Source organism: Schistocerca nitens, chromosome 5, assembly GCF_023898315.1.
Source record: "Schistocerca nitens isolate TAMUIC-IGC-003100 chromosome 5, iqSchNite1.1, whole genome shotgun sequence".
Classification (NCBI taxonomy): Eukaryota; Metazoa; Arthropoda; class Insecta; order Orthoptera; family Acrididae; genus Schistocerca; species Schistocerca nitens.
Window position 1 is genome coordinate 766,554,344 of NC_064618.1, and position 144,179 is coordinate 766,698,522.

General features: G+C 41.0%; 1 protein-coding gene across 2 annotated transcripts; it reads left to right on the top strand.

The window, feature by feature from the left end:
- The first annotated feature begins 14,619 nt into the window (after nt 1-14,619).
- LOC126260941 (3'-5' exoribonuclease 1-like) lies at nt 14,620-92,659 on the top strand. Of its 2 annotated transcripts, XM_049958447.1 has the most exons (7): nt 14,620-14,819; nt 27,223-27,533; nt 38,639-38,927; nt 49,196-49,279; nt 82,815-83,012; nt 83,933-84,139; nt 92,415-92,659. In XM_049958447.1, exons 1-6 carry the CDS (start codon nt 14,793-14,795, stop codon nt 84,134-84,136), a joined length of 1,113 nt encoding a protein of 370 aa, XP_049814404.1. In that variant the 5' UTR covers nt 14,620-14,792; the 3' UTR covers nt 84,137-84,139; nt 92,415-92,659. The 2 variants fall into 2 exon arrangements, with proteins under 2 accessions (XP_049814404.1, XP_049814406.1); XM_049958449.1 differs by lacking the exon at nt 83,933-84,139.
- Nucleotides 92,660-144,179: the final 51,520 nt, after the last annotated feature.

Below are 144,179 nucleotides of genomic sequence, written 5' to 3' on the forward strand. Positions count from 1 at the left end.
AAACAGACTCACAAAGTTTGTATGCCCTGTCTACCAAAGTTTTCATTGCACCTCTTTTTTCTCTAGGATGGTGGTTTGAATCTTTGTGTAGATAACGATCAGTATGTGTGGACTTTCTATACACCTTATGGCCCAACGTTCCGTCCCGTCATTTAATCACAGACACATCCAGGAAATACAATTGCCCATTCCTTTCTGTCTCCATAGTGAATTGGATTTTAGGGTTAATGCCGTTTAAATGTGTCAGGAAGGCATCCAACTCGTCTGCTCCATGTGTCCATACTATGAACGTGTCAACGACATAGCGTTACCATCTAGCTGGTCTCTTACTTTGTAATGAAGGAAACAAGGAAAAATGCAGTTTTTAGTGATTATTGTAAGTAGGCTGTCTAGGTTATTATGTTGGTAACGCCACGAAGCACTCTGTATGAAAATCACTGACTGTGCTGTGTGCAGTCTGTGGCTGGTCCGCATTTTTGGAATATTCGCTAGTATAGTGTTGGACAGTTGGATGTGAACAGTGCGTAGCGTTGCGCAGTTGGAGGTGAGCCACCAGCAGTGGTAGATATGGAGAGAGAGATGCCAGAGTTTTGAGAGCGGACGATCTGAACGGGTGTCCGTCAGAAAAAGGAAATTTATAAGACAGGATCTCATGAACCGGTATATATATGATGACTTTTGGACATTATTAAGTTAAATACATTGTTTGTTCTCTATCAAAGTCTTTCATTTACTAACTATGCCTTTCAGTAGTTAGTGCCTTCATTAGAATCTTTTATTTAGCTGGCAGTATTGGCTCTCACTGTATTGCAGTAGTTCGAGTAACGAAGATTTTTGTGAGGTGAGTGATTCATGAAAGGTATAGGTTATTGTTAGTCAGGGCCATTATTTTGTAGGGATTATTGAAAGGCAGATTGTGTTGCGCTAAAGATATTCTGTGTCAGTTTAGTGATGATCAGAATAAGTAAAGAGAGAAATGTCTGAGTACATTCAGTTTTACTCAGCTGTTTGTAAATCAAATAATGTAAGAGGTTTACCAGCACAGTAATTTATAATTTTTCTAAGGGTACATTACATATGTCGACCCTGCCAGGATACCTCACTGGAATCTTGTGAAGCTTTCTCATAGTTTGTGTAATTAGTGTAGCTATTGTTTATTGCTAGTGCATAACTGTAGAGAGAATTTCCTTTCTAGTTGTAGTTTTCCATTGTTGTATAGTAAAATAGTTGTAGTGTGCATGTAGATTTGCACCAAGTACTTTGCAGCTGTGCTTGCAATTAATTAGATATTATTTTCAGTGCTATGTTAATGTGTTTTCTTATTTTACTCTTCAAATTGTGCTTTTCTGTGTTATCATGTGAAATATTGTAAAATTATGGCGCGTGAAAAACGTAATACTAGGCTCCAAAGTAAACTAAGAAATGACAGTGAAGACGCGAGTTGTGTGTTAGCGCCACTGAGTAATGAATTAACTAATATTCAACATAGTAGTTTAGTAATTGTGCATAGGGAAGTGGACCAGACGGCAAATAATAAACAGTGAAACAATTAGTGAACATGGTAGTATTGTCGATCGATCGGTCGGCAACAGCTCGCCCCAGGAACCCGAAATGACAGAACACAATCTTGCAAAAACCGTAGATTCAGGTTTTGCTTCCTCATCTTTTGCTCAATTAAGTCAAGACTTATTCTCTGCTTTTCAAAATGCGAACGTTGCCAGTGCAAATGCACTGCCGAAAAGCACAGAGGAACATGTTGCAGACACTAATACATTGTTTTTGCAATTCGTGCAACGAATGGCACAAAATCAGAAACTAATGGGACATCAGCTTCAAAAGTTAGAAGCAATGGAACAAAATCAGGAACGAACACAGCAACAGTTACAAAAGTTAGATGCAATGGAACAAAATCTTCAAATGTTAAATACAATCAAGCAAATGCTTGAACAAACACGTGAAGATTTAAATGCTGAGATACTTAAAATTGAATCTAAATGTCAAAAAGTCTATAATGACGTAAAAAACACAAATTTATGACCATTTTCAACCTATTTTTTCGCCACATGAAAATGCATTACAAATCACGAAGCAGCCATAATAGAACTGCAAATCATTGTTAATGAAAATCACGAGACCCTTAAGGCTAAAATTGACTCAGTTGCATCTACCGAATCGTTTATGCGACTTGCAAAAACTCAGGAAAACTTAAAGGACACAGTAGATACGCTTTCAACACAAATGGACACTCAGAAACTTGGTTCAGAAAAGCACACTGAGGAAATCAGTTCATTATCGGAGAAAGTGGCCGAACTTTCGGATCAGGTTACTAACTTATCTACAAAGGTAGATGACGATCTGAATGATACAAGACCAGTATCCTTTACTGACACAGAAGGGTACGAACAAATTAGAATATTCAAACAAAATCAGAATCAAATTAATACACAACACAAAAGGGAAATCCGGGAAGTACAAGATCAGTTGGTACAAGTATTACATATTTCAGAGGAGACTCACGCTCCGACACGGGAAGAGGGATTCAGAAATAAGGAAAAGTCACAAAGTAATAATACAGGGTATTTTGGAAATTATGAATGAATTTGGTATGGTGCACCGAATTTTGAGGTGGAACCGCCGACACATCTACATCTACATCTACATCCATACTCCGCAAGCCACCTGACGGTGTGTGGCGGAGGGTACCCTGAGTACCTCTTTCGGTTCTCCCTTCTAGCCCGCAGCTCGTGGTCGTGCGGTAGCGTTCTCGCTTCCCACGCCCGGGTTCCCGCGTTCGATTCCCGGCGGGGTCAGGGATTTTCTCTGCCTCGTGATGGCTGGGTGTTGTGTGATGTTCCTAGGTTAGTTAGGTTTAAGTAGTTCTAAGTTCTAGGGGACTGATGACCATAGATGTTAAGTCCCATAGTGCTCAGAGCCATTTGAACCATTTTTCTCCCTTCTATTCCAGTCTCGTATTGTTCGTGGAAAGAAGGATTGTCTGTATGCTTCTGTGTGGGCTCTAATCTCTCTGATTTTATCCTCATGGTTTCTTCGCAAGATATACGTAGGAGGGAGCAATATACTGCTGGACTCTTCGGTGAAGGTATGTTCTCGAAACTTTAACAAAAGCCCGTACCGAGCTACTGAGCGTCTCTCCTGCAGAGTCTTCCACTGGAGTTTATCTATAATCTCCGTAACGCTTTCGCGATTACTAAATGATCCTGCGCTGCTCTCCGTTGGATCTTCTCTATCTCTTCTATCAACCCTATCTGGTACGGATCCCACACCGCTAAGCAGTATTCAAGCAGTGGGCGAACAAGCGTACTGTAACCTACTTCCTTTGTTTTCGGATTGCATTTCCTTAGGATTCTTCCAATGAATCTCAGTCTGGCATCTGCTTTACCGACGATCAACTTTATATGATCATTCCATTTTAAATCACTCCTAATGTGTACTCCCAGATAATTTATAGAATTAACTGCTTCCAGTTGCTGACCTGCTATATTGTAGCTAAATGATAAAGGATCTTTCTTTCTATGTATTCGCAGCTCATTACACTTGTCTACATTGAGATTCAATTGCCATTCCCTGCACCATCCGTCAATTTGCTGCAGATCCTCCTGCATTTCAGTACAATTTTCCATTGTTACAACCTCTCGATACACCACATCATCCGCAAAAAGCTTCAGTGAACTTCCGATGTCATCCACCAGGTCATTTATGTATATTGTGAACAGCAACGGTCCTATGACACTCCCCTGTGGCACACCTGAAATCACTCTTACTTAGGAAGACTTCTCTCCATTGAGAATGACATGCTGCGTTCTGTTATCTAGGAACTCCTCAATCCAATAACACAATTGGTCTGATAGTCCATATGCTCTTACTTTGTTCATATACGAATCGCCGACACGATGACTTTGAATATAAGCTATTCATTACTACACGTAAATTCAAAACATATAAGAATTCTGGTAACGACATTCATCCACAAGCATGGCTTCATCAATTCTCTCATTGTTTTCCTCCCAACTGGTCATTAGAGCACAAATTAGAATTTATGTGTGGCTACTTAGAGAATGAACAAGCTGTAAGAATGCAATCGGTCATTCGTGATTGTCACAGTGAAGGAGAATTTTGTCATGCCTTCCTCTCAGCATACTGGTCTCGAGCTACCCAAGACCGAGTAAAACATAGCGTCATAATGATGAAGCATTTTGAACAGTCTGAATTTTCGAGTCCAGCAAAATATTTTGAAGACATGTTGCACAAAAATCGGTACCTGTCAAACCCATATAGCCCCTCAGAACTCATCTGCATTTGCTTAATCAAATTGCCTGAACATTTAAGACATATTATTTTGGTAGGACGTTGCAAAGACGACATCGAAGGTTTTCAGGGACTCTTACAAGAATTAGAAATTGACACAGACAGTCGCGGGATGCGAAAACAGGAAAACAATCATTACAGGACACATCCATCACAATTCCGCGATGGCAGAAATAATAACTGGACACGACAAGGCTATTCTTACAACGCAAATCGTGACCAAAACAGACACCACCCGTATGACAACCGTTGGCAGAGTAATAATAATTACAGGGAAAGATCACCTCACTGCAGTAATAAGTATGACAGAGACAATCAGAGAAACAGACAATATGGAAACCAAAATAATTATTATCAAGGGCGACAGAATAACTTCAGATGCAACGGTCTATGGCGCACTTACGACTCATGGAGAAATTCTCTACCACGTGACCGACAAGAAAGAAATTACAGAAAGTACCGACATGATGACAGACGATATAACATTAACAATAGACCAGAATTTAATCAGAACTGGCGGGATTCAAACAGGGCAGGGCTCTCTCGACAAGCTGAAATTGTAGAGGTTAGATCTCCAAATCTCAATAACAATGCAGAGACAACAAATAGACAGTAGACAATGACTCACACCAGTGGCAGCCACAAAACGTACTTATGAAGCTGGCGACGCAGCTGCTGTGGCTATTAATTACATAAAATTATAAGACATTAGGGACATCATACCCAGGAACACGATGTAAAACATAACAACATTGCATATCCTGTAATTCACATTACAGTAAGTGACATAAAATTTACGGCAGTACTCGACTCTTGCAGTCCCATTTCAGTAATTAGTGAAACAGCTTTTAGCAGATGCAACCAATCGAACGATTGCCCCACACTTCCTTTACGTAAGATTAAATTACAAAGTACAATTTTTGGAAAAAGTGTAGATGTACGCCAACAAACCAACTTAGAATCCTTTTGTCAAAGCCACAGATTCACTATGAACTTTCTTATCGCTCCATTATTGTCGACAAAAATTATATTGGGAGTAGACTTTTTGAATGTATACAATGCAATCTTAAACGTTCACGATGCTGAAATAAGTTTAGAGAAAGAAGTTAAGTCAATAGCTTTCAAATTTGAAGATTGGCTATCAAACTATGACGGGGAAATTAATTGGCTTTACCTCTTGTTAGACAACAGGTCGGAACTCTCGACGGAACTTGACACTAACAATCACTCTGCAAGTATTGACAGGGATGATATCGATGGCGTATTTGATACTAATGAGTTAATTCAGAATAAAATTCAAACAATTGAGAATTGTAATGACACTGTTAGGCAGGACCTTTTTGAGATTTTACAAGTACATTACACAGTTTTTAATCATAAAACAGGAACAATCAAGGGATTTCAATACGAATTTCGTGTTCATGAGCATTCTAAATTTTGTGTTGGACCATACTTAATTCCAGCACTTTATAGAGACCATGTTAGAACAGAAATACATTCTATGCTTGACGAGGGCATTATTGAGCCTGCAGTAAGCTCATACAACAATCCATTACATATTGTTGAGAAGAAAAGTGGATCGATCAGGCTTGTCTTACATTTGAGACAAAAAATATTATCATCATTCCTGAAACAGACAGGCCGCAAACGTTGGAAGAACTTCTTCAAAATTTTAATCGTGTAAAAGTGTTGTCTTCTATTGATCTCAGATCCAGCTTTTATCATATCGAACTTTATCCAGAATATAGAAAATACACAGCTTTTCTTTGTTTCGGCGTTTGTTATCAATTTCGGAAACTTCCTTTTGGTTTGAACATTTCTTTGGCAGCATTCATTCGTGGGTTAAATTCCACATTACCTGAGTTCTTAAAACGTCACATCACCTTAAAATGTGGACGATATTCTAATAGCCGAAGCCTTACGGAAACAACATAATCGCATCCTCAACAGTGTATTACGTATTTTTGCAGAATCTGGAATTACAGTTAACTTAGAAAAGCCTGAATTCGGTAGGACAAATGTGAATTTTTGGGACACATTATTTCTTCTAAAGGCATTCAGCCTGATCCTGAAAAGTTAGAAGCAATCAGAGCCATTCCAGTTCCATCCACAAGAAAAAACAAGTCTGCAGTTTTCTAGGTCTCATAAATTTTTACCGCTGTTTTCTGACTAGGCAAATTCTAGTGACACCAAAACTTTGTTCTCTCACTGGAAAAAATATTGTTTGGAGCTGGGACAAACAGGCACAATTAAATTCTTTGAAAAAAGCGCTACTTAATGCACCAATACAAGCTCACCCAGATCTGTCACAAGATTTCTGCCTTAGCACGGATTCTTCTAAGATCGGTCTTGGTGCCCATTTATTTGAAGAAGCCATAGAAAATGACACTACTATTCAGAAAACCATTGCTTTTGCTAGCGGTGTGCTAACAAAATCTGAAAAAAATTATTCCGTCACTGAATTAGAAGCTTTAACTATCGTTTGGGAATTTAAAAAATTCCGTTTCTTTCTTCCTGATAAACATGTAAAAGTATACAGTGATCATCGTGCATTAGAATTTCTTATCTCTTCAAAATTAAATCATGACATGTTAAAACGTTGGGCATTGTTTCTGCAAGAATTCCACATCACAATAGTCTAAATTCCCGGCAAGGAGAACATCGTTGCGGATTCACTATCACATACACCAGCTGGGCTTGAGGAAAGTAACACAGAAGACAACCTCGAGAAAAAATTCAGTATTCTTTACATTCAGGAAATCGCCTTTGAAAACTTCATTACCACATCTTTAAAGGACATTGCTCATGAACAAGATAAAGATCCGATTTGGAAAGACATCAAAAGTAAATGGCATGAAAAGACGCAGACACACTTTCGGCATTATTGTCTGGTCAGAAACAACATACAAAATATTAAAAAAAAAGGGAGGGTCATCTTGTTAGCAATCCAAAAATAGCTGCAGACACATTAAACAAACATTTTTAACAGTAACAGAAAAAATAGGTTTACAAGGCTCCATGAACCAATCCATCAATGTTTTGAAGCCAGAGTACCTGGTTCAGTACAACACATGAAGGTAACAAAGGTCATGTTCAAAAATTTGAAAGAGTTATTAAATCTCTGAAAAGTAAAAACTCTACTGGGACTCAAAAAATTTCTAAGAAATTATTAAAATACTGCTACAGGCGTGTAAGTTAAGTCCTTTGCCATATTTTTGATGCATCACTTAAGCAAGGAATAGTTCCTGAGAGGCTTAAGTATGCAGTTGTAGAAGTGCTGTATAAGACGGGAGATAAGACGGATGCTGCTGACTATCAGCCAGTATCACTACTGACAAGTTTCTCAAAGGGTTTAGAGAAACTAATGCATGCCAGGATAGTTAAGCATCTCAGGGATCGAAATATCGTCAGCAAAAGTCAGTTTTGGATTTGAGATAGGTTTGTGAACAGAAGATGAAATATTTGCATTTTATACCAAGGTCTTGGAATCTGTCAACAAAAAACTAAAGGTGGTCGGGATTTTATTGACCTAACAAAAGCGTTTGACTGTGTCAGTCACCAGATTCTTTTATAAAAAGCTGCACATCTCGGTATAAGTGGTTCATCAGGGAAATTGCTTGACTCGTGCCTGTCAAACAGGAAACAGAAAGCTACAGTGGATAGTCAAAATGGAGTCCCATTACCTTCATAATGGAGTACCATCACATGTGGAGTGCCCCAAGGCTCAGTTCTGGGCCCCCTACATTTTATTATCTTTATAAATGATCCGCCTCTCTGTATGGAACATTGTAGATACACCATTTCTGCTGATAACACTACACTAGTTATTGATAATTCACTAGATAAACTTGAGGAGACAGCAAATAAGGTTTTAAGTGAAACAGCCAACAGGTTTAACATTAATGGACTTTCTCTAAATTACACGAAACAAACTATGTTCAGTTTCAAACAACACTCAAAGATGAAGTGATAGTAGTAAAAATAGGTGAGCAGATGATAACCAGGTTGGATACCTCAAAATACCTAGGCTCACTTAGTGACAGCAAACTGAACTGGTCAAACCACATCCTGGATCTATGCAAAAGATCGAGTTCAGCAACTTAAGCATTACGTATTGTTTCTTGTTATAAAAGTATGAAAACCATGAAGTCAGCCTATTATGGTCATTACGGAATATGGAATTATATTTTGGGGTAATGAGTCACTGGCTAAAAAAGTACTGTGTGCACAAAAAAGAGCCATAAGGATAATATGTGGAATCCATCCTAGAGCCACAGGCAGGAATCCTTACATCCACTGCACACTATATATTATCTTTGATGTGCTTTATAAGGAAAGAAAACTCCTTTTTAAGCTGAATAACGAGTATCATAGTCATGAGATGAGAAGAAAACATGATATCCACTATGAACAGGCAAATCTAAGTATGGTACAGAAAGGAGTCCATTCCACTGGCTGTAGGATTTTTAACGCCCTACATTCAAGAATTAAGTGTTTGGTAGAAAATGAGCTCTTGTTTAAAAAGCTTGAAGGAAGTTCCTATTACAAGTATCATTTTATACGATAGAAGAGTTCCTGAACTACAGTGTTTAGCATTTCTCATATTGTTAAATGCAAATAGATGCCCAAATCTACATTTGTAATCCTGACTGTTTCTTATTGCAAGCACATATTTTGTAATATTTATTTTCTGTGACACTTATTGTTTTAAAGATTGTTAAATGCGTTTTAAGTTTTTCATACCTTAAACATAAGTTGATATGAGAGTGTGCTAACAAGGAGTTTCCTGGTTTAAGTTCACTTATGTGAGTGATGGTGGGGGCATGCCTGTGTATGTAATTCATGGCTATAGAAACCCAACTTTATAGCGAAAAATGTTAATTTTATCTTCTACATATAACTCTGTAACTCACAGTGAACTGCATGGCAGAGGATACATTCCACATTCCAATTATTAGGTTTTCTTCCTGTTCCATTCTGGTATGGAGTATGGAAGAATGATTGTTTGAATGCCTCTGTGTGTACAGTAATTATTCTAATCTTATCCTCTTGATCCCTATGTGTGCGATATATAGGCGATTGTAGTATATTCTAGAATTATCATTTAAAGCCAGTTCTTGAAAGTTTGTTAAAAGACTTTCTCAGCATAGTTTACATCTATCTTCAAGTGTCTTCCAGTTCAGCTTCTTCAGTATCTCTGTGGCACTCTCCCATATATCAAACAAACCTGTGACCATTTGTGTTGCTCCTCTCTGTATATGTTCAATACACCTCATTAGTCCAATTTGGTACAGATCCCATTAACTTGAGCAATATTCTCAGGTGGGTTTCTCAAGTGATTTGTAAGCAATCTCCTTTGTAGACTGACTGCACTTCCGCAGCATTCTATCAACAAACTGGTCTGGAATCTGCTTTATCACGACTGAGCAAATGTGCTCATTCCATTTCATATTCCTACAAAATGCTACACTCAGGTATTTGTATGATTTGTTTGAATCCAACAGTGACTCACTGATATTGTAGTATTTCTTAGTTTTGCAAGGTGTACAAGTTTATATTTCTGAACATTTAAAACAGGTTGTAAATCTTTTCACCAATTTGAAATCTTATCAAGATCTGACTGAATATTTATGCAGATTCTTTCAGATAGTATTTCATAATAGATTACTGCATCATCTGCAAAAAGTCTGAGGTTACTATTAATATTGTCATTAAGGTCGTTAACACACAACTTGAACAGCAAAGGATCGCAATGCACTTCCATGGGGAACACCCAAAGTTAATTCTACATCTGACAATTACTCTCCATCCAAGATAACAAGCTGCATTCACCCTACCAAAAAGTCCTGTCTAGTCACAAATTTCATTTGATATCCCATATGATCATAGTCTTAACAATACACATAGGTGCAGTATATAAATAAATAGTTGGTAACGTGCCAAAATGTTCTTATACCTTGTGGTAGGAGCTCATTACAACTTTAAGCAAATGTAGTCAATCATTGTCTAGTGTTACAGTAACACCGCTTCATTTGCATAAAGCCAGCTGGTTTGTTTCAGCAGCAGTTTCCAGCTCTCACATGCCTGCACTGAGGTACAGTCACCGTTACACAAGCAGCGATACTGTGAAGACAGCTTACCGCGGATATTACGACCCCATACAAAAGCAATTTGTCAAACTTAATTATGTTTGACAGTGTACACCAATGATTGAGACATTTGTCAGACACAGTGTGTTTGACCTATTAAGGGGAAATTTTGATTTACAGCAGCTCTGACAAGATGGCGGACGTTATTTGTGTTGACGTTTACCGCACATGTGTATTGAGGAAGAGTTTTATTATGATTTATCTCACTGTATCATGAGTTTCGACAGCTACAAAAACTATGATGAAGGGCAAAAATGAAATATCACTTTCAGTTACCAAAATGAACCGTGTTGTGCCTATTACACAGGAATAGGTCAAGAAGGAAGTCTATAGGCCTATTCTATGCACAACATACAAGAGGAGAACAATAAAAAGTTCTTCTACAGATAATGTATATTTTCCCATGTTGTTGTATTTTAATGAACTGTCATTAAAGGGCCAAGGACAAGAAAATAAATTTTTACATACTAGTGTCTTATTTTTCGATGTGAGGGCAAAATAACACATTTATTAAAAATTTGACTGTCCGTTCAGAGAAAGTTGAGTTAATCATCAGTTTCTGAGCAGCATTTTCTTTAGCAGATTTTCATGAGCATGACAATAGCCACCTTTACACAAGCCAGTGTCGTGAGAAGTGGCAACGCTGTGAAGATGGTCTACTGAACTGATCCAGTTCTATGTACATTGTAAATGTTTGGCTTCGTTTGCTGTGAGATATGGTGCTTTTGTTACAGTAAACTGTATCTCTGTAATTCGAAAGATGGCTGCCCTGTTTATATAGGTGAGCTTTCTGACTGATAAATTTTCATATAAACGAAGTGTAATGTGTAGAACCCATACCAAATAGGATTAACAGGTGATATTCAACACATACAGAGAAGTGCTGCACGAATGGCCACAGATTTATTTGATCCATGGGAGAGTGTCATAGATATGTTGAAGGAACAGAACTGGAAAACTCTTGAAGACAGGCATAACCTATTACAAGAAAGTCTATTAACAAAGTTTCAAGAACTGGCTTTAGAAGATAATTTCAGGAATATACTACAGTCTCCTAAATATCACTCACATAGGGATCGTGAGGATAAGATTAGAATAATTACTGCATGCATAAAGGCATTCAGTCATTCTTCCTGTGCGTCATACGATGTCTGTCTGAAAAAAATTCCGGAACTTTGTCCACAAAATCTTTCTACGCTTACCTTTTACTTATTGTACATGGTCTCCTTCAAAATACTTTCCTCTTGATACATCGCTCCCAACACCGTTTCCACTTCCCAAAGTGGTTGGCCTTTTGCTGGATAGCACGAAGCGCAGTCTGCGAATTCTCTTTAATCTCCTCTGTCTCCTGATAGCCTTGTCACATTCTTGTGTATTTTCCTCTCCATGTCTTGCCTAGTTGCAGAAAATTATGGTTTGACCACTATTGGTTCTTCTGGTGTGGTGTGAATGAAATGTTGCATGATGTGTCACGCCTTCACCTGCGCCTTTGCTCTTGACAGGATCCCTGGAGATTCTTGTACTATTGCTGTGCCAGTCATCGTGTTCACCTACTACTGCTTTCTGCAGTAGTCCTCTCTTAATATCCACTGCAAAGTCGAAACTGTGTAAAAAATCAGCACGTTGAATTGGCTAGGTGACATCAGCTATCAAGAAATTCCATATCATGTGCTCTTTGAAAGCCAAGATCTAAACCAATGATATGCTTCCATATACTTAGATTGCTGACGTATTTGCTCCTGTTAAATGTAGAGGAGTGGCTGTGCAGTCCAATTGCAACAATCCTTCAGGTAACACTCAGACATGTGAACCCATATCTACCAGAAACTCCTTTCGGGAGTACCTGCCTGTTATGAATAGTAGCTTTGACCAATTTGTCAAAGTTGTGAATCCTACACTCACATCCTGATATTGTCTGTAAAAAAGTGGTGCCCTTGACAACTGAAATTTTCATAACCAGATGTTGCTGTGATGTGATGACACCTTGTGCATATTACCTCTGTGCTGGCTACCAGCTCGAGGCTGCCTAGCTGGTTGCCTGTTGCTTCCAGTATGCAGAACGTAGTATCCTGTTGGAAAATTCTGTTCAGACTTGCCATCTGTATACTTGATGGATTTGGAGCCAATGTCGTGACTGCAGATATCTTCTTGCGTTGCACACCCAGTTGTGCACCAGGGAGATTACATTTTGCGAAAGCCTCCTGCGAACCTGGCAGTGAAGGGGAGATGGGGGAACAAATGACATATTTCTGCGGGTAACTTAATGATTATATGTAACAACTGAGCGTCCTAGAGAGGTTGTTGGATGTGTTTGGCTACTGACATAATGTGAAGCATTTGCGAGTCTTCTCAGTGAATCTTTGGTGAAACCAACACCACGAAGATCTGTTTGTTCATCAACGTTTATCACTTTGCATGTGGTTTCGACCCCTGCCGTTGCTGTCACTACGATCCACGAGGATCTCCTCAGCATGGATCTATGGAACGATAAACTAATCTAATCTAATCCTCCTCCTGTGCGCTGTTTGTTATTCAGTGCTGCCACCTGTGCAGCCAAACTGTGAACTGTATCTCCCAACTGTTCCATTGTGATGGCTTACGCCTTGCTCATGTGCTGATTCACTTCTGACATGCTCAGTCCAGAGCTCTCAATCGAAATAATTCCACCTACAACGTTGTTTGCTTTTAATTCCTTGCATGCCACCATTGCTTCTGCTCTTTCTGCCGGCACTTTTTGCCCATGACCAAAATGATTTTCATGTTTTTGGGAAGTCTTTTAAGCCAATGTGTGTGTAGTGATTGTTCTTGTGTTAAATCTATTCCTGATAGAGAATGAAGTTCGTGTAGAAGGTGACATGGTGATCTATTGCCTAAACTGTTGTCTGCCATCAGCCCTGCAGCCTGAGCTCTGGAGAGGGGGCAAAGATTTTTTTTTGAGACCCGTTTTGTTGTGGTAAAGCGAAACCTCTTTGGCGAGAATCATTTGCAATTTATTTAGGTGTGCCACAACACAATGGAACTGCATGTCATTATCGATTTCGTGCTGGCAAAAATGCTTTCTGCTTGTAAAAACCAAAGCTCTGGTCTGGACGCCCAGAAAGCTTGTAATTTCATTTGTTACACTGTCCTACCTTGCGTTGTTGTCTGTAGTAGACGCTGTTGTTGATGTATTGTGTGTGTGTGTGTGGGGGGGGGGGGGTCAGCACTCATACTGGCGTTGAAGTGTGGAGGCAGCATGTTGCCGTCGTCCTCTCCATTTATCCCTACTTTGTCTAGTGAAGTCGACATTTCTCGTTATAATCAAGATCATCTCTATAGGAATGCTTAGTGCAAAGGCGAGGTTGATGCACATACCCTGGATAACTCTATTAGAATCACAATTACAAGAGGTACAAGTATGAAAGATATACAATACTTTCCAGTTGGAGTCATTTGCTACAGTCGATTGTTCGGTCCCCACACGCCGTTTCCGAAGTTTGAGGTTACCCATCCAGACCGTTGCGAGCGCAAATTCAAGCGGCCCGCCAGAGAAAGTGACGCTGAACGTGTTCTTCTTTTGGTTTCCTCAAACCGAACAAGAGAGCGATATAAAAATTGGACATGGGACAGTAGTAAGGGTAGAACCCGAGCTGTAGGCTGAGTAATGTCGTACGTTATCAGCTATGATAGGAGAACAACTGATACGGATCATCTGGCGCCGCGCACAACGCCCTGCTTGGCTACCTTCAATGCTAATGAATTCGGAAAAGACGCAACGTATCGAACGTTTTTCTTAACATTTATTTCTCAGCACAACCTACCCTGCAGCACTTTTACAAGCTTTTCAAACTGCTTCCGACTACCCCGTATAGACATTTTCCCAACATCACCATATTTCTTTCGATCGATGTGTGTGAGTTTTGAGGCATAACTGGTTATGGAACAGTATGCCCTGAACTATTTTGAATGCCTCTGGTCCGACTAAGATGTTCGGAAAAGTTCCATTTCTTGTTTAACTAACGTCGGATCTGCAATTTGCTTTTTAAATATTCCAAGGCTGTCAATTTTTGTAAATTGTTTTGGTCGCAAAGAAACAAGTTTTACAACGGTTCTCGATGCCCTCATGAATATACAATTCATATCTTACAAACACTATGATCTTTGAGTGTGTCGGAAATCGGAGGGAGCGATGAACGGCAAATGTTTACATTGAAATTGAAGTTGATGTAATGTTGTGTACCACGATAACTCCCATTTCGGCCGGGTTGTTATGGTTCAGATTTTGTTGTTGAACAGTGATTGGGTGTTGTGTTCTACATAGTACAACGAGCTGCTGAGATGGCCAATTCTACAAAAGCTTCCAAGGTAGTAGGATGCAATGATTTTTCTTATATTTCACTGTTGAAGCTACCTGTGGTTTTAATAATATAATTTTGGTTAAGAACAGACTACATAAAACTATTAGAAAGCTGGTGCTGTGGAGTGCAGCCACGGTATTTAAACACTTTTGAAAGGTACACAGAAAAGAAACAGAATTGGCTGTGCAGTTCACTTACCTGCAGTACTGTAAAAGGCCAAAATGTCGGAGTGTAAAATTAATTGAAACCAAGGAAATACACACGTCTTTTTATTAACACTGTTCGCTGTTGGGTCAGTAATTTGCAGCACTTGAGGGACATAATATGATACAAGGTTATGGTGCTGCAATGTTGTAAATAGCTTATGAACACACCATTGAATTAATATGTAATGCAAAAGACAGTAGGTGCAATGAGAGTTCAAGAGCTGTTTTCTGATATATCATTCTTGTACGTATGATGAACAAGTAAATTTGACTTTGTGTGAGAACTGGCAGTGCACATTGGTTTTAACATAAATGTTGTGTATTTAATTGAATGTGGTCAGATGTAGGCCAGTGTTAATGCTTTGATTGAAAAATGATGGAATACTGGTTTCACTTGTTATTTAGGTGTTTTAAATTTTTTTCCTGGGACTTTTATGAAATCATGTAAGAAAAAGCTACCTTTTCCTGGAACGTGTCAATACATAACTCAAAAAATGCGTATACAAATTTGATAATGACAATTCTTTTGATCAGTAAGTACAGGTTATGCTAACGAAGTGCAAGATATGAACAGTACCTATGCTAGTTACATCATAATACACATAAAGATAATCTTTATAGAGACAGATTCAGTGTATAGAGTTTTTAATAGTTGCACATGAAATGATATGGTCTATTGTGTGATAAGTAATGTATTTTATTGGTGAGACATCAGTTGTTAACTCATATAAATGCCTTAATTTTGTGTAAGTTGTGATTCAAAGTAATATGGCTTCTTCTACTGGGTGAGGATGGAGTGGGTGAGTATTTGGAATGTGATTTTGTACAAACATATTTAAAAATCTGTATTATTATGCAGATGATGAGCATTAGAATCAACAGTAATAAAATAACAGCATTAATAGTACATAAAACAGTTAGACTCGCAGTCAAAAATTATAATGAACAACACATGCTAAGCAGTTATTATGACAACCAAAGAGCAACAATAGAATGTCATCTAGATGGATACGTTAGATTTAAATTCACAGAACATAGTACAAAAGCACATACAAAAATGTTTTAAAAATCTTGAGGGTTTGTAAAATATTGTGTGGACAGAGGTGTTTTAATTTCAAATTTAAGTTAGAGATCAAATTTGAGGAAATTCTTTGGGATACTACTGCTAACAAGTATGGTATGTAATGAATATTTTGGTGACTTAGGAGGCTGAGATATAGGCTAAATCCCCATCCAGTCACCCATGTATATCCATACATTTCAGGCTGAAGAATATTCATAGTTTCAACTGTCAGCTAATTTTCTAAACAGCTTTTCATGAGATATATGGAACTTTTATTAAATTATTTGTCACACATGATTTTCAGCTACTCTTTCATCTGTCAAAAAATACTGTGACCATTCCTGCCACCCTTGTTTGTGTTCAATCGTTTTGCCTTCTTTGTCTGATCTGGTCCTGATCCCACGCAATGCTGCAATTTCCTGTAAGTGCTTAAAAGCAATATATTTGGTAAACAAACTGCAGTTTGCCAGTATCCTATATACACTACTGGCCATTAAAGTTGCTACACCAATAAAAAATGCAGATGATAAACGAGTATTCATTGGACAAATATATTATACTAGAACTGACATGTGATTACATTTTCATGCAATTTGGGTGCATAGATCCTGAGAAATCAGTACCCAGAACAACCACCTCTGGCCGTAATACCGGCCTTGATATGCCTGGGCATTGAGTCAAACACAGCTTGGATGGTGTGTACAGGTACAGCTGCCTATGCAGCTTCAACACGATACCACAGTTCATCAAGAGTAGTGATTGGCGTATTGTGACGAGCCAGTTGCTCGGCCACCATTGACCAGACGTTTTCAATTGGTGAGAGATCTGGAGAATGTGCTGGCCAGGGCAGCAGCCGAACATTTTCTGTATCCAGAAAGGCCCATACAGGACCTGCATCATGCAGTCGTGCATTACCCTGCTGAAATGTAGGGTTTCACAGGGATCGAATGAGGGGTAGAGCTACGGGTCATAACACATCTGAAATGTAACGTCCACTGTTCAAAGTGCCGTTAATGCGAACAAGAGGTGATCGAGACGTGTAACCAATGGCACCCCATACCATCACGCTGGGTGATACGCCAGTATGGCGATGACGAATACATGCTTCTAATGTTCATTCACCGCGATGTCACCAAACACGGATGTGACCATCATGATGCTGTAAATAGAACCTGTATTCATCCAAAAAAATGACGTTTTGCCATTCATGCACCCAGGTTCGTCGTTGAGTACACTATCGCAGGCGCTCCTGTCTGTGATGCAGCGTCAAGGGTAACCCCAGCCATGGTCTCCGAGCTGATAGTCCATGCTGCTGCAAATGTCGTCGAACTGTTTGTGCAGGTGGTTATTGTCTTGCAAACGTCCCCATCTGTTGACTCAGGGATCGAGACCTGGCTGCACGATCCGTTACATCCTTGCGGATAAGATGCATGTCATCTCAACTGCTAGTGATACGAGGCCGTTGGGATCCAGCACGGCGTTCCATATTACCCTCCTGAACCCATCGATTCCATATTCTGCTAACAGTCATTGGATCTCGACCAACACGAGCAGCAGTGTCGCGATATGATAAACCTCAATCGTGATAGGTACAATCTGACCTTTATCAAAGTCGGAAATGTGATGGTACGCATTTCTCCTACTTACACGAGGCATCACAACTATGTTTCACCAGGCAACACCAGTCAACTGCTGTTTGTGTATGAGAAACCGGTTGGAAACTTTCCTCATGTCAGCACGTTGTAGGTGTCGCCACAGGCGCCAACGTTGTGTGAATGCTCTGAAAAGCGAATCATTTGCATATCACAGCATCATCTTCCTGTTGGTTAAATTTTGCATCTGTAGCACGTCATCTTCGTGGTGTAGCAATTTTAATGGCCAGTAGTGTATAAACAAAAACTGCTATTTCGGTTACCTAGACGTGAGCTTATGTGATAATTCCACTTCACTTATCTGTCCATTGTTACAAGTCTGTTTATAAATGCAACTCATTTCGTATACAGTCAGGTGCTATTATATTTGTACATCCTATAAGACATACAACACTATATTACGAAGTAGTTATGAGTCATTGCTTTTGACTGACATTTTCTCAAGTTCTAATGGGGTAACACTATTTTTCTAAGGAGATAATATTTCCTTGTAGATAACTGTTTGGTATACAAAACTCTGAGATGGCTCGAACTTCTTTCCAATGAATCATTCATATGTAATGGTCCTGTTGCATTTCTCTAACACTGCTTTCGCTTCTGCATTGATAGGTGACACTCTATTGGGGATACCATGTTGAATTCTGCATGGTAAGAAATTTTCAGTCTAATTGTGATCCTGGTTAATCAGTCCATAAAAATGTCTCATATGTTATTGATGTCATTGAATCCATGTAGTAACCCTCTGCCCATAAGCATCAAGACATTATTCACGGAAAAGCATGGGAAATACAGAAGCGTCCGATCTTACCCGTCGGCTTTGACCCATGACGTCACAAATATGGCGGAAACGACCATAAACGACAATTCCAATATGGCGGATATAAAAACATCGCATACGTATCATAAACACTGAAATACACAGGTTTCACAAAAAGCCTAATGACTCTAACGGGACAAGCGTGGGAAATTGGGCGTTTTTGGGTGGGGAGAAACTAAATATACGCAAATGTAGCCACCGACCGCCATACAAAACCACGCAAAACGAAGAAAAAATCAACATCACGAAACTGACCAAATACCAAAAAACACATTCTTATCCAGAATCAGACACTTCCCTTGACCTACATAGATCTACAGTAACTCCCGATCCCATAAATTAGGATCGAACACTTCCCTTGACCTATATAGCTCAACAGAACCTCCCGATCACATCCCCCGATACAAAACTCAAAAAACACTTCCCTTAAACCTCCATACATCTACAACAGCTCCCGATCCCATAAATTAGGATCGAACACTTCCCTTGACCTATATAGCTCAACAGAATCTCCCGATCCCATCCCCCAATACAAAACTCAAAAAACACCACTAACCAAAGCAAACAAACACTTCCCTTAACCTACATACAACTACAGCAGCTCCCGATCCCATAAATTGTGATCGAACACTTCCCATACGCCATCTTTCCTGCAGCACCACATGTACCCGTACCTGGTCCGAGAGGCCCTAACTTTAACCAATTTCATCGCCTCACGGCAAAGAGAGCACTTTACAACTTCGGCAATTAATCCGAATAGCTGTAGAAACTTGATCAGGTCTAACGGTGTCTCGCCCATCATCGCCCTCAACCGAACACTATTCATGCGGTCTTTCATATCCATTCCTGAACAAAAAACCACAACCGAATACACTCAATAACAAACTCACCCGACGTACAGCAATTACCATTACATTAACCATCACACAAAACCGTTAACTCACTAATACAAATTCCGCTTCAAAACCACGAACACAGCACTCACCACTGTGCAACAGCAAACTGACCCCAACAAACCAAACAAACGTAAACCACGAACACACCACCAGAGGGCACAACAAACACCCCCACGACATCTACAAACACGCCACAATCACAAACCAAACTCCGCGCCGTAATGACGTCACACACCACAACACGCTTACGTCACGGGTCAAAGCCGACGAGTAAGATCGGAGGTTTCTGTTGATTAAGGATTAACATGACAGGCATATCCGACATAAAAAATAAAAATGAAAAACACACAGAAATATTCAGCATGTAAGCTGCTTAACAACATGTACAAATAATTTTGCAATGTGAATGTAAAATGACTCACTCCACATAATTACAATTTATCATGCAAAATTATCAGTGGAACTAACTACATACTGGTGGACACAGATAATGTCATTTTGCTCCAGATAGATTGATCCCTGAAAACATTCTATAATTCTAGTGTAAATGGAAATGAGTGCCGGCATGTTTTTAGATGGGTGTGATCTGTGCTCTTTTCCAATTGGTGGTAAGTTTTCTTACTCAAGTTATCTGAAGAATATTATGGTCAAGAGTGGATTTAATCATAAATTTTGTTTATAACTTGACAGGCACACTGTCAGGCCCTGGGAGATTTAAACTTTTTTAACACTACTAGTGCTACTTACTGTGTCACTTATACACACCTTGATACAGCAGCTGAATGCTGGAAACTATCCTTGATTTTTCTTTGATGGAACAAATAGTGAGATCCATTACATTTTTGGCATACTGCCACATACACTCTATTTTGTCTCCTTATATTTCTGCTGTATAACTTTCAGCCAAAACATTAGGAGAATAAATATAATTTAAGTGTCTGCATTCCTGAAATTTAAAGGAGCAGTCATTCCAAAATGCAATGATTGACGGATAAAGTCAGAATTCAACATTTTGGCCTTTGTTTCTGGTGAACATTGGTCGCTGTCTGGTTGTGAAGTATCCACACACAAATTTCCGTGCTCGTAGGGCTTTTGGAGAAGCACCATGATAGTGTTGTATTCCAGTACTTGTTGTAGTTTCACACATTGTCCTACTTGTCCTTTTGGTTAATGTTAGACCTAATCTGTATTTATATTTGTGCTACACTTTGTAGCTGTAGTGCAGTAAACATCATTTCTTAAAGAAACTTCCTGGTATTGATTCTATGCCAAAGTGGATCTGTATTCTGCCAGGTGTATATGTAAGTATGTGGAGTTTAACTGACTCTTCACCTGAGCCACAGTCCCACCACATGTTCTTTGCTCAAACTGAATGATTCTAGTAGCTGCCTGAGAAACGAGGTAGTCTCTACCAAGTCCGTTTTAACGAACATGATGACATTTTTGTAGCCCTGTGTGCCTTGGTGCTCATTGTTGATACAGATTTGTCTTGATCAGTGAGCCAAGTCTCTATGTGAACATACTCAAAACAATATAGTATGAAACATACCTACAGATAGCTATGACCAGTCACTTATTTGGTCACAGCTGTCTGTAGTTATATGTAATTTAATATACAGTCATAGTGTTCAGTGATATCTATGATGGATAAGATCAATTTGAAGTAGGTCCCTAGATTACCTTGTTTGTTGTTTATGATGAACAGTGTTGTGAACGATCTGTTCTGTGTAGGTTTTTGGAAGCTTTTTTGTACAGTTAATGTGGACATTGGAGTGCTTCAATTATTCCATATATTTTCTGAAGTATAGATTGGCTTTTTAGCTTCTTCTGCTCCCAAAACTTTTTCAGCTTTCTGAAGTGGCTGACCTTCCTTCATCAGCTATGTTACTTTGTTTTGGTTTAAGCCTTATATCTCTGTTCCAAATAATTGTCTGTTTTACTCTGTTTTTAATTTGTTGCATTGTTATTTGTAACTCTTATAATCATCCTGGACTTCTTTAAACCAATTATTCTTGGTTTTATTTTTTCAAAAGTAGTTGTATTATTTTTTTTGGTAGTCTTGATATATGGCAGAACACTTTGTTAAGTTGATTACTGATCTGATGATTCTTTACTCTACTTTCTGGAGTTTGTCTGTTGTTAATTTGGTGTTCAACTTAAATAGTGTTTCAGTCGCATATGTTGCTTCAGGTTTAACAATGCTGTGGTAGTACTTGACTTTGGTGTTCACTGAGAGAGGAACCAAAATGCAGAGGTCATTCTGAGTAATCTGCCTGTCTTCATTTATGGTTTTATTGTCTACAACAAGTTGCCAGTCGGAATCTCACAGCCATTAAAAATCCCCAAGTATTTAAACACAAAATGAAAGAATACCTCATTAGTCACTCCTCCTACAGTTTATCTGAATATTTGGATTTACGAATGTAAATTCTCCTATCTAATACTTACATTGCATTGTTGCTGATTTTACCATTATAAAGACTGCTAATTGTGATCTGTGTAAAGTTAAAATGCTTTGTTTGAAATATTAGATAATAGTACCAGCTGAGTAGTATCAGAGGAGTAGTACTGTCTTTTTTAAAATTCTAACACACGTGAATAATATAATATGGGAGTAATTACCTTAATTATTAGTTTGGGTACATTAGCACTTGTCATAATTTGTTTCTAGTGTACTTTACAGAAGTAGCCAGCAATTGTTGCTTCTGCCTGTATAACTTGACCTGTTACACATCCCATCATTGGAGGACTGATGGAAAACGGTGTGTGAATGAATGAATGCCACTTCGTGACTGTTTTGTCAGAAATTTACGATCTCCCACTTCTTTGTTCCTCATAAATACGAGGCCTGTTCAGAAAGTAAGCTCCGATTGATTGCCAAATTGAAACCACAGTGAACATCAGAAATGTTTTACTTGTAACAATTAGCTACACCTTTCAGCTACTTCTCTACGTAGTCGCCGGTCTGACTTAGACTTTTGTCATAGCGTTGTACCAACTTTTCAATAGCCTCATCATAGAAGGCAGCCGCCAGTGCTTTCCGCCAATTCTCCACGCTGGCCTACACCTCGTTGTCTGTGTCAAAATGTTGTCTTCAAAGACAGCGGTTCATGTGACCAGAGATGAAACTCAGGGGGAGACAATTGCGGACTGTATTGTGGGTAATCTAACATTTCCATTTGAAAACGATGCAGGAGCATCTTCATTGCCCCTGCAGAATGCGGCTGAGAATTGTCTTGAAGACGAAACGGCACGACAGTTATGTAATGTTAGCTGCATAGCTTCAGGCGAAATTTCTCACCAGGCCCTCGTACTTGGCGGCAGACACTATTTTCTAGACATCTTTACGCACTCACTGCGAGCTCAGAAATGAGAAGAGCGACGTGATGCTAACTGGGGTTATACTAGAGACACTACCCAACACATCTGTGCAAAGCTTTATCGGATTTTCATAGTCGTTTCCTTTTCGCGACCGATCGGAGCTTACTTTCTGAACGCCCCTCGTACAACCAACTATTAACACTACGCCACTTGCAAACACTTTTGACATCCATGCACAACTCCCTATCAATTGAAGCTTAATTTTGGTTGTTTCTCAACACCTTTTGCATTCAAAACCTAAACAACTACACAAATGTTGCAGTTGGCAATAGTGTCCAATGGGAGCTCTCTTCCCAATGACTGCCAAGCCAAGACTGAGTGTACCAGCAAGGTGTGCATGTGCTTGTTTGGAAATGTGGGAAGCACCATTTGCAACATAACATGGAAATAGCTGTATAACAGTTTTTCTGCATCTGCATCATTTTTGAAGACTTTTGATTTCGGATTACTCTTGTTATTAATTCTGCTACTTGTATGACAGCGTCTGCCTTTGTGACTGAGCAACTTATGAGTCTGACCATCCTGTAGAGAACTTATGTCCAAATCCTGCTACTTCCAGGGATTTTTCCAAGGTGGGAGTATGGGAACAGGGTGCACTCAGCCTCATAATGCCAATTGAGAATTAGCAGCTCCAAGGTGTGGATAGCTGACAATGACCAGGAGAATGGTGTGCTCGCCCCATGTTCCACCACACTACATCCATATGACATCTCATGGCAGAGGAAAGCAAAGTGGCTGTTCGGTATTGAATGGTCCTCTGAACACCAAGGGACTGTACTTAACAAAAGTTACATTCCGTTACTGGGTGCCTCAAACATTTTGTTATTTGCTTTTGATTAATAGCACACAGCAGTGATTGGCTATTGAGCCATGAAAATTTTTCTTGGAAGCTTGTATGAATTTAGCCCATCATCATGAGTGAGGTTCTATGTTTGAAACCATGTAGCTTATGTGAAAGTAAATGTTATCCAATTTCTCTCTTTCTGAGAGCGGTGTTTTTTTGTACCCAAAAAGCCAATTGCTGGTTGCAATTTATTATATTGTGAGGTGTTCATTTAACGATTCTGATTGATTTGAAATGCAGTGAGAAGTCAGAGTATTGTACAAATATGTGGTCTTATGGCAATGCAAATGAATAAAATCTTCTAGGGTGTCAGGCCATGAGCATTTTTCCAAACTCTCCTTGGAAATTTTGTCAGGTGATAAATGTGTGCCATGTGCTTTTACTGATTTCATCCTTATACAGCTGTGGTGTTGGCCGTGATACTGCAAGTGCTCTACCCATTGCTATATAAGGTAATGTTTCTGTCCCGTGTCAGCCATGCACACATTAACCTCTATGGTGGCATTCCGTTCTATGAACAGCTGCAAATTGCCTTCTTTATTAATCACTATAGCTTCCTTCATTGTGCTAGCCCAGAAACTATTAGGCCTACATTATTTTTATGTGCAGGTACTTCATGAAATTGCTTGCCATATTTGTTTGTTATTACAACCATTCTTCAGAAGACTTCTCATATGTGGTTCAGTTGTTATTGCTAGGTTGCATCATTGAGACTGTTTCCGCTCTATGAACCTAGATTCTTAGAACCCTCCGCTTTTGGGCTGAATGGTGGTGCTAACTGAAAGAATGTAGGTACATGTTCTTATGAGTAGCCTTTCTTTATCCACCGTGGTTGAGACACTGATTGGGTTTTCAGTGAATCAAGGAGTCAAAGAAGGGTAAGGTAAAATCTTTTTCAATCTCCGTCCATGAAATGAAATGTTTCATCAACTGGTTAAACTACACATTAAGTTTTTAGTCTCTTCCAGTCCAGGAAAATGCTACAGAAAATGAAAAAGGCAAGTGCATAACAATTTTCATTATTAAATTTGTGAGGAGTTCTGACTAATCACTTTTTATTTGTTTGTTAAGGGGAGCCGGAATAATGAAAATGACAAAATTAATGTTTTTTGTTTTTTTTTCATTATAAAATTATTTGGAGTTTTCTGAATAAAACCAATCAAGTTTCACCATTCTAAGTGAATTCTAAATGTGTTTTTTATCGCTTCAAAGTTGACGCACTGCATAAATGGTTGTAGCAGCTTGGTGTGTCACCTCTGACAGCGCTGCTCGCTGGGCTGCAAGCAGGGTATCTTTGCGGAATTAGACAGTGTTTTGTTTTCCAACGTTGTATGGCTTTATCTCTGTAACAAGTGACTGTTCATATCGGTAAACATAAATGCTATACCGTGTGTGTTGACTTGTGGAGTTTGCTTTGTGTTGTTTAGCTGTTCAATTTTGCATATTTGATGAATTTTGTTCATACCTGTTTTATGTATTTGGTTTGTGGATGTCAATATGCCCCGTTTCAGCAATCGAGTGTTTAAGAAAAGGCACAATGAGTGGAAGAAGAAATCTTTTGTTGTTTTGAAGGGAGATGCTGCTCAGACTGCTTCACCAACTACTCCAAATGAATGTGATAGAACTTATTCCAGCAAGAAACTTTATGACAGCAAAGAAAAATTTGAAAACTATGAAAGTGACAGTAATGAAGGGAATGAAATAATTAACATTTCCTTGCTTTCTAATAATTTGAAACATAATGTATTATGCCAAGTTTGCAAAGAAAGAGGACTGGAATTGAAAATAACTTCACACATTGGTTTGGCATGTAAAATGTTATTGAAGTGTAACAAATATGCTGCAGAAGTTTTGTTTTCTAATTCCAACAGTATTCCTCGTAGTGGTATTAGAGGAAAGAAGGTGTATGATATAAATGTTAGGCTAGTGTATGACTTGCATTGCATTGGCAAGGGGAGTGCTGCAGGGACAATGTTATGTGGTATTATGAACTTGTCAAAAACCACCAACCAAGTTTGGATTTTATGGTGAATTGGTGGGATCTTCTGCTGAAGATATTGCTCAAGCAACAATGAAGAAAGCAGTTGAAGAAGCTGTGACAGATAATGGGAATTGTAGAGATTTAACTGTTGCTTTAGATGGATAATGGCAACGTAGAGGTCATAAATCTCTAAATGGAATTGTGACAGCTACCAGTGGAGACAGTTGCAAAGTATTTGATGTTGCTATTCTCTCAAAACATTGTAGATGTAAGGGCAATACCAAGGACGAACATAGTGAAAGTTGTGAAGCAAATTTTCACGGCACAAGTGGAGCGATGGAAGTAGAGGGAGTGAAAGCAATTTTTTCCAGATCACAGGAGTGGTATAATGTAAAATACACTAACTATCTAGGAGATGGTGATTCTAAGGGATATAAAGCTGTAGAGGAACTCAAACCTTATGGCACTGAAATTCACATTAAGAAACAGGAGTGCATTGGGCATGCGCAGAAGCGCATGGGGGCTCACTTGTGCAAACTAAAGCAGACATTAGGATCCCAGAAGCTTAGTGATGGTAAGACCCTTGGAGGAAGAGGAAGATTGACAGATGAAGCAATTGATAGATTGCAGAGGTATTATGGGTGTGCAATTAGGCAAAATACAAGAAGCGTTGAGCATATGGGGACAGCAGTATGGGCATTATTTTTTCATACTGCATCAACAAATGAGCACCCACAACATGCACTGTGCCCCACATGTGATGACTCAGGGTGTAACTACCAATCAGGAAAGGAATATGCCCATAAAAACAGTCTGCCAAATGATGTAATTGATGTTATTAAGCCCATATTCAGAGAGTTGTCACACCCAAGTTTATTGGAAAAGTGTTTACATGGGAATACACAAAATCCAAATGAAAGTGTAAATAATTTAATTTGGATTAGGATTCCCAAAATTGCATTTTGGAGTGTATGATGCAGTGGCAACATACAGTGAAGGAAATTTTATCAAATGTGATGTGCTGGGAAAAAAAAAAGGAAGAAAAGACCAGTGAAAAGGAAACTAACACTAGAAAAAGAAGAGGATGCTGAAAATCCATCATATGAGGCAGGAATGTATTAAAAAACTTTGGAAGCCATTTCCTGGAAAACTTGTAACAGCATATCAATGAAATTTATACACAATGTTGTTTACTTCTTTTCCTTCATTTTTATAACAAATTGTAAAAAAAAATTGTATAATTCAAGAGTTGTAGAAGAAAAAGTGCAATATTTTAGGGAAAAAAATAAACATTTGTTTAAAAAAAATTGTAAAACAAAAACCAATAAATATTTCTTAACATGGCATTATAACTTTGTAGAGAAATATTCACTGAACATAGTCAAATTTCAGAGCAATATGTTTAATTGTTTTAGAAAATATGTTCCTTCTATTTGCTAAAATTAATATGGAGGAGATGGATCGTTCCGGATCCCCTTAAGTACTGGTTTATGAATAATTTTGCTATTAATCTTGTACTGCATAATACTTATCAGTTCGCTGAATTTAAAGAAAGTTTGTTTATTTGCAGGCTGATGATGCTAAAGAGCCCATTCCTAAGACACTGGGAAGCTCTCCTTATAGTGATGCAGTGTATCATGAGCTGTCGAGGTTAAACGGCCAGGTTAATAGAATGAACAAGCAGACACTAATACAGAAAATGAGGAGCCTACGACTGAGCACAGAAGGATCAACAGATGTTCTAAAAAAGCGCCTGAAGAATTATTATAAGAAAAGGAAGCTGGCTACAATCAATGTGACTTCTTCTCATAAACTTTACCCATATTATGTAATTGTAGATTTTGAAGCTACGTGTGAAGAAGTAAATCCACCAGATTATCCGTAAGTTAACAAGTCATCTTCTTTGGCTGTACATTTCATTGTGAACCTTGGCCTCTTAAAACAGTTCTGTCAGTTACCATGATCCAACACTCTAGCAGCCCATTTTTGAAGGCCTCCCATGACTTATCTATCTATCTGGTCTTCAATGAGGTTGATGGACCTCTGGATTTTCATCTTAACATCCTCTTACTTACTTTCTTCCATATCACTCATCAGTGCCAAGTGCCTCGCCAATCACAATCTGGATGATTTCACTATTTGTGTGATATGTGGGTATCTAAAGTGTACAGTTCATGATTATACCCTCCTTCACAGCTTGGATCAACAATTTTTCGAATTACTTCTCTCTCTCTCTCTCTCTCTCTCTCTCTCTCTCTCTCTCTCTCTTGCTCTCGCTCTCTCTCAAAGACATTTAGCATTCCAATATTGTTCGATGTTAATGACCAAGTTCGAGGCATTATAGAAAATAATTTTTTTTGGTACGTGGTTTTATTTGAGGTGGGGGAGTGTCAGTCCCAGATATTTAGCCCAGTGTTATTGAGGGTGGTTTGTTCTTGCGGCAGCCATATATTTTGCTTCCTGTTAGTTGCTATGCAATCCCATATTCCTGCTGACTTGCTCAAGACAGAGTTCTTGTATCTATACTATGTCATCAGTATAAGTGAGTATCTGCACTGATTTATAAAAGATCATTCCCCTGTTCAGCAGGTTTGTGTTCCTCGTGACCTCCAAGACAATGTGAAAAATGGAGACACGTCATCATATCTCCTTGCTTTATATCTAGTGGATGAAACTCTATTACTCCCATTTTTATTATACTCTACACCTCAATCATTGTCATTCTCACAAGCCTTAAAAATTTTCCAGGTGTTCTTAGTCCAGTCTAAGCACAGGACAATGGCAGTCTGACCAGGCTATCATATGTTGATGTGTAGTATATGAGGAATTGACGCATGTCAGTCCTGAATTCAATTGTCTTTTCTAAAATTTGCCTTAGGATAAAGCTGTGATCTGATATGATGATTTCCCTGGTAGAAATCCACATTGGAGAATGTCAAATCAAACACCTTTCAGCCGTCTGATTTTCAAACTGTTATTGGGCTACCAGTTTCAGTGATATATTACGCCATCTTCAGGCTTGACTACTACTTACAAATTACTTATTACTACTTACAAAATACTTTATCTCCAAATTTTATGAAAACCTTATGAAAATGTTTTTATTGCTGCCTACTATCCACAATGAAAGCATAAACACACACCAGTGGGCAGCAGGGAGAAGGTTCACTACCACTGAGGTAAATGATGATAAGGCATGTTAATACATCCAGGCATAACTGCCGTGGTACTAGATGGAACTGTAAAGGGCAAAAACCAGAGGGGAAATCAGAGGTTGGAATATATCCAACAAAAATAATTGACGACGTTGGGTGTAAGTGCTACCCTGTGGTGAAGAGGGTGTCACAGGAAATGAAGTCATGTCAGGCCTCATCAAACCAGCCTGAATCTTTGTGACTAATTACAATAGCTGTTGATGTTCATCATTTGCACTGGGTATGGACCAGAGAATGAGGGTATTGTGCATCACTGATGTTTGTTTAAGAATGGAAGGGCAAATATGCATGGTGATGATGGCTGTGGCTGCTTATATGTAACCAGTAGAGACTGGAAAATGTAACATCTATTTTGGTGAAATTTGCATCTACGTTTGTTGAAATTTGCATCTTTTTTAAAATGATTGGGTGAATGGATTTAAAAGGTTGTCACACTCCATGAGTGAAGACAATGCTGTAGTGCTTTGAACTTGATAGTTAAAAAAAGTGCCGATTGGGGAGCTGTGTGACTGGAATGTTTGCTTATGCAAAAACTTCAATAGTTTTTTTTTCTTCAAAAATGGCCATTGTTTTCGTCTTTTGACTGTGTTTTAAGTTTTCAAAAAAGATTGTTCTGTTGAGACAGTAGCATCCCACCCAAGAACTGAATCCAGCTCTTATTTTAGGTGTTCCTCGACATTATATTTCTTTTCCCATCCAATTCGATGGTTATGAAATCAGCAGAATATTAATTTTGACCGTTCATGGGCACTCATAATCGTGCGACTCATACTTGACAGTGCTACTGGTAGGACAAGGAACTTAACATAGAAGTACGAGCAAAAATAACTCTGTTCGAATATTAGAGGAAGAATTTTGACGCAGCCGAAATATGTGACCAGTTTTGTTTTCCATTCACTATAGTGCAATGTGTGAACACTATGTGCTGACAGACATACGGGAGCTTAAGCAAACTAGAATTTTGAGCACCAGAGGCAAGAGGACCAGTGTGGGGAAACAAGCCCCACCTTTCTCTCACGGGGCAGCAGCCTACACTCATGTTTGTGAAAGCAGAGCTGACACAGGAATCACTGATCCCTCCTGGTGTTGTGAGGGCTGTAATTGAAATCTGTGATGGATCAAGAATAGTCTTTTCCTTCATTTTGAAATAAGAAAAGAAAACAATGAGCAAAGCACAAAACAAGGTATTTGGGAACGGCTTCTGTGCATTGCTTGTTGAGATTGGCAGTGTGTTATTAACTAGGTAGTTCAGGACCAACCTGTAGCCATATTTGATGCAACCACTGTTCACAAAGCCCACCACCTAAAACTGTCATGTTAAAAAGTATCAGCATTGTACCATCTTTTGAACTTCTGCTAACGAACAAGTGGACGCGTTTGCGTTATATAGTGTTTATTACAAACGATTCAACTGCCCACAACTTGCATGGCAGCAGAGCATCCACTGCACTGATACAATGTCATGTTCATGCACTTTTATATGGCAAACACATTCTTACACACTTTATCATTCCAAATCAGCCTCACCAAATTATGCATAATACCAGTAATCAAAAATATATTACAGTTTCAATATTTATATGCAGAAAGTAAACTTATTTCATACTATTTCTGATAAAATAGTTCATCTAGATACAATTTGGTATGGAGTAGCATCTGTTAGGTAATTTTGTATTTTGAGACAGAATTTGTTTCTGTATTTGCATTTATAATAAAATATCAATTTTCCATGTCCCTAGTAATTAGCAACGTGCTGGTACAGAAAATTAGTGAAAACAATTTTGATAACTAACATCTCATGGTGTCTCAACTGTTATACAACTTTCTGTAGTTATGATATCATAACTAAATAAATAGGATACCACTAGTTCTGTGTACTTTGGATCATAAACTCCTTTCTTAGAACTGGAAAACAGTAGATCACTTCTTTTCTGGACTGTGTGTTTCATTACCATGCTTACTGAACAGAATTGTGACAGGTGACATGAGTATCCTAATAGAAGACAAAACAGCAGTTGGCTTACTGCTTTGCCCAGAAAATCGAGAGAAGCCACAAAGGTTACGACTACTGGTAGTTTGTATTAATTTTGTAAATGATGCTAAAGGAATCTTGTTTGTAGACTTTATTGAAAGTGGGATGACAATTAGATATGAAGTTTACTGTGAAACATTAAGAAAACGGTAAAGCCATTTAGAAAAAAGCCACCTTGTCTCTTGGCAACATGTGTTTTGTTTTTACACGACGATGCTCAGCCCCTCTCTGTCCAGTGAACATGAATTTTTGCAACAGTGCAAATGCAACGTTTTTTAAAATATGTCCCACAGCTCAAACATGTTTCTAATTGGTTTTGTCCCCTTCGTACACATGAAAAAGTAGCTCAACTGCCAGTGCTTCAACTTTGATGAAGAACTTAAAGATGGTATCACATGCTGGTTGCAATCTCATGTGGCAGCATTTTATGCAAAAGGATTTGCAAACCTGTTAAGAGACATGATAAATGTTTAGATCTGAATAGTGTTCATTTAGAGGAGTAATATGAAATTTTAGTTTCAAGATTTTTGTAATAAATTGGCTTTAATTATTCCAATATTTTATTTATAGTCTAACAGAAGTTACTTACTGGATAGCCTTCATACTTGAATTTGCAAGTATGCAATAAGTGGGGATGAGTGATTATCCAGTAGAAGCATGCCACTGGATGCATTCATGATGGTATAAGAGGAGGATATGTGGTAATGGATCAACACTTAATGCTGCGTCTGAAAAATGTGTTTTGGAACTTGAGCAGTCTGTGGAACACCACAGTGCATGAAGCAAATAACAGTTTCTTGCACCTCTTCCCATGTAAGAATTGATGGAACAGCTCTAGTTCACATCATCATTGGAGAAAGGGTTATTCATCAGTGTTGTGTGATCTTTCTTCATTGATGCAGAATTATTGACATTTTTAGAAAAGATTAAAGCAGTGGCTGTTATTTTTTTGAGCTGAAAAATAGTACATGCACTACATTGTGTTGTTAGTGTTGCAAATGGATGAGTCATACGATCATCGGGAAAGGGTCTCAGGGAAGAGGTTTGGAAAAGTTCTGAAAATTTGCTCTTTTTTTGTATTGATTACAAATTTCCACTTTGCCACCTTGAAAATGATGTTGTTGTTGTTGTTGTTGTTGTTTTTTTTGGGGGGGGGGGGCACATCATCGGTATTAAGTTAAGCTGATCTAAATTCTGTATTGTTTTCTTCAAAATAATTTTCTTTGCACAGGATTTGCGAGCAGCTTTGCATTAAAATAATCAGTGATTGAATCCAAACATTTCTTTCACCATTACAGCAAAGTTTGTCATTGTATTCTTACAAAAGTATGGCTCCCAGAAGATGCTTCACATTTTGTGGTTTTGTACAATTTACAGTGAATATTTACATTTTGAGTATCATCCATCACAAGTCTACTTCTGGAGGTTCATGAGCAACACTTTTCTCAATTTGTATATAATAGCCCAGATTTTAACGCTTGGGTACTCAATGAGCAAAATGCTTGTCACAGGGTGGGAAGCATTATTTGTATCAACCCAAAATGTGTAATTCTCTGAGATAAAAATATTCATTTGAGTAAAATATAACTTCAGTTCATTAACATGGCTGATCCACCATTCAAGCTACTGTTCAATATGTTCTGGCTACCAAACAAAACTCAACTGCCACTTCCACAAAACTGAACCACCAGCCATTTGTACCACACATCTGCTACATCAGGTTCCCATGCTAACTGCCTACTGCCCACAATTATCTGTGTGTCTCTGGCATCCTGATTTTCTTATATACCCATCTGCCTGGCCTCTGGGATCACAAAACGGTACCAAAATGTGTCCCACAAGTACAACATACATTATTTATGTTGTATCCATGGACCCAACCAACCAACTCGTGCACACGCGCCCTGACCATGACATCGCTGGCCACAGTTCCTGTCGCGGCCGTCGGCGTTTCAGTGCGTTACCGCCGACGGAAGAGGTCGCGCCATGGCTGAGCTCGGGTCCGCAACGCCCTCTACCTTTTGCATATAAGGAGGAGCGCTGGCCCCGAGATGAACAGTCTATTGTCGATTGTCTATTGCTAGCCTTTCGTGGAGTTTATAGCGGAGCCATTGCAGTGGGATATTTGCTATTGTATTCGGCTAGGCTCAGTACACGGATTACTCTTGGATATTACTTGGACTTGTATTGCTGGTGCACGTTTCGTCAGAAATAAAGATAAGTTATCTCTTCATTCTAGCTGGCCCAATTCTTGTCATTAATTATTTTTCGGCCAACAGACATAGCTACATCCAGGTCACTACCCATGCTTTATACAATTTGTGGTGGCTGCCCCAAAAGTACCGCCGAGGACCTTGGGTTAGGGAGCTGTCACAAAAATTTAAATTATTCACAATCCATTAATATAATTTTAGGGGTGAATGTACATGAATGAAACAAGAAAATTAAGCCTAAAGGGTTGATTCTGTGATGATTGGTACCCGAGATATGTGCTATTAAAATTGGACATATTTATAGTGCAAATGACAAGATATTCATAAGTGTTAGATGTTGTTTCAAAAGAAAGTTGTCCCCCCTTTGTTATCACATATCTGCGTTTGTGTTATTCTTTATAATTTTTTTTCCTAATATGCATTCTTAATTGTATCATTATCAGTCATCTACTTATGTATGTAAATATAAATCAGTTGCATTTTCTGACCTTGAATTATACTGTTACTTTGATTTCATAATGACATACCACTGTGTTGTGTCAATCTGTATCTTACCTCTATGTGCCTATAAACAAATTAATTCTACTATTCTGTTACCTTGTGCAGGTACTAGTAGATGGGAACAATGGCAGGAGGGTGTCCACAATGAGGAAATCAAAGAAAAACTGGAAATTGACTCTATAGATGTAGCAGTCAGGGCGAACAGGCTTAGATGGAGGGGTCATGTTACACGCATGGGAGATGCAAGGTTACCCAAGAGACTCATGGGTTCAGCAGTAGAGGGTAGGAGGAGTTGGGGCAGACCAAGGAGAAGGTACCTGGATTCGGTTAAGAATGATTTTGAAGTAATAGGTTTAACATCAGAAGAGGCACCAATGTTAGCACTGAATAGGGGATCATGGAGGAATTTTATAAGGGGGGCTATGCTCCAGACTGAACGCTGAAAGGCATAATCAGTCTTAAATGATGATGATGATGATGTTACCTTGTGTTATGGCACCTGTGTTGGATGGTCCACATAAATTCAATGCAGCTAAATTGCTTGCCGTTAATAAGAGCTGATAAGCAACATCTTGTTTCTCACAGTCAGATTAATATTAAAGGAAGACATAAATTTTATAAATGCCAGTTCACTTCATACAGCATAGCTTCTGAAGAAATTGTTCCAGAGTAAAAGCCTAGTCAGTAATTCTATCCTTTCACCCTCTTCATATTGGTTTTATTTGCGTATTATTTTTTGCCACATAGTCCTTCAGTGTGAATATTCTCCATCATCTGCCATTCTTCGGAGCTCAGAACAGAATTTACCATCTCTGTATGGAAACAGCTGACAGCAAAATCTGTCAACTTACAAATAAGTACTCTGCATTCATAACACCATTGAATGCAGTGGAAAGGACAGAATGAAGACTCCTAGTGGCCTGAAGGAACCATTCAGCACCATTTACGCTGTTCACAGGATAGCAGAGGGTGTCGAGGAAGTAGACCCTGAGGTTTTCACATCTTCCAGAATAAGATCAGACAGGCACTGTTTTGATTTACCTTGCTGTTTGGTCTCCTCCCTCAAATCAATCAACCAACCAACCAAACAACCATTTTGACTTATAATGTTATCTTCTCTGGCAGATTGTAAACAATTTGGGAGTGAAAGTAACAACTTGACAAATAATGGAAATGTAAAGTTTTTGACATGCATTAAAAAAAATAACTTCACTGGCTTTCAAAAAATCCTTTTTCAAGTGAAAGAAACAGGGGAGGGGGTAATGTTTAATGGCTAGAAAAGTTTGTTTTTATGTGCCTATTGATTCCACTATTCGGGGAGTTGTTATCTTCACTCCAAAGGAGGATAACATTACAGGTGATAAATATATCACCTTTAATGTTATCCTCCTTCAAATATATGTAATTTATATCACGTTTTACATTTTATCCCTACAGCTTCTTGTTGGTCTTCACTATCTTTCAGCAACTTTATTTTTTCCATAGGAAAGCCAGTAAACTAGTGTAAGAAGTGGTCCTTTGTGTGTGTGTGCGCGCCTGTGTGTGTGTGCGCGCCCATGCGCGCTGTGTGTGGCATATTTGGCCAGGAGTTCCCTTTTGAGGAGTTTGGCCACCTGCTGCAAGTCATTTTATTTGACGCCACTTTGATGACTTGCGTGTCAATGATGATGAAATGATAATGAGGATAACTTAACACTCAGTCCCTGAGCGGAGAAAATCTCCAGCCCGATCGAGAATTGAATCCAGGCCCATCGTATGGCATGCTGCAAAATGAAGCAGTGTTCAAAACATCATAGGTATCAAAATTGTAGAGCATTTGGTTTGTTTTATTTAAAATAACTAGCCAAAACAAAAGTAAATGAGCAAATTTTCAGAATGGCTCCAAAGTTTCCAGAAAAATATCGCCGTTTACTTGAAATGTAACAGTTGTGGAGGATACAGATATTTCTGGAAAGCTGAAAGTAAAGAACACACATATACAGAATACTGAACAACATTGGAATAGGGAAGATATGATAAAAGACAAGTCACTGACTGGCCTTAGAACACTGACTACAAATGAAAAGTGGTTGATGATGTCAGGGACAGTGCAAATATAAACAGAAGGCAATAAAATTGTAAATGTAAGGAATAAATGAGTAAGAATGGCGAAAATGCGGAGAAATAGGTGAGAGGTGGGGAAAAAGGGAAGAAAACAAAAGAATGTTTTCTGTGAAGATGTGGCAAACTGTTTTGCTGATAAAGATAATAAGAGAAAGAACAAAATTACAGATAGGAAAGAATTAACGTAGTCCTAAAGAAACTGGGGTTGGATAACCATGGAGGAGTGTGATGTGAATTGTAATTATCTCGATGGACGTTGAAGCTCATATTTTCTGTGTGTTTTTCATATGTTTTGCATTAAGGATTCTGGATGTCACGCATTATTTTTCAGTGATAATTTTTTTTTTTCTTTTTGTCACTCAGATATGTTTTTACCCCTGGGTTCCATTTTCTGGCAATCTCTGTATATTTCATAATAAATGTCGTCTTATGTATCCTATAATGTACAAATCATATCTATGTTACGTTGAGACAAGGGTTCAGAGGAGGTATTATGTTAGCTATAGAGACAATTTTTCGTGCACTCCAATCCTCATTTGGTCTGAAGTAGGGAGCTGATGGGTTGGCTTTCCCTCATACAAGTGAAGACAGCCCTCAAACAGATTCTCAATACTGAATGTTGGGGTCAGAATCTGCTAGGCTCACTTACGAACTAGAAACCTAATGGTGATTAAGGTATTTTCCCCATTATCATTAATAATGTAAGAAATCAAACCAGATAAGCACAGTAGTGGAAAGAAAATGACCAATGGGAATATCTGCATTGGAATTAAAAAAAAAAAAAAAAATAAAATAAATCAATTTTGAACTTCTTATCTAATTCACTGAAGGACTTCAACATTTAAACAATTTCAGTAGTTGCTCAAGAAAGTCATCTGACAGCCATACTGGGAGCAATATCATCTCTGGGGAGAAGGGGAGGGGTGGGAGTAATTTAGAGTGCTACCTTCAGCAGTTAGAAGTTATTGATAATACAGATTAATAAAGTTGCTTTTGTAATATAGAAAAAATGCAAGAATTCACAGTGTGTTTCCCATGTGCAGATGTGTAGTGCTGTTCGGATTTTTTCAGTTTCTTGTGGTTAGGTGTGAACACATGTGATTTGTCATTGGAGGACTTAAATTAAATAATGGACCTACTAGCTAGATGGAAATAGCATTCATGGAAATACAGACTTGGCATGATAACTAAAGTGAAACTGCATTTGTTTACATGGAAACCATAAGTGTGATTTTCGTGTAACTTTAATATGGTGTCACTTTGAACTGCAATACAGCTTGGAGAAAATTTTTGCAGAAGTGGCAAGGAACCAACTGGAAATGATGCATTAAGATTGATACTGGCCATTTAATATTGGTGTAAGAGAGGTGTTTGTTTTATTCATCCTTGTGGATCAAAGTTATTAAGACATTTAAAAATGTGCTGATATATATTTTCTTACTAATCAGTGGTATAATATGTTGATTAAGATATTATTTGAAGACCTTTTTGACTTAGGTAATCATTTGTTTATTGTGTTATTTTGCATGGTTCAGTGGCAGTTTTAGCAATGACAGTTTTAGCACTTTTGAAACGATATTTAACTGATGAATGTTACTATGTTTCGAAGACAGTGAAAAAGATCAAATAGGCACCATTGCAAATCTTTTGTGTTCAAAACAGATTGGTGCCTACTGCTACAAAAGTTAAAAAAGTACTGTTAGTACAGTAATCTTCAGTCCAAAAGTGTTCTGCAATTGATTTTATCAGGACAGATACAAGTTGCAATTAGAATGTTTTATTTTTACCGGTTTTACTCTATAATTTTACAAGAGCATCATCAGAAACTCTGGAATTTAAAACAACAAAATGTTACAAAATGGAAATCTTACATTGACAGCACCTGCTCTCTCTAAAAGTTCTGTGTGTGTTTGAGTAATTGTGCCACTTGTTCCTTGTGTAAAAATCCAGTCCTTAGCTGACTGTGTATGACAGGCTGGTGCTCAAACATGTCTGAATAACCAAAAGAAAGAAAATTATTTTGTATCCTTCAGAAGGTAGATTTATGAGAACAAAAACATGCAAGTTATGGTAAATAAAAATGTGGAAGAGTTGTATGTGTTGGAATATTTTTCCCACTAATTGAGTTATCGTGTGCTGTTACTGGTTCTGTCTATGTGGTCTGAGTCTTCTGAGAAGCATCAGTAACATATCTGTTGTTCTATTACTACTTATTGTGCATTACGAATCACTATTTGATCCAGTGTAATTTTGCTGACTGTTCATTGTGATAATGTTACTGTACGTTAATAGCTGACATTTGATGATTTTCAGATTTAGAGGCCGTATTAAGACTTATAAAACACAATGGGGGATCTATGGATTTGTGATCTGTGAAGAATTTTTTGTGCTTTGTTATTTTGTCCTTTATTGAATTATTTGGTAGATAATAGTAAGAAACCATCATGAGATTATTCTGATGTTTTTGTTTTTCAGAATTTGTGATGTATTTCAAGGAGTAAGTTAATTTGGTCGATGTAGAACAGGAAGTTTACTCGTACTGGTCTCATATTTCTCAGTATATCTAAATGAAATATACATCTATGGGAATTGGGTAAAATTAGTGCAAGTGTATCACTTTAAATTTATATCATTTATCAGCTTTTGATCCTAGACATTTGAATCATAATGCTTTTACCAGTTGAGCTATCTGCCACTACGTCTGTCTTGCAGTTCCTTAGTTATGTTAATGAAGTATGTGTTTTTTCCATCACACTAAAATTTGAGGTTAGAGGTCAAAAAGTCAATGTTGACTTTAGTAATCAGTTAAGTATGTTAACATCTGATTAAAAAGCAGTGCCTCATAGATGTACTTCAACCCTTTCTTTCCATGATTACAGTGGTTTGATTCCTTTTAAATTCACATGTTGGTTAAATTTCCAGGCATGAAATAATAGAGTTCCCAGCAGTACTGGTAAATTCAGAAAAGCAAGAAATTGAGGATTGTTTTCAGTCATATTGTAGACCAACTGTAAAATCAACACTGTCTAAATTTTGCACTGAATTGACGGGAATCACTCAGGAGCAAGTTGACAAAGCTGAAACATTTCCAGAAGTTCTGTCACGTTTTGAAGCTTGGCTGGTGAAACATGGACTTGGAACGAAGTACAAGTATGCCATCGTGACAGATGGGCCTTGGGATATGGGGAGGTTTCTGTACGGCCAATGCCAGGTGAGTAATTCCAACGATTGTGTAAATTAGTAGTGAGTATATGTGTATCTCGCAACACTGAGTTGTTTCAAATTGTTTTCTTTTGCTATTTATTATTAGATTTTTATTTCTTTTCTTGCTTGTTGTGAGATCAATCAAGAGTTTTCTCGGTGTTTAATCTGAAATCCACCTATTTGTTGAATGTGATTTAAATGTTTTAACTTTTGTATATAGTTTTCAACACTAGTGAACCTATGTCATATTATAATTAAAGGAAACTTATTACACTAATAAATTGCAAAATGTTTAGTAATGCTTCAATAACATTATTTTATATTTTATTTGCTCAGGATGTCTTACTTTCTCTGGTTTCCTTCCTGTCTACTGATGGAAGAAAAACCTTAAATGAGAGCTAGCACTCTTATTATTGTTATTGTTTATACTATATGTTGTTTTGTGTGTTTACCAGAGCTGCTCCAATTTTTCTTATTTCGGCTGTATATGCTTCTCATCTTCTCAAAAAAATCTTCTACTGTTGCTTTGAAATGAAAAATATCCTGTTTTGTTGAAAAGAATACTGGTGTTATTTGATGCACCAGTGTAATCATAAAGAAAAGAGGCTCTTAGTTCTGATAAATTTGTACACACTCTGAGGTGTAATTAATGATGAGGAATGTTGAGTGGAAATTACGTGCTTGTAATTAATTAAAGAGCAGTTATAACATTGTGAAATGCAACAAAAGGATCCGCATGAATACCGATGTGATATGTGAGAAAGTTTTAGGTAGTCTGGCAAGTTTTGCAGAGAGGGAGTAGTCAGGGAAGGACTGTGGAGAGGGCGGGAAGACAGAGAAAGGTGTTGAGATGCTCCAGGAACTACATTGTGAACATGAATTAATAATGAAATAAAGACAAATGGAAGAGAAGCAGTGTGTATGAAGAAGTGAAGATGGGAATAAGTGCCACATGTGACATGATCAATAAGAAAAGAAATCAAAATTATAAAAGTGAGTCTAACTTGTTGTTATTTAGTAAGCTTTGAAAGTGAGATGATATAATTAATAAGGCACAGGAGAAAGATCAAGGGCAAGGTTTAAAGTATCCTTAGTGACAGGATCACTGGGAACATAGAGAAAGATTGGATAGGGAAGGGAATAGGTTGTGCCCTTTTTGGAGGAACCATTCTGGCATTTGCCTTAAATAGGTTAAGTTCCTAAAACATTATGTGGTTAGATATTGCAATGCAGTAATATTTGATGTCATTAAAGAGACATCAGTAGATCTGGTTACATTCCCAATGTATACAAACTGTCGGACGAAATTAGCAACTTGTAAATTATTTTTTATTATTCACCGGTAGTGCTGTTGTCTAGAGGAAAATGAGGACGATATTTTTGTTTCTGTTTGTGTCTTCCATGATGTGGTGGCAGAGTGTGTAAGTGTCAGATTACAAACTCAAATGTTCAAGTGCCAGTACTTGATCGGTCCTATAATTTTTGGCCACTTACCTACATCTACGTTGATACTCCGCTAGCCACCGTATGAAACCCTGTACCATTACCAACCTTTGGGCCGGGGGTTAGAATAGGCCTGAGGTATTTCTGCCTGATGTAAGAGGCGACTAAAAGGAGTCTCTCACATTTTGACCTTTATGTGATGGTCTCCTGTAGGGTTTGACCATTTTTCAAAACTTTCCCAAAGAGCGAGCCAGTTGAGGAAGGGCACCTTACTTGGTGCTTCATAAAGACCTATCGCATCCTTTGTTGACGTGGATCTGCACTTCTGCTCATTCTCCAACTGTTGGGCTAGGTCACCCTCCTTGGTGCGTATTTTTCCATCAACTGTGCAGTATCGTTTTCTACGCTGACAATGATAATGGACTTGTTAGCCTGGTTGCACCTGATATCCAGCACGGTAGCCAGTCTGTTGTGATGGGGCCAGTGTGTACCCTGTTGGTTGTAGTCCCCTGACCACACAGGGATCACTCTGCTGATGCCTGTGCCGTTAACTCCCCGCGTATGCCGAGGAGTAGATGCCCATCACCCTGGGGCATCGGGACTCCCAGCAATGACCATCCTGCCAGATGGCCTTTGCTGTGGCTGGGTGGCACCGATGGGGAGGGCTCCCGGTCGGAGTGGGTGGCATCAGGCCAGATGACGTGACGAAGCGTAGTGCATCATCTCTTGCTGGTGGTCAAACACCAGCAGTCTCTAAACGTTCATGGGCCAATTCAACACACAGGAGTATGACCCCAAATCATTCCCCTCTGTGGCCACACCATGGGAGGAACGTCAGGCTAAGAATGGCAGCGGCTCTTATTTGCCCCGGTACCTTGTATATTCGAGAGCTTATGGGGATCTTTCATGACAATGAAGCCTCAGTTTTTTGTTGAGTATTTAGAGGACTCACTAAGAAGGGGTCCCTTGGGTCACTCCCTCCCCAGGTTTCTGCTAGTGGGAAAGACGACATCCACCAGTGACTGAAGAGCCCAGAAGCAGCTGGTCATAGGGCTTCATGCTCATCCTCAGTCCCGGAGACTGAATCAGTGAAGTCCTCCCAGCCAGGGAAACCCAAGGAGTAGTGAGAGAAATCCAAAAAGAAGATCCCCAAGACCAAGGGAATTGCGGTGGCACCCTCACCACCGCTACCTACAAGCTCTATGTCTGCAGATGAGGTGGAGACTCTGGCGTCCACTGAGGACCTAGATCTTGCCAGACCCTCAGACACAATGGATATAGACTGCTCAGGCAATAAGTCGGTGGCAGCAGGTGACCCTGAGGCATAAACTGCCTCATTGAATGTTCCATGCCTTCCCAGTCTCATGATGCCATCATCCTCCAGTGGAATTGTGGCTGTTTTTTCCACCGCCTGGCTGAGCTACAGCAACTGTTAAGCTTTACACCTGCTTTCTGCATTGCCCTCCAGGAAATCTGTTTCCCGGCAATGCAGACCCCTGCCCTCCGTGGCTATAAGGGATATTACAGGAACTGTAGTGACTATAATGGAGTGTCAGGTGGAGTTTGCGTTTATGTCCTAAACTCAGTCTGTAGTGAAAGTGTGACCCTTCAAACCCCTCTTGAAGCTGTGGCCGTCAGAATAAGGATGAAGCAGGAAATAACTGTCTGCAATGTATATCTTCCTCCAGATGGTGCAGTACCCCTGAATGCATTAGCTGCACTGATTGATCAACTCCTAAACCTTTCCTACTTCTGGGAGAGTTTAACACTCATAACCCCTTGTGTGGTGGCACCGTGCTTACTGGCTGAGGCAGAAATGTCGAAACTTTACTGTCTCAGTTCGAACTCTGCCTCTTAAATACTGGGGCTGCCACACATTTCAGAGTAGCTCATGGTAGTTACTCGGCCATTGATTTATCAGTTTGCGGCCCAGGACTTCTCCCATTTATCCACTGGAGAGCACATGATGACCTGTGTGGTAGTGACCACTTCCCCATCTTCTGTCACTGCCCTGGCATCAGGCCCACGGACGTGACCCCAGATGGGCTTTAAGCAAGGCGGACTGGGGAACTTTCACCTCTGCTGTCACCATTGAATCTCCCCCACACAGGAACATTGATGTGATGGTTGAGCAGGTGACTGCAACAATCCTTTCTGCTGCAGAAAACGTGATCCCTCATTCTCTAGGGTGCCCGCAGCGAAAGGCAGTCCCTTGGTGGTTGCCGGAAGTCACTGAAAGAATTAAGGAGCATCAGCGAGCTCTACAGTGGTATAAGCGCCACCCTTCCCTGGAGCACCTCATAGCCTTTAAACAGCTCTGTGCCCGCGATCACCAACTTATCAAAAGGCCAGAAGCAGGAGTGTTGGGAGAGATACATCTCGGCCATTGGGTGCCATACATCACCTTCCCAAGTCTAAGCAAGGATCAAACGTGTTTTCGGATACCCGACTCCAACAGGTGTTCCCAGTGTTAACATAAATGGCGTGTTATCTACCGACGCAAATGTGATTGCTGAGCACTATGCTCGAGCCTCTGTGTGGGAGAATTACCACCAGCCTTTCGCACTCTCAAACGACAGCTGGAAGGGAATGTCCTCTCCTTCACTACACACCACAGTGAATCCTATAATGCCCCATTTACAGAGTGGGAGCTCCTCAGTGTCCTTGCACATTGCCCTGACACTGCTCCTGGGCCAGATCGGATTCACAGTCAGACGATTAAACATTTCTCATCTGACTACGAGCGACATCTCCTCGTCATCTTCAACCGGTTCTGGTGCAATGGTGTCTTTCCATTGCAATGGCAGGAGAGCACCATCATTCTGGTGCTCAAACCCAGTAAAAACCCGCTTGATGTGGATAACTATTGACCCATCAGCCGCACCAACGTTCTTTGTAAGCTGCTGGAACATATGGTGTGTCGGCGGTTGGGTTGGGTCCTGGAGTCATGTGGCCTACTGGCTCCATGTCAGGGCGGCTTCCTGCAGGGTTGCTCTACCACTGACAATCTTCTGTCCCTCGAGTCTGCCATTTGAACATCCTTTTCCATTCGCCAACACCTGGTTGCTGTCTTTTTTTTAATTTACAAAAAGTCTATGAAACAACCTGGCGACATCATATTCTTGCCACATTATATGAGTGGGGCCTCAAAGGCTCGCTCATGATTTTTATCCAAAATTTCCTGTCGCTTTGTACTTTCTGTGTCCAAGTTGGTGCCTCCCATAGTTCCCCCCACATCCAGGAGAATGGGGCCCTGCAGGGCTCTGTATTGAGTGTATCTCTATTTTTAGTGGCCATTAATGGTCTAGCAGCAACTGTAGGGCCGTCCGTCTCACCTTCTCTGTATGCCGACGACTTCTGCACTTCGTACTGCTCCACCAGTACTGGCGTTGGTGAGCGGCATCTACAGGGAGCTATCCACAAGGCGCAGTCATGGACTCTAGCCTACGGTTTCCAGTTTTTAGCCACAAAGTCGTGTGTTATGCACTATGTCGGCATCATACCATTCATCCGGAACCAGACCTTTACCTCAATGACGATACACTCAGTGTAGTGGAGACACATCGGTTCTTAGGACTGGTTTTCAACGCCCAATTGACTTGGCTTCCTCACCTTCGTCAGATTAATCGAAGTGCTGGCAGTATACCTCAGTGCCCTCAGCTGCCTGAGCAACACCAACTGGGGTGCAGATCGCTCTACGCTGCTGCAGCTCTACAGAGCCCTTGTTCAATCCTGCCTTGACTGTGGGAGTCTGGTTTATGGTTTGGTGGTGCCCTCAGTGTTGTGTTTGCTTGTCTCAGTGCACCACTGTGGCGTTTGTCTAGCGACAGAAACTTTTTGGACGAGTCTGGTGACCAGCATCCTGGTGGAGGCCGGAGTCCCTCCATTGCGGGTTAGGTGTGCGCAACTGCTGGCCAGTTATGTTGCACACGTTTGTAGTTCTTCTGCGCATCCGAATAACCACCTCCTTTTCCCACCCACGGAGGTTCATCTCCTGCATCGGCAGCCCAGGTCAGGGCTTCCAATTGCAGTTCATGCCCAATCCCTTCTATCTGAACTGGAGTCCTTGCCTTTACCACCTATACTTGAGGTCCATTCATGTACACCTCCATGTTGTACACCTAGGCCGTGGCTTCGCCTGGACCTTTCACATGGCCCTAAGGACTCAGTTAACCCTGGCAGCTCTCCGCTGTTACTTCCTCTTGATTCTTGGCATGTATAGAGGCCATGAAGTGGTTTACACTGATGGCTTGATGGTTGATGATCACGTCGGCTTTTTGTATGTTCATGAAGGACATACTGAACAGTATTCCTTGCCTGATGGCTGCAGTGTTTTCACTGGCAAGCTGGTGGCTATATCTTGTGCTCTTGAGCACATCCATTCATTCTGGGGGAGTTGTTTCTTCTATGTACTGACTCCTTGAGCAGCCTAAAAGCTATTGACCAGTGTTACCCTCTTCATCCTTTGGTAGCGTCCATCTAGGAGTCCATCTGTTCCCTGGAACGGTCCAGTCATTCAGTGGTGTTTGTCTGGACCCCAGGTCATGTCGGAATATCCCAGGCAATGAACTTGCCGACACGCTGGCCAAACAGGCTTGCAGAAACCGCTTATGGAGATCGGCTTCTCTGCAACTGACCTGCGTTCAGTACTACGCTGCAAGGTTTTGCGGCTTTGGGAGATGGAATGGCAGAACCTCAGTATGCACAACAAACTGCGTGCCATTAAGGAGACTACGAATGTGTGGAAGATCTCCACGCGGGCCTCTTGCAGGAACTCAGTGGTTCTCTGTCGGCTCCACATTGGCTACACTTGGGTGACACATGGCTACCTTCTACTGACAGTGGCAAATATATTGGTGAGCTGTACTTCTTTGGCTGCCCTGTGATGGACTCCTCAGTTACTGGACTTGTTGCCATTAATTTTAGCTGACAAAGCCTCATCGGCTAATTTAGTTTTACGGTTTATACGTGACTGTAGGTTTTGTCATTCTATATAAGTTGTCCCTGGTCCCTTTGTGTTCTCCACTGTAATGCTTTTAGACTGGATGTTTTAATCTGTTGCAGAGTGGCTGGCTTTTCCTTCTTATTCTTGTGGTCGGCCAGCCACGGTCATAGGCTCTCTTGTTTTATCCCTTCTACCTGTTTCTTGCTTCTCTTTGTGGTTTTCTTCACCTGTTTTGTCCATAGTAGTGTTGGTTGTCTTTCTTCTGGTTCTTCTGTTCTCCTGTTATTGTGCTGTAAGTCTCCTTTCTTTCCTTCCTTCCCTCGAGTAATTATTTTACTGGGAATAAGGGATCAATGACCCCACAGTTTGGTCCCTTCCCCCCTCCTTTAAACCAGCCAACCACCCTGTACCATTACTAGTAATTTCTAGATAGAGCAAGGGAAAAATGACTGTATACCTCCATATGATCCCTAATGTTATCTTTCTGATCCTCATGCACGTTTTATGTCGACAGCAGTGAAATCAGTCGGCAGTCAGCTTCAAATGCTGGTTCTCTAAATTATGAATGAGAAATTAAAGTCGCATAATGATTCGGAGTCCACAATAAACTCTAGGCCCCACTGTAACTAGCCGATTTCAAGTGGAACTCCTTGTAAAGGGTCAGACAGCATTCAGGATGTTAGATGGTGGCAGTTGCACTCACACCCACCACAACAACACTGCACACTGATGGCAGAGGTGTTGGTGTTACAATTCATGTGATCTGATATTTTGCTTGTATATTTCTAACTTGTAGATTTTTCAAGGTTGCAAGTTCTCCAGATTATTCTGACAAGCAGACTTGTTGCCATCTTCAGATGGTTTCTGATGATTGCTGCTGTGCTCAGTCAGCATCCTATTTACACTAGCTGTTACCCATCCTCCCATTAAGTCACTCTGCTCCTGTTGTAGTCCGTGTAGCCCTCGTGGTGGGAATGGTGACAACTGACTGCAAACTGTGGCGTCCAGTGTGTCTGCGCTGTCTCTCTCGGGTGCAGACTTTACTGTACAGGAATGGTTTCCTTTTTCTAGGCTCAGTGCAGGATTCAGCACCTGACTAAACTTGTAGGCCACTATTTTTCTTAATTAGCAATCATGGACGCTAATTTCAGTGGCCTCTTTAATCACACAATCCCAGGAGGAGGAAGATTGCCTAAGTATCTTGGTTTTGTTGTAACCTATGGCAGGACCTCTTTTTATGCTATGCTTGATCATGGCTGATTTAATGGTCTGGCACAATTCAGTGTGTCGTCTTATGCTCGTGGAAAGTATCTTCTGCTGTGTGACAGTTTCTCCAATGTATGATTTGTTGCAATGGCAGGTGTTGTCTGGTAGACCCCAGAGATCTTGATCATCCTTCACTGAATAGACTTAGCAGTGTCAAGGTCTTAATGGTTGGCCGAAATACACGTTTAACCTTGTCTCATCCCAAAATCACCTCGTTTCTGTTTCCTCAGGATGTCAAGAAATGGGAGGGCACCTGCCTTTTCCACCGCCATAATAACCTGTATGTTTGAGTCAAACGAGTTGAGGTGATGGGGAAATGCACCGAAGCTGTTCCATCTATGTGGCCAAACAGTGAGCATGTCATCAACGAAACAGTAGAAATAAGTTGATTTTAATTGGGTGTGATATAGTGCCTTCTCTTCAAAATCATCCATGAAAAAAATTCACCACCACCAGCAACAGGTAACCCATGGTGATGCTCTCCACCTGTTCATAATAATTTCTATCAAACAGGAAGTATGTTGCGATGAACACAAGCTCAAAGAGTGTCATTAGATTGGTCTCGAGTTTTCATGCACTGTGGTGTTGTTAGATGATGTTTCCAGACATTGGTCCTTATGCTTAATTAATTCCTCAATATACTCTATTTAACCTCTTGAAGTTTGTTCGTACAGTTCAGGTTGACCCTGTATAGTTGGGTAGTGACATGAATAATATGCTGCTTGTCTGGGATATATCTATATTTAAACTAACAAACTCCAATTCAAACTTTGAAAGTACCAACGAAAATCCATACAATGAAGTGGTAAAAAGAAGCTTACATACTGATTGCTGAGATGGTAACGGCTGGAACTGTAAACGAAAATATTAGGCAATCAGTCTGTAATTCAAGAAATGGGTTCCTATGTTGGAAGCTAAAGCCAACTGAGAAAGAGAAGTAAACACTTTTAAATGGCCTGAAAATGTTTTGAAAGGTACCTCATAAAAGAATACATAAATAGTAGGCTGTTGACAACATGTTTGTCAAAACCAGGTAGTTCTTATAGAACAGAAGACAGAAGGGAGAAAGAAAAGTTGTAGCATTTATCTTAAGAATGAGACTAGATGAAAGACAGTCACATACAGAATAAGATTGAGTGGAACCAGATTCTGTTCCATACCATCCGAGGCTGCAAGGGCTGAATTTCTTCTCCATTTGTTTACTATATTCTCTTCCTTCTGCTCCCTTTCTGCCCGCATAAAGTTATCCTTGAATCTCAAAGCTTAAGGCAATCAGTGTTTCTGTTTCTCTTACTGCTGCTACTATTTATCTGTAAAGATAGTACAGACGTTGGAACTTAAATAGTGACAACACTGCTGTGGAGACACTATGCAATTGAATCTACTATTGTCGCTGATAGCACACGTTGTTGACATACCTACCTTACCTCCAAACAAATAGACTTGCCCGTCCCATGGCTCTGGCTTGCGGCCCAATCGAGGGAAAAACAGTCACTTGTGAGTGAGTAGTTCGAAACAGGAGCAACAGAGTTGGATCAAGATTGAATGTGCCAGAGGTTGTACAGCACGACAGTGTCATCTAGGTCTTCAAAAGGTGTGCGGGTAATTGGCATTGCCTTACAGAACAGTGAGCTTGCTCACGAAACCGGGTTAGTGAATACGACTGTGCTTCGCATCCTGAAGGAACGCCTGGGCATGCGAAAAATTGCGTCACGACGGGTTCCGCATGACTTGATGGAAATGCAGAAATGGGTGCGTTATGATGCTGCTCAGACCCACTTGGAGCGCTATGAGTGCGAAGCAGAGGCTTTCTTATGCCATATTGTAACACTGGATGAGACAGGGGCCACATCGTATGAGCCAAAACTGAAATTCCAATCCAACGAATGACGTCATTATGGGTTGTCGCGAAAGTCGAAAGTGCGTCAGAGCCCCAGTATGGTGAAAGTTATGGTGATTCTCGTGTACGACTGTGATGTTGTTATCCTAATGCATTACGTTCCTCCATGGCAGACTGTCAATGCACAGTATTACTGTTCGTTTTTGGAGCATCAACTGCAACCAGCTTTGCGAAAGAAGCGGCGACACTTTCCGCGCAACCCACCCATCATTTTGCACGACAATACATGGGCGCATACAGTGCAAGCTGTGGCTGCTCTGTTCGGTCAGTGGGACTGGGAAGTATTGTACCATCCACAATACTCCCTGGACTTAAGTCCTTGTGAATTTGATTTGATTCTGAAGATGAAGGAAGCACTTCATGGCATTCGCTTCAGAACTGTTCCAGAGATTCGACAGGCAGTAGACTGCTCCATTTGCACCATCAACATAACAGGTCCTGCTGACAGTATACTATGCCTTCCACATCGCTGGCAACAGGTTCTACACAATGCTGGTGACTACTTTGAAGGACAGTAACAGGTGCAAACGTGTAACTCTTTTTTATCGGTTGTGAATGAATAGTTGGCACTATTTAAGTTCCAACCCTTGTACTTACAAACTGTCACTGTGTTTAAAAGTTTGTTGTAATGTTGTTGTATGAACACTTAAAAAGTATGAATGTCTACTAGCAATAGTCAGTTGCATTTACATTGATATGATTTATTTGCTTTGTTTTTTAGCTCTCTGGCATACCGTACCCAAGTTTTGGCAAAAAATGGATAAATATTAGAAAGACATTCAGCAATTTCTACAAAAGTAAAAGGGTATGTAACTGAAGCATTATAAATAAGAAATATGTGTTTTGTTGGTGGTGTCTCATAGCTCATAGGTATTTAAAAATAGTCATAGTTCACTGCCAGGAGCTGATAATAAATACTTCATTATTATAAGCAGTTTCAGTCTTTAAATGTCTTACATTGCTCGACGATTGTCTGAAGACTGAAACTGGTCATATTCAAAAAGTGTTTATAACAAGCTTTTGGCAGTGGTTTACGACATTTTTCAAATAAATGAGAAAGAAAAGAAGCCAACCCTTTTGGTTTCTCTTTATTTAGATAAAAGTATGAGATAGAAAATTTATTATTTAGTATGAGCAATAGTAACATAATTGTCTTGTACCCAACTTATAAATACTATGAACCATGCTACTGATAAAAGTATGACTTCTGTAGTGGCCGTCATGAAATTAGACACCTCAAGGTCACACATGTTGCCTACAGTCCAAAGGCACTAAACATTGTGATTTGCCCATCTCATAGCTTTGTTGACATATACACTGTGCAGTAGGTCAGCACCAGCTGAGTGTTTAGTGTTTCTGTGCGACAGCATGTGTTAATGTGTGGTTTTAGTCCTCTGTGGAATAGTAGAGTGTTTGCTACTGAGTGAAATGAAGGAGCAAGGGCGTATTCTAGTCAATGTGCAGAAAGTGCGATAAGACATTCAAAAGCAAACTGAGATTGTCATTTCAAATGTGCTTAAGATTTTTTACTGATCTGGTCAATAGTGAAGAAACCAGGAATAATATAAATTTTGCACATGTTCCTAAAATGAAGACAAAACTTGTATTTTTAAATCAACTGTGTGCCATATTAACAGTGCAGTGACATTGGCAGAATCTCTAGATGTGGGCAAGTGATTTGATTCCCCAAGAAGGTGATATAAATCAAAATGGAAATTTACAGAATTTGATGATTTTGACAAAAAATTAGTGCATAGAACTATACATCCATACTGACAAAGGAGAGTATCTACAGCTAGATAAATACTCAGTGAAAAAATTAATTATGCTGGCTCAGAGACCTCCATTCTTTGTCTTCTATGCTCACTTGGTTTTTGGCTCAGAAAGTGTAATGACAAACGAAAATTTTTAAAGAAAATCAGAGATATTTCAGCTGTAAGAACAAAGTTTTGTGTACATGTACATATTGCATGCTGAGGACAAAATTCTTGTAGTATACTTCGATAAAACTTGGGTTCCACAAAACCATGCACACACATTCGTTTTACTTGACTTCAGCGGAAATAATGACCTGAAAATACATACAATTGCTTTTCTGTAGCATATATTGGTGATTTGGGTGATGGATGCAGTGACAAAGGAGCAGTAAGAGCTGCGATTTAAAAAACAAACAAAAAGGAGAGCGGCAGGGACTACTGTCTGGACATTCCTACAAGGTCCAACAGAATGCATATTCATTAGTGATGACATTTTTAGTTACACAGGCAGAATAGTTTCATATCTCTTACAGTATTTTTTTCATGATAAAATATGTATCACTTGCATCAATAAGCTTTGAGAATGTTCATATGTTCTTTTTTTCAGTCTAAAAATGTTAGTGGCTCTGCTTTTTTTCCACAGGTTGAAGTAAAAAATTACTTTTCTTCAAAATTCCAGGCAACATTGTCATTGTATTTATTTTGTAGTACCTGTGAAGAATTTTCTTTTGGAAAGTACTACATCATATTCTAGACTAAAATTAAATATTTCTAATATTTCTTTCAGAATTGTTATTAACACATGAAATTATCACTAACGGGCAACGCTGTAAGACAGTGAGGTGCCCATTTTCGTGACTTCCGCCATAGTGTGTTCCCACAATTAATATATTATGAATATTGCCCTGAATTTCTTGTTATTGAACAACTGATATCCACAGAGGAAGATTCTATTCTTTAAGGAGCTTTAATGACTGAGTGCATTATTGCTTATACTTAACTGGTAGATAAAATGACTGCTGGCACAAAAAATGTCTATGCAAGATCTCTGTTTTAAATGGAGAAAGCTATGAATAATAAGAGAGGTTAATGCTACCAATAATGCATAGATTTTATTTACAGATATGCCAGGGCAGTTACTCATGAAAACCAAGAGTAAATATGGAATCCCTCACATAGTTGTATTCAATACGATACGGAAATGTTGACAGGCAATGTATTGTAATTTAGGAGTAGCTTGTTTCATCCATATTCTCCTACAAATCCACAGAGAAGAACCATTCCACTTCAGTTTCCTTGACTGCTTGTGCTCACCTGAGTCTGTTGTGATTGTAAATGTGACTGGACATTGATTATCACGTATTTAAAGTAACACAGTACTGGGGTCTGAAACAAATGCATGGTGAGTGCTGCTGCATATTTTGTGAGACCTGCACATCTGATTGGAAACACTGAAAATTTGTAGCTTGAACTGAGAAATATGAGGGCTGGAACTTTAATAGTGGCAACTATTTATTTACAGCTCATACAAAATAGGTATGTGTTTCAAAGTTTTACTGACCTTCAGAGTAGTCACCAGCATTGTGTATAACCTGTTGCCAGCGGTGTGGAAGTCGTAGGATACTCTTAGCAGTGCCAGTTGTGTTGACGGTTTGAGCGGCACGGTCTATTGCCTGACAAATTTGTAGCGGTTTTGATGCGAATGCCGTGAAGTGTTTCCTTCAGTTTAGAGGTCGAGTTCAACTCATGAGGGCTTAAATTGGGAGTGCAGGAGGTGGTATAGCACTTAACAGCCCCATCAGTCAAACAATCAGTAACAGCTTGCACTGTACATGCTTCAGCTTTGTCCTGCAAAATGATGGTCATGTCCTGCAGAAAGTGTTATCACTTCTGCCTCTAAGCTGGTCATAGGTTGTGTTCCAAAAATGAACAGCATAGAGACAGAAGTGATGACACTTTCTGCAGGACATGACCGTCATTTTGCAGGACAATGCTCAAGCATGTACAGTGCAAGCTGTTACTGATTTGTTTGACTGATGGGGCTCAAGCATGTACAGTGGTACAGTGCAAGCTGTTACTGATTTGTTTGACTGATGGGGCTGCTAAGTGCTATACCAACTACTGCACTCCCCTGATTTACGCCCTTGTAAGTTCAACTTGATTTCTACACTGAAGGAAACACTTCACTGCATTCACTTCAGAACTGCTACAAATTCGTCGGGCAATAGACCGTGCTGCTCGAACTGTCGGCACAACTGGCACTGCTAAGAGTATCCTACAACTTCCACATCACTGGCAACAGGTTATACTCAATACTGGTGACTACTTTGAAGATCAGTAAAACATTGAAACCCGTATCTATTTTGTACGAGCCATAAATATGTAGTTGTCACTGTTAAGTTCCATCCTTCGTATATCGTTCTATCTCAACAGAATTTTGAATTGGAGTTGAAGGATATCTTTGCTGTGGCCTTGTAATGGCCTTCAACTGTATGCATCCACATTGCTTGTGTGTTTTTTCTAATGTCTTCTAATCATTTTTCATTAGGTTGCTTTTACAGTCTTACCTTTGGAATTTGACAAAGTTATTCCTTGGTCTCTCTGCCATACTTTCTTTGGAATTTGACAAAGTTATTCCTTGGTCTCTCTGCCATACTTTAGTCTGGCTGTGTCCTACCCACCTCCATTTCATTTTCATTGAATCTCTGTCTCTCAGTGATTCCTAGGATGCACCTCTTCATTGCTCCTAAGAAAGGATTAGTTTTTGAATCCTGTTTGAATTAAAAGCTGTGCCTTGCTTGGAGCAATTCATACACTGGAGCGCCAAAGAAACTGGTATAGGCATTCAAATTCAAATACAGAGATATGTAAACAGGCAGAATATGGCACTGTGGTTGGCAACGCCTATATAAGACAAGTGTCTGGTGAAATTGTTAGATTGGTTACTGCTGCTACAATTGCAGGTTATCAGATTTAAATGAGTTTGAATGTGGTGTTATAGTCAGCGCACAAGTGATGGGACACATCATGTGTGAGGTAGTGATTAAGTGGGGATTTTCCCGTACGACCATTTCACGAGTGTACCATGAATATCAGGAATCCAGTAAAACATCAAATTTCCAACACTGCTGTGGCCAAAAAAGGGGACCAAAAGAATGGGACCAACAACTGAAGAGATTCATTTAGTGTGACAGAACTGCAACCCTTCTCCAAATAGCTCCAGATTCCAATGCTGGACCATCAGCAAATGTCATCGTGTGAAGCATTCAATGAAACATCATCAATATGGGTTTTTGGAGCAGAAGGCCCACTCTTGTACACTTAATGACTGCACGACACAAAGCTTTATGCCTTGCCTGGGCCCATTGACAGTGACACTGGGCTGTTGATGACTGGAAAATATGTTGCCTGGTCAGATGAGTCTCGTTTAAAATTGTATCAAGTGGATGGACGTGTACGGGTATCAAGACAACCTCCCAAATCCATAGACCCAGCAAGTCAGCAGGGGGCTGTTCAAACTGGTGGAGGCTCTGTAACGGTGTGGGGCATGAGCAGTTGCAGTGATATGGGACCCCGTATACATCTAGATACAGCTCTGGCATGTGGCACATACGTAAGAACCCTGTCTGATCGCCTGCATCCATTCATGTCCATTGTGCATTCTGATGGACATGGGCAATTCCAGCAGGACAGTGTGACACTCGACACGTCCAGATGTGCTACAAAGTGACTCCAGGAACACTCTTCTGAGTTTAAACACTTCGGCTGGCCACCAAATTTCCCAGATATGAACATTATTGAGCATATCTGGGATGCCTTGCAACGTGCTGTTCAGAAGGGATCTCTACCCCCTCCTACTCTTACGGATTTATAGACAGCCCTGCAGAATACATAGTGTCAGTTCCCTCCAGCACTACTTCAGACATTAGTCGAGTCCATGCCACGTCGTGTTGTGGCACTTCGACATGCTCACTGAGGCCCTACATGATATTAGGCAGGTGTACCAGTTTCTTTGGCTCTTCAGTGTATCTGCCAGTATATTCTGATTGTAAACCTTTTATTTCAGCCATGTTGCAAACATTGTTTCGAAAACTCTTATTTAATGCACCCAAAGCATTCTAGGCCATTTTTACTCTTTGTTTACATCTTTTACTATCCATCCAGTGATTACCTTGAGCCTCCCCGAAGATAAAAACTCGACAACTAGTTCTATGACTTCATTGGTAATTTGTACAATTTGTTTATTATACATTATTTTAGTGTTGTTATGAATGAATTACTGGCCATTTTTTCAAGGTTAACCTAGTAAGTTTTTTTTTCCAATTGTAGAAGCTTATCTGTGTGGCTCTGTGGCTCACTGGTCAGATTAGAATTTGTATCTAATTACTTATCACATCTGGCAATGTTAATTAACTAGAAAAATGCTGAATTACACTGTGGTTCCAAGTCCATGTTAAACTGTATTGTCTGTCCGCTGGCTAAAAATCAGAAAAGTCAAATGGCTTCAGTCAGTAGTGACAGCTGTTGTGGTGTAGCCAAACTATTGTAATTAGTAGGCGACAATGTGTCGCATCATAAACAACAGCAGACATATCACAGAAATACTCCTTTTCTACAAAATGTGTTGCTGTTACTACACAAATGAATTTTTTTATTAAAGGTACTTAAAAGGCATTTGCTAATACTAAAAATACCTATTGTTTTACCTTACCCATTTTGTTTCACTCGTTTCAGCATTGTCAAGGGTAACCGCTTTGTCTCGATTCCACTTACATGTGGAAATGTTGTCGCCATGCACATGTATTAGTAATTGAAAATATGGATTTCAAATATCTTTAATGATTGTAAAGCAACTACGAGCACAGTGGTCAAATGAAATTAAAATCAAATCTAGTTTACGCAGTAGGCAGAGGTAAAATTTACAAAACACTGAATATGTTACCATTGACTTCTTTATTTTTAATTTTGAAAATATCTACATTCAATCCCTAAACATTACATACAGATTTTCTCAAGACTATATGTTTCACCTGCACTATCATTAACACTTTTGTCCATCATGGAGTGTTCCAATTCACCACCACTTGAGTGAATTGTATCTGTGTTTATAATTATTTCATCAATGGAACTTCCATGATGCCATCGTTCGCCTGGTACTCAGTTTTTAATTGTGCCACCTCATTGTGGTACCCTCTCCAATCCTCTGCAGTGACTTTCTGAAGGCAGGTGCCAGCAAGCTTTTGTAAGGTTTCACCAGATACGCCCACAGTCACATTGTCTTCTTTTTTCCCAGTTGAGTTCAGTTATGATGAGATTGCAGTTGTATGGCAGCAAGTGGACAATTTTATGGCCTTGACTTAAAGCCATTTCGTTGACAACATACATTTTCTCTGCTGGTTTGTGCAATTAAGTCAGGTGAAGAGGGCTCCTTTTCTTATACTGTCATCACAGTTGATCTTCCTCTTCTGCAGCCACTCCATCATCATCACTTAATGTCACATCTTATTGGAGTCTTGTTGGGGTGCCTGTTGTGATACGGCGCGTTGTCGACGACAGTCACCAAATGAAGAAGAAGGTTTGGCAGAAGTAATCCCTGAAACCACTCCTCAAAGTTCATGGAGTTAATTTGATGATGATAGACTCTTTGGATGGATATCTGTAGCTGGGCTTCACTGATAAACCTAGTTTTGGAAACTACACTTGCAATTATTAGTTGCTTTGAGACACTTCCTCATGCTATTTCTTTATATTGCCAGCATTTTCCAAATGTTGGGTTGCTGTCCAAACAACACTCGCCTAGGTAAAAAATTTCAGCTCCGCCTTCTCGAATCCCTTTCATTTCCACAAGGAATTGGGAATGCCAGTCCATAATGTCTTCACAGTATGTTATTTTCTTCTGAACTCTTCTCCCTTTGAAACCTGTTGATTTTAATAGTTCCCACAGTGAGGTCGTACCCCATCTTCTATCAGTCTTTTGGTGTAGCACAGGCAACAGTGTCTTAACACTTGGTACAACTTTCTGCACAGCATAAAATTCATACATGTTGTCTCATATCACATACTTACTGAAGTTGTCGATTTCACTCTGGACTTTATGAGCAACTCTCCCAAGAAAAGAAAAGAAAGATGTACTATAGAAACTTAGACAGCATTGTTCATTACATAAGATAAAATCATCATCATCATCATTTAAGACTGATTGTGCCTTTCAGCGTTCAGTCTGGAGCATAGCCCCCCTTATAAAATTCCTCCATGATCCCCTATTCAGTGCTAACATTGGTGCCTCTTCTGATGTTAAACCTATTACTTCAAAATCATTCTTAACCGAATCCAGGTACCTTCTCCTTGGTCTACCCCGACTCCTCCTACCCTCTACTGCTGAACCCATGAGTCTCTTGGGTAACCTTGCTTCTCCCATGCGTGTAACATGCCCCCACCATCTAAGCCTGTTCGCCCTGACTGCTACATCTATAGAGTTCATTCCCAGTTTTTCTTTGATTTCCTCATTGTGGACACCCTCCTGCCATTGTTCCCATCTACTAGTACCGGCAATCATCCTAGCTACTTTCATATCCGTAACCTCAACCTTATTGATAAGGTAACCTGAATCCACCCAGCTTTCCCTCCCATACAACAAAGTTGGTCGAAAGATTGAACGGTGCACAGATAACTTAGTCTTGGTACTGACTTCCTTCTTGCAGAAGAGAGTAGATCGTAGCTGAGCGCTCACTGCATTAGCCTTGCTACACCTCGCTTCCAGTTCTTTCATTATGTTGCCATCCTGTGAGAATATGCATCCTAAGTACTTGAAACCGTCCACCTGTTCTAACTTTGTTCCTCCTATTTGGCACTCAATCCGTTTATATTTCTTTCCCACTGACATTACTTTCGTTTTGGAGATGCTAATCTTCATACCATAGTCCTTACATTTCTGATCTAGCTCTGAAATATTACTCTGCAAACTTTCAATCGAATCTGCCATCACAACTAAGTCATCCGCATATGCAAGACTGCTTATTTTGTGTTCACATATCTTAATCTCACCCAGCCAGTCTATTGTTTTCAACATATGATCCATAAATAATATGAACAACAGTGGAGACAGGTTGCAGCCTTGTCTTACCCCTGAAACTACTCTGAACCATGAACTCAGTTTACCGTCAACTCTAACTGCTGCCTGACTATCCATGTAAAGACCTTTAATTGCTTGCAAAAGTTTGCCTCCTATTCCATAATCTCGTAGAACAGACAATAACTTCCTCCTAGGAACCCGGTCATATGCCTTTTCTAGATCTATAAAGCATAGATACAATTCCCTGTTCCACTCATAACACTTCTCTATTATTTGTCTTAGGCTAAAGATCTGGTCCTGACAACCTCTAAGAGGCCTAAACCCACACTGATTTTCATCCAATTGCTCCTCAACCAGTACTCGCACTTTCCTTTCAACAATACCTGAGAAGATTTTACCCACAACGCTGATTAAAGAGATACCTCTGTAGTTGTTACAATCTTTTCTGTTTCCATGTTTAAAGATTGGTGTGATTACTGCTTTTGTCCAGTCTGATGGAACCTGTCCCGACTCCCAGGCCATTTCAATTATCCTGTGTAGCCATTTAAGACCTGACATTCCACTGTATTTGATGAGTTCCGACTTAATTTCATCCACCCCAGCTGCTTTATTGCACTGCAATCTATTGACCATTTTCTCCACTTCCTCAAACGTGATCCTATTTCCATCATCATTCCTATCCCATTCTACCTCGAAATCTGAAACATTACTGATCGTATTTTCACCTACATTGAGCAACTCTTCAAAATATTCCCTCCATCTGCCCAAGGCATCCACAGGATTCACCAGCAGTTTTCCTGACCTGTCCAAAATACTTGTCATTTCCTTCTTACCTCCCTTTCGAAGACTGCTAATTACACTCCAGAATGGCTTTCCAGCAGCTTGACCCAATGTCTCCAACCTGTTTCCAAAGTCTTCCCAAGATTTCTTCTTGGATGCTGCAATCATCTGTTTGGCTTTGTTTCTTTCTTCAACATAACTTTCTTTGTCTACCTGAGTTCTAGTATGTAGCCATTTTTTATACGCCTTCTTTTTCCTTTTACAAGCTGCCTTGACTGTGTCATTCCACCAAGCTGTTTGCTTCCTCCTACTTTTACACACTACTGTTCCAAGACATTCTTTAGCCACTTCTAGTACTGTATCCCTGTACCTTGTCCATTCCTTTTCCAATGACTGTAATTGACTACATTCAACTAACTGGTACCTTTCTGAGATCGCTGTTATGTACTTGTGCCTGATTTCCTTATCCTGAAGATAAAAATAATCACATAATTCATATGTAATTTGACTTCTATACAGAGTGATTGGGCTCTAATTGAATGCATAAATTGTACTTCTTATGGGCTAGGACTAAGACTGCTGAAGAAAAGAATTACTACCGAGTGAGATGGTACAGTGATTAGCACACTGAACTCACATTCAGGAGGATGATGGTTCAGACCCACGTCTGGCGATCCTGATTCAGATTTTCCATGCTTTCACTAAATTGCTTCAGGCAAATGCCGGGATGGTTCCTTAGAAAGGGCATGGCCGATTTCCTTCCCCATCCTTCCCTCATCTGATGGGACCGATGACTTCGCTGTTTAGTCCCTTCCCCCAAACCAACCAACCAGAAGAATTACTGAAACTGACTTCTTCTTCTTTCCTGGAGATTCACCAGGATGAATATTTGTGAACTTCAGGATTTGCTTTAGGCTGGACATGTTTTTTCTGGTGTTGGTAGCAGCTCACTTTCTTGACTGAGCAAGCAGGTGTAGCAATTTCTTCTGTTGTTTTTCTGTGTCACAGCATTAAACTGTGAGCTTGGCTGTGAGTCACTGCTCTGTTTTCATGAACGGAGCGGAAAGAGTTGAAGGTGTCACCATCAGTGATAGAGCAGACTCACTCATTTTGAAATAATAAATTGTATCACAGATTGCAACTCACAATATGGTGGAATTAAGTAGGAAACAATATGGCTGCAATACTATCAGAGTTATGAGATTGATAGTGGCCAGAAACGAGTGAATATTATTCTAAAGACATACACAGTCTTTTTACTTATATTGAAACAGCAAATGGCAACAGTCGAGATGCCAAGGCTCTTTAGAAAGTGAACAGACAATATACCCCCCTATAACTGTGTGGATAACTCAGGTCAAAGGTCATATGAAGGCAGTGGTTTACTACATCCAATGGAACCATCACCAGCCAAGTACTATGTAAGGTTCACATTATTTACGTGCATATAGAATTGCGAATACAAAGCAGTATGAAATGGGACAAACACATGCAAATTAAAGCTTGACATTTGTTTTGGATGATTTTTGGAAAGAGCAGTGCTTCTGTGAAAGAAGTCGCATACAATACACCAGTGGGACATTTCCTAGAAAACAATCCCTATGTTTTGAATGTTTATTGAACAAATTAAGAAACATGCTGCTAGATGATTACAGTTCATCATAGCCCATATAAATGTGCAGTAGAGATTTCGTAGGAAACTTAATTGGGAACCTTTGGAAGAAGGGTGACATTGTTCTAAAGACATTTTGTTGGACCAATTTAGAGCACTGGTATTTGATGAAGGCTTTTCAATAGTTCTGATACTTTCATTGTTCATCTCGTGTAGAGGTAATGAAAATAAGACCAGAGGGATTATGGCATGGAGGCACACAGACAATTAATTTTTACCTTGCTTATACCTGAATCAAATAGAAAAGGGAGTGGCTAATATTGATTTAAAGTACCCTTAACAATGCGGTGTGCAGAGGCTTGACGAATATAAAGGGTGTCCTGAAATTCACTTCCAGGCTCTTCTCTATGAGACATGTCATTGAATTCTAAAATAAAAATAGTCTTTTCCGGAAGTCACACGATCTGTGCTTATGAGAAAATATCCAATTAAAACAAATATGCTAGCACTGCAGGATGAGGAGCAAGATTTAAAATTATCTCATGACTCTCAAACACTTTTGAACTTTTATGTTATTGTCTGTTACACTATAGTAATAACATGTAAAGGTATGCCACAATGCAAAGTTCAATACTATTACAACCATAACAGTAACCTTAGCTTGCTACAGTGAAAAATATTAATTTACAATGTACAACTTGCATGTAATTCACCATGACTGTTCACAATTGTTTCTGTTGTTGGCATTATATCCTTTAATGCTTAGTCATATACTTGTGAACATTTTGCCTCATATCAGCATAAGAGATAATCATGGCTGCATGGAGGAATGCTGTCAGCTTAAACATAGTGTATGGTTTGTTTTTGGTATACCTTAGTGCCTCATGTGGCCTCATGGAGAGAAATCCATGGAATTCAAATATGGAATCTTTACTGGTCACTGATTGAGACCTTCACAATCAGTCCCTTGATCTTGCTAATCTTTATTTAAATAAAATTGCACAGCAGATTCACAGTTTACTGCTGCCCATCCATTTGAATCCACATGCATTGGACTGCTTGCGGAGTGATGACTTCTAACAGAACTGAGAGAACGTGTAAGATGAAAACAAAATGAATCCAATTTCTTTCAAAACAAATGTGGATCTTTTAGTAGATCATTCAAATTCCAACCTAAATTATAAATAGACAATAGGATCTGAAATCTCCATTCACTTATGAAACAAGGATCTTTTGATATCCAGTGATGTGTGTTGTGCATGTTTAAGATACCTTCCCTGTTAAATGTAACTTCATCATTCGGAAGAACGTTAACTAGAAAATATCACTGGTTAAACAGTGTTTCAATAGCTAGTTGCATAATTCAAGTCTGTTATGATGATCCTTTGCGTACAGATATTTTACACATGTTTAGTGATGTCAATAAAAAACCTCATCTTGAAAATCCCTATGGGCAACTGTATATGGGGATAATACAGGATCTTAATGTGTGGTCATGAGTATGTGTCTTTTTTTCCTGTGATTTGTGTACTTCAGTGACTGCCTCTGTTATTGAGCCTACCAGGAGCCAGCTGGTTACTTTTCTGAAGTCGTGGATTTAGTTGTGTAAGACTTTCTGCTATGTGTGTTATCCCCCTGAGTAAAAATGTGCACAGTGTCATAAAGCACCATTTATGATGATGATGGGACAGTTGTTTCCAAAAATCGTATACTGCACTCTCGCTGATGATGTATTCCATTACGAAACAGTTCACAGATGAACGTCTGGAAGCCCGTGTCCAATGGACACCATATTTCGACAAGTGATCACATTTCCATCATGAAGTGCACTAGTGATCTGATTGGCTAGGAGCTGGTGTAGGGCTTTTGCCCCTAACCTACCCTGCCTCTTCCCTCCAACCTCGTGCTCCATATGCAGTCCACACCTAGGCACCGGGCACATTGAGCATCACATCCTCCTGACATTTCAATCTGTCTGTGGTTTGCACCTAGGGATGTGTACTGTCTCAGCTGTTTCTCTGCCTGTCCGCTAAATCACTTTGTTGTGGAATATTACCTTCGACGTGTTAATCTGACTGAGTGCAAGCTCTCAAGCCCCATTAAGGATGTAACCACTGTCATGATTGATAAGCAGCTCTCTTACTCAAATCTCAATAGATTCTTTAATGACATAGTCCCAGAAGTTAGACGTCTGTGTCAGAATCTTAGTATGGGTTGTACTCCATTCCATGTGATTCTCAAAGGCAATGTTACGTGTCTGCCAGCTTGTCAGCTTGCTGGACTCTGGTGTGTTGCTGGTGTCCTCGATAACAATCTTTGTCAATATGCACTGTCTGACTTCTGCATGTCATGCCACATTGACAGGGGTTCTGATAGACCATGGACTTTCACATTCCAAGGCTGTCATTGACCCTGCCAAGCAGTGCCTTTGTTTTAGCTCATGGGCAGAAGACCGCATTCACTTGGTGTTTCCAGAGAACTCATCCTATCTTTTCAGATAATGCACAACAAAATGGAATAAACACAATGGCCACATCATCATAAGATTGATCTTCAATTTCCACCAGTTATACAGTTTATACAGTCAGTGTGGGATCTAGTGCTCATCGGATTGGCCTCTCTGTGGAGCCATTCTTCCAAAACACCATATTCTGGTGTTCACGTTCTTGGTTGAGACTCTCATTGTTGGCGAGACTCTCATTGTTGGCGAGACTCTCATTGTTGGCGAGACTCTCATTGTTGGCGAGACTCTCATTGTTGGTGAGACTCTCATTGTTGGTGAGACTCTCATTGTTGGTGAGACTCATTGTTGGTGAGACTCTCATTGTTGGTGAGACTCTCATTGTTGGTGAGACTCTCATTGTTGGTGAGACTCTTATTGTTGTTGAAACTCTCATTGTTGTTGAGACTGTCTTGTTGAACCCTATTATCTATTGTTCAGAATGCCCCATTTGTTTGTGCCAAGTGGTAGCGTTTGTGTGCTTGTAAGTATAGGTTGGTGTGTGTCTTCTTGCAGTAGATGCTGTGGCCCAGTGTCCCATCTGCTCTTCTTTTTACCAGGACATACAGATAGGAGACACTCCAAATTTCAACTTCTTTGGAAAAATTGATGTTCTGGTGTATGGAATTGAAACGTCCGAGGAAATCATTCATGTGGCCATATGACGGTGTCATTGAGATACTGGAAAAGAAAGTTAGGTCTGATCCTAGAACTTCTTTGTTGAAATGTTTCACATGCATGTTGGAAATAACTGGACTCCCCATGGTTACTCCTTCCATCTGCTCATAGTAACCACTGCCAGAAAGAAAGTATATCAACATCAAGAAAGCCTAGAAAGGTTAGTAGTCTCTATGTCAAATTTCTGGCCAATAAGCTACAAGGATTCTTGTAAAGATATGCAGGTGAAAAGAGAGACAATGTTGAAGCACACAAGGATCTCAGAATCACTAAGCTTTAAACTTGTTAAGATGCCCAACAAAATTCATGGAGCTACGAATAAGAAATTGACGTCTTCTGACAGGGCTCGTCATATCTTTAGGGACTTGGTGAGTGAGTATGTCAGGACATCATTGCTCCTAAGAGTGGGGTGTAAAGATTCCCCCCTCCCCCTCCTACTTCTCCCCCCCCCCCCCTCAATCTTTCTGAATGTATTTGGTAGTGTCAAGGACAACCTCAGACTATATAAGTCTAGTGCCTATCAGATCTGCTGCCAATGCGACATGACATACTTGAGTCAAAGACTGTGTAATGCTGAAGATAGCTGCCGAGAACATCAACAACACATGAGACCACAGCACCTTAAAATGTCAGGCCTCGTAGAACGTTGCTTATCAGAATTACAAGGACTGGAGTATGACCATACAGAGTTTCTGTCACAGGCGTATAAGTTCTGGAACTGCACCAATTAAGTCCCTCTCTCAATTTGAGTAAAAGAACCGCTTATCAATAATAATGGTAGCTACCACACTTAGTCCAGTTAATAAGAGGAAGGAGACATCCCACAACAAACTAACTTGTGCAGGTGGAGCAACAGTTGAGACGCTGACAACATGGGCCCTGAAGGCGATCCACGGACAGAGCAGGATGTCTGAAGGAGAAGGGGGAAGGAGATGAGTAGATACTAGGTGCACATCTGTACCTGGGTGCTGACTAAACACACACTGCACTAGCTCTTATGCAATGAGTTTGTTAGTACATCTGATGATGGCAATGTGGTCGCATGCCAAAATATTGTGCCCATGGGAAACTAACATCCGGGCATTTACCCGTGAATTATTTCGTCATGAATTACACTGGGAGAAGTTGAAGAACCACATTGTTGTACTCTATGTTTTGCGGAATTAGTTAAAAGGAACTCAGGAATCTTATGACATTTTGACAAAAGTATCTTTGTTTTAAATCGCGGAGGCACATTGCATTTTCAAGAGCGTGGACACAAATTTCAGGGTGCTATGTATGGATGCAAAAAATGTATGACAACATTCGTGCAACCTCCCAGATGGTAGTGAATACACTGGACTCATATTCAAGAAGAGATGGTTCCAAACCACTGTCCTGCTTTTCTGATTTTGGTTTTCTATTGTTTCCTTTATCAGTTGAGCAGATGTCAGACTGATCAGTAAATAAGTGCTTTTGGTATCTTCTCCTTGTCCAATCTGTGCTAGAGCGTGTATGTAATGACATCTTTGAAGGAATGTTAGGGTTACTATGATAGTTTTGTATAAGTAGTACAAATTTCTCTTTTACTGATAACTTATATTCGGTTTCTCAAGATGGTTTTCGTGAAGTTGCATAGACCAGTGCATCCTCATAAGTATCTTGGTAAAACTCTTATGATAATCCTCTGTGGAAAGTTTAGTGAAGAACACTTTATAAATGGACCTAGATGTTCCTGGGGATAGAGTGTTATTTTGTGTGTTTGAACTGTAAGTTTACTGCAGAAGTGTCTTGATTTGAAACTCCTCAAGAACTGTGAAGTTTTGATCACTCTGTCAGCAGCTGCCTTGTTGTAGTGGGGAGGCTGGATTGCAAGTCCACCATTTGTTGCTTTGAGTTGGTTTGGAAAGCATAGAAGACATATTCTAACATACAATATGTGGTTACTGTGCTACATTCCTTATATGTGATTGTAATTCTGTGTCTATTCTGGGTGAAAAAAGTGCTCATGATTATTTTTCCCTCACCACTTACTCTCTTTACTTCTGTTGGTGAACTCATCAAGGGACATCAATGTGCTGGGTGCTAAACTAATCTCGGGTGAAATTGATACAGGCACTTTTTACTATCAGTTGCAGTATTGAATATGTGTCAATCTCCATTCTCATACTTACTGTGCAGTATACATTGTTGTGAGTGAATGTGACAGTTTAAAATTGTATACTTGACTTGGACTCAAATGCAGATCACAACATTTCACTGCCAGTGTACTACCAATTACATTATCAGAAACTAGAAGCTCCAGCTTGGCATGGGCTTTTTCTCATCCCTTTTTTGTGAATTGTGGTTTATTTGTCTCATAATGTGCATAATCTAAATCATGTGGTTCAGTTACAGGAGACATGTCAAATTGTAAAATTTCACCACATACAGAGAATAGTTTATATTAACAGACAGCGTCATAATAATAACACATTTATATCTAAAAACAAAGATGATGTGACTTACCAAACGAAAGCGCTGGCACGTCGATAGACACACAAACAAACACAAACATACACACAAAATTCAAGCTTTCGCAACAAACTGTTGCCTCATCAGGAAAGAGGGAAGGAGAGGGAAAGACGAAAGGATGTGGGTTTTAAGGGAGAGGGTAAGGAGTCATTCCAGTCCCGGGAGCGGAAAGACTTACCTTAGGGGGAAAAAAGGACGGGTATACACTCGCACACACCACATATCCATCCACACATATACAGACACAAGCAGACATATTTAAAGACAAAGAGTTTGGGCCACTGTCACAGGCGTATAAGTTCTGGAACTGCACCAATTAAGTCCCTCTCTCAATTTGAGTAAAAGAACCACTTATCAATAATAATGGTGGCTACCACACTTAGTCCAATTAATAAGAGGAAGGAGACATCCCACAACAAACTAACTTGAGCAGGTGGAGCAACAGCTGAGACGCTGACAACATGGGCCCTTGGTTGCCATTGATGATCAGCATTTTGTGAAATGAGGCAATCTGGGAACTGCTCGTGGAGCAACTGAATTGTTTCACAGGAAGTTTTGCAGGTGGCACCATCCTGTTGAAACCACAGCTCTTCAATGTCCATTCCATCCAAATGAGGCCACAAAAACTCCCTTATCATTGTACAGTATTGGTAGGGACAGGAAAAAATTGCTGTTATTTTATGACCAAAATCAGTGTGTTATTTTTTGCACTTTTCGATGTTAATAAATAATTTTCTGGAAAGCTACTTTTATTATTAATTATCTATTTTATATATAAAAAACAAAGGTGCTGTAACTTACCAAACGAGAAAGCGCTGGTAGATAGCCCCCTGCGGGTTCGGGGGTAAGAATAGGCCCGCGGTATTCCTGCCTGTCGTAAGAGGCGACTAAAAGGAGTCTCAAACGTTTCGGCCTTATCTGATGGTCCCCTCTTGGGTTTTACCTCCATTTTTCCAAATTTCCGTTGTTAGTGCATGCCATTTGGGGAAGGACGCCGTACGTGGCGTTTTTCTATTGGTCCATCATGCACCACCATCTTGCGTGCTACCTATTGTCGTGTGGCGGGATTTACACCCAACATCTCCTGGGTTGTCTCCTTCTCGTCTTGTGCGCAATCCCCTTCTTAGCGCCCCCGGCAACTGTGGACCCTTTCAACACCTAAAATCCAGTACGGTAGCCAGTCCGTTGTGGTGGGGTTGTCATGTACCCTCTTGGTGGTAGCCCCCTGACCACGCAGGGATCACACTACAGATGCCAGAGCTGTTTCCTCCCCACGCATGCCAAGGAGTATGTGCCCATCTTGTCTGGGGCACGGGGACTCCGGGCAATGGGATATCGGCCAGGTACACGTTGCTTTGGCTGGGTGGCGCCCTTGGGGAGAGCCCTCGTTCGGAGTAGGCGGCATCTGGGCGGATATGGCGCAATGAAGCGCAATAAATCACACCAAGCTGGTGGTCGCACGGCCACCAGCGTCTCTAAGCGAGGCAGAGTTGACTTTGATGCTGCGCAATATGACCCTCAGTCGTTCCCCTCGTTGGCTGCGCCGTGGGAGGGACGCTGATCTAGTGCCAAGCAGGAACCTTATGTACCACAATACCGTGTCTGCAGCAGGACTGATGGTGACTCCTTTCTTACGACGAAGCCTCTGTTTTTTGTGGAACACTTGGAGGATAAGTTTGGGGAAGTGGCGGGGTTGTCTAAAATGAGGAATGGGTCCATCCTCCTCAAGACGTCCTCCCCAGCCCAGTCACGAGCGTTGCTCTTGTGTGATAAGCTGGGTGACGTCCCTGTTACCGTCACTCCCCACAGTAGCTTAAATATGGTCCAGGGGATTATTTACCATCGTGACCTATTGTTACAATCTGACGCCGAGCTGAGAGCCGACTTGGAACGACGTGGTGTACATTTTGTCCGTCGTGTACATAGAGGACCCAAGACTAACTGGGTGGCCACCGGTGCCTTTATCTTGGCCTTCGAGGGTGCTATATTGCCCGAGAAGGTCAAGGTAATGGTTTACCGTTGTGACGTCAAGCCATACGTCCCTCCCCCGATGCGGTGCTTCCAGTGCTGGAAGTTTGGGCATATGTCCTCCTGTTGCCCATCCAGCGCCACATGTCGAGATTGCGGACGCCCCTCTCATCCCAATTCTCCATGTGCGCTTCCGCCTGTATGTGTCAACTGTGGGGAGCACCACTCTCCATGCTCGCCAGATTGCCCCGTTCTTCATAAGGAGCGGAAGATAATGGAATTTAAGACCCTGGACCGGCTTATGTATCGAGAGGCAAAACTGAAATTTGAAAGGGTGTATCCTGCTTCCCTTTGAACATCTTATGCTGCAGCCACGTTATCGTCGCCCTCGCGAGCGGCGGTTGTCGCCTCATCTGTGCCGCCTTCAGTGGGTCCTCGGGGCCATGCATCTCTGTCTGCCCCCCACGTGTAAGGGGGCAAGCCTTCATCTGTTGCCCCCTTAGCAGTTGGGGGCAAACCCTCTTCTGTCGCTCCCCCCATGCTTACTTCGGGAGTGACATCTGCTCCAAAACCGGGGGGCTCAATCCCTCCCCTTCCTTCTCCGCCGGCGTTGCCTCTGCCGGTTCCTCTCTCGCGGAAGGGGTCCCTCGGGGCTCTCCCTTCCTCCGTTTCTTCTCCTACACAGCCGGATGTCAGCCAGTGGCTGAAGGTTCCGCCACCTGCTGGTCGTAGGGCTTCTGCGTCGTCGTCGGCCTCAGACGCTCCTTCAGAGAAGCTCTCCCAGCCCTCTAACCCTAAGGACAGACGCGAGAAGGAGGAACGGAACATGTCCAAGAAGAAGGATGTTCCGGCGGTTTCAGTACCGCCTGCTGTAAATAGTTCTGGCTCCGGGGATGAGGTGGAGATCCTTGCCTCTGCCGCGGATCTCGCCCTCACGGAACCCTCGGGGGCCTTTCCTATGGACACAGCTGACTCTCCCCCGGTGGCGGCAGTTGGCTCTGAGGCACCGTCTGCCTCTTAGTCGCCTTCACGCCCCCCCAGTCCCTTCCTGCTTCCATTCTCCAGTGGAACTGCGGCGGTTATTTCCGCCACCTGCCTGAGCTCCGGATGCTTCTGAGTGTTTCCCCTGTTCTCTGCATTGCTCTGCAGGAAACTTGGTTTCCAGCAATGCGGAACCCCGCCCTTCGCGGTTATCGGGGATACTACAAGAACCGCGCTGCCTGTCAACGAGCGTCAGGTGGGGTTTGCCTCTTTGTTCACCACTCTGTCTGTAGCTCACCAGTACCCCTTCTGATGCCTTTAGAGGCAGTCGCTGCCAGGGTTGAGCTCTCGCCGGCTATTACTGTTTGCTCTGTTTACATTCCTCTGGATGGGGAGCTCCCCCGCCATGTCTTGGCTGCGCTGCTGGCTCAACTCCCGCCACCATTGCTGCTTCTGGGCGATTTCAATGCCCGCAACCCTCTATGGGGTGGGACTGTCTCCGATGACCACGGTCGTGCCTTGGAGCATGTGTTGGCTCAGCTCGACCTTAGCCTCTTGAACACCGGTGCTCCCATGCATTTCAGTGTGGCCCATGGCTCGTTCTCGGCCATCGATATCTCTCTTTGCAGCCCCGGACTTGTCCCATCCCTCCACTGGAGAGTGCATCCTGACCTGTGTGGTAGTGACCATTTTCCCATCTATTTGTCACTGCCCCAGTGTCATTCTTCTGGCCGCCTGCCCCGCTGGGCTGTCAACAGGGCTGACTGGCCGGCTTTTACTTCCGCTGCCACCATTGCGTCTCGCCCACAGGGTGACATTGACGAGGTGGTCCATGTCTTGACCACGTCAATCATTTCTGCAGTCGAGGCTGCCATCCCCCGCTCTTCTGGTCTCCCTCGGAGGAAGGCTGTACCCTGGTGGTCGCCGGAGATTGCTGAGGCTGTTCGCGACCATAGGCGGGCTCTCCAGCGTCATAGGCGGCACCCGTCTCTGGAGACCCTCATCGCCTTTAAGAGGCTCCGTGCCTTGGCCTGTCGTCTTATTGCACGGCGTAAGCAGGAGTGCTGGGAGAGGTATGTCTCATCCTTGGGCTCCCGTGTCTCTCCCTCGCTCGTGTGGTCCCGGATCCGGCGGATTTATGGATACCGGACCCCTATGGGTGTCCCTGGGATCTCCCTGGACGGCGCTGTTTGCACGGACGCTGCCGTCATTGCTGAACACCTTGCCGCGCACTTTGCTACGAGCTCTGTGACTGCAACTTACCCCCGCACCTTTCGCTCTCTAAAGGAGCGAGCCGAGCAGACGCCGTTATCATTCCACACGCGTCGTTCTGAAAAATACAATGCTCCTTTCAGCGAGAGGGAATTCCTCGCTGCCCTCGCCGATTGCCCTGATACAGCACCAGGACCAGACTGCATCCACGCGCAGATGCTGAAGCATCTCTCCAGGGACTGCCAGAGACACATCCTCACTATCTTTAACCGCATTTGGAGCGAGGGCGTGTTCCCGTCGAAATGGCGAGAGGGTGTTATTGTCCCCATCTTGAAGCCCGGTGCGGACCCACTGGCGGTGGACAGCTATCGTCCCATTACCCTCACCAATGTTTTGTGCAAATTGCTCGAACGTATGGTGGGGCGGCGTTTGTGTTGGGTCCTTGAGTCGCGCCGTCTCCTCGCTCCATCCCAGGGTGGCTTCCGTCGGGGCCGGTCTGCTGCGGACAATTTGGTGCGGCTGGAATCTGCTATCCGTACGGCCTTTGCCCGACGTCAGCATCTCGTTGCTGTATTTTTTGATCTGCGGAAGGCGTATGACACCACATGGAGGCGTCACATCCTTGCTACGTTGCATGAGTGGGGTCTTCGTGGTCAGCTCCCGGCTTTTCTTCAAACCTTTTTATTGCATCGCTCTTTCCGGGTGCAAGTCGGTGCCGCCTCTAGTTCATCTTATATACAGGAAAATGGGGTCCCGCAGGGCTCGGTGTTGAGAGTCTCCTAATTTCTAGTGGCCATTAATGGTCTGGCTGCAGCCGTGGGGTCGTCGGTGTCTCCTTCTTTGTATGCCGACGACTTCTGCATCTCATTTAGCTCAACGACTACGGGAGTCGCCGAATGCAGGCTGCAAGTAGCCGTTCGCAAGGCAGCATCATGGGCTCTGACTCATGGTTTTCAGTTCTCTGCAGCCAAGACTCGAGTTATGCACTTCTGCAGGCGTCGGACGGTCCACCCTCATCCTGAACTTTACCTCAACGGCCACCTACTTGAAGTGGTGGACACTAGCCGCTTCTTAGGACTCGTCTTTGATGCCAAGCTGACATGGGTTCCTCATATTACTCAGCTGAAGCAAAAGTGCTGGCGGCACCCCAACGCCCTCCGCTGCCTGAGCCACACGTCTTGGGGTGCAGATCGCTGCACGCTGTTGAGATTGTACAGAGCCCTTGTGCAGCCCAGGCTCGATTATGGGAGCCTGGCCTATGGGTCTGCATCCCCCTCAGTGTTAACGTTGTTGGACCCCATATACCACTGTGGGGTTCGGCTTGCAACTGGCGCTTTCCGTACGAGCCCCGTGGATAGTCTACTGGTGGAGGGCGGGGTTCCCCCGCTGCGGATTCGCCGCCATCGACTGCTCGCCGACTATGCTGTCCACGTGCATTGCTCGCTGGGCCATCCCAATCATCGCCTGCTTTTCCCTGCCATGGTCCTCCATCTGCCCGCACGGTGACCTAGGTCTGGGCTTTCCATTGCTGTCCGCGTCCAGTCCCTGCTGTCTGAACTGGGGTCATTCCCTCTTCTGCCTCCCTTCCAGGTCCGTGCACCTACGCCTCCCTGGTGTTTACCCCGTCCGTCCGTCCGTCCGTCTGGACTTGGCACAGGTACCCAAGGACTCGGTTCCGCCTGTGGCCCTCCGTCGCCATTTTCTTGCGCTCCTCGCCTCATTTTCGGGCTGTGAGACTGTCTACACTGATGGTTGCCTGGTTGATGGTCGTACTGCCTACGCTTTTGCTCACGCTGCCCATGTTGAACAGCGCTCCTTGCCGGCTGGCTGCAGTATTTTTACTGCAGAGCTGGTGGCAATATTGCGCGCTCTTGAGCATGTGCCTTCTTGCTCAGGTACATCCATCGTCATCTGCAGTGACTCCCTGAGCAGCCTCCAGGCTATCGATCGCTGCTATACCTCTTGTCCTCTGGTATCATCTATTCAGGAGTCTGTTTCTGCCATTACCCGCTCTGGTCGTTCGGTGGTCTTTGTTTGGACGCCAGGTCACGTTGGCATCCCGGGGAACGAACGTGTCGACAGGCTGGCCAAAGGGGCGCTCGACGCCCCAGCTTTGGAGATCGGCCTCCTGGCTCATGATCTGCAGTTGGTGTTGCACCGTAAGGTGCTTGGGATGTGGAATGATGAGTGGTGTGGCCTGACATCCCCGAATAAACTGTGAGCTGTTAAGGAGTCGACCGATGTATGGCGGTCCTCCCTGCGGGCTTCTCGCAGGGACTCTGTCGTCCTGTGTCGGCTCCGCATCGGCCATACCTACCTGACGCACGGCCATCTTTTGCGTCAGGGGGATGCCCCCCTGTGTCGGTGTGGGTCCCGGCTGACGGTCGCCCACATTTTGTTGGAGTGTCCCCGACTGCGCACCCTCCGGCAGTCTTTTAATCTCCCGGGCACTTTGCCTTTGGTTTTATGCGACGATGCCTCCATGGCTGACGACGTTTTAAATTTTATCCGTGGTAGTCCTTTTTATGGTTCCATTTAAGGAGGTCCTGCACCTTTCCCTTTCTGTATCTCTTGTCCTCGAGTCTCTCATAATTGGTTGCTGTTTTGGTGTGTAGTCGGATGGTTGACTCTTTCCCTTTTTTTTTTTTGGTCAGTCAACCAGTCTCCGGCCATCTTCTTTTCTTCTGTTTCTTTCTGTCTGGTGTTCATCTGTACTCTTCTTGTCTGTAGTGTTCGTTGCCGCATTTGTGTTCTTTTAGTGCTTGGGGGGGAGTATCCTTCCCCCTGGGGTTTTCCCTGCTCCGCAAATTTTCGTCTCACCTGTTTTTGGAATGGGGGACTGATGACCTTCGCTGTTTAGTCCCCCTTAAACATCCCAACAACCACCACTGCTGGTAGATAGATATTTAACCATTTTTCAATGCTATGTTGAAAATGGAAGATAGGGTGGGTCATACATGAGACAGATGTAGAGAAAAATTATTTTAACAAAAAATTTTGACACAAATAATTATTTAAAAACAAATACCGAAGGTAAAAATGAAAATGACAGTATGTTGCAGATATTTTATTGATGACATGCTTCGCACTTCTTCATATCGTTTTTGAGCTGTGAAGACCACAGAATCCAGTTTCCAAGGCTCAAGAATGATCTGAAGATGCGCTAGAAGCATGAAACGCGTCATCAATAAAGTATCTTCAACAGAGACTATTATTTCAATTTTTAACATTTGTATACTGTTGCTGCACTTGGCCGGAATGGCATGGAGTGGTACATGTATTTTAAATACTTTAAAAAAATTATTTATCAATGTTGTATCCAGCAGATTAAAAAATATACAAAACTCCCCTTTTTTAGGTCTGCAAACTATTTTTGACACTCGGCAATTTTTCTCACCGACTTAAATATTTATATTACGAGAGTCACTCCAAAAGAAATGCACACTATTATTTTTAAAATTCATCTTTTATTCTACATGTTTGAAAGTTTTACAGTGTATTGATACATCCTTTAGGAACAATATTTTCATTTCTCCTCATAATTTCCATCCCTCTCAACTGCCTTACGTCATCTTGGAACCAGTGCCTATATACCCGCACGGTAAAATTCTGGACCAACCTGTTGTAGCCACTGTTTGGCAGCATGCACAAGGGAGTCATCATCTTCAAACTTGTTCCACGAAGAGAGTCTTTCAGCTTCCCAAAGAGATGATAGTCACATGGAGCCAGGTCAGGACTGTAAGGCGGGTGTTTCAGTGTTGTCCATCCGAGTTTTGTGATCGCTTCCATGGTTTTTTGACTGACATGTGGCCGTGCATTGTTGTGTAACAGCAAAACATCCTGCTTTTGCCGATGTGGTCGAACGTGACTCAGTCGAGCTTGAAGTTTCTCCAGTGTCATCACATATGCACCAGAATTTATGGTGGTTCCACTTGGCATGATGTCCACAAGCAAGAATCCTTTGGAATCATAAAACACCGTAGCCATAACTTTTGCAGCAGAAGGTGTGGTTTTGAATTTTTTTTTTTCGTGGGTAAATTTGCATGATGCCACTCCATTGATTGTCTCTGGTGAAAAATGATGGAGCCATGTTTCATCACCTGTCACAATTCTTCCAAGAAATTCATCTGCACCATTCTCGTACTGTTCCAAAAGTTCGCTGCATATCGTTTTTCTTGTTTCTTTGTGAGCCACTGTCAACATCCTGGGAACCCACCTGGCACAAACCTTTTTTAATACCAACACTTACAGTATTCTGCCAACACTTCCTTCCCCTATCCCAACGTAGCATGACAATTCGTTCACTGTGATGCGTCTGTCAGCAGTCACCAATTCGTTAACTCTCTGCACATTGTCTGGAGTGTGTGCAGTATGAGGCCTACCGCTGCGAGGACAGTCCTCAATATTGCCGTGCCCGCTTTCATCACGTAACCTGCTTGCCCTCCGACTAACTGTACTGAAGTTGCTTCTGACATTGCTTCTGACGAACGTCAAGTGTAGCAGCCATCTTGAAGACATGCTGCGACGGCGCCACTCACTGGAACAGGTTGAACTAAGTTTGAAAACAAGTGGGAAGGATGTATCTGCATACTGTAAAACTTTCACACATGCAGAATGAAAACTGTGTTTTTACAAAAATAGTGTGCATTTCTTTTGGAGTGACCCTTGTAAATAGTTGAAATTTCTTACGGAATAGCAATAATGAAACTTAGAAGAAAATCTTTTAATGTAAAGAAAAATCTTTGCTTCTGCAGTGCTGTTGTTAATAAATAAAATGTTTTGGCTACATCCCCAAGAGATTTTTCTGTATGAATATCACCAAGAAAGCTTAAAGTTTATTTTTTAATTTTCATAAGTAACACAATATTTATAAACATTTACAAAATGTATTTAACTTGGGCTAAAAATAAGACTAAATTTAAGTTTCTTAATTTTTTAATGTTCACTCACATGTTGCTTGGAAACAAAGTTTATAATATGTTTCAGTACAAATTTTGAGTTTTAAATTCTATTTCCCATCACTAACACAATCTTTTAATAGAAAAATACTTCCTTAAACATAGTCTCTTCTTTTTTTTTGACACATGTATACAAATGGTAGTAAGACTCAGTTATGTACTGCATTTTCAGCTGTTTTTACCAATATCTGGACAAAGACAGACAAAACAAAAATCCATCCTCAAACAAACTAGTAAACATTTGAAAAAGTGAGAATATGCATAGGTTTTTTTTTTTTAAGAAGAATAACGAAACGAGCTAACAAAGATAGGTCTACAGTATCACTAAGGCATCACTCTGTAGACAATTTTTCGAATGACAGCATTGTCATTATAACAATGTTGTCTTCAGAGAGATTGTGCCACCTATCTGTCAGTACTTCGTTATAGTTGGAAAACAGCCTCTCGCTGTCAACAGTGGAACACGAGAACCAAACAGCTTTCAATACTGCAAATGCAAATTGGTGATTGTCAACTGCAGTTGCCCGCAGACATTTCACTATGTCAGCATGTCCCAACTGCATTGACATTTGGTTTTGAACAAAATTCTGGAGAGATTGATACCCCTTCAGAGTATCTACAGTACTAAGAACAGTCATCCCAGGTACAGATTGCAAGATACTGGCTATTTTGGAATTAATAGTATTGAGAATTATTGTCCTTGGATCAAAACAAGAATCCAAGGCTTTGAAAACTGGTTTACTTGGATCTGTGGCCATGAGAGGTGACAATCTCGTTTGGAGGTGCAGTCCAGTTAACTTCAATCCCTCCTTAATTTCTGCCTGAATCACTTCCCTCTTTATTGTTTTTAAAATCTCACTGGTTTCATTGCCAAATATTCCTTTTCCCACAAAACTGAACCATACTTCAAGATGCTTCAACTTTGAATAAAGTTCATGTGAAGTTGGACACTTTGAAGTCTCTAAGAAGAATGCCATGCTCATCAAGTCTCTGGCATGTTCTTTAATGAACATGACCTCTGCAAGAACCTAGTTACATCATTATTTGACAGTGAAATAATATACTCAATGCCTGCATTCGACATCTCTCGCATATCATCACTGCGGAAGAAATCAATCATTACCACAAAATATTGTGCTATGTAAATGGATGTGGAGAACCAAGAGTTCCTTTGTGTTAAAACTGGAAGATGACTGGAAGAGGAAAAACCTTTGAAATTCAATTTTTTTGCTTTAAGAAACCGCAAGTATAAATGTTTCCTCTTTCTGGTGTTTAAAAAGCGCTCTTCAAATAACTGATTGTAGTATTTAACTTACTAAGTTCCTTGGAATAAACATTGGCAATAATAAATTATCACCTATTATTGTTTTCAAGGAGTCAACACATTTGTTCATATACTTAGCACTGTCACTCACTACTGTTTTAACATTATAATACTGTATATTATATGTTTGAAGAGACTCCAAAATAGCATGAGCACATTGTGTCGAGTTCGCTGCATCGAGAACTTTCACACTTGCCGCAAAAACTTTCTGGTCATTCCAAGCTTCCATAGTTCTCAACAAAATAGCAAAAACACAACAGCCTCTTCTGTCAGTGGTCTCGTCGGCTAATACAACAACATCTTTCGCTGCTAGTTGTTCCATTACCTCAGTTTTCCTTTGCTGTTGTATTGAAGGCACAATAGTGTCTCTCATTGTTTTAACACCTGGGATGTTACCAGCACCTCAAAGTGGTAGAGTACTTGCCCGTGAAAGGCAAAAGTCCCAAGTTCAAGTCTCGATCCAGCACACAGTTTTAATTTGCCAGGAAGTTTCATATCAGCGCACACTCCACTGCAGAGTGAAAATTTCATTCTGGTACCAAGAAGTTGTTGTGGATTTGTAACAATCAGCTCTTGTGCCTAAATTAATACTATTATTTAAGATTCATTAATTAGATTTTGGTGAAAATTTCAGGGTATGTAGTGCTGAGGTTAGTTATGTTCCGAACAGCCCTGCAATATATTCGTTCATTATAAGTGTGAAGGAGTGGGACACACTGTTCCAATACTTCCAGACGTGGTAATTAGAACTTACAGTTGCCGTCTTAACATTATTATTTATTTAACTATTAATGGTTTACCCCTAACATAAGATGAGAAAATTGGGAAAGTCTAAACATTAATATAAATTTTAACTCAAATATCTAACTTTCTTTGTTTTGAAGTTTTGCAAGTATTTAAAAAATGTATATTAATTTCTGTTCTAATTGCCCCTGTTCCCCCTATATTTTTATAAAATATGAGAGGTACAGAGTTTAATTGTGAACTGATTGAGAGTACATGTAAAGTGAAGATTTACCAAAATAATTTTGATGCAAGCTGTAGCCACAAAATAAATAAAAAAAGTAACACCACTGGTCACCTTCAATGAACTCGTTCATCCAGTGCCGAAAGTCTTCGTTCTCCAGTTTGTGGAGTGAAATTTTGGCCTTCAAAAATGTTTCCACAGTCCTTTGGGCCAGATATTCATGATCGCTCTTCTTTTTTGCGGTTTCTACATCTACATCTACATCCATACTCCGCAAGCCACCTGACGGTGTGTGGCGGAGGGTACCTTGAGTACCTCTATCGGTTCTCCCTTCTATTCCAGTCTCGTATTCTTCGTGGAAAGAAGGATTGTCGGTATGCCTCTGTGTGGGCTCTTATCTCTCTGATTTTATCCTCATGGTCTCTTCGCGAGATATACGTAGGAGGGAGCAATATACTGCTTGACTCTTCGGTGAAGGTATGTTCTCGAAACTTCAACAAAAGCCCGTACCGAGCTACTGAGCGTCTCTCCTGCAGAGTCTTCCACTGGAGTTTATCTATCATCTCCGTAATGCTTTAGCGATTACTAAATGATCCTGTAACGAAGCGTGATGCTCTCCGTTGGATCTTCTCTATCTCTTCTATCAACCCTATCTGGTACGGATCCGTACTGTAACCTACTTCCTTTGTTTTCGGATTGCATTTCCTTAGGATTCTTCCAATGAATCTCAGTCTGGCATCTGCTTTACCAACGATTAACTTTATATGATCATTCCATTTTAAATCACTCCTAATGCGTACTCCCAGATAATTCATGGAATTAACTGCTTCCAGTTGCTGACCTGCTATTTTGTAGCTAAATGATAAGGGATCTATCTTTCTATGTATTTGCAGCTCATTACACTTGTCTACATTGAGATTCAATTGCCATTCCCTGCACCATGCGTCAATTCGCTGCAGATCCTCCTGCATTTCAGTACAATTTTCCATTGTTACAACCTCTCGATATACCACAGCATCATCCGCAAAAAGCCTCAGTGAACTTCCGATGTCATCCACAAGGTCATTTATGAATATTGTGAATAGCAACGGTCCTACGACACTCCCCTGCGGCACACCTGAAATCACTCTCACTTCGGAAGACTTTTCTCCATTGAGAATGACATGCTGCATTCTGTTATCTAGGAACTCTTCAATCCAATAACACAATTGGTCTGATAGTCCATATGCTCTTACTTTGTTCATTAAACGACTGTGGGGAACTGTATCGAACGCCTTGCGGAAGTCAAGAAACACGACATCTACCTGGGAACCCGTGTCTATGGCCCTCTGAGTCTCGTGGATGAGTAGCGCGAGCTGGGTTTCACACGACCGTCTTTTTTGAAACCCATGCTGATTCCTAAAGAGTAGATTTCTAGTCTCCAGAAAAGCTGTTGCTAATTTTATACTGCCACTTTATTTGCAAATTGGTCTGCTTCAACTTGTCATCATTATGTTTTCCGGTCTGCACATGTTTCACTATAGAAACTCTGATATTGCAGAATTTACAAAACACTGTTAACTTATCGAGAGCATATAAACCATCGATTTCAAATTCTTGCACCCTTTTGGCAGCGGTTACTGTAGGTTTTGGCATTTTCACAGAGCACATGTGTTCGTCGCCGAGTCTATAATAAAAAAAAACAACAGATGGTAAAAATGAGTATCCGAACGCGGGAAATGCTATAGCTTCGAATTGATTGAAAAATGCACCACAAACAAAACATGGTCTAGTGAAGTGTACCCTCACTCTAACTCAGACAGCTATGCACATGAGCGAATCTGGCAGCTATTCCAGGTAGATTCTGGCTGCTTTCTCTCACTGCTTATACACCAAAGAGCCATGCTCCAAGTGGCAAGTAGCAAAAAGCGTGAGTAGGCATCGCTTATACACGATTTCAACTCTGTGCATGTGCGGAAAGCTGTATGTTAGCTGCTTAAGCGAACCTTATTTCAACAAAATTTGAAATCAATCATATTGATATTAATTAAAATTTTGGTAAGTTAATACATGCAGAAAAATATGCACTCAGCTTTGAAAACCACAATGATATTGGTATTGTGCACAATATTGTTTATTTGCAAGGGTTGGCAGCAAGCGTACACAAAACAGTTGTCCTGCCAATGAATGGTCTCTGTAAACTTGACTAATGGCTTAAACACAATCATGTACAATATTGATGTGGTTTGCATGCTATCACAGAGTACACCTTTTTCTTTTTTTGGATGATTTGAGAATGTGTTCTGATACATGGAATCGGTCATCAATTAAACAAAAGCAACTGAATTTTGAAACTTTGGCTGTTTTCTGCATCAAACTGGTTAACTCAAGATACTGTCCTGTTACTAATGCAGCATGCTGGAAATAAAAAAAAACAATGCATTTTATAGCTGCTTGATTCTGTAGCAGAAATTAATGCTGCCTTGTAAGATACCTGTCACACCAACTATTCGGAACTCATCACATATTCGGAAATAAACACCCAAATATTTATTTTGTTTTTCGATCCCTAGTCAGGCGGAAATGTTAACATCATTTATTGCAGAACATACTTTTATTACACTTTCGGATTTTTTCCTTTACTTTTACTGTAAAAAGTGGTAGAGTCGTAAGCTGAATGATTCATGACGGTGTTGATAGTGTTCGTGCCCACCTCCTTCCAAATACACTCCTGGAAATTGAAATAAGAACACCGTGAATTCATTGTCCCAGGAAGGGGAAACTTTATTGACACATTCCTGGGGTCAGATACATCACATGATCACACTGACAGAACCACAGGCACATAGACACAGGCAACAGAGCATGCACAATGTCGGCACTAGTACAGTGTATATCCACCTTTCGCAGCAATGCAGGCTGCTATTCTCCCATTGAGACGATCGTAGAGATGCTGGATGTAGTCCTGTGGAACGGCTTGCCATGCCATTTCCACCTGGCGCCTCAGTTGGACCAGCGTTCGTGCTGGACGTGCAGACCGCGTGAGACGACGCTTCATCCAGTCCCAAACATGCTCAATGGGGGACAGATCCGGAGATCTTGCTGGCCAGGGTAGTTGACTTACACCTTCTAGAGCACGTTGGGTGGCACGGGATACAAGCGGACATGCATTGTCCTGTTGGAACAGCAAGTTCCCTTGCCGGTCTAGGAATGGTAGAACGATGGGTTCGATGACGGTTTGGATGTACCGTGCACTATTCAGTGTCCCCTCGACGATCACCAGTGGTGTACGGCCAGTGTAGGAGATCGCTCCCCACACCATGATGCCGGGTGTTGGCCCTGTGTGCCTCGGTCGTATGCAGTCCTGATTGTGGCGCTCACCTGCACGGCGCCAAACACGCATACGACCATCATTGGCACCAAGGCAGAAGCGACTCTCATCACTGAAGACGACACGTCTCCATTCGTCCCTCCATTCACGCCTGTCGCGACACCACTGGAGGCAGGCTGCACGATGTTGGGGCGTGAGCGGAAGACGGCCTAACGGTGTGCGGGACCGTAGCCCAGCTTCATGGAGACGGTTGCGAATGGTCCTCGCCAATACCCCAGGAGCAACAGTGTCCCTAATTTGCTGGGAAGTGGCGGTGCGGTCCCCTACGGCACTGCGTAGGATCCTACGGTCTTGGCGTGCATCCGTGCGTCGCTGCGGTCCGGTCCCAGGTCGACGGGCACGTGCACCTTCCGCCGACCACTGGCGACAACATCGATGTACTGTGGAGACCTCACGCCCCACGTGTTGAGCAATTCGGCGGTACGTCCACCCGGCCTCCCACATGCCCACTATACGCCCTCGCTCAAAGTCCGTCAACTGCACATACGGTTCACGTCCACGCTGTCGCGGCATGCTACCAGTGTTAAAGACTGCGATGGAGCTCCGTATGCCACGGCAAACTGGCTGACACTGACGGCGGCGGTGCACAAATGCTGCGCAGCTAGCACCATTCGACGGCCAACACCGCGGTTCCTGGTGTGTCCGCTGTGCCGTGCGTGTGATCATTGCTTGTACAGCCCTCTCGCAGTGTCCGGAGCAAGTATGGTGGGTCTGACACACCGGTGTCAATGTGTTCTTTTTTCCATTTCCAGGAGTGTATTTGCATTACATTCATAAGAAAAGACCCAGACCATGTTGACAATGCTAAAATGGGAAAAAATGCATACTAGCATGCATATTTGCTCAACATTATTTATTTCTAAGAGGTGTAATATGTTATGGCAATTATTTGCACTCTGAGTGTGCTCCTGAACTAACTGCCAGAATAATTTTTGGTGTAAGCATTTAGTACAATTTTGGATGAAATTGTAAACCTTCCTTATATGAAGAGTCTCTACTGTAATATATCGGAGATGTATTCTTTCGTAATACAAATGGCACACTGAATTTATTGATAGGTACAACCCAAATCCTACTGATGATTCTCTGTATGGAAAATTGGTTCTCCTTATTTTATTACTAGCTGTAACTCGTGGCTGCACTCACCTGTCAGTAGTTTTGCTATGATGAATGACGGTGTGTAAGTAAGCTATTGTATGTGCAATAACATCAACTTCTCTCATGTGTCTGCCTGTTTGGGTAAGTGTAGCTCATGATGTGTACCCCCCCCCCCCCCCCCCCCCCAACCATAAATTCGTGATGATGCATCACAGACTGTTGCAGTCAAGCAGTGCATGTGGAGGGCTGTGTAGGAGCATACATCTATGCACTGTGCTACTGAATTAGCTCTACATTATGAAATATATTTAATCATTTTTTAACGTGGGTTATGTTCACTGGTGTAAAAAAAGATGCTCCACCCCCTTAGGGAGCGATTTTTTTTCCTGAAGTACCCTAAGTTCTTCCTCAGCATTCAGGCAATCTCCATACCAAATTTTATCAAAGTTGGTTCAGTGGTTTCGTCATGAGAAAATAATGTGCACGCTCATGTGCACACACTCACAGGGATGTGTGTGCGCGCACGCGCGCGCGCACACACACACACACACACACACACACACACACACACACACACACACACACACACACACAGAGTTCAGCAATTATAATATTAATATGGATTCAGTTTTTTCCTTCATTTCAGTATCTCGTAAGATACGAGCACAAACTGTTTATCGGTGAGTTCTGCAGAATAGTGCTGTAGTTTGAATCCATGAATCCACAAATAGCTAACTGATATATTGGTGAACAATGGTTACAGTGAAGTAGTGATATCATTCGAGGCTGATACACAGCCAGATGTCTTATAAACCACTTGTTATGGGATGTTACATACTGAACTATCTGTAGGCAAAAGTCAAGTTTGTTATGAGTGAAGTGATGGAGTCCAAATTAAAACCTGTAAAAAGGGCAAAGTGGTCACCACAACATTAATATTAAACATAACTTTGATATTCTTAGGTGGATGCAAATTGCTTTTGGTCTGTGGCACTTATGAAATTATTGATACTCATCCACCAAAGAGTGCCCAATCTACCTGATTATTCAAATTACCTCTGCTGGCTTAAGCCTTATATTTGGAATGCTTCAATAGAGTTTGTGATGTATGTTTCCATGTTCCTATTGGATGGACATTTGGATGAGTTTGTGTTTGAATCTTTGCTCAGTGAGAGCACAAAAAATATGTGTGGAATTGTAATAGCGATTACTGTATATTCAGACAAATGGAAATTTTTTACTGTTTCAACCAATACTAATATATTTTTAATATCTTGATTGATGATATTCAGTTTGAGGGCACTCCTTGATCAGCAAGTGCCTTTGCACTGAAAAATGTTTGCTTGATTACTGTTCCTATAATCATGTGCCAACATCTTGATGCAGTGACTCCTGAAAACTTTTTTTAAAAAATAAATCAAGGACACCACTGCATTCATAAACCTTTTGTAAAGAAAACTGAAAAGAAATTTACTTACATATCCAGTATGTCAGTCAGTCCTCGTAAATTGTAACATGAAGCATAAGAATCAGTTAATACATAAACTGCAAATCATTACATTTGTTACAGTATTGCCTGAAGATGATGATTGATCACCTAGAAATTGGATTTGAAGGAAGGCCTCACTGTGGTATTGATGATGCTAGAAACATAGCTAGAGTGCTGATACACCTAATTGCAGATGGTGCGAATGTACATATTAATGAACGTATACATTTAACAGCAGGTCATAATAAAATGAAAGTTGTCACTGAGGATGGGAACCAGGTAAGAAATAACTATTTTCCTCTGTATCTGTAGATTATTTGTTTTTAATAAAGGGAATTTAAAATTCATTTCAGAGCTTGATAAGGACATTTATAGGCACCATGAAGACAGAGCTTTGTTTATTGAATCTAGATAAAAAATAATTCCTGCAACACTAAACAAGATAAAACATAGGCCAAAAATAACGTTTGTTGGAAAATTGTTGGCTTCTCATTCAAATACCTTAACAAATAAATTTCATTTTTTGACAGTTTAAAATAATACAATGGAATATTTCTAATAATAATATCTATGCGAGACAGAATTGCTGGCCAGGACTTAACTCCAGGAGGGAAAATGTTAACCACTGCCGATAGACACATACATGAAAGTAACAGTGGTGTCATTATCCTAGCTTTTGGAACTATTAATCCCTACTTCAGCAACGACAGGGGAAAGTTAAAATGAAAGTCAGATCATTCAGACCCCAGGATGATAGTGAGTCGCCTGTAGTGAGGACGAGGATTGACAAAGATGAATGGGAAGACATTGGAGTGTAAGCAGTCGGATGTGCTACCAAAGTTCACTCAATGTTAGTAGCAAAGTAACACATGTTACTAGTATTGTTATTTAATTTACTTAATTACACTTCAGGTCAAAAGCAAGAACAGACACCATACATTCCTATAAAAGCAGTATCATTAATGAACTGTTCAATACTCATCATCTTTATGCCCAAGTTATCATTGACAAATCTGTCTGCCTCATGTAAGTAATTGTCCGTGATGTTTCTAATTTGTTATAATTTCACCATTTGTAACAAAAAAATAAGCACCAAACCTGTCACCAAATGGTAAACAATTAATATATGGTGCACCATTACTATTTTCTTAAATCAATATTTATATCTCTCACTTACTGAGTATTATTTTCTGTATTAGTCAGAAAGAAGAGTACTCTCAGTGAAGGAAACTGAAGCAGCCAAGGACACGATGAAGTGGCAGGTAACTGCAAAGTTCCTGGAGAAAACCAAAGATTTAAACTCAGTAGAATGTGAAGACACAACTGGAGAAGAAATTGCTGATCTTAGTACAGACTTTTCCACGTGTCACATAAGTCAATCATCAGATGACTGCAGTTCATGATGCGTATGTGATCGACTTTTACTTTTTTTGTAGTTATCAGTATGATTGCCCTAGAATTTTTTACAATATTAATTACGTGTTTGAACAAAATTATTAATCCTTAGTACTGTTCTACAGTTTAAGGTGGAAAAAAAATAACAGACAAGGTTTTGGACAAAAAAATTCATCTGCTTCCACTGTTCAAAATAATTTTATTGCTATTGCTTTCATTATCAACTCTCTTAATAGCATATTCAATTTGCGTGACAAATGCTGTAAGTAATCTTGTTACTTGCATCTGTAGATCAACACACACAGAAAGAGAGACTTAAACAAGAAATCAGGCCAGACTAAATTTGTGATTGTTATAATCACATTCCGTATCACTTTATTATAGATTTGTACACCAGGAGACCTTACACACACAGTTTCACTAGTTGTTGTTGTTGTTGTTGTTGTTGGTGGTGGTGGTTTTCATTTTCATTCCTGAGACTGGTTTGATGCAGCTCTCCATGCTACTCTATCCTGTGCAAGCTTCTTCATCTCAAAGTAACTACTGCAACATACATTCTTCTGAATCTGCTTAGTGTACTCATATCTTGGTCTCCCCGTATGATTTTTGCCCTCCATGCTTCCCTCCAGTTCTAATTTGGTGATCAGAACATGTCCTACCAACTGATCCCTTCTTCTAGTCAAGTTGCGCCACAAATTCCTCTTCTCTCAAATTCTATTCAGTGTCTCCTCATTAGTTATGTGATCTACCCATCTAATATTCAGCATTCTTCTGTAGCACCACAATTCAAAAGCTTCTATTCTCTTTTTGTCTAAACTATTTATCGTCTATGTTTCATTCCATACATGGCTACACTCCATACAAATACGTTTAGAAAAGACTTCCTGACATTTAAATCTATACTCAGTGTTAACATATTTCTCTTCTTCAGAAACCCATTCCTTGCCACAGCCAGTCTACATATTGTATCCTCTCTACTTCAGCCATCATGTTATTTTGCTCCCCAAATAGCAAAACTCATCTACTACTTTAAGTGTCTCATTTCCTAATCTAATTCCCTCAACATCGTCTGATTTAATTCAGCTACATTCCATTATCCTTGTTTTGCTTTTTTTGATGTTCATCTTATATCTTTCCTTTCAAGACACTACCATTCCGTTCAACTGCTCTTCCAGGTCCTTTGCTGTCTCTGACAGAATTACAATGTCATCGGCAAACCTCAAAGTTTTTGTTTCTTCTCCGTGGATTTTGAAATTCCTGTTTCAAAGTTTTCTTTTGTTTCCTTTACTGCTTGCTCAATATATGAAGGTTGAATAACATCAGGGACAGGCTACAACCACGCCTTACTCCCTTCTCAACCACTGCTTCCCTTTCGTGTTCCTCAACTCTTATAACTACCATCTGGTTTCTGTACAAATTGTAAATAGCCTTTCGATCCCTGTATTGGACCCCTGCCACCTTCAGAATTTGAAAGGTGGTAGTCCAGTCAATATTGCCAAAAGCTTTCTCTAGTCTACAAATGCTAGAAACGGATGTTTGCCTTTCCTCAATCTATCTTCTAAGATAAGTTGTAGGGTCAGTATTGCCCCACGTGTCCCAACATTTCTACAGAATCCAAACTGATCTTCCCCGAGGTCGGCTTCTACCAGTTTTTCCATTGGTCTGTAAAGAATTTGGGTTAGTATTTTGCAGCCATGACTTATTAAACTGATAGTTCGGTAATTTACACACCTGTCAGCACCTGCTTTCTTTGGAATTATTATATTTTTCTTGAAGCCTGAGGTTATTTTGCCTGTCTTAACATCTTGCTCTCCAGATGGTAGAGTTTTCTCACAGCTGGCTCTCCCTAGGCTATCAGTAGTTCTAATGGAATGTTGTCTACTCTGGGGCCTTGTTTCGACTTAGATCTTTCAATGCACTGTCAAATTCTTCATGCAGTGTCATACCTCCTATTTCATATTCATCTACATTCTCTTCCATTTCCGTAATGTTGGCCTTAAGTACACTGCCCTTGTAAAGACCCTCTATATACACCTTCCACCTTTCTGCTTTCCCTTCTTTGTTTAGGACTGGTGTACTGTCTGAGCTCTTGGTAGTCATACAGTTTGTGCTCTTTTCTCCAAAGGTCTCTTTAATTTTCCTGTGGGCAGTATCTGTTTTACCCCTAATGGCATATGCCTCTACATGCTTACATTTGTTCTCTAGCCATCCCTGCTTAGCCACTTGCACCTCCTGTTGATCTCATTTTTGAGACGTTTCTATTCCTTTTCGCCTGCTTCCTTTACTGCATTTTTATATATTCTCCTTTCATCAATTTAATTGCATATCTCTTCTGTTACCCAAGGATTTCTACTAGCTCTCATCTTTTTACTTACTTGATCCTCTGCTGCCTTCCCTATTTCATCTCTCAAAGCGACCCATTCTTCTTCTACTGTATTTCTTTCCCCTGTTCTTGTCAATTATTCCCCGGTTTGTAAATCTCTGTCTCACCATTACATAATCTATCTGAAACCTTTCAGTGTCTCCAGGCCTCTTCCACATATACAGCCTTCTTTCATGATTCTTAAATCAAGTGTTATCTATGATTAGGTTATGCTCTGCACAAAATTCTACCAGGCGGCTTCCTGTTTCATTCCTTATTCCTGGTCCATATTCACCTGCTACTTTTCCTTCTCTTCCTTGTCCTGCTATCGAATTCCAGTCCCTCATGACTATTAAATTTTGGTCTCCGCTAACTATCTGAATAGTTTCTTTTGTCACATCATACATTTCTTCAATTCTTTCATCATCTGCGGAGTTAGTTGGCTTATAAACTTGTACTATGGTGGTAGACGTGGGCTTCATGTTTATCTTCGCTACAATAAAGTGTTCACTATGCTGTTCGTAGTAGCTTATTTGTGCTCCTATTTTTCTTTTTTATTCGTTATTAAACCAACTCCTACATTTCCTCTATTTGATTTTGTATTTATAATCTTGTATTCACCTGACCAGAGGTCTTGTTCCTCCTGCCACTGACCTTCACTAGTTCCCACTACATCTAATTTTAACATATGCATTTTCCTTTTTAAATTTTCTAACGAGTTTGAGAATGCTCAGCGTGCAACTGGTGATGATGGATAATGGCTAAGCACTCAGCAGCAACACACAGCGTGAAGCGCAAGGCGAGTTCCACAGTAGTTGAATGCCTGCTAAGCACTAGCCTGCCCAGCCTACTACCGCAGGTAAACATCTCCACCAGCATGTTTGCCCATACTGTGTCCTGTGCGCCCTGCCCACCATTGCAGTTTTTCGCACTACCCGCACTAGCTCACATCTACCTCCTTCATGATGTCCACTGGCAGGGATACTAAATCTTTCCCCCCTGAAAAGGCCATGTAGGACCAAAAATAAGCAGACTTGGGCCATGACCTCCAGAGCAGAGAGGCCCCTGGAGAAACACAAAAGCTTGCAACGTTATGACACTGGCTCTGCCTGAAGGGCCCAGAGGGGTCCACCAGCAGCAGTGGCGGTTAGATCACCTCCATTGGCGAGGGTTGGGAGGAGGTGGAGTAAGAGTAGGAGGAGAAGGAGGAGGATGGAGGAGGGGGGAGGGTGGAGCGGATCCATGGGCTCCACATCGGCAGGCACAGGTGGGAACCTCACTGGGAGTTGTGGCTGCAGGTGACAGGAAGACAGTGGAGTGCATGGAGGGTGTGACAATGAGTAAGCACACTGCTGCAGGTGTGAGCCCTTACCCATAACAGTGTTGTGAACTACCTTGCCATCTGACTTACCAAAAGATAGTGGTATCCCAATAGGGTGTGGGCACAGCTAAATTGCATGGCAGGTCAGCTGCTCCCTTCTGTCATCATAACCACAAACAACTGCCAACCTTTGTGGTGCACAACACCACCTGGCAGCCGCTCCTGCTGCTGGCCGAAGGACCAGGCCCAAATGGTATCCCTGGGTCTATGGCGGTCTGTGGCATGCATCTCTGGGTGCAGCAAATCTAGGATACCCCACAACTGGCATCTGTGTAAAAGTTACGCAAGACTGCACCCATTGACAAGCAGCAAGCAGTATTTAACCAGAAAACTTGACATAGCTTTGTCTTGGAAAGGGGCATACGTGCATTAGACTGAGTGAAACAGGGTGGTAGCCAGATGCTGGATACTATTGCAAACACACAAGTCCTCAAATTACCATGACTTAGATTGCCTACCATAATTGGACACTAGGATTCTGAGGGATCCCTCAATGGCAAAAACAACTGACAACACAGGAACAGTGGCAGCCAAGTTCATGGAGGACAGCTTGCTACCTATGGGAAATTGGACTACACATCGAGCATCAACAACCATAAGCTGCCCAAAAATGGTTTGGCAGGATCGATGTGCACCCTGCCCCAAGGGTACTCCAAGACCGGCCATGGAGAAAACTCACATGGTGGTGCAGTCTGGTTCATGCACAGATCCCACAAGCCCGCATGAGATGTGTCATGTCACAATCAGTCCCTGGCAAGTAGATATGACTTCATGCCAATGCCTTAATTTGAGACATACTTCAGTGCAACGCATGGAGCAACTAAAGGATGCGAGGACACAACCAACACTGGGGAATAACCTCTCAGCAGCATTTCTCCTCTGTGTCAAGCATGTGGAACCCTGGATACTGCTGAGCCGATCACGTAGGTGGAAAAACATATGCCATGCTTGATCTACACCTGAAGAGACGTGCTACGGCTGACCAATCTGGATAACTGAAACGGTTTTCTGGAAAAGCAGGTATGTGGCCATGTTGGTTGTGACTTCATGTGCCATCACTGGAAAATCTGCTAAGGTTTGCTGTTAGGTGTCATCCAATGTGAACATGAGAGTCCTGTGCTGTTCAGACTCCACATGGGCCCACTGGTAGCTGCGATAGTGAATCAGCATTGCTATCCTGTGCTGTGGAGTGGTAATAAATGTCATTGCAACAGTTACTGAGAATGAGGGCCCACCTGTGCATTTGGTGGGCAGCATGGAATGAGAGCCTAATAAAGACACCAGTGGCTTGTGGTCAGTGGTGAGGAGGAACATCGCCCTGTACAGGAAAATGTGAAACTTTTTAACCCCGAAAATAATAGCTAGTGCCTCCTTTTCTGCTTGTGAACAATTAGAATAATTATGCTGTGCAGCGGAAAGTGTCTTCGAGGCATAAGCAATGGGCTGTTTGGTGCCATCTGGGTTCTGTTGAGATTGGACAGCACGAATGCCATACTGGGACGCATCACATTTACCCATTGTAAAGGAATCCAGACTGGGAGCTGAGCACAACTACTGCTTGTGAGACTGAAAAGCCTGTTGGTTGGACAGCACGAATGCCATACTGGGACGCATCACATTTACCCATTGTAAAGGAATTCAGACTGGGAGCTGAGCACAACTACTGCTTGAGAGACTGAAAATCCTGTTGACAATCAGCAGACCTGACAACCTTAATGCCATTCCAATGAAGCTGGTTAAGAGCCTGGCAGATGTGCGTAGTCCAGGAATGAATTCAGCATAACACAAAATCTTACCCAAAAAAGAGTGGAGCTCCTTCATGTTTTTGGACACTGGTAGTTTGACGATGGCTTTGATGCAACTTGTCCCAAAAAAATACATCTTTGAGGAGAAAAAACTGCACTTCCCCAGTTTACAATGAAGGCCAGTCTCCAAGAGGTGTTGGAAAACCAACTACTGGTTTTATAGATGTGGGAAGCTCAGCACGGGTGAGGCCGGGCAGCAACGCGACGCGCTACACTCGAATCGCCAACACACAGCAACCTGTTCAGAGGTGAGGTTGCTTGGTATATCCTGCAGGTCACGGAGGCTGGGACCTAATTGTGATGCCAGAAAAGGTATCCCTTGGCACTGCCATAATCTCACACCATTCCGTAGTTTGGGCAACATCAGCTAAAGGAGGGTCAGTCAAGGGCAATGCTCTACTCTGAAGCTTGAGATCAAGAGCTAACCAGTCAGTTATGGCCCACATTAGCGAGTCTGCATAAGAAGTAGCACATTTGGGACACTAAAAACTACAGTTGTGTGAGAGACCTTGCAGATTGGCTATCCAATCTGTATACAACTGCCAGCACCACCACCAGAAGCTCGGGCTCAGTGAAGAGCTTCAAATTTCACACAACTTCATATAAACTCATGGTGCGGGACAACAACAAGGCCACCTTATCAAATGGATTGATGATGTGCACTAAGAACTGTTGCAGGTAATTCTCCCACCTTTTCTTCAATTCACTGAAACTGACAAACAATTTCAGAGATGGTGGAAGAAACTGCATGGTGGGTGGCAAGGATGTGAAGCAGGTCCACATTCTGGTTTATCAGTGCTTGCATCTGCTTATGCCGTTGTTGCATCAGCAGTTGCTGCTGCTCCTTTTGTAGATGCAACTGTTCCTGCCCGCATTGCAGAAATGCAGTAAGAACTGGCCTGCTGCTGCCTGCAGGTAAACACCTCCACGAAGCAGGTGTGCCCATACTACACATTACAAGCACCCTCCATGGCAGGATTTTGCACTATCCCACTGCACTACTCACGGCAGCTTGTTTGTCTCCATCCATTGTCATGTCCGCTAGTGGGAATGGTAAAAAGACTTAGCAATCTTTGATATGAATCCTTTAATGAGCTAGAATTAGAGGGCTTGCATGCAAACCTCCTCTCCCCTCCCCCCCCCCTCCTATTCCACCTACACACACACACTCAGTGAGCTGAACACAAAGTGCCAGGACTGCAGTTGAGCTTGTAGATTAATTAGGGTGGGAATCATTAAAACAAAGGCAGCGGGATCTTCTTGTGACATTTCAGTCACCAACTTTCTCATCCGATTGCGAAAATATTCATTTGATGCCCACCCACACAAGGTGAAATGATCATCGTGATAAAATAAGAGTAATCAGAGGCCACACAGAAAGATTAAAATGCTTGTTTCCTCGCATTCTGTTTGAGAGTGGAATGATAGAGAAAGAGCTTGAAGGTGCTTCGATGAACACTCTGCCAGGCACTTAATTGATAATTGCAGAGTAATCATGTAGATGTAGATTGGTTTGAGGGATTGTGTGCATGTACACCCACTACCTAACAGTCGCTCCTTCCTATGTCCTGTCATCCCCCCCCCCCCCCCCTCTCAGCCCAGCCCACCCCTCCACGTCATTGTCATCAGTACACTGCATGAACTAACTGGCTTTGGTGCTGTGTGCTCACTGCCTCTTCCTTCTGCATCCGTGTACCATTCTCCTGTTATTTCCCACCTGCTACCTCTTTCTCCCTCTTCCTACACAACGCCTCAAGTGCAACCGTCAATGACTCCATGCTTCTACTATCCAGTGAATGGTTTTATTTACTCCTAAATTATTTGAACTTCCCTTACCATATCAAAATATCACCTGAATCATTTGCTGTCTGTTAGTAACATGTTCACCAATTTTCATTTATATGTTAGATATGGTTCACACCAGGCCATTGATCAGTATACCTATGTCACAACAAAATTTGCAATCGTAGTGAATCTATTTAATATGTTGTATGTCAAAAACAGAAACAGTCTGAGTTTATTTTTATTCCTGTTGATTTGTGTGTGAAAATGAATTTGGTTTTGGTTATGTTGATAAGATTCCAACCATTGGTGGGAATACCATGTGTCCCATACAGTAGTTTACCTGCCAAAGTATAATGATCTAAACAACAAATTTTATTGTGTAGCTCAGCCAAAACTTCATTGCTGCATTCAAATATTAATCTGCATCGAAGAAAAAAGTCTGCTAAGTGTGGTGGTTTCATCTTAATCCAATACCTGCCTGCATAGCACTTTGTTGTGAGATCTCCAATCTTTGTTGATAAATTTTCATTTAAGAAGTGAAAACATTTCAAGAATAATTTGATGGTGATGTATTTCCTGCATAGTTCTAATGGCATTTCATGTACTTCCACCAGGAAAACATTAGGTGGAGTCTATCTGAATGTTCCAATACAAACTCTGATAGCCTTATACTGACACTTATCTAGTTTCTCTAGTCTATTTTGTGTTGCAAAACCATAACAAATGCATCCATAATCCATGTAAGGTCTTATTAGTGCACAATTAACCTAGCTTTGCTTGAATCATGGTACTAAATTGTTTTATTAGTAGCATCAGTATTGGTGAAAACTTGACAGTAATTTTTCATACATTGACAATGTGGATCTAGGCTCCTGCCATTTGTATAGTGTCAGTACATAGATGTTACATTTACAAATAAATATGTGTCTAATAGATACTAACTTGTGTTTCAGGATGCAAGAGGATATATTTTTATAGCTGCCATAGCTCCTCTGGCAACTGCAGTTGTGTTTTACCTTTATTCGCAGTGGGTGTTGTGAAGAAGACAAGACTGGTGTGATGTGCTGTTTGAGTTGTACAGTACAATTGACTATGTTTGTACAGAGAAAAATGTTTTTTTCAATTCTTGTTACTTTATTCTTCGTGTAATACAATTTTATTGAAATCTGTGTTTCATAAAATGGATGCTTCTGTTGAATTGGTGAGTGTTTAACATCAACCTTTCTTCCTTTACTTTGCAGATCACCAACTGTACAGTTTATTGCTGAAAACACAATTCATCTCAAACACTTTTATATACATCCAGTATAGCAGGATTCCACCTACCACCATACGTCACTGATCATTGCACACTGAAACCTAAAACAAACAAAACGTGGCATGAATAATCATATCAGTAGGAAATTACCAGGTGTATCCCAGCAATGCCGACATATACATTGTCTCAGCCCAACTCGACTTGGTCAGAAACTGCTGACTGACTGCATCGCTAAGTGCTCATGCCCAGCAACAACAGTGACACACTATGCCAAGGATTGTCACTGGGCAGTGACTACTCTGGAATTCTGGTCCTGGTTAAACCTGTGGTAGATGCATTAATGTAATACACACTCTGCTGTGAAGCAGATAGATCACCAATATATTGATATGGGAGGATATAGGAACCCTCATATATCCCTGGATATCAAAAAATAAATTATGGATGGAAATTTATGGTGACATAAAGTTTTAGTGTAAAATTAATCAACTAAGAAGGGCCCCAGTGTATAGGAAAGACAGAATAGATAATGTTAAATTTACAAGGATTGGAACTGTTTACACTTAACAGCTACCACCACATGAAAATATATTTCTAAATCATAGGTATGTATAACATTACTGAAAAAAAATTCTCATACGATGTTCTTGAAAATGTTGCCACAAAAAGACAAAAAACACAGGTATTTGCAGCCACTGTGCATGAAAAAGAACAGTTGTACTTAACATGAAGATCACAATTCTCTAACTGTAACTGCACAATAAACAAATGTATACTTTGATTTTTATGAAAGGTAATTAACAAACATAAAATGTATATATTAACTAATGAATTATTAACTACTCACAATTAAATGAGTTTTTACAGAAGAATATAAATCAGCACATCTTACTTTATTTTGTCCATCTGTCTTTATGCAAGCTCTATTAGGATTAACAAACTTTATATCAAGGACAGTAATGTCTCATTTGTTTTATCATGATAAATAAATACTAAATTTTTGTGTGGTAACAGAACAAAAGAAACTTAATAAAATGTATACGCAAGATGTATTAAGGTTCTAATTTAGAAACACAAATATTAATAATTAATAGATTCAAAAGGGGGGGGGGGGGAAGAAAGTAGAAGGGGGCAGAGCTATGTTTGTGGCATGCAGTTTACAGACCTAATTACATAAACACATTAAAATTTGAAGTATCCAGATTTACACAAGTTGTATTGCACTACAATTCACTGCACTTGTGGGCACTCTGCTTTATAAAGAATCTGACTGACACTGTAAATACATCAAACAAAATTTAGACTCACATCTTCGGTATGTTATACATGACTTTGTTGATAAACAGACTGCTCTCATGCTGTCTGCCGTGTTGAGACAATTCACACTGTGGAGTCTGGTACATGAAGGCTCATGCACCATACACTTGTCCTGCTCAGTGCGATGTTTGTCAGCTGTTGGTCTTGCGTGTAGTGGCATAGTACTGCTTCCATGAATCAGTTGTCTGCACTCATGATGTCACAGTGATGTATCTTTGCATGCTGGGACCTCGTGAACATACAGAGAGAACAAGCTGCAGTATCACTGCATATTAAGACACACACACACACACACACACACACACACACACACAGTTTAAAACAGTGCAACAATGTTAAATACACACTCATTCTTGAAAACTCTAATAAATCATTACACAAACAAAATTTTTGAAAGTCACGACTAGTTGTTTTCACGCAAATGTAACCATGTAATTTCTTCTTCTTCTTCTTCTTCTTCTTCTTCAGGAAATCAGCATCCAAGTCTCTTCCATTTTTTTCTACATGCACTGTTTTTGATCTATTATTCCAGCTTAAATTTTTATTCCTACCTCCAGTAAGTTCCTATTGCAGTTCTTGTCATGGCTTAATAAATTATGTATACTGTTCTGCCAATCCTTGGACAAATATTTACTTAAAATGTTGTTTCAAATTCTGTAGATGTCGTAACATTTTCCATGCTGAACTTTCCCTTTGCGTAGTCCCAAACATACATTCGTTGTGCACAACTGCTCATCCTTTCTGTTAGATTTGGATTTCATGAATGTAAAAGTTTAAACTATCCACTGATAGCAAAATCATAGTTCATTACACTGAAATAACAGTTCTAATTGTAGCTTCCTTGCATCACCAAATCAAGAACCTCTCATGTTAAACTTTAATCACATAAGCATTGCAGTTGCATTTGATTTTGACAAATGGATCCAGTTCATTAATGCTAATTTCAAAATCAGAACAACTTTTTCATACATCAAAAGTCAACTTGGTGTCTGCTTTACTTTTGTCCCAATGACCTTTGCATGTCAACAGCGGTATCATAAATTACTACACTCTATTCAGTAGTTCGTTGAATTTCTTGCTGCTTTAGTATTAATTGAGCTGACCTTCAAGCACTTGTTCTTCTTTCTCTTTGTTGTGTTGCTTACTGCACCCTGAATGCAGTCAGAATGTTTGAAGTTCTTTGGCCCTATGGTGATGATTTTCAAATCATTTGAACTATTCCTGCAAGTCATTGTGAATCTCTAATACCTTTCATCCAAAATTTTGCCCAAGATTATTTTAAGTTTTTGGCTATGCTCATAGATTTTTGGTTCAAATTTTGCCCATGATCAGAAATTTTTTTGTTAGTGTTGTCAAGTCTTTTGTTCAACTCCCGCGGTTATCTAGTTTTCTATCCAATTTTCTTAAAAAATGCATTAACGCATCCTCCTTTCCTACTGCATCAACATGATTGTTGTCTATCACTGCCTCATGTTTTTGTCCAAATCTGAATTTTTATTTTCCACTGCATCTACACTTTGAATTCTGCCAATGAGTTACAATTCATTAAAGAGATCTGTAGCAACACTGACCTCATCATTCTCAGTTTGATTAGCTGTTGTTGTTCAAATATATATTTACAATTAAAGTTACAGTCTATATCATATTTCCTGTCCAAGATTGATCGAAGAATTGAGGTTCATGAACTATATGCTTTATTACTGAAAATGTTACTCATCTCAAAATTTTTTACACGCATTCATTTTATCAATATCTCGTTTGCTGCCATACAACAATGGTCATTTCACAATGAAACCATAAAACAAACAAAACATACTGTGAATCATATCGAAAGCAAATCAGCCAGGAACACCTGAGTAATGCCGACTCCAAGATTGTCTTGACCTGATCCGACTTGACTTGACTCGACTGCAGATTGTAACAGCAGCACTAAGCACTTGTACCTAACAACAAGTCACACACTGCCACAAGCATTGTCAGCAGACAACGATTACTCTGGAATTCTGGCTTCTCCTAAACCAGTTGTAGCTACATTAATGCAATATACACTTTGTGATGAAGCAGATCGACAAATTTATGATTTAATGTTACAAAGAATGACAAATATATTCGCATGGGAGGATACAGGCTCCTCACAACATTCTTAAATAATAAGCATTTATGACAGTCACCATATATCGTAGACAGCTTTTAGATGGTACTATTGTGATGTGACATTACAACTGCATTAAAAGTTAAAGCAATGGCATTACACGAATTGATCGAGTATTTTGTTTACAATGAGCATTTAAAGAAAGGTTATTTTGAAAAAAGAAATGAAATTTCACAGAAATATTTTGTTTGATGATTTTTGTAAAAGACTAACTCAACATCAGTTCTTCTAATTCATTTGTTTCACTCTTGATACTTGATCACCTGCAGAAAAGATTGTTTACAATTTGTTTATGAATTTAGTTGTGATCATGCTTTGGTCAGTGACAAATTTTGTGAAGGTCACAAAAAATCTTTTATTGTTCGAAAACATTGATGCTGTGCACAGTATGAGTGAAGATCAGCATTTGGTAACCATGAGTAGAAGCAGCATTTGGCATATTAAGGATGGCAGTACTTTATTTTGCATGAACATTTAGCTACAAAAAAGGTCTAGTCCCAATGGATTCTGCACAATTTGACAAAAACTCAGAACAAGCTCTTTTGAACTGGTGTAAGGAAAACAAAATTTGACTACGGAAATGCAAAATCTGTATACAACAATGTAACAGGAGACCAATCTGGGATATTTATACAAGATGAAAACTAAGCATCCCTCAACTGTTTGTTCCAAGATGAACAGTAACTAACAAATGGGTTTCACGTTCAGGAAAATAATCACTTGTTTCTTTGGTTACAGGGGTCTTGCCATGACTATTCCTTTGTGGATGGAGAAACAGTTGGTGCTGAGTATTTGTTTGCACATGGTACTGAAATAGGGGAAAACAACTAAAAATGATCATGTCATTCTTCATCACAGCAATACCAGCCATTATACAGCATATAAAACAACTCATTATTTGTCAGAGAAAAACATCTAATTAGTATGTCATTTCCTGTATGCGCCAATTTATTTATCCCCTGGTAACTTCTTTTTGTTGTTATACGTCAAACAAAAATTGCTTGAATAGTGATATACAGCACCTGAAAAATTGTTCCAGAGCCATGTTTTTGAGGTGCCAACATCAGAGAGGAAAAATTATTTCCAGCATTGGTTTGAGTGCATTCACATGTGTGTAAATTTTTACGACAAATATTTTGAGAAGCTATAAAATAAGTTGTAGCAAACATGTTTTGTATGGATTCTGTAAAATCTTAAAAAGTGGCCATCATATGTTACTTTACTGATCACACAAATCTCTATCAGCAATGTCAAATTTGAAACCACATGTCATTGACAATGCATGACACTTGTCTCCGTTTCCTATTGATTACGATGTTTTTGCAACCGCTGTGTTGTGTCTTGTTACATGGCTACTGTTTTGTGCCTTGTTACATGGGTGTGTGTGGTGTATAGACATGTTGACAATATTATGAAAAGGATAGTTTCTTACTCATCATGTAGAGGAGATACTGAGTTGCAGACAGGCACAACAAAAATACTGTCTCTGGCCCCTGAAACCAGACCCGACTCCATTGTGAGTTTGTGTGTGTATATATATTTTCTACTTTTTTAAGAAGACCTTTTGGCTGAAAACTCAAATGTATAACAGGCTTTTTGTTGTGCCTGTCTGTGACTCATCATCTCCATATGGTGAGTGACAATTTATCCTTTTCATTATATTGTCATTATTCATCCTGGTTTTTCTATAACACAACAACCTGTGTAACTTTATTCACGATGTTGCCATGGGCTTGTCCAAATGCAGTAGCTACTTTCTGCAGTTCTGTCACATCTCTACATTGACCCATTTTACTGCACAGATTCGATACATCTACATCCACATAGATACTCTGCAAGCCACTGTAAGGTGCGTGGCGGAGGGTACCCAGTACCACTACTTGTCATTTCCCCTTCTGTTCTAGTCACAAATAGAGTGAGGAAAAGACGACTGTCTGTATGCCTCCATATGAGCTCTAATGTCTCATATCTTTTCTTTGTGGTCCTTACATGTGATACATGTTGGCGGGAGCAGAATCTTTTGGCAGTCAGTTCCAAACGCTGGTTCTCTAAATTTTCTGAGTAGTGTATCCCACAAAGAACGCCGCCTTCCTTCCAGGGATTCCCATTTGATTTCCCAAAGCACCCCATATCACTAATGTGCTGTTTGAACCTACTGGTAACAAATCTAGCAACCCCCTTCTGAATTGATTTGATCTTTTCCTTCAATCTGACCTGGTACGGATCCCAAACACTCGAGCAGTACTCAAGACTCAGTCACACCAGTGTCCTATATAGTGTCTCCTTTACAGGTGAACCACTCTTTCCTAAAATTCTCCGAAAACACCAAAGTCGACCATTTGCCTTCCCTACCACAGTTTTCACGTTAGTTCCACCTCGTATTGCTTTCCAGTGTTATGCCCAGATATGTAAATGACTTGACTGTGTCAGTTTGGACACTAGTAATACTGTACCTGAACATTAGTTTGTTCTTCCTACTCATCTGCATTAACTTACATTTTTCCACATTTAGGGCTAGCTGCCATTCATCACACCAACTGGAAATTTTGCCTACTTTGTCTTGTACCTTTGACACCTTACTGTAAACCGTGGCATCATCAGCAAACAACAGCAGACAGCTGTCCACCCTGTCCATAATATCATTTATGCATATAGAGAGCAGCAGTCCTATCACACTTCCCTGGGGCACTCCTGACGATACCCTTGCCGATGAGGAACACTCGCCATCAAGTTCAACATACTGGGTTCTGTTATTTAAGAAGTCTTTGAGCCACTCACATGCCTGTGAACTTATTCCGTATGCTTGTACCTTCATTAATAGCGTGCAATGGGGCACTGTGCCAAATGCTTTCCGCAAATCTAGAAATATGGAATCTGCCTGTTGCCCTTCATCCATAGTTTTCAGTATCTCATGTGAGAAAAGGACAAGTTGAGTTTCACATTTCTGATTCGTGGACATAACATTCTTAGAAAGTTTATTATATTTGAACAGAGAATATGTTCAAGGATTCTGCAACAAACAAAAGTTAGGGATTGTTGTTGTTGTGGTCTTCAGTCCCGAGACTGGTTTGATGCAGCTCTCCATGTTACTCTATCCTGTGCAAACTTCTTCATCTCCCAGTACCTACTGCAACCTACATCCTTCTGAATCTGCTTAGTGTATTCATCTCTTGGTCTCCCTCTACGATTTTTACCCTCCACGCTGCCCTCCAATGCTAAATTTGTGATCACTTGATGCCTCAAAACATGTCCTACCAACCGATCCCTTCTTCTAGTCAAGTTGTGCCACAAACTTCTCTTCTCCCCAATCCTATTCAATACCTCCTCATTAGTTACGTGATCTACCCACCTTATCTTCAGCATTCTTCTGTAGCACCACATTTCGAAAGCTTCTATTCTCTTCTTGTCCATACTAGTTATCGTCCATGTTTCACATCCATACATGGCTACACTCCATACAAATACTTTCAGAAACGACTTCCTGACACTTAAATCTGTACTCGATGTTAACAAATTTCTCTTCTTCAGAAACACTTTCCTTGCCATTGCCAGTCTACATTTTATATCCTCTCTACTTCGACCATCATCAGTTATTTTGCTCCCCAAATAGCAAAACTCCTTTACTACTTTAAGTGTCTCATTTCCTAATCTAATTCCCTCAGCATCACCCGATTTAATTCGACTACATTCCATTATCCTCGTTTTGCTTTTGTTGATGTTCATCTTATATCCTCCTTTCAAGACACTGTCCATTCCGTTCAACTGCTCTTCCAAGTCCTTTGCTGTCTCTGACAGAATTACAATGTCATCGGCGAACCTCAAAGTTTTTACTTCTTCTCCATGAATTTTAATACCTACTCCGAATTTTTCTTTTGTTTCCTTTACTGCTTGCTCAATATACAGATTGAATAACATCGGGGAGAGGCTACAACCCTGTCTCACTCCTTTCCCAACCACTGCTTCCCTTTCATGCCCCTCGACTCTTATAACTGCCATCTGGTTTCTGTACAAATTGTAAATAGCCTTTCGCTCCCTGTATTTTACCCCTGCCACCTTTAGAATGTGAAAGAGAGTATTCCAGTCAACATTGTCAAAAGCTTTCTCTAAGTCTACAAATGCTAGAAACGTAGGTTTGCCTTGTCTTAATTTTTCTTCTAAGATAAGTCGTAAGGTTAGTATTGCCTCACGTGTTCCAACATTTCTACGGAATCCAAACTGATCTTCCCCGAGGTCCGCTTCTACCAGTTTTTCCATTCGTCTGTAAAGAATTCACATTAGTATTTTGCAGCTGTGACTTATTAAACTGATAGTTCGGTAATTTTCACATCTGTCAACATCTGCTTTCTTTGGGATTGGAATTATTATATTCTTCTTGAAGTCTGAGGGTATTTCACCTGTCTCATGCATCTTGCTCACCAGATGGTAGAGTTTTGTCAGGACTGGCTCTCCCAAGGCCGTCAGTAGTTCTAATGGAATGTTGTCTACTCCCGGGGCCTTGTTTCGACTCAGGTCTTTCAGTGTTCTGTCAAACTCTTCACGCAGTATCGTATCTCCCATTTCATCTTCATCTACATCCTCTTCCATTTCCATAATATTGTCCTCAAGTACATCGCCCTTGTATAAACCCTCTATATACTCCTTCCACCTTTCTGCCTTCCCTTCTTTGCTTAGAACTGGATTGCCATCTGAGCTCTTGATATTCATACAAGTGGTTCTCTTCTCTCCAAAGGTCTCTTTAATTTTCCTGAAGGCAGTATCTATCTTACCCCTAGTGAGATAAGCCTCTACATCCTTACATTTGTCCTCTAGCCATCCCTGCTTAGCCATTTTGCACTTCCTGTCGATCTCATTTTTGAGACGTTTGTATTCCTTTTTGCCTGCTTCATTTTTATATTTTCTCCTTTCATCAATTAAATTCAATATTTCTTCCGTTACCCAAGGATTTCTATTAGCCCTTGTCTTTTTACCTACTTGATCCTCTGCTGCCTTCACTACTTCATCCCTCAGAGCTACCCATTCTTCTTCTACTGTATTTCTTTCCCCCATTCCTGTCAATTGTTCCCTTATGCTCTCCCTGAAACTCTCTACAACCTCTCGTTCTTTCAGTTTATCCAGGTCCCATCTCCTTAAATTCCCACGTTTTTGCAGTTTCTTCAGTTTCAATCTGCAGTTCACAACCAAGAGATTGTGGTCAGAATCCATATCTGCCCCTGGAAATGTCTTACAATTTAAAACCTGGTTCCTAAATCTCTGTCTTACCATTATATAATCTATCTGATACCTTTTAGTATCTCCAGGATTCTTCCAGGTATACAACCTTCTTTTATGATTCTTGAACCAAGTGTTAGCTATGATTAAGTTATGCTCTGTGCAAAATTCTACGAGGCGGCTTCCTCTTTCATTTCTTCCCCCCAGTCCATATTCACCTTCTATGTTTCCTTCTCTCCCTTTTCCTGCTGACGAATTCCAGTCAGCCATGACTATTAAATTTTCGTCTCCCTTCATTACCTGAATAATTTCTTTTATCTCGTCATACATTTCATCAATTTCTTCATCATCTGCAGAGCTAGTTGGCATATAAACTTCTACTACTGTAGTAGGCATGGGCTTTGTGTCTATCTTGGCCACAATAATGCGTTCACTATGCTGTTTGTAGTAGCTAACCCGCACTCCTATTTTTTTATTCATTATTAAACCTACTCCTGCATTACCTCTATTTGATTTTGTATTTATAACCCTGTAATCACCTGACCAAAAGTCTTGTTCCTCCTGCCACCGAACTTCACTAATTCCCACTATATCTAACTTTAACCTATCCATTTCCCTTTTTAAATTTTCTAACCTACCGGCCCGATTAAGGGATCTGACATTCCACGCTCCGATCCGTAGAACGCCAGTTTTCTTTCTCCTGATAACGACGTCCTCTTGAGTAGTCCCCTCCCGGAGATCCGAATGGGGGACTATTTTACCTCCGGAATATTTTACCCAAGAGGATGCCATCATCATTTAATCATACAGTAAAGCTGCATGTCCTCGGGAAAATTTACGGCTGTAGTTTCCCCTTGCTTTCAGCCGTTCGCAGTACCAGCACAGCAAGGCCGTTTTGGTTAATGTTACAAGGCCATATCAGTCAATCATCCAGACTGTTGCCCCTGCAACTACTAAAAAAGCTGCTGCCCCTCTTCAGGAACCACATGTTTGTCTGGCCTCTCAACAGATACCCCTCCGTTGTGGTTGCACCTACGGTACGGCCATCTGTATCGCTGAGGCACGCAAGCCTCCCCACCAACGGCAAGGTCCATGGTTCATGGGTGGAGGTTAGGGATATTGGTCTGTAATTTTGCGGGCCCATTCTTTTACTTTTCTTATGTACTGGAGTCACCTGCACTTTTCTCCAGTTGCTTGGGACTTTGTGTTGGGTGAGAGATTCATGATAAATGCAAGCTAGGGGGTCAGGCCAATGCCGTAGAGTACTCTTTGGAAAATCGAACTGGGATTCCATCCATAACTGGTGATTTATTTATTTATTTATTTATTTTTCAAATCTTTAAGTTGCTTCTCTACAACAGGTAAGCTTTTTTCTATGTCGTCCATATGGCAATCTGTCCGATGGTTTGCATGGTAATCTGTCCGATGGTTTGCATGGTTCTCCTGTGTGAACGATTTCTTGAACGTGAAATTTAACTTCAGCTTTCATTTTGCTATCTTAAACTGCCACACCAGACTGGTCAACAAGGGACTGAATGGAAGCTTTAGGCCCGCTTAGTGATTTGACACTTACATGCCATTGCATTGCCAAGACAGTGAAGAGTCCAATGACCTGGCACCGTTTCCACACCATTTACAGTGTTACAAAGTGACCATTGTGCTCTCTGAAGCGAGTGACAAATGTTGTACAATGAGGTTACACAGATAATTACATTCTGCATCTCATTTACCTTATTTTCAGTTTAAAAATTTTTAAATTGATTCCCTACCTGCTGTTTGTCACAATTTTGTGAAGTTTCTTGACTTCTCCATTTTCAGCCTTTCAAGTTTCAACTTGCATACAATGGGTTCATACATTCTTTATGCCAGTTTCTATTAGCTCAGTTTGGGGATTTAGTCAATTAATATTACTAGCAGAGCAAGTTTACATTACTTCTGTTAACATGCCGTGACAAGGATGAACATCTACTTTGATCTGTTTGTTACAGGTGTTTCCAATCTCATTTTCATTGTTTATATTTTCAGTGCTGATTAATCTTATTTCAGATTTTAAATTTTTATACACATTTCTCATTCATTTTCTACCCAGTTTTACTGAATATATATAAACTACTCTTGATGTCACAGTTAATTACATGTATAGGGTGTCCCACTCGAAAAAGGCCCCACAAACATGTGCTTGAATTACATTTAAAGGCTTTGCCTAAAAATCAGGAAATTAAATGAATATGTCATACCTTGTTCATTGGAAAGCAAAGGTAAATCACAAAAGGTGCTGGAAGTTACCGCCCTTGACTTGTAAACACAGTTGAATACGACACTGTAGATTCTCAACTGTTGCTGCCAGAACCACTAGTGTCACTGCCTGGATTTCATGGATGATGTTCTCTTGTAAATCTTCCAGTCTATGTGGTTTGGTCCTGTAGACCTTGCCTTTTAGGCCACCCCAGAAGAAAATGTCAGGTGGAGTTAAATCAGGTAACCTTGGGGGCCACAGTCCTTTTGAAATCACTCTGCCAGGGAGAAATGATTCAATATCAGCCATGGTCACTTGAGATGTGTGGCTTGTGGCTCCATCCCTTTGGCAAGTTCTTCATCGTCCAACTGTTTCACAAATACCTGAAACATTCTGATGTAAATAGCACTTTGCATAGTAGACCTGAAAAAAATTGGTCCGATGATTCGACTCTGCGATACTGTACAGAACACGCCAATCTTTTGTGAATGCAGGCATTGCTCGACCAGTGTATGTTAATTTTCGTTACTCCACAAACATGTATTCTGAGAGTATACATAGCCAGAGAGGTGGAACCACTCATCACTGAACCATGTGTACTTCAATATTCCTGGCCTCTGAGCGATAAATTGCTGAAACCAACAGCAAAATGTAATGCATTTGTATTTGTCATTGACATTCAGTTTCTGAACAACTGTAAACTTACTTAGATACATGCTGACTTTCTTCTCACCTCTGTGACATGGTCCATGACATTTCACATTCCTGAGATGAATGTCAGACTCTGCGGGAGAGGCCAACAATCGTTCTTTCATGTCAGTCACTTTTTCTTCCAATAATGGCGACTGTCCCCCGCCTTGAAGATCCAACACCATTCCACTGCTCTCCATTTTGTTCACTAACTTTTGTACGCACCATTTAGACGGCATATGCTGGTCACCAAATCGTTCAGTGATCATTCACTGACATGTCTTTATGGAATCAGTAATCCAATATTGTTTCACAAGAAACATGTGCTCTGTGACAGAACAGCAATACATTGTCACTAGACACTGAACACTCAACTCCAGCCACAACGATGTGCAGAAACCCATTGTTGTGCAGCGTGCAATGTTGCCACGTCAAACATCACAAATTAATGGTGCAATTTTAGCGGAATTGCTACACGTTTGTGGGGCCTTTTTCGAGTGGTACACCCTGTATTTTAAGATATCATCCTCTAAACATTCCAGATTATTATTATTATTATTATTCAGTTCCTCAAAATTCTGCTTCATTTCAGTTATTAAATAATTGTTATTATCATTAAGCTTTGATTTTAAATTATAGTAACTTAACTACTATTTTTCTGTATTTTTACTCTCATCTTCACAGGCACCATAATGTGGGGCTACTTTGGCGCGCTTTATTTCTATCTTTTTATATGTTACAAGAAAACAAAGAATAGTGACAAACAGAAAATTTCATTTTTCTTGTTTTGTTAAAAACATATGTCATCAATTTTAAAAAAGGTGTTGAAGTACAGCACATCTGTGGTTCTGGAACCTTATAAAAGGGGGCCAATATTAATTGCACTTCTACTTTGAGCCCCTCAATCATTTCTTCACAAAAAAATGGTAATATAATGTTGAGACAAAGTAAACTTCAATGAATGCGTCTAAAGTAAACATACAGGAACATGAGGAATGAATAAAACACCAAGTTTTGAGGGCAAGAGCATAAAATATTGAACTATATTTAGAAAATGATACAGTAAATATACAGGTATACAATATTTTAGCAATCAACTAATTCATTTTCAGGTTTAGAAAATGCTATACTACGCTAACTATTTGCAAGGAGAAAATTCCTTCTGTTACGATTACTCTACAGTATGGGTACATGCCTTACTGCACGAATAACTGAAGCTCTGGTACTTGGAAATAGTCACATTTTGTTGGTTTTGGTCGACTGATAACTCTTTTATTACATCCTCCCAAGGATAAAATAGTTTAGCATTTTGTTCTGGTCACAGGCAGCAGGTCTTTGTCCTTTCCATACTGGTCACTTTTGCGCCGTCAGCTTTCATCTGACGAGGAGAGGTCCCCAACTGTGAGATCGACTTTTTGAAACCATTTATACCATTATGTAGGTTAAGATTCCAGGTATCACATGCTGCAGCTATTCACCATGGTAGTCCCTCATTTGCAAGTAATTGACGAAAAAAATTTCGGAATTTTCTGTGGCAATAGCATTTATTTTTAAATCTTTTGCGCGCGCGCGCGCGAGTGTATACCTGTCCCTTTATCCCCCTAAGGTAAGAGTCTTTCCGCTCCCGGGATTGGAATGACTCTTTACCCTCTCCCTTAAAACCCACATCCTTTCGTCTTTCCCTCTCCTTCCCTCTTTCCTGATGAAGCAACCATGGGTTGCGAAAGCTTGAAATTTGTGTGTGTGTGTTTGTGTTTGTTATTGTCTCTATCAACATACCAACACTTTCGTTTGGTAAGTTACAGCATCTTTGTTTTTAGATATATTTTTCCCATGTGGAATGTGCTTCAGACCAATAAAATCGTACTTATTATATGGTGTGTGGTGTACCTCATTGGATCCTGCAATTCTGCAACACAATACCCATATTGGTGACCCCAAATTGATTCGCGAGTGCTACAATGAACTCTTGTACCATTGCACAGTACACAGTGGACTGCTTGCCACCTGCTACACCGCACATGAGCCAACTAGGTTTTCCAATGGACACCCTGGCATTGTTTCCCAATTATCTGCCTTTTGTTCAAAATTGTTTGACGCCGTTTCGGAACACATCAACTAGCTGTACTCAACTGGACAGTGTTTCTACATTTCCACAGCCATGTGTGCCGCGATCAGGTACAAAAAATAACTTTTCGTTATCCTACATGAATCAGCCATCGTGTGGCAGCGTTCCTTACCAACAGTACGTTTTCCACACACAAAACATGTACCAAGTGCTCAACAATGGCTGACACAATGTGCTCAAACGCCAGTGACAATATTTACAAATTTCCCGAGTCAGTGGTGTTACAAATCGAGCTAGGAACTGTGCGCAACCATGCAGTTACCCAAACACCAAAAGTGACTGGCAAGGGGTGCTATCAATCGAAAATGACGTTATAATCGCCTCACAAACACTATGTTGAGGCAAGTGTATCACAATAACTCTTCTTCATGCGTTATGTCTCCACCAGTGTCACACATAACAGTGAAGCCTATTTTTGCTTAGGACATAGTGAATGGCATTGAATACCTAGTAGGCAATGATTCAGAATTTTGCCTAGATGTTGCACAGAGCCAATATCCCTTCAGCAAAGTTGCACACTGAAAGCAGCAAACAATATGGTCATTCAAGCTTTTGCTATAATGCATCTGGCAGTGTACCTCACTCCACACATACACAGTGAATTGACATTCGTAGTAGCAGCAGTTTTTCACCCAGTCTTGGGAGTGGGTTTTGTAAACCATTTCAAATTTCTAGTGGATGTATACAATTGGCAGCTTGTAATGTTGTTGCTTTAATTTGTTGTGAATGCGGTGCTGATAGACAATAAAAGCGGGTTAAAAGCTGTGAGCTGTCTGGGGAAGTTAACCTTGCATTACTGAGCAACTGTTTTACCAGGTATCCAGTCTAGCTTACCAAATTCCCAACCAGACTAACATTAATTATAATCTTTTAATCATCATACGACAACCGGTGATTATATATATATATATATATGTAAGAGAATTTAAATAAAAAGAAATAAATCAGTTTATATTTGGAAATTTATTTTAACATTGATCATTGAAATTTGAGCATATTGAACTTGATTCATAACCAAACTGGTGCCTTATTTAGGATTGTGAAAATGTGAGTTTTTAATCTTACAGAACACATCAAATAGGGAGCCAAGATTGGGAGACTACATACAACACTGCATTCATAAAATAACACATGAAGAACGTTGAAACATATGCAAGAGGAAATTAACCACAACCAACCGATTCAATTTTCACCCAAAGAAGTTACGTTCGTAGCGCAGTCCTGTCCGTCATGTAATTACCACACACTGGTATACTAAATTCTTACTAACTCTCTGTGAAATCTTCCCGAAAGGAATAGCTGAGGGCTACTTTGATGTTTACACCACATGCTTCACGTGGTCAACTTGGTTTGCACAAAGAGTGTAACTCCACAATAATTTTGATAATTAAAATAAATTAGATCGAAAAGCAATTTACAAAAGAAAAACCTCGGACTGGTTACTATCGTTTTACTATTAACCTGATGGGTCAAACAATTGTATAAGCACGTGGTACTGGTCTCACAAAGTACACCCCACATGGGTTGAACATAAAGAAAAGTTGCTATATTGAAAAATATTGTCAAGACGAGACGTTATAATCTGACGCACATTCGCATTTAAGATTGATGATCTTAGTTAGAGTTACTGATCAACATGTGGTTCCACTTTACTCACAAAGTAGTGACAAAGCAACTACTGGAAGATATTCTGAACTTCACACTCGAAATACACTGCATTGCAATTTAAGATAACATTAGATATTTTAGAGCTAAACCTGAAATAAAGGTGATTAAATTTTCAGTTAAGCTGAACTTCAGAAATCCATTGTCCTACGGACTTAGCAGACACGCGCTTAGCCGGAGATCTTACCACTTCAGACGCTCGCCGCGGGCAGACTGAGCTGCTGGGCTCCTACCGAGCGTGCTTCACAAATACAAACGGAAGTGACCAGAGAGGCAGCTCCCTATACCAACATGACAAGGGACGGACAGGACCATACTAAGAATAGAAACCTCTTTGCTTCTAGAAAGCGTAGCTACCTGTTCCGACGTTGGTCCTACTGTTCTCTAGCAGACAGGCTTGTCTGCTACCATCAAGCATGCAACTAGAAATACATTTGCTCATTCATTCTTTCACACAGAAGAGAAGGGGGATGACAGTAGCTTATCATATACAGTACATAAAAGAAAGCAGATGTAGGTTCCGTATGAGACTGTGTGACACGAATTACATATAAACTGTGTTTTAAAGTGTAGTAGTGTGACAGATCGTTCTTGTTTATGTGTAAAAGTAACACGTTTCACTGCTCAATCTCCTCCCAGATAGAAACACCATAGTAAATTTAGAAGACGAATTTATACCGTAAATGACAACAGATTTTAAAAATTAACGTGAAAGGAATCCAACAGAGACCTTTCAATCTACACTCCTGGAAATGGAAAAAAGAACACATTGACACCGGTGTGTCAGACCCACCATACTTGCTCCGGACACTGCGAGAGGGCTGTACAAGCAATGATCACACGCACAGCACAGCGGACACACCAGGAACCGCGGTGTTGGCCGCCGAATGGCGCTAGCTGTGCAGCATTTGTGCACCGCCGCCGTCAGTGTCAGCCAGTTTTCCGTGGCATACGGAGCTCCATCGCAGTCTTTAACACTGGTAGCATGCCGCGACAGCGTGGACGTGAACCGTATGTGCAGTTGACGGACTTTGAGCGAGGGCGTATAGTGGGCATGCGGGAGGCCGGGTGGACGTACCGCCGAATTGCTCAACACGTGGGGCGTGAGGTCTCCACAGTACATCGGTGTTGTCGCCAGTGGTCGGCGGAAGGTGCACGTGCCCGTCGACCTGGGACCGGACCGCAGCGACGCACGGATGCACGCCAAGACCGTAGGATCCTACGCAGTGCCGTAGGGGACCGCACCGCCACTTCCCAGCAAATTAGGGACACTGTTGCTCCTGGGGTATCGGCGAGGACCATTCGCAACCGTCTCCATGAAGCTGGGCTACGGTCCCGCACACCGTTAGGCCGTCTTCCGCTCGCGCCCCAACATCGTGCAGCCCGCCTCCAGTGGTGTCGCGACAGGCGTGAATGGAGGGACGAATGGAGACGTGTCGTCTTCAGCGATGAGAGTCGCTTCTGCCTTGGTGCCAATGATGGTCGTATGCGTGTTTGGCGCCGTGCAGGTGAGCGCCACAATCAGGACTGCATACGACCGAGGCACACAGGGCCAACACCCGGCATCATGGTGTGGGGAGCGATCTACACTGGCCGTACACCACTGGTGATCGTCGAGGGGACACTGAATAGTGCACGGTACATCCAAACCGTCATCGAACCCATCGTTCTACCATTCCTAGACCGGCAAGGGAACTTGCTGTTCCAACAGGACAATGCACGTCCGCATGTATCCCGTGCCACCCAACGTGCTCTAGAAGGTGTAAGTCAACTACCCTGGCCAGCAAGATCTCCGGATCTGTCCCCCATTGAGCATGTTTGGCACTGGATGAAGCGTCGTCTCACGCGGTCTGCACGTCCAGCACGAACGCTGGTCCAACTGAGGCGCCAGGTGGAAATGGCATGGCAAGCCGTTCCACAGGACTACATCCAGCATCTCTACGATCGTCTCCATGGTGGGAGAATAGCAGCCTGCATTGCTGCGAAAGGTGGATATACACTGTACTAGTGCCGACATTGTGCATGCTCTGTTGCCTGTGTCTATGTGCCGGTGGTTCTGTCAGTGTGATCATGTGATGCATCTGACCCCAGGAATGTGTCAATAAAGTTCCCCCTTCCTGGGACAATGAATTCACGGTGTTCTTATTTCAATTTCCAGGAGTGTACTTACAGATCCACAACACAAGATTCCGTTAATGAGGATGATAGTTCTAATACAACTGCTGCCGCCAGCAAATACAATGGCACATTTCATCAGCTTCTGTTGAATTTCCCAGGCTTGATAACCCCAAGCACACCCTGGAATGAAGCACAACATTAGTAGCTGGGCTAGGACAGTGTGGCCCCAAAATACCGTTATCCAAGATGGCGGCCGTGACGTCAACTGATGATGCGATTACCATTATCTGAGGTGGCGGGCAAGTGCCATGCCCCCATGCTTGGAAGTTTAAATTTTGGAGGGAAGATAGGTCCATTGGGCTACCTCTACTAACCTAAGAAAATGGCTGGAAAGAAAGGGCACTTGGGCTACCTCCACTAACCTAAGAAAATGTCGGGGAAGAACGGATAGTTGGGCTACCTCCACTAACTAAGTCACCTGACTGCCACCTCTTCCTAGGAACTGGTGGGAAAAGGACTCGGCCTGTGCTGGACATAACTCTTTATTTAAACAATTAGAGGCAGTACCGCCATCAAGTGTGTTCACCATTGGCTCCTGGCGCATCATCCTCTTGGAAAATGGGCGGGAATTTTGAATTTTACTCTAAGGGCTTACTCCTGTAGTTGAGGGGAGTTGGTGTGGTGCTGCCCCCACTAGAGGCTGCTCATTCAATTCGAATATAAGTTGTTTAAATTTGTGTAAATTTGTTTAAATTTATTATCTACCTACAGCATTAGTTCGGTGTTACCACCACAAGAGACTGAGATACCAGTGCTTGTTGAGCTGTTGGTACCAGACGGGGCTGGGGGGTTTAATAGCTCTATTACAAGCACTCATTCAGCCGAAGTGTGCATCCACAGCTCACTGCATGAAGAACTGAAGCAGCATCAACGCTTGAACATGTCAAGAAGTAGAAGAATACGGTCCTGCAAATAAATGCTTTGCATTAAAGATGCATTACACAACGCATGGAAACATCTGTCTCTGCTGGAATTGTCTGTTATTTCTAAAACCTACGTATAATCTCCCGCCACACAAGAGACAATTACCTCTGGTCTACCAAACCAAAGAACTTACCCAGTTCACGAGTTCACCGCTACTGGGTGCCTCGATAGGTCACGTGATCATGCACTTCTGTCCATAGTAGCATGATGACGACACGTGTTTTTCTCAGCTGCAAGTCTCCCTCAGCCTCCCCATTCCCGTGGCAGTCTGGAGGTGGTGAGGGGGGCGGAAACTGCCAGAAATGGAATCAACCTCTCCTGGGCTGCAGGAGAGAGGAATGAATGTAATTTATTTATATCTTTAACAATTTATTTAGGGAAAGATGTCACCTAGTTTATTTATTACGCCGGTAAAAAACAGTCCCCCTGCCAGTGATCTGGAGGGGGGAAAATTGATGTGAAAAAGGAATCAGTCTGTTCTGGGCTGCTGGAGAGAAGAAGGAGTGTACTTTATTTATTTTTTGAACAATTTATTTAGCCACGGATTTCACCTAATTTATTTATTACGCTGATGCAAAACACTCTCCCTGATGTGCTTGGAGTCACAATATACAGTTTACAGACCTGGAAACTACTCATAAATAATGCAATATGCTGATGTGCAGAGACGCAAACAACTCGTAAATTAACGAAATAATCCAGTATACAGCATACAGACGTGCAAACTACTCGTAGATCACCACAATAATGCATGCAAACACGCTCACCATGCTTAAACACCCGAAAATAATTCAGTGCACAAACACTCAGTGCACATGAAAAACGCAACTTATCAGCACCTCGAACCCTGATTCTACTGGATGGAAAGCCTAAGTGCACCCCCTAACACACGGAAACTGTCCAGATGCGGGAGAGGAAGGTTAGGTTAGTATACTATATTTATTTTGTTCGGCAAACTGACTCAATTATCCACCCTAATTACATAATTAATCACAAAGATCTACCCTAATTACACAACTATATGCATAGCACTGCACAAGAATGGCAGTACTCCACAAAAACTGACAACCAGTTTTATCCTGCTGGGGAAAAATTTATACCACTCGAAACCAGCGACAGAAACACTCAAACTATAACCTACACCTACAAACTAGGGGCAAAAACGTTTAACTGTCTACATCCTGTTGTTGGACAAAGATGAATTTTTTTTGAAAAAAGTGTATTACCTGCAAGCATACAGCAATGATCCCTGTTTGACTTCAGAGTTCACTACACATGCTAACCAAAAATTGCCCTAACTGAAGCCAATACACGCTATCACAGCTGATGGAAAGAAAGCATCACAGTAGTGGGGGAAATCGTTGTCCTAAAAGACTGTGTTCTCATCCATATACAACCACAAACTATGGGATGGAGTTACTACGCTGACAGTCTCGCGGCCTGTGAAAGCCTTGCCGAAATGTCTTGTGGCCATGCTGGCTGGCGCCAAGGCGAAAGTCCCAACTGGTCGCCATCTGCATCGATATGATCACATGCTTTGCCAATACGATAGCAAGTATAGAGATAACAGGACGGATTTCCCCCAAATGCATCACGTTTGTCTAAAAGTATAGTGACGCAGCCGTCCCTAATGGCTACAACGTGCCACTGTCACAGACCTCAACACCTCTCATTCTGAGATGGGAAACACTTTGTTTGACGTCACGTAGCATGCTCGAACAGGGACTGGAGAGAGCCACAGTATCGTAGACAACTCACCCGCCATTCTTCACTTGGTTATTTATTTAACATCAACTTGAAAAATGGTTCAAATGGCTCTGAGCACTATGGGACTAAACTTCTTTGGTCATCAGTCCCCTAGAACTTAGAACTTCTTAAACCTAACCAACCTAAGGACATCACACACATCCATGCCCGAGGCAGGATTCGAACCTGCGACCGTAGTGGTCGCGTGATTCTAGACTGTAGCGCCTAGAACCGATCGGCCACTCCGGCCAGCTAACATCAACTTGACTCCTATAATAAAGTAACTATTAAAAAAAAATTCCCACCCATAATAAATGTCCTCTTTCCACGAAAATAGAGAAAGTCCAGTTTGATTTAGTTTTATGAGTAAAATCGGTATAGTTTTTTCACGTTCGACTGAGGAACATGTGACGTCTACGAAGACATTTACGTGGAAACTCGAAAAAGAAAATAGAGCAAACTGATATTTCCACTCGCATCACGGCTGCCATCTTGACTGACGTCAATCGCGTCATCAGCTGATTTCATGTGATGTCACGTACTTGCGTCATCAGCTGACATCACAGTCGCCATCTTGGATAACGGTACTTTTAGTAACATTCAGCAGTACATCTGAACAATATCTGGACCGCTGGTCTCCACTTGCGCCCACCAGTTAGCTCTGGAGCATTGTGCAGCAGCCAAGCAGCATTTCCACAAATGACTAGCATAACCTGTTGTGTGCAGATTTGACAGACCCTGGGCATCATCACTCTACCTGTCAAGTAAGAAATCTGGCACTTACCGACCCTGTGGTGATTTTCGAGCTTTGAATTCAAGGACAGTTCTGAATCATTATGCCCTTCCAAATATCTGAGACTTTGCATGCGCATTACAATTGCATAATTTTCAGCACAATTGATTATGACAAGGCTTATATCCAAATTCTGATAGCACCCAGTGATGTTCCTAAAATGGCTGTTATCATCCCATCTGGCGTATTCGAATTCCAATTTATGCCTCTCAGTTTGTGCAATGTGGCCCAGATGTGGCAGCATTTTATAGATGAAGTTTTGAGAGCTATGGGGTTTTATTTTGCTTATATAGGTGATATTCTGTTTTTTTCTTCTTCATGGAATGAGCAAGAGCACAAAGAACGCTACAGCTGCTATTTTAATGCCTCCACAAGTATGGTGTTCTCTTTAATGGAAATAAATGCGTATTAGGGAACACATCGATAAAGTTTTTAGGGTAAGAGGTTTAAGCCAAGAGTATCAAACCCTTGCCAGACTAAGTTTAGAATTGAGATATTTTCTGGGTAGCTTTATAGACTTCATCTGCCAAACTTAGTGTAGATCTAGGCTCCCTTAAATAATGTTCTTCTGGGAAAACATACCATTGGCAAATGTTCAGTGCCTCAGACACAGGAGTATGCCTTGGCAATGGCTACCTTACTGTTAATTCACAACACACCATGCAGTAAACTTTAACAGTAGACGCTTGTCAAACAGCATTGAATTGATGATATAAAATAAATAAAAATAAAATATAGGATAAAATATTAATTATTCATTATGTATGATGGTGATTGGTTGTAATTGATATTTGCTTATCTGGAACGTGGACGTTTAATTATTCGGTATCAGACGCTTGACAATGGCTATTTGGAAAAGGCAATGTTACTCGTAGTTGACCGTGAAATAAAACTGAAATAATCGGACTTCGTAATTAAATCGTTTCCAAAGACTGCTGCGGTAGGTACGGACTCATGATCTAATCTCAATATTACAATCATTTGCCAGCCATGCCAATACGTCGTACAGAGGTGATTGTCTACTAAACATAAAAAAGTTACACAGTTAGTTAAATCAGATATATTCAATGAAATAGCCTACAGTTCATAATCCTACTTACTTTTATAATTATAAATTCATTACAGAATCGAGTGCCTAGTGTGGTTGCAACTCGCAGTATTCTTCTATAACATGAAAATATGGCGGTGTGCCAGACAATAAAATAAAATACGTGCTTCTCGCACCACTTCTAGCTGAGCTCTCTCTTCTCTTAATCAGACATAAGAGTAACGTAATTATTCTTTTGTCTTTATCAGCGACACAGCGCTGCAGTTGTGTGCCATAGGCTTTATTTATTAGTCACAGATTATTTATTTAATTAATATTTCGCGTTTCCGCGGAAACTCACGCTCGGCATGCAAATGTGCCTTTATATTGCCCCCTGAATTGCGAGGCGAAAGGACACACCTGCAGGCGAGCAATTCACCTAAAGGCACAAGAAAATCTAAGTTATCTACAACTATTCACATGACTTACATTACACACATTATACACATTATATACAAAATTTGAATGACGCGGGTGCGCCGTAGAAGTTCTTATGTTGGCAGATAGAGTGCGCGCATGCGCAGAAGCGTCTGTGTGACTCCGACAGTGCCGTTATATCATACAGTTAGATCACGCGGCACAGTATTGCAGTTCATATTGTTCGTGTGCGCGTGTATCTTAGTCGTTGCACAAAGAAAATATTCAACCAAGATTACATATGAAGACTACATTCTATGACAGGTAACTTAGTTTTAAATTTACAATATTTGTTATATCACAATACAACTTAGATTGTTGAATGTTCTTAGTTACATAGTATTGTTTTGAAATACTTCAAAGAAAAATGTCCGTATGTTTCAGGTGCGTCGACCTATACACATCGTGTCGTTATTACAGTTCATATTCATCTGCTGCACAATAATTTTTTCACAGGTTAGTGTCGTCGTGATAAAGTTTTTTTTTTGATCACAGTAACATCGCTGTATAACAACGTGATTAATACATAAGCGTGTCCATTTCCATTTCCATTATAGTCGTTGTGATGCAGTTCGTTGTGACAAAAAAGCATTGTTTATTACAGATCTGACGTGACCCGTTAGTAATTGGTCCACGTGCAGTTCGTTTTTTACATTCCGTGGAAGCTTGGTTGCAGAACCTCGGACGGCACATAGCTGGCGTCGATCCTTGGACAGTCCAGGTAAGAGTGTCCGTCACATTTCGAGAACATTTCATTCCCTGAAGTTCCAGCCAAAATTCTTCCACCCGTCGTGTTGTTTTCTGGACAGGCACTTTGTGTCCGTTTAATCCAGTTAACATCTTGAAGTTAGGTACTGTAGTATTGTCACTAGACGATGCACGAATTATGCACTTCACATTTTCAGTTTTTTGCTGAATATAGCTCACCTAAATGTTCGTAGTTATTAATCAAAGAAATGGTTCATCGCGTTTACATAGGTACGATGCATAATGAATGTCATTAACAGTTTCTTTCACATAGGTTTCTGCGTAGTTGCAGAGTTAGTAATGTTCATTAATGTCCGTGAACAATGGTTCACTATGCAATGTCTTTTTGGCACTCGTTTTGTTCAAATTTTTTACATAGTAACAGTTACATTATACATCATTAAAAGAGAAAAAAAAATATAAGTAATCATACATACACACGTCACATATTCTCTTAGCATAAACATAATACAGTTGCACATAAACATGTTTACATCATTATTACATAGCTATGGGTTATTACATTGTGTCACATTTGATTACATGAATTGCAGATATTTACGTCCTCTTTATCAGTTTTGCTGGGATTTTATCGATGTTTATTTTGTGATGTCATCTGAAATTAAGATAGGTTAGACACAACATTCATTACATCAGTAGGCAAGACCAGGCATTTTCACTACTCAATAAATATTCAAAATAGTAAGAGAGAGAATGTTTGATTCCTCGCGTTTTGTGCGTGTGTGTATAGTGTCTGTGTGGCCTTGACTACTGATAGATGCTTTTCGTGTTGAGAGATGTGCGTCTAATCTATTTCTCAAAGTAAAAGATCGCTTCACAGATGACGTCTGTCGGTTCGTCAGGTGTCATACCAAGTCAGTGATACCTACAGTCACAAATGTTCCGTGAAAAATTAATATATCATTCACTGCTACGTAAACATAAATTTTATTTTAATATTCCGTCTTCCAGGTGATGGCGCGCGCTGAAAGAAGAGTTCTTCTGCCTTCAACTGCGTCACTGGAACCGCTGAAATGAAAATTTCTATACTACTTACTATCTGTGTTGTAGCAACAGAGTTTTTGGAGTTGCTTAGCAATGTTTTGATGGATATGACTTTGACATTATTCCGCATGAAATGCTCTAAGATCTCGGTGTGCGTATAGCCCAATAATTTTGTTAGTTCTACGATGTTGTAACAAATACGCACCAGGATGCGGTATGTTAACAATTATATAAGGTCCTTCATATAGCAGACGCCACTTAGCGTTGCGTCGTTTGAGTGCTACAGATTTATGATGAGTACGTAGTAGTACAAGCATTCCTACCTCGAATTTTTGTTTTCTTTTTATTATGTTTCTGTGATGTTTGTTTCGTATCTGTGCGTGATGTGTCAGCGTAGTCAAAACTTCTTTTATTTTCTGTTCAGGTGTGATTTCCTTGTCTGACAACCTAGGTAATGGTTCTATCCACTGATCGTTCTGTTTGCAATTGAACATGATCTCGTTAGGTGTGTAATTTGTATCGTAAATATTTAAGTTATTGTGTACGTCTTCGAAAAGACTTAGGTAGGACACCCAATTAGTATGTTTTGATGAAATATAGGTCCTCATGAATCGGTTTAGTTCTCGGAAAAGTCTCTCAGTCGCGTTACATTGTGGACTAAACTTTGAAATAAATATACTTTTAATGTTATTGTCCTTCAAGAAATTTCTCCATTTGTACCCAGAGTAGTATGCTGCATTATCTGACAGAATTGCTTTTGGTTTTCCCACGTGCGTCAGGTAATCACTTGAGAATCTTCGTATTATAGCACTTGCAGTGGCGGATTTTAAAGCATAAAGTTTTACATGTTTAGAAAATATATCGTAAAAAGCCAAGATATATTTGACGCCTCCAGAGCTTGCTGGATGCGGTCCACTGATGTCAGTACACAGAATTTCCAGGGGTTTACTGGGTAAAATAGAATGTAAATCTGTCTTTGTGGATAAATTCTGAGGTTTTGATTTTTGACATATGACACATGTTTTCAGTTCCCTGTAAATTTTTCTTCTCATATTGCTAAAATAACAGTATGTGCTGAGCTTTGCTAAACACTTCTTCGTCCCATACTGACCCCAAACTAAGTGTGTGTGCCAAATTAGATTACGTTCAGACTCTTTGGGAATGCATACACACCAGTTAGTAGCATTTGGATGTCGGCGATAAAATAACACATCATTGTGTAACTTGTAATACTTAGTCAAAGGATGATTGTGTTTTTCTACCAGTAATGTTATTATCTTATACCAGTGAGGATCAGATTTTTGTAATTTAGCCATGTTTCTGCACATATCAATATAATATTGGTGATACTGCTTGTCCTGCATTAAGAGAATCCTGTAGTCATTTATATTTTCTAAGTCACTGTTGGTTTCATTCATACCTTGTGGAAGTCTAGACAAAGCGTCGGCAATGGTGTTGTCCCTACCTCTTATGTACTTAATTTCAAAAGAGTAGTTCTGAAGTGTAACTGCCCATCGTGATAGTCTAGGATGTACAAGTTTACAAGTTAACAAAAATGTCAGGGCCTGGTGGTCGGTGTAAATTACTGTATGTTTTCCAAATAAGTAATAATTGAATTTCTTGAATGCCCATACTATGGAAAGTGTTTCTAACTCAGTAGTGGAGTATGTACGCTCACATTCAGATAGAGTACGACTCGCAAACCCAATAATTCTTATCTGTTCCTTTTCTTTATTCTTTACAACTTGAAATAAGCAACATCCCAAACCAGTACATGAAGCGTCACAAGTCATACAAAAATCTAAATTGAAATCTGGATGACTCAATAAGTTTGCATTCACTAAAGCATGTTTAATTGTATTAAAGTCATTCTGGCACTGTTCCGACCAGATCCAAACTTGATTCTTTCTGAGTAGATTTAGCAGATGTTTACTGTTCAAAAGTGGTTGTGGCAAAAAACGTCTGAAAAATGAACATAGCCCAAGGAATGATTTTAACTGCTTTTTAGTTCGAGGACTAGGAAAGTTTCTGATAGCATCTAATTTACTGGGATCAGGACGTATGCCCTGTGAATTAATGATATGTCCTAAATATTTTATCTCACTGCAACCAAACTTTGATTTTCTAAGATTGGCTGTGACTCCAGCTTGTGCAAATTTTTCTAAAATTCTTTGAAGTGTGTCAACGTGTTCATTCCAAGGCTGTGTGGCTATCAGTATATCATCAACATAGTGTGTGACTGTCTCAACTAAATCATCGCCAAGCACGGTATCCAGGGCTGTAATGAATACCCCAGAACTGACATTCAGTCCGAGAGGTAGAACACAAAACTGATAGGTTCGCCCCCCGAACATAAATGCAGTATATTTCCGAGAATCAGGAGTGATACCCACCTGCCAAAATGAATTAGCGAGATCTATTGTGGAAAAATACTTTGCATCTAGAAATTTCTGTAATTGCTCTTCTAAATTTTCGGGTTTTGTGTGAACTGGTAAAATTATTTCATTAATTGCTCGTGCGTCTAACACTAACCTGATGCTTCCATTTGATTTTTTGACAACAAGTAGAGGACTACAGTAAGGTGAGGTGGATGGTTCAATGACCTTCCAGTCTAACATTTGTTTTAATTCTTCCCACACAGCAGGTCGTTGAGATATCGGTACGTTATATGTCTTGTGGTAGAAGATCTTGTGAGGCTTAACTTCAATCTTGTACGCATACGTGTTGATAACACCTATTCGTTTGGCAAAAACTTGTAAATATTTGGATAACACTTCCTGTAGTTTTATACGTTCATGTGCACTGAGAGCTGTAGCTTCATTTATCTTATGATCAAGCAATGTTTTCAAGTCCATTAGCTCTGTGTCAAATGAGTGTGTGTGCGTGTCTTGAATGTCATTGTCAAGTACTAACTGAACCTTGTACCCTGTACAGTGTTTGTCATGCTTTAGAGTTCTCCTGTCCAAATCAATATTAATTACACTGCCTTTATCATTTAAAATACATTTACCTTTGGAGAAGTCTATAATGCAGTCCTTCTCGCTCATAATATCTATTCCTAATATGCAATTTGTCACAAGGTTTTGTACAACCAGGAATGGCCATTGTACGGTTCCATTACCTATTTTAATGTTTATAAAAACTTGCTTCGTAACCCTACATGACTTATTACCTAGTGCAGTAGTTATTTTACAGTTTTGGGCAGGAAACTCAGGCACAGGTTCCAATTCACACATCTTTTTATAGAAATTAAAAGACAAAACGCTCACAGCTGCACCTGTATCTAGAATAATAGTAGTTGGAATCCCACCTACTACACCAGTAGTAGATGCTAAAACAATTTCATTTGTGTTTGAACGACATTGTGTACTGTCTTGTAAAAGTTCATCTGATATATTGTTATTGTGGTTGTATCTTATAAATAAAACAGGTAATTTTTGTTTAGAATTATTCGGCATATCATTATTCTGATGTTCAACTGTGGTGTCAAATAACTGATTAACATTGAAGTCGCCCCCCAAGAATTCCTCAGCCACGACCTGGGGCATAGAAGTGACTGTTTCTAGTTTGTTGGATTAGCATTTGTACTAGGTACTGACACAGATTGAGGTTGTGTGTCAGGTGTCATTTCTATTATATTCACATTCGGATATTGCCTATTGTGATCTCCAAACTTTTGCGGTTGTTGTTGCTGTTGCGCATTATAACTTACCTGTCGGTCATAAGGTATGCTCCAATTTTGTCCTGGTGGCTGCTGTGGTAAAGCAGTGTTTGAATGAAAGTACTGATCGTTACGAGTCCAGCCTTGACGCTGTCTTGGCTCGTAGTTATTATTATTTCTATTTCTGTTTGTGTTTTTGTTGTTGCCTATGTATCCGTTGTTACCGTTGTAGTTATTACCGCGGTGCCTTTTGTATGGATTGCCGCATGAAGTGTTATTACTGTTGTAACTATTGTTTGTATTGGAACACGCGTGTTGATTTTGATTTCCGTATTGAGACGGCATGTGAGTTTGCTGTTTTTGCTGTACCGCGTATCCAACTGTGGGCGCGCCAGAATTGAGTTGGCAAGCCTGCATGTTTTGCATTCCACTAGTGTAAACATTGTGGCTGCTGTTTTGCCGCGCGAAGCGCTGATCTTCAAGTAACATGTCAACCGAATCTAAAGCTGTTAAAAAATAATCTGAATCATCATCCGGGATATGTAGGAGTTTTTCTTTAATGTTGAAAGGCAATTTGGCCTTCAACGCACGGAGTATATCGCGTGTTGCGACTGGTTCGTCTAAAAAGTGTCCCATGTTCAAGTATTTTTCAAAATATCTGCGTAAGTTGCCATTTTTACTGTTAAAAGTTTCAGGTTCTAGAATTTGTCTTCTGAGTCGCTCCTGGACGGATTGCGACCAGAATTTGTTCAGAAAAGCACGCTCAAACTCACTGTACGTGGTACATACGTCAGCTTGACTGTATGCCCAGACAGCTGCATCGCCTTGGATGTAACCGACAATATATGAAATCTTTTTCCGGTCACTCCAAGTGCGTGGAAATGCGTTACTAAAAGATTTAAGAAAAATCACCGGATGAATGGTTCGTTTTTCTGGGATAAAAATCTGAAATTGCCTGTGTTTCATTAAGCTTTCTTCTTCCTTCGCATTGTGATATGGATTTATTCCACTGTAATTACTGCTATGTTCAGCTGGCGAGTAATTACGATAATGTTGCTGTGGTTTACCATGATAATAGCTTGTGTTTGTGTTTGCACATCGTGGTATGTGTTGTAGTCGTGGTGTGTTTTGTTCTTGTGTGTTTGTCGTGTGCGGTATGTGTGTGTCATACTCGAATGTATATTGGTTCCTGAACTGTACATTTTGACTGATATTTTCGTTACATTCAGACTGTGGTCGATCGGTGAATTGTCTGATGGGTGCAGTGACGGATTGTACTGCATCACTGATCAGCTGTTTGTTATTAGTAATGTATTCCGCTACGGAATCGTGCACAATTGTTGGTAAATTTTCACGTAGGCATCTATCAAAATGTTTGTCTTTGTTCACTACCCAATCATGAAATTCTTTATTAATGTTTTGTAAATGAGCTGTGGCATCAGATTGTAAGATGTCAGTTAGGTGTTGTTCAACATTGTCAAATTTATTCTGTACGTCAGTAATTCGTTTTTCAAGGTTGTCGTGTACTGAAGGATATGTTTGAATTTGTTCAGTAAGAACTTCACACGTGACATTAAGATTTTTTACTTGTGTCTGTAAAAGTGCTACGTCAGTTGTAGTCTTTTCTTGTGTCGTATTAAGCTGGGAAAATTTAGTACTGAGTTCAGTCATCTGTTTGGTCAGTGTGGCGTCTATAAGTTCCACACGTTTACATAAAGTGTCATTACTTGTCTTGAGTGCTATGAGGTCAGATTTAATTTCGTCATTTTGTGTCTTTAACTGTGCCTTTAAGGTTGCCATGTTTTCCGCGTTCTGTTTCATTAGCATTTGTAACATGTCGGCAATGTTGACCGTTTGCAAGGTCTGTGCCCCCGCCGCGTCATTAGACGTGACGTCATGCATTAACATGGGCTCTGACTGAGACTTTGAAATTTTTGTGGTGGACGGCCTATTGTCAAAATTTCCGTCAACACTTGCGTCAATGTTTGATAAATCGTCACTACCGGTTGCTGTCGTAAAGTCATTTTCTAACATTTGTCTCTCGTCCGAGTCGGATTGTGTCTGAATAGTACGTCTTTGCTGTTCCATTTTTGCGTATTGATTTCTAGTTATTACCATGCCACACGTGATTTATGTTTCAAGAAAATATTTGACACTGATTTTAAAATGAAATGCAGTTGAGCATGAATCGCTCGTAGCAACAATGGCTGTCCGTTAATTTAAAAATATAAACTGAATTTGAGATTATTGGTAATGGCTGCTGGCCATGTTACATCATATCGTACAGAAGTCGGCCATATTGTACACTCGTGTATTGGTATTGTTGGATACGTTATTGTTTAGGGAAAAGTACTAAGAATGAAATTTGTTACTGAAAACTGTTATGCGCGAAAGAAACACTACAGAATTTACTGAAAAGCTAATACACTGAATTATACGTCTGGTCAAGCCTGCTAATGCAAAGATGCTGCGTCTTACCTTATTTTGCTGGAAGCTTCATTGCGTCTTCCGGCAAAACTTTAGAATTGGAAAATATCTTCAGATTTTCATTATCTCTCATACATTCACGTCCAGGTCCAGAAAGTTGATTTTTGACATGAAACAAAAAGAACAATGTAACAAATGACAAAATAACTAGTCCTGTCACGGTCGCCAATATAAAATAAATAAAAATAAAATATAGGATAAAATATTAATTATTCATTATGTATGATGGTGATTGGTTGTAATTGATATTTGCTTATCTGGAACGTGGACGTTTAATTATTCGGTATCAGACGCTTGACAATGGCTATTTGGAAAAGGCAATGTTACTCGTAGTTGACCGTGAAATAAAACTGAAATAATCGGACTTCGTAATTAAATCGTTTCCAAAGACTGCTGCGGTAGGTACGGACTCATGATCTAATCTCAATATTACAATCATTTGCCAGCCATGCCAATACGTCGTACAGAGGTGATTGTCTACTAAACATAAAAAAGTTACACAGTTAGTTAAATCAGATATATTCAATGAAATAGCCTACAGTTCATAATCCTACTTACTTTTATAATTATAAATTCATTACAGAATCGAGTGCCTAGTGTGGTTGCAACTCGCAGTATTCTTCTATAACATGAAAATATGGCGGTGTGCCAGACAATAAAATAAAATACGTGCTTCTCGCACCACTTCTAGCTGAGCTCTCTCTTCTCTTAATCAGACATAAGAGTAACGTAATTATTCTTTTGTCTTTATCAGCGACACAGCGCTGCAGTTGTGTGCCATAGGCTTTATTTATTAGTCACTGATTATTTATTTAATTAACATTTCGCGTTTCCGCGGAAACTCACGCTCGGCATGCAAATGTGCCTTTATAATGAGTATCTGGAATTTGGCAACCAGTGGTACTTTTTGCCCGCAGACCCACTCGGGTTAACGCCCTGTGGTCAGCAATAGACTGTAAAATACTTGCAATATGGAAATCAGTAAAGTGCTTCCACACTGAGTTTGAAGCAAGGACTTTCATGATTGACCCCGATCACTGCCCTCTTGACATTGCTTTTTAAAATATCAATCAGAAAAGTGCACCTTTGCACATCAGACACTTGGAGTATAAAGGGAAATGTAGCATGAATGTACGACATATAAGCGGCTTCAGTAACATTGTTGCAGATTGTCTTTCACAGGCATGCAGTGCAATTAGTGGAATATCATTGTCAGACATCACTGTCGCGCGGAGTAGCAATCCTGAACTACAAAGTTTAGTGCACGACAACAGCTCCACTCATAAATTAAAAGAAATCTTGGTCCTGGCTTTACAGGCCATTTTATGGTGTGACATAGCCCGAGGCCAACCATGTTCATACATTCCACTGTCGTATCAGCCATATTCAATGTTGTTTGTGGTCTTTCCTATCCTACCGTTCGTCCGTTCGTGCTTCCACATGTGCAGTGACTCCGCACTATACATGGCCAGGCAAGCAGTGCCACTAGCAAGCAAGAGCTTGGAGCTTGCTTGTTTTCTTTTATTCTTTTTTTTTTCCCCAACAAAGCGAGATCGGTCGGCATATTTTAGCATCTGTGGGCGATATAGTCACCTCATCACAAGATTTACACATGTGCACTTGCACATTGTTGGACCACTATCATTAAAAAAAAAAAAAAAATGCTCAAATGTGTGTGAAATCTTATGGGACTTAACTGCTAAGATTATCAGTCCCTAAGCTTACACACTACTGTCCGAGCTGGCCGCGGTGGTCTCGCGGTTCTAGGCGCGCAGTCCGGAACCGTGCGACTGCTACGGTCGCAGGTTCGAATCCTGCCTCGGGCATGGATGTGTGTGATGTCCTTAGGTTAGTTAGGTTTAAGTAGTTCTAAGTTCTAGGGGACTGATGACCACAGCAGTTGAGTCCCATAGTGCTCAGAGCCATTTGAACCATTTGAACTACTGTCCGAAAGGACAGACACCACGCAGTCATAAAATTAATTCAACTAACAATAAATTGAGTTACACGTGGTTATTCAAAATTGCGTTCTACATCTACATCTACATCCATACTCCGCAAGCCACCTGACGGTGTGTGGCGGAGGGTACCTTGATTACTTCTATCGGTTCTCCCTTCTATTCCAGTCTCGTATTGTTCGTGGAAAGAAGTATTGTCGGTATGCCTCTGTGTGGGCTCTAATCTCTCTGATTTTATCCTCATGGTCTCTTCGCGAGATATACGTAGGAGGGAGCAATATACTGCTTGACTCCTCGGTGAAGGTATGTTCTCGAAACTTCAACAAAAGCCCGTACCGAGCTACTGAGCGCCTCTACTTCAGAGTCTTCCACTGGAGTTTATCTATCATCTCCGTAACACTTTCGCGATTACTAAATTATCCTGTAACGAAGCGCGCTGCTCTCCGTTGGATCTTCTCTATCTCTTGTATCAACCCTATCTGGTACGGATCCCACACTGCTGAGCAGTATTCAAGCAGTGGGAGAACAAGTGTACTGTAACCTACTTCCTTTGTTATCGGATTGCATTTCCTTAGGATTCTTCCAATGAATCTCAGTCTGGCATCTGATTTACTGACGATCAACTTTATATGATCATTCCATTTTAAATCACTCCTAATGCGTACTCCCAGATAATTTATGGAATTAACTGCTTCCAGTTGCTACCTGCTATATTGTAGCTAAATGATAAAGGATCTTTCTTTCTATGTATTCGCAGCACATTACGCTTGTCTACTTTGAGATTCAATTGTCATTCCCTGCACCGTGCGTCAATTCGCTGCAGATCCTCCTGCATTTCAGTACAATTTTCCATTGTTACAACCTCTCGATACACCACAGCATCATCTGCAAAAAGCCTCAGTGAACTTCCGATGTCATCCACAAGGTCATTTATGTATATTGTGAATAGCAACGGTCATATGACACTCCCCTGAGGCACACCTGAAATCACTCTTACTTCGGAAGACTTCTCTCCATTGAGAATGACATGCTGCGTTCTGTTATCTAGGAACTCTTCAATCCAAACACACAATTGGTCTGATAGTCCATATGCTCTTCCTTTTTTCATTAAACGACTGTGAGGAACTGTATCGAGAGCCTCGCGGAAGTCAAGAACCACGGCATCTACCTGTGAACCCGTGTCTATGGCCCCCTGAGTCTCGTGGACGAATAGCGCGAGCTGGGTTTCACACGACCGTCTTTTTCTAAACCCATGGTGATTCCTACAGAGTAGATTTCTAGTCTCCAGAAAAGTCATTATACTCGAACATAATACGTGTTCCAAAATTCTACAACTGATCGACGTTAGAGATATAGGTCTATAGTTCTGCACATCTGTTCGACGTCCCTTCTTGAAAACGGGGATGACCTGTGCCCTTTTCCAATCCTTTGGAACGCTACGCTCTTCTAGAGACCTACGGTACACCGCTGCAAGAAGGGGGGCAAGTTCCTTCGCGTACTCTGTGTAAAATCGAACTGGTATCTCATCAGGTCCAGCGGCCTTTCCTCTTTTGAGCGATTTTAATTGTTTCTCTATCCCTGTACCCGTGGTCTAGGGGTGCCGGCACGGTAGCTCAGCGTGTTCGGTCAGAGGGTTAGCAGCCCTCTGTAATAAAAAAACTGAGTTAATCGATCAACAACAAACCTAAACGGCTGTCTTACGACGTCCGCCCCGAGCAGATGCAACGAACAAAAGCGAACAAAATGAAATTAAAAAAATAAAATAAAAAAAGGGGGTAGCGTCTTTGATTCACAATCAAAACGTCTTCGGTCCCGCCACTGCCTAAATTTTGATAAATAATCAGCATTGGCGGCCGAAGACTTCCGGCATAAGAAGTCAGCCTCATTCTGCCAACGGCCTTGTCAAAGAGGGCGGAGGAGCGGATAGAGGTTCAGGGCACTCTCTTGTCCTAGGGGTGGGAAATTGCCCCTAAAGGCGGAAGAATCAGCAATGATCAACGACATGAGGATGCAGAAGGCAATGGAAACCACTGCATTAAAGACACGTTACGTGTATCCACAGGACATGTGGCCTGTAATTGAAGAAGTGTCATGATGATCTCTCCATTGGCAAAAGATTCCGGAATAGTCCCCCATTCGGATCTCCAGGAGGGGACTGCCAAGGGGGAGGTTACCATGAGAAAAAGACTGAATAATAAACGAAAGGATAACGTTCTACGAGTTGGGGCATGGAATGTCAGAAGCTTGAACGTGGTAGGGAAACTAGAAAATCTGAAAAGGGAAATGCAAAGGCTCAATCTAGATACAGTAGGGGTCAGTGAAGTGAAGTGGAAGGAAGACAAGGATTTCTGGTCAGATGAGTATCGGGTAATATCAACAGCAGCAGAAAATGGTATAACAGGTGTAGGATTCGTTATGAATAGGAAGGTAGGGCAGAGGGTGTGTTACTGTGAACAGTTCAGTGACCGGGTTGTTCTAATCAGAATCGACAGCAGACCAACACCGACAACGATAGTTCAGGTATACATGCCGACGTCGCAAGCTGAAGATGACAGATAGAGAAAGTGTATGAGGATATTGAAAGGGTAATGCAGTATGTAAAGGGGGACGAAAATCTAATAGTCATGGGCGACTGGAATGCAGTTGTAGGGGAAGGAGTAGAAGAAAAGGTTACAGGAGAATATGGGCTTGGGACGAGGAATGAAAGAGGAGAAAGACTAATTGAGTTCTGTAACAAGTTTCAGCTAGTAATAGCGAATACCCTGTTCAAGAATCACAAGAGGAGGAGGTATACTTGGAAAAGGCCGGGAGATACGGGAAGATTTAAATTAGATTACATCATGGTCAGACAGAGATTCCGAAATCAGATACTGGATTGTAAGGCGTACGCAGGAGCAGATATAGACTCAGATCACAATATAGTAGTGATGAAGAGTAGGCTGAAGTTCAAGACATTAGTCAGGAAGAATCAATACACAAAGAAGTGGGATACGGAAGTACTAAGGAATGACAAGATACGTTTGAAGTTCTCTAACGCTATAGATACAGCAATAAGGAATAGCGCAGTAGGCATTACAGTTGAATAGGAATGGACATCTCTAATAAGGGCCATCACAGAAGTTGGGAAGGAAAACATAGGTACAAAGAAGGTAGCTGCGAAGAAACCATGGGTAACAGAAGAAATACTTCAGTTGATTGATGAAAGGAGGAAGTACAAACATGTTCCGGGAAAATCAGGAATACAGAAATACAAATCGCTGAGGAATTAAATAAATAGGAAGTGCAGGGAAGCTAAGACGAAATGGCTGCAGGAAAAATGTGAAGACATCGAAAAAGATATGATTGTCGGAAGGACAGACTCAGCATACAGGAAAGTCAAAACAACCTTTGGTGACATTAAAAGCAACGGTGGTAACATTAAGAGTGCAACGGGAATTCCACTGTTAAATGCAGAGGAGAGAGCAGATAGGTGGAAATAATACATTGAAAGCCTCTATGAGGGTGAAGATTTGTCTGATGTGATAGAAGAAGAAACAGGAGTCGATTTAGAAGAGATAGGGGATCCAGTATTAGAATCGGAATTTAAAAGAGCTTTGGAGGACTTAACGGTCAAATAAGGCAGAAGGGATAGATAACATTCCATCAGAATTTCTAAAATCATTGGGGGAAGTGGCAACAAAACGACTATTCACGTTGGTGCATAGAATATATGAGTCTGGCGACATACCATATGACTTTCGGAAAAGCATCATCCACACAATTCCGAAGACGGCAAGAGCTGACAAGTGCGAGAATTATCGCACAATCAGCTTAACAGCTCATGCATCGAAGCTGCTTACAAGAATAATATACAGAAGAATGGAAAAGAAAATTGAGAATGCGCTAGGTGACGATCAGTTTGGCTTTAGGAAAAGTAAAGGGACGAGAGAGGCAATTCTGACGTTACGGTTAATAATGGAAGCAAGGCTAAAGAAAAATCAAGACACTTTCATAGGATTTGTCGACCTGGAAAAAGCGCTCGACAATATAAAATGGTGCAAGCTGTTCGAGATGCCGAAAAAAGTAGGGGTCGGGAGAGACGGGTCATATACAATATGTACAACAACCAAGAGGGAATAATAAGAGTGGACGATCAAGAACGAAGTGCTCGTATTAAGAAGGGTGTAAGACAAGGCTGTAGCCTTTCGCCCCTACTCTTCAATCTGTACATCGAGGAAGCAATGATGGAAATAAAAGAAAGGTTCAGGAGTGGAATTAAAATACAAGGTGAAAGGATATCAATGATACGATTCGCTGATGACATTGCTATCCTGAGTGAAAGTGAAGAAGAATTAAATGATCTGCTGAACGGAATGAGTACACAGTATGGTTTGAGAGTAAATCGGAGAAAGACGAAGGTAATGAGAAGTAGTAGAAATGAGAACAGCGAGAAACTTAACATCAGGATTGATGGTCACGAAGTCAATGAAGGAATTCTGCTACCTAGGCAGTAAAATAACCAATGACGGACGGAGCAAGGAGGACATCAAAAGCAGACTCGCTATGGCAAAAAAGGCTTTTCTGGCCAAGAGAAGTCTACTAATATCAAATACCGGCCTTAATTTGAGGCAGAACTTTCTGAGGATGTACGTCTGGAGTACAGCATTGTATGGTAGTGAAACATGGACTGTGGGAAAACCGGAACAGAAGAGAATCGAAGCATTTGAGATGTGGTGCTATAGACGAATGTTGAAAATTAGGTGGACTGATAAGGTAAGGAATGAGGAGGTTCTACGCAGAATCGGAGAGGAAAGGAATATGTGGAAAACACTGATAAGGAGAAGGGACAGGATGATAGGACATCTGCTAAGACATGAGGGAATGACTTCCATGGTACTAGAGGGAGCTGTAGAGGGCAAAAACTGTAGAGGAAGACAGAGATTGGAATACGTCAAGCAAATAATTGAGGACGTAGGTTGCAAGTGCTACTGTGAGATGAAGAGGTTAGCACAGGAAAGGAACTCGTGGCGGGCCGCATCAAACCAGTCAGTAGACTGATGACCAAAAAAAAAAAAAAAAAAAAAAATCCCTCTGTCGTCTATTTCGATATCTACCATTTTGTAATCTGTGTGACAATCTAGAGAAGGAACTACAGTGCAGTATTCCTCTGTGAAACAGCTTTGGAAAAAGACATTTAGTATTTCGGCCTTTAGTCTGTCATCCTCTGTTTCAGTACCGTTTTGGTCACAGAGTGTCTGGACATTTTGTTTTGATCCACCTACCGCTTTCACATAAGACCAAAATTTCTTAGTATTTTCTGCCAAGTCAGTACATAGAACTTTACTTTCGAATTCATTGAACATCTCTCGCTTAGCCCTCCTCACACTACACTGCCGGCCGTGGTGGTCTAGCGGTTCTAGGCGCGCAGTCCGGAACCGCGCGACTGCTACGGTCGCAGGTTCGAATCCTGCTTCGGGCATGGATGTGTGTGATGTCTTTAGGTTAGTTAGGTTTAAGTAGTTCTAAGTTCTAGGGGACTGATGACCTCAGAAGTTAAGTCCCATAGTGCTCAGAGCCATTTGAACCATTTGAACCACACTACATTTCGCTTCGCGTTATTTTTGTTTGTCTGCAAGGCTTTGGCTATGTTTATGTTTGCTGTGAAGTTCACTTTGCTTCCGCAGCAGTTTTCTAACTCGGTTGTTGTACCACGGTGGCTCTTTCCCATCTCTTACGATCTTGCTTGGCACATACTCATCTAACGCATATTGTACGATGGTTTTGAACTTTGTCCACTGATCCTCAACACTATCTGTACTTGAGACAAAACTTTTGCGTTGAGCCGTCAGGTACTCTGTAATCTGCTGTTTGTCACTTTTGCTAAACAGAAAAATCTTCCTACCTTTTTTAATATTTCTATTTACGGCTGAAATCATCGATGTAGTAACCGCTTTATGATCGCTGATTCCCTGTTCTGCGTTAACTGTTTCAAATAGTTCGGGTCTATTTGTCACCAGAAGGTCTAATACGTTATCGCCACGAGTCGGTTCCCTGTTTAACTGCTCAAGGTAGTTTTCAGATAAAGCACTTAAAAAAATGTCACTGGATTCTTTGTCCCTGCCACCCATTATGAACGTTTGAGTCTTCCAGTCTATATCCGGCAAATTAAAATCTCCACCCAGAACTACACTCCTGGAAATTGAAATAAGAACACCGTGAATTCATTGTCCCAGGAAGGGGAAACTTTATTGACACATTCCTGGGGTCAGATACATCACATGATCACACTGACAGAACCACCGGCACATAGACACAGGCAACAGAGCATGCACAATGTCGGCACTAGTACAGTGTATATCCACCTTTCGCAGCAATGTAGGCTGCTATTCTCCCATGGAGACGATCGTAGAGATGCTGGATGTAGTCCTGTGGAACGGATTGCCATGCCATTTCCACCTGGCGCCTCAGTTGGACCAGCGTTCGTGCTGGACGTGCAGACCGCGTGAGACGACGCTTCATCCAGTCCCAAACATGCTCAATGGGGGACAGATCCGGAGATCTTGCTGGCCAGGGTAGTTGACTTACACATTCTAGAGCACGTTGGGTGGCACGGGATACATGCGGACGTGCATTGTCCTGTTGGAACAGCAAGTTCCCTTGCCGGTCTAGGAATGGTAGAACGATGGGTTCGATGACGGTTTGGATGTACCGTGCACTATTCAGTGTCCTCTCGACGATCACCAGTGGTGTACGGCCAGTGTAGGAGATCGCTCCCCACACCATGATGCCGGGTGTTGGCCCTGTGTGCCTCGGTCGTATGCAGTCCTGATTGTGGCGCTCACCTGCACGGCGCCAAACACGCATACGACCATCATTGGCACCAAGGCAGAAGCGACTCTCATCGCTGAAGACGACACGTCTCCATTCGTCCCTCCATTCACGCCTGTCGCGACACCATTGGAGGCGGGCTGCACGATGTTGGGGTGTGAGCGGAAGACGGCCTAACGGTGTGCGGGACCGTAGCCCAGCTTCATGGAGACGGTTGCGAATGGTCCTCGCCGATACCCCAGGAGCAACAGTGTCCCTAATTTGCTGGGAAGTGGCGGTGCGGTCCCCTACGGCACTGCGTAGGATCCTACGGTCTTGGCGTGCATCCGTGCGTCGCTGCGGTCCGGTCCCAGGTCGACGGGCACGTGCATCTTCCGCCGACCACTGGCGACAACATCGATGTACTGTGGAGACCTCACGCCCCACGTGTTGAGCAATTCGGCGGTACGTCCACCCGGCCTCCCGCATGCCCACTATACGCCCTCGCTCAAAGTCCGTCAACTGCACATACGGTTCACGTCCACGCTGTCGCGGCATGCTACCAGTGTTAAAGACTGCGATGGAGCTCCGTATGCCACGGCAAACTGGCTGACACTGACGGCGGCGGTGCACAAATGCTGCGCAGCTAGCGCCATTCGACGGCCAACACCGCGGTTCCTGGTGTGTCCGCTGTGCCGTGCGTGTGATCATTGCTTGTACAGCCCTCTCGCAGTGTCCGGAGCAAGTATGGTGGGTCTGACACACCGGTGTCAATGTGTTCTTTTTTCCATTTCCAGGAGTGTATAATATGGTGGGGAAATCTACTCGAAATATTTTCCAAATTATCCTTCAGGTTCTTAGCCACAACAGCTGCTGAGCCAGGGGGTCTATAGAGACATCCAATTACCATGTCTCAGCCTGCTTTAACCGTGACCTTCACTGAAATTATTTCACATTTAGGATCTACGTCAATTTCCTTCGATACTATTGCACTTCTTATCGCTATAAACACGCCTCCCCCTTCACTGTCCAGCCTGTCTCTGCGGTATACATTCCAATCTGAGTTTAGGATTTCATTACTGTTTACGTCTGGTTTCAGCCAACTTTCTGTCCCTAGTACTATATGGGCATTGTGACCGTTTATTAATGAGAGCAGTTCTGTGACCTTTCTATAGACGCTCCTGCAGTTTACTATTAGCACATTAATATTGTTATTCCCTGTTGCATTTTGCCTACTCCTACCTTGCCGCGTCTCAGGAGGCGTCTTGTCGGGCCTATGGAGGGAATTCTCTAACCTAAATAACCCACATGCGCACTCCACACGTACTCCGCTATCCTTGTAGCCGCTTCCTGACCTATTCAGGGGGACCCTACATTTCTCCGCCCAATAGCGGAGGTCGAGAACTTTGCACCCCAGATCTCCGCAGAATCGTCTGAGCCTCTGGTTTAAGCCTTCTACTCGGCTCCAAACCAGAGGACCGCGATCGGTTCTGGGAACGATACTACAAATAGTTAGCTCAGATTCCACCCCGCGAGAACAAAATATCAATGTTTAGCTATAGACAACCTGTTTCTCTTAATTTTACAATATTGCATCTTTACACGCTTGGAGAATAAAGGTCCAAATAACACTAACTTTAATTTTTCCAGTTATTCCGTGTACATATCCAAGGTGGGATCTCTTCTTCCTTCTTTCAAAATGTCATTGTTTATGCAACAGTCATCAATGTCAATAATGGGGATGTCAGTTTGAACGTTGGTGCATGGTTGACCTTTACATAGGTTGCAAATGATGATACAGTTACTGCTGTTTTTCCTACAGGAACGAGTCCATGGAACCTTGTGTCACATGTGCAGTAAATGATTTTCAACAGTTCGGCAGGTGCTACTTCTTTAGTAGTGTGGACTGGCAAGAGGCCGAATTTTGAAACCTTCTATCCCCATTGCAGGGGATCTAGTGTATTGTTTTTCCAAACGTACACCTGAAAATTCGTTCACAGGGAATGCTGTTGAGCAACTTCTGAGGGACACAAAGGGGCGAGGTTTAATGATGTCTTTGATGTACAGGGTGATTCACAAAAAGAAAGAACAGATTCAGTTGTTTTGTTACGCCCCAGGATAGCATCCCTGGCGGACACTAGAAATTCATCCAGGCTCTACCCTGGCAGCTCATGGAAGCCGCTGAATGATTAATGATCAGTAGACTGTCCCGTGACGAAACTTCTGTAATCCGATGCTTCACTATACTGGCTGTACTGCGAGTCGATGGCACGGCGGCGTTCCGCTGCTGACGAGACGCTAATCCGCGGCTCTTCGAGTGGCAATACTGTATTACTGTCTAATAAACCTGCTATCGTCAGTGCCGTTTTCATGGCACTCTCGAGCATAGCAAGTACCTCACCACCGCATCCCACCTGCCTCTCTCCTGACGACTGTTGGAGTCCGGAACTGGACCCCAGTAGTTTATTCCAGGCAAACTATGAAATATAGAAATACGTTGCGTATGTCACTGGATAGAGGAAGGTTCAAATTTATATGTTCGCACAGACACTATACCATACACTCAGCATGAGCACCATAAAATGCTCGAGAAACATCTAAACGGTAATCCACTTCACTCCACACACGAATCGACAGGTCCCTGTTTATTGAATTGACAGCTTCAGGAATTCGATTTCTCAGCTCTAGAAGAGTCGTTGCCATAGGTGGGACAGAGACTCTGTCCTTTAGGTACCCCTACAGGAAAAAATCATAAGGTGTGAGGTCTGGTGAGCTGGGAGACCAAAAGCAATGAACAAGATCTTATCGCCCATATCATTGAAAGCTTTGTGAAGTTAAGGTAACAGCCAGTTTTGCAGCAGGTCCAGGTATGACATTCCTGTCGCAATTTCCTCTTCAAAAAAAAAAAAAAAAAAAAAAAAAAAAAACCATAAACTTTTTTGTGAACATAAACGGCACAAAACACAGTCAGTTTCGGTGAGTCTCTTTGACGTTCTTCGACGACGCCAGGATTTTGTGACCCCCAAATTCTTAAATTATGGTGATTTACTTTACCTGATGGATGAAACGTCGATTTGTCCGAAAAGATGAGTCGTTCGGACAGTGTCCTCTGGCCTATCCTGGAGAACTGAAGTGCAAAATTCGTACCTTCTGTTATGCTCGCCAAGATGTAATTTCTGCAGTAGTTGCAGCTTGTAAGGCTTCATATGCAGGCGTCGTTTCAGAGCATGCCGTACCGTTGTTTAAGGGACTCTATTATTTTATTTATTTTATTTTATTTATTCTTCATAATTACAGCCTATTATCTAAAAAGCTAAAATAGGCCATTCAGATCACTCTTACTTGGATAGTTGTAAGTTATGTATTAATTATTTATTTCTGACACATATATCTATATACATTTTTTTAAAAAGAGCTAAAGAAAAAAAGAAAAACTACAACAACCTCTACTACTACGAAACTAGACTAAAACCCGTAACCAGTTACCAGCTACTAATCTACTTCAGACACTACAGAATTTGTTCTCTGTTTGTTCATTTATTTTGGTGCATTTAACTTGTAGATGGTTGTTTCCGCTACTGGATCCGCCCTGGATATTTGAGGAACGTGAAGTTCCTCGCCTCCCCATCTTGTGGACTTCCGAGGGCTCCGTGTGAACGCATAAGTTCGACATTTTTATCAGACGTGCTCTTCCCTTTGCATGTGTAACGAACTTCCAAGAACTTATTATGCCAATAATTAAGTCTGCTTATGCAGAGGTGGCTTGGCTTCTTGCTGAATCGACGGTGGAATGAATGTCACACTTGAATAATGCATTGACTTCGTGAATATTCCAACACCCAAAATTTATCTCTTGCGGTGTACCGCCACGTTATTACACTACTGGCCATTAAAATTGCTACACCACGAACATGACTTGCTACAGACGTGAAATTTAACCGACAGGAATAAGATGCTGTGATATGCAAATGATTAGCTTTACAGAGCATTCACACAAGGTTGGCGCCGGTGGCGACACCTAAAACGTGCTGACATGAGGAGAGTTTCCAATTGATTTCTCATACACAAACAGCAGTTGACCGGCGTTGCCTGGTGAAACATTGTTGTGATGCCTCGTGTAAGGAGGAGAAATACGTACCATCACGTTTCCGACTTTGATAAAGGTGGGATTGTAACCTATCGCGATTGCGGTTTATCGTATCGCGACATTGCTGCTGGCGTTGGTCGAGATCCAATGACTGTTAGCAGAATATGGAATCGGCGGGTTCAGGAGGGTGATACGGAACGCCGTGCTGGATCCCAACGGCCTCGTATCACTAGCAGTCGAGATGACAGGCATCTTATCCGCATGGCTGTAACGGATCGTGCAGCCATGTCTCGATCCCTGAGTCAACAGATGGGGACGTTTGCAAGACAACAACCATCTGCACGAACAGTTCGACTACGTTTGCAGCAGCATGGACTATCAGCTCAGAGACCATGGCTGCGGTTACCTTTGACGCTGCATCACAGACAGGAGCGCCTGCGATGATGTACTCAGCGACGAACCTGGGTGCACCAATGCAAAACGTCATTTTTTCGGATGAATCCAGGTTCTGTTTACAGCCAATATGCGTGTATTAGTCATCGCCATACTGGCGTAACACCCGGCGTGATGGTATGGGGTGCCATTGGTTACACGTCTCGGTCAGCTCTTGTTCGCATAGACGGCACTTTGGACAGTGGACGTTACATTTCAGATGTGCTACGACCCGTGGCTCTACCCTTCAATCGATCATTGCGAACCCTACGTTTCAGCAGGATAATGCACGACAGCGTGTTGCAGATCCTGTACGGGCCTTTCTGGATACAGAAAATGTTCGACTGCTGCTCTGGCCAGCACATTCTCCAGATCTCTCGTCAACTGAAAACGTCTGGACAATGGTGGCCGGGCAACTGGCTCGCCACAATACGCTAGTCACTACTCTTGATGAACTGTGGTATGGTGTTGAAGCTGCCTGGGCACGCCATCCAAGCTCTGTTTGACTCAATGCCCAGGCGTATCAAGGCCGTTGTTACGGCCAGAGGTGGTTGTTCTGGGTACCGATTTCTCAGGATCTATGCACCGAAATTGCGTGAAAATGTAATCACATGTCAGTTCTAGTATAATATATTTGTCCAATGAATATCCGTTTATCAACTGTATTTCTTCTTGGTGTAGCAATTTTAATGGCCAGTAGTGTATATACAGACAAAATTAAGTTTGTACGGAACTGCCAGAGCGCGAGTCCTACTCGCACTTGCCCGGATTTTTATCGTTTTTTTTTTTTTGTCACATATACGCTCAAAGTGGCAATGTCACTGCTGATGTGTCTTAATTCCTTGAGATTCCATCAAACTATTAGTGTGATTCCCTATTATGCTGACGGAAAAATCACAACACCGAGAAGGAGTTGTGTGACATAAACGAATGTTGGAAGGTGTGTTTCTATATCTGAAAGATGAACCCTATTCCATTTTCGAGCCAGTGGCATAAGAGTGGCGCTAGTGGGGCCACTCGGAGGATGTAAATCAGGATTGCTTTAAATACACCCTGTAGCGGTAGTGAGTGTCAGTTATCTTTGAGACTGGACGTGGTGAGTTGATGTTATTCAAAAATGCCATTGAGGTGACAATGACACCATTATCAACACCTCACTGAGTCTGAACGAGATCGTGGAACAGGGTGGCGAGAAGCTGGCTGTTCCTTCTGCAGAAAGACGTGGCAGGAATGTAGCCATTGTACGTGATTACCGACAGCGGTGATCACGAGAAGGCGCGGTCGCACGAACACCGGGCTCCGAACGGCCACGTGGCACTACCCAGACGGGAGGCCATTGTGTTCGGCGCACGGCTCTTGTGGGGCGGCGGCGTCGTCTCTTACAAGAGCTGAAAACTATTTCTGTGGTCAGCTAGAAAACGATGGAGAACATACTGACCCTAGTTTCCAGTCTGAAGGTCCACATTCTTGTCCAGCACATTGAAAGAAATGCTTCTATTCTGTATTCACTCAGCGGTATCAGGAACTATGTTTACAAATGAAGATTTTGAGTTATAATTGATAGGTGTCTTTGATCAACTTTCACACGTGCAACATAGTGATATTCCTAACGATAAGACTAATAATAAATGTCTCTATCCTAAACAGCACGATGGACAGTTCAGAGGCGACCCCGACAGTAAGTTCCCATTAAATGGTCTTCCGCCCTGACTTCTGATAATCAAAATAATTGCTCGCCACAAAAGTGGAAAATAATTATCATCACTTGCCATGCGGATTTTTTAACATAAAGGTTAGTTCTAGGGGACTGATGACCTCAGACATTGAGGTCCATAGTGCTCAGAGCCATTTGAACCATTTTGTGACGTCATCCGAGGCAGCATGTAAGCCGGCGTTTGACGCGGAGCGTACGGTAGCTGGGTGCGAAGTGAAGTGTAGTGAAGCAGGCCGTATTTATATACGGGCACGGCGGACGGCCAAGGAAACACCAGCGTTCATCCGCTCTATGCCTACGGTAGTAGCTTCTAAATAGCCGCTTTCTCGGACACATAATATTTTATAACGTCATGAATTTATTTATTTATTTATTTATTTATTGTTCCGTGGGACCACATTTAGGAGAAGTCTCCATGGTCATGGAACGAGTCAATACATGAAATTATAACACGATTGTAGAAACAGATAAAATGAAATATAAGAAACATATTCAGGCGACAAGTCGTTAGTTTAAATAAAGAAAATCAAGAATGTAACACTGGAATTTGCTTAATTTTTTAGCTCTTCCAGGAGCTCCTCGACAGAATAGAAGGAGTGAGCCATGAGGAAACTCTTCAGTTTAGATTTAAAAGTGTTTGGGCTACTGCTAAGATTCTTGAGTTCTTGTGGTAGCTTATTGAAAATGGATGCAGCAGAATACTGCACCCCTTTCTGCACAAGAGTCAAGGAAGTGCATTCCACATGCAGATTTGATTTCTGCCTAGTATTAACTGAGTGAAAGCTGCTAACTCTTGGGAATAAGCTAATATTGCTAACAACAAAGAAAATACATACTGTGAGGGCAATGTCAAAATTCCCAGACTATTGAATAGGGGTCGACAAGAGGTTTTCGAACTTACACCATACATAGCTCGAACAGCCCGTTTTTGAGCCAAAAATACCCTTTTTGAATCAGAAGAATTACCCCAAAAAATAATACCATATGACATAAGCGTATGAAAATATGCGAAGTATACTACTTTTCGTGTTGAAATGTCACTTATTTCAGATACTGTTCTAATGGTAAATAAAGCGGCATTTAGTTTCTGAACAAGATCCTGAACATGGGCTTTCCACAACAGCTTACTATCTACCCGTACGCCTAGGAACTTGAACTGTTCCGTCTCGCTTATAACATGCCCATTCTGTCTGATTAAAATGTCAGTTCTTGTTGAATTGTGAGTTAGAAACTGTAAAAACTGAGTCTTACTGTGATTTAGCATCAAATTATTTTCCACAAGCCACGAACTTATATCATGAACTACATTATTTGATAATGTTTCAATATTACACACAAGATCCTTCACTACCAAGCTGGTGTCATCAGCAAACAGAAATATTTTTGAATCACCTGTAATACTAGAAGGCATATCATTTATATAAATAAGAAACAGCAGTGGTCCCAGCACCGACCCTTGGGGAACGCCCCATTTAACAGTGCCCCATTGGGACTGAACATCATTACCACTCTCAATATTGCGGAGGATTACCTTCTGCTTTCTGTTCTTAAAGTAGGAGGCGAACCAATTGTAAGCTACTCCCCTTACTCCATAATGTTCCAACTTCTGCAGTAATATTTTGTGGTCAACACAGTCAAAAGCCTTCGTTAAATCAAAGAAAACACCTAACGTTCGCAACCTTTTATTTAATCCGTCCAAAACCTCACAGAGAAAAGAGACTATAGCATTTTCAGTTGTTAAGCCATTTCTAAAACCAAACTGTACATTTGACAGCAAATTATGTGAATTTAAATGCTGCAGTAACCTTGTATATACAACCCTCTCGATAACTTTAGCAAACACCGATGGCATAGAAATAGGTCTATAATTGTCAACATTATCCCTGTCTTCCTTTTTATAAAGTGGCTTCACTACCGAGTACTTTAATCGGTCAACAACCGACCACTCCTAAAGGAAAAGTTACAGATATGGCTAAGTACTGGGCTAACATACGTGGAACAATATTTCAGTATTCTGCTAGATACCCCGTCATATCCATGAGAGTTCTTGGTCTTTAGTGATTTAATTATTAACTCAATCTCCTTCTTGTCAGTATCACGGAGGAGCATTTCAGATAACAGTCTCGGAACACTTTTTTCTAAGAGCGCTATATGATTCCCTGTTGGGACTAGGTTTCTATTTAGTTCACCTGCTGTATTCAGAAAGTGATTATTAAGTACTGTACATATATGCGACTTATCAGTAACACGGACATCCCCACTACGCACTGATTCTATATTCTCGACCTGTCTCTGCAGACCAGCCACTTCCTTTACGACTGACCATATGGTTTTAATTTTATCCTGAGACTTAGCTATTCTATCTGCATACCACATACTTTTTGCCTTCCTAATAACTTTTTTAAGCACCTTACAATACTGTTTGTAATGGGCTGCTGCATTTAGATTGTGAGTGTTTCTAACGTTTTGATATAATTGCCACTTTGTTCTACAAGATATTCTTATCCCTTTAGTCAGCCACCCAGGCTGCCTGTTTGTGCTAGTACCCTGTTTTGAACGTTCTAACGGAAAGCAACTTTCAAAGAGCACGAGAAAAGTCTTGAGGAAAGCATTATATTTATCGTCTACTGTATCAGCACTATAAACATCTTGCCACTCTTGTTCCTTGATAAGGTTTACAAAAGTCTGTACAGCAACTGGATCGGCTTTCCTAAAAAGTTGGTAACTATATTTAACATGTGTTGCAGCACAAAAATCTTTTAGACTTAAAATTTGTGCATCATGATCTGAAAGGCCATTCACCTTTTTGCTAACAGAATGCCCTTCTAATAATGACGAATGAACAAAAATATTGTCTATGGTTGTTCTACTGTTCCCTTGCACTCTCGTTGGAAAGAATACAGTTTGCATAAGATTATATGAATTAAGGAGGTCTACCAGCATCCTTTTCCTTGCACAATCACTTATACAATTAATATTGAAATCACCACATATAACTAACTTTTTGTAGTTCCTATAAAGTGAACCAAGAACCTCCTCTAGCTTTAGCAAAAATGTTGTGAAATCGGAGTCTGGGGATCTATAAATAACAACAGTAAGAAGTTTAGCTCCACTAAATTTAACCACACCTGCACAACATTCAAACACCTTTTCAGTGCAGTACTTTGAAACATCAATTGACTCAAATGGGATACCGTTTTTCACATACATGGCTACTCCCCCACACCGCAAAGAGCTCCTAGAAAAGCTGCCAGCCAACCTGTATCCTGGTAAAGGAAGCCTCTGAATTATCTCCTTATTTAAGAAGTGTTCAGATATACCAATAATTTCAGAGTCAACATCTATAAGCAGTTCACTAACTTTATCTCTAATACCTTGTATATTTTGATGAAATATACTAATTCCCTCATTAATCGGATACCCAAGATTTGTAGAAAGTGGTTTAGAATCTTCGTAATTTTTTATGAATGTACTTAAGTAGGTTTTAATCACCGAAAAAGTTTAAGTTCGCCTGTATTTCAACTTTGTCGTCTAGAATTTTCCAAATATATTAAAAACTGTGAGACAAATAGCTATAAAATTTAAGTTTTTTCTAAACATGAAGTTTAAAATGTAACAGCTCTTTCATTTTTTCATAAATTAAATAAATTCTAGAGTTTCATACACCTGTAAGTATGGTTTGTATGCTGTGCAAAACTTATCTAAGAATCTCTCTCACTTATGAAGAAAAGTGTACATATAGCAACAAATGCAGCCAATAGTAACTGAAAAAATGATGGAAATTTCACATGTCAAAACCTTTATTTTGTTATGTTTTTGAACTTCCACTGCCATGAGTGTGAATCCTGAATCCTTCCCGGTCATGCTGACAAAGTTTTATGAATATATTTGTAAAAGCATAGACAGTGGAAATTAAAGTGTCCTCCGGTGCCTCTCCTACTCCAAATCGGCCTGTTTGACGTCCTACCCCCCTTTAACAGTTACTACGCGGCCGATTCGTGTTTCAAAATGAATTGATATCTTTGATTTGCGTAGCACATGTACACCAAATTAATTTTTTTAAAAGTCATAGGGCTCATTTAACACAGCACGGTGTTTTGTCCGTTGAAAATTATTCCCTTTGATATTAATGTGGAATAAACTATTATTATTATTATTGTGCAGAGAGAATCCAATACACGGTCCAATTCTCGTGAAAATCTGTTAGAAATCGTAGGATACTATAGTTCTTCCTTAACTCAGTTTTTATTAAGATAGTTTCTTTGATATGATTCACTACTATGAATGGTCACACTTAAGCCCGATAATAAATATCCAAACAGGGTTTATAATTGAAAGTCAAGTTGCGACACGATGTTTAAGTAGTAGCTTTGGCAACAACTGAAGTTTGAAACTGGAATCAGTGATATCAATCTTTTAGCGGTTGAGATGCTGGATGTTAGCATTATCTCAGTTCTGTCAGTTTTCGTATTTTTGACCATAAATTAAGGGAACCGAAATTTACTTTTAATTAACCCAGCTTCCAATGAAGTTAACTATTTTACGCTGTGGCGCGTGAACTAAAGAGACGCGAATGTTCAGGACACAAACGCTAAAAACTCGGACACTAAAATCTCAAAGTCTAAAGACTCCCAGACGCTGAAGACGTTAACAATACGTGCGTTGGGTTTATGCAGTAGTTGTGAAACAAAAGGGACGTTCGTTAGAAACTCTGAATAAAGCCCCTTGCTTCTTTGCATCTAATACTCTGTTCCATTGGCCCTTATTATTCTTTTCTTTAATTTTCTGTGCTTATAACGGAATTCGTGATTCTGTATGAAATATGGGAAGTGTTCATGGCCAGGTCGAATAAATTTTATTTTCAAAAAAGATCAGATGTATAAAGAGGGGTTAAACACTTAAGGTCGCTCCGTATAGATACGCGAGAAATTTTACGGTAGTTACTGCTTCCAGCTGTTTGTCATCAATAGTGCAGTTGTACAGTATTGGGTTTCTTTTTTCATGTATGCCTAATATGTTACATTTATTTACGTTCGGGATCAACTGACAGAGCCTGCACCATTCATCAATTCCCTGTAGGTCCTTCTGCAAATCGTTACTGACTTCTGGAATTGCTACCTTCTTGTAGACAACAGCATTACCTGCGAACAACCTTAAAGAACTTCGACGCATTCTACTATATCTTTTACATACATTATAAACAGTAACGGTCCAGTCACAATCCACTGGGGTCCTGAAATTACCTTTACATCTGTCGATTTGACTTCGTTAAGAGCAACGTGTTGAGTTCTTTGTGCAAGGAACTCATGAATCCAGTCGCAAATCTGCTCCGATGCTCGGTAATCTAGTATTTTTTTCACTGAACCGCAGTGCGAGAAAGTGTCAAATGCCTTCCTGAAGTCTAAGAACTTTGTTTCAACTTGAGCGCGTCTACAGCGCTGTGGATCTCATGAAGGAAGAGCAGGAGCCGAGTTTCGCAAGATCCCTGTTAGTAGAGTCCACGCTGATTTTTATAGAGGGGTATAGAGCGGTTCTTCGTATTCCAAAAAGGTCATAATTCATGAACATAAAACATGTTCCATGGTTAAACAACAGACTGATGTCAACGGAATAGGCTACAAATATGTGCATCTGTCGTAGCAACCTGCCTGAAAGCGGGAATGAGCTTGTACATTTTTTTTCAGTAGCTAGGTACCTTTCGTTACGATAAATTGAGTCCAGAAGGGGAACAAGTTCGTAGGATGATTGAAAGGAGGGGTCTAGTACGATCTTCCGCGGTGAAACAATTTCGGAAGACGGAACTGAATATTTTTGACCATATCTCTGTTATTTTCTGTTTCGGTGCCATTATGGTCACTGAGTAACTGAATAGATGATTTCGAATCATTCACTGATTTTACGTGAGACCAAATGCTCTTAGGGTTTATAGTGAGATCAGCTGACAAAATTTTACTTTCCGAGTCATTCAACACTTCTTTCCTTGCTCTCCTTGCACTAATTTTTGCTTCGTTCAGCCTTTATTTGCCAGCTAGGCTTTAACTT

Bases quoted from the DNA above. Each gene is read 5' to 3' on its own strand.
- LOC126260941 (XM_049958447.1), top strand. From the start codon at position 14,793: ATGGCCAATTCTACAAAAGCTTCCAAG. The intron at 27,534-38,638 runs GTAAGTTAACAA...TTAAATTTCCAG, and splicing joins GTAAATCCACCAGATTATCC to GCATGAAATAATAGAGTTCC. The intron at 83,013-83,932 runs GTAAGAAATAAC...TTTCTGTATTAG, and splicing joins TCACTGAGGATGGGAACCAG to TCAGAAAGAAGAGTACTCTC.